We start from the raw sequence: 144179 nt of genomic DNA on the forward strand, positions 1-144179 counted from the left end.
GTAGACCATTGAAATGATTTTGGTTTTTATTCAGAGTCAAATGAAAAGCCACTGGAGGCTGTTAAGTAGATGAGTGATATTATGTGGTTCACAGAAAGCAGCATCATTCTGGTTACTGTGCTGAAAATACACTAATTGGACGAAGGCCAAGTATAAAATCAAGGAGAACAAGTAGGAAGCTACTGTAATAAGCCAAGAAAATAATGATGGTAACTGAAAGCTGGGAGAGTGGCAAGACATGGATTTTTTGGTGATATTTTAAATGTAGAGCTGGTGGAATTTTTGAAGAACTGAATATGAAGTCTAAAGAAAATGGTTTCCTTTTGTCCTAAGACAGTGGAAAATAGTGTTGCCTTTTACTGCAATAGGGAAGACTGACTGCTGAAGGAACACATTTGGGAAAAAGAGTGAATATCTTATGGTTAGATTTGGGCATGTTATGTTTAAGATGTTTTAAGAGGAGGTGTTTGTTATATAGGGCTTCCCTGATAGCTCAGTTGGCAAAGAATCTGCCTGCAGTGCAGGAGACCCGGGTTCAGATAATTGATTATGCCAGTCTGGAGTGAGAGAGAGGTCTGGGTTGAAGGTATAATTTTGGAAGTCATTATCATGTAAGTGGTATATATAGTTGTAAGACTGGCTGTGTTTTTTGAGGGCAAACTCCAGGAGATGGTGAGGGATAGAGTGGCCTGGCATGCTGCAGTGCACGGGGTTGTGAAGAGTTGGCCGCAACTGGGCAACTGAACAACAGTAACAAGACCGGCTGAGATATCTAAGAGAAGGAGTGACAAGAGAAGACATCTAAGGTCTGAACATTCCAGTGCTTAAAGCAAATATCTTAAAGGCAAATAAGGAGAGAAGACAAATTGCCTACAAATGACCAATATACTTACAGATGACTTTTCAAGAGCAACAGGGGAAGCCAGAAGAAATATTTTTAAAATACTGTAAGAAAGCAAAATTATATTTTTAGAATAAAAATAAAATAGAGACATTTTCAAGAAAAATAGAGTTTACCATTAATAGGCCACTCTGTATCAAAGCCTAGTAAGGAAGAACATCTGAAATGAAAGAATGGACTGACTGGGGAATAAAGAAAGGTCCTCAGGTTGCCCAGCAGATATCTTAACAGTGATACTTCAGACATCAACCCATTTGGATGAAATTGGAAATCTCTTACCAAATATCAGAATTGCTCATTTCCAGAGACTAAGCTATTGAGAATGTAGATTTCTAATTGATTTTGAATTTACTGTTTGTCTTCAGCACGATAAGCAAAATGTTTATGCTGCTTCTAAATGTTATTATTCATTACCTTTATTAAATAAGTGCATAATAGTGTGCACAGTTTTTTTAAACAATTTGATGCTGTTTTATTGTTGATGTTGAGTCACTCAGTCATGTCTGACTCTTTGCAGCCCCATGGACTATAGCCCACCAGGCTCCTCTGTCCATGGGATTTGCCAAGCAAGAATACTGAAGTGAATACTGAAGTGGGTTGTGAACTTCCAGATGTTCAAGTTGGATTTAGAAAGGCAGAGGAACCAGAGATCAAATTGCCAACATCCGTTGGATCATAGAAAAAGCAAGAGAATTCCAAAAGAATACTTCTGCTTTGTTGATTATGCCAAAGCCTTTGACTGTGTAGATCACAACAAACTGTGGAAAATTCTTCAAGAGATGGGAATACCAGACCACCTTACCTGCCTCCTGAGAAATCTGTATGCAGAATAAGAAGCAACATTTAGAACCAGACATGGAACAACAGACTGGTTCCAAATTGGGAAAGGAGTACATCAAGGCTGTATATTGTCACCCTGCTTGTTTAACTTATATGCAGAGTATATCATTCAAAATGCTGGGCTGGATTAAGCACAAGCTGGAATCAAGATTGCTGGGAGAAATACAAATAACCTCAGATATGCAGCTGATACCATCCCTGTGGCAGAAAGTGAAGAGGAATTAAAGAGCTTCTTGATGAAAGTGAAAGAGGAGAGTGAAAAAATTGGCTTAAAGCGCAGCATTCAGAAAATAAGATCATGGCATCCAGTCCCATCACTTCATAGCAAATAGATGGGGAAATAGTAGAAACAGTGTCAGACTTTATTTTTTTGGGCTCTAAAATCACTGCAGATGGTGACTGCAGCCATGAAATTAAAAGATGCTTGCTCCTTGGGAGAAAAGCTATGACCAACCTAGACAGCATATTAAAAAGCAGAGACGTTACTTTGCCAATTCAAAGGTCTGTCTGGTGAAAGCTATGGTTTTTCCAGTAATCATGTATGGGTGTGAGAGTTGTACTATAATGAAAGCCGAGTGCCAAAGAATTGATGATTTTGAACTGTGGTGTTGGAGAAGACTCTTGAGAGTCCTTTGGACTTCAAAGAGGTCAAACCAGTCAATCCTAAAGGAAATCAGTCCTGAATTTTCATTGGAAGGAATGATGTTGAAACTGAAACTCCAATACTTTGGCCACCTGATACGAAGAACTGACTCATCTGAAAAGACCCTGATGCTGGGAAAGATTGAAGGCAGGAGAAGAAAGGGATGACAGAGAATGAGAAGGTTGGATGGCATCACCGACTTGATGGACATGAGCAAGCTTCGGGAATTGGTGATGGACAGGGAAGCCTGGTGTGCTGCAGTCCATGGGGTCACAAAGAGTGAGACCCGACTGAGTGACTGAACTTAGACTTAGACACCAGGGGATCTTCCCGACCCAGGGATGGAAACTGAATCTTCTGCAAGTCTCTGATTTTTTATCACTGAGCCACTGGGAATGCCCAACAAGTTGACTGGAAGTTTAAAAATAGTATATTTAATTTAAAGTGTTAAGTCACTTGAGCTCTCTCTTCTAATCAGTTACCTGCTGGGAAAGTATTCCATTTAATAAACCCTGTACCTATTTATAAGGGGGAATTTGGAAAAGTCCTGCAAGATATTAAAGATGAAAATGTAGGTAATGATCAGTACATAAAAATGGCATGTTAAGATTTTGAAAAAAAATTGCTGATGAATTAATAAATTGTAGTAACTCTTCTGTTGAAAGAAGAATATTACTAGCAAAATTCTTTACATTAACTAGATGAAAGGAGGAAATCCATTTAAATTAATATTGAACAGGTATTTGTTAATCTTTAACATTTATTCATAGTTGCTAAGTAAAAACTTCATAGCAAACAGAAGAAAATTCCTGAAGAGTATACCAAAACCTTACAGTTAGCATTATGTTCCATAATGCCACATTTGAAGCATATCTACTACAGTTAGAAACAACGTCAAGATACCTTGTATCACAATTGCTGCTTAATACTGTACTGTTCAATGTAATACCAAAACAAAAATATACAAGAGATGTAGCTGTTATCAAGAAAGACACAAGAGATTGTTATTTACATAATATGTCTGATAGAGTATGAAAAACTCCAAAAAACCAATACAAAAATTATTAGAACAAATTGGAGAGATTTAAAAGGGGATATAGATCAATGTGTAAAAATCACCAGCTCTTAAAAATGCCAGCAATGAGAGGCAGGGTACGGACAAGAGGCTGGGGACGTTGCAATGTGGCCCTGTGGCCCTGGCCCCCTTTCCCAGGGAGGATGCTCAGGGTCGGAGGGGTGGCAGTATACGTGTGCTGCCATAATATGTCTGCACCTGAGTCCTGGGCCATCCCTGGTGCCCGGGGTTTGATGAAGGACACAGCCATTCACAGCCCCTTGGGCTCTAAAAAGAGAAAAAAAAAAGTGCCAGCAATGATCAATTAAAAATGTATTGAAAAAAATATTTGTCATTGCAGAAAAATGTGAAATATTTAAGAACAAGCCCAGTAAGGAATATTCAAGATATTTATGGGAAAACTAATGAAAATTTACTGAAGCCTATAAAAGAGTACCAGATATATTGAAAATAAACAGCTGTACACAGTATTTGAGCATGGAAAAATTCAGTACAGTTGATCCTTGAACAGTATGGGTTTGAATTGTATGGGTCCACTTATATGTAGATTTTTTTCAATAAATGCATGCTATGGGACTACACTGTCCATGGTTGGTTGAATTTGTGAATGCAGAATCATGGACATGCAGGTCTGATTATAAAGTTATATACAGATGTTTTTGGTACATACAGTACTACGTAGTCTGTGGTTGTTGGTTGAATCTGAGGATAAAGAACCATGAATTTAGAGGACCAACTATGGAACTTGATCATGTGCAGATTTTGGTATCTGCAGCAGGTTCTGGATCCAATCCCCAGTAGATACCATGGGACAACAGTACCTATTTTCCCACTGTATGGGAGTCTAAGCCCCTAACTGCTGAGTTGTTCAAGGATCAACTGTACTTTAACACTGTCACTTACACCCAAACTGCATTATGAATTCAATACAATCCCAATCAAAATCCTGAAAGAAATTTCATAAGCTAATTCTAAAATTAACATGGGAGAATAAATGCACAAGAATAACCAAGGAAATTAAGCAAAACAAAATGAACAAAAAGATCATATGCACCAGGGAACAAAATATTTAGCAAATATATGGTAGTAAAAATAACGTGGTATTCAACTAAGGGAAAGAAAATAAATAGGAATGGGATTAAGAGTCCAGGAATGAGGCATGCATACGTATGAGACAGCTAGTTATCCATTATAGATAATACAGTAAAATTTTATCAACCCCTAAAGTAATCATGAAAATAAATCCAGGTGGATTAAATGCATAACTCTAAAATCTTTAAAATATTTGAATATAGGAGGATATGTTTATGACTTTGTAGTGAAGTGATCTTAAAGTAAATACAATAAATCTATGATGAATAAAATATCATTTTCCAACATATTACCGAACTCTTGAATAACGCAAAAGACTACATGCACAGAAAAAAAAACAGACAATGATAAATAGGAAAAAGTATTGGCAACCTATCAAAGACTAATGTACAATATTCAGAATTTATAAAGAAGCACTGATGATACATACGGGAAAAGCAATCCAACTGAAAAATAGGTAAAGGATATGAGAATGAGTCACAGATAAAGAGTTACAAGTGGATCATAAACATACAAGATGACTCTACTTCTGGTAATCAAGGAAATGTAACCAACAATGGTGACATTTATTTATGGCATTGAAACTTTTTTTTTTTGAGAAATTCTCTTTTTCCCTACAATGTGATTTCAGTTAAGAACAATGGAATAAGTCTGTGCATATTGATACAAAAGCTTTCCAGGAAAATTGTTACTTTAAAAAGCTTCATTATGCTACATTATGCATATGCATATTATGCTAACATTTATGTAAAACTTGCTTTCATACGCATATATGGATATATAGTGGAGAAGGCAGTGGTACCCCATTCCAGCACTCTTGCCTGGAAAATCCCATGGACGGAGGAGCCTGGTGGGCTGCAGTCCATGGGGTTGCGAAGAGTCTGACATGACTGAGCGACTTCACTTTCACTTTTCACTTTCATGCATTGGAGAAGGAAATGGCAACCCACTCTAGTGTTCTTGCCTGGAGAATCCCAGGGATGGGGGAACCTGGTGGGCTGCCGTCTATGGGGTTGCATAGAGTCGGACACGACTGAAGCAACTTAGCAGCATAGATACATAGGGATACTTAGTTGGATCCTATGCAAGCAGAGTCTGAGATAGTGATTGTTCTTCAAGCAGTTTATCAACAAAGTGTTCCCAGGATAGGGGACATGAGAAAAGCAGAGTAGGACAGTGGAAGGAAAGCAAAGCAGGAATGTGGTCTTGGGTGGAGACCTGCTCAGTCGGCGGTGGTGCTCTGGAGCACAAACTGCTCCAAGATGGTTTCCACCTTGAGGTGATTTTATATCCCTCTGTGTCAGTTCACTGTTGATTAAATGTGGCCTACTTTCATACTCCAGGGGTATGGGGAGTAGTCACAACGCTCTTTTGGCCACGAACAATTCTCCAGAGAAAAAAGTGCAGTCTTGCTGTCAGCCAGCTCTGACAGCAGCAGAAGAGGAGATCTGGGCAGGGCATCTGTGACACATGTGCTCACATGCACAAACCCACAGACAAAAGTAGGTGAGCTTTAGTTTCATATTTGCTCTTTTAATCATCACAATATGTCTTATTTCTTATGGAATTAGAAAATGAGCTTTTTAAAAAGATGTGTTTTACTTTCTCACACAGGCAACGGCTCCATTGTCCCAACCCATCCAGTCTTTCTTGGCTTTCTTATATTTATCTCAAATGAAATGTATTAAAGGAACCACATTAAGATTCCAGTGAGCTTTTTTCATTCTTGGATTTCTTAGGTCAAGACAGTTACAGAATAATTCTTTGAAGCAGATATTATTTCAATTTTCTGTTTAATAATGTGATCATTCACAGTCCAATTTGTGAAATATGAAAAACATGTATTAACTGGAACAGAAATCCACTGAATATATAGTGGTCTTTCTTCCAGTACTCCGTGACTTTGATTAGAGCTTCTTATGCTGAATGTCTTGGTGCAAATATTAATAGCAAATCATCATTTATTAATCAGTGTCCATTTCTGCTAAAAAGGAGGGGGGCAGATCTAATACTATTCCCAGTGAATTTAAGGTTCTTGCCTCCTCATGGAAAGAATTCAAAAGTGAGGCAGGGAGCTTAGGAAAGTAAACTGAGGATTTATTTAACAAGAGTACGTGAGACAGGTGAGGGGACCTGGTGTCCTGCGTTTCTTTGGAAAGCCAGTTATGAGGGGAATCAAATGAAGGGGCCAAACGGTCATTGCCAAAAGGAGGAGTTTGAGTTTCATTCTAGTTTCATCTTCCAAAGAGAAGAAGGGGTTTTTGTCCATATTTACTTTAGATAAGAAGTGTCATGGTGTTGGTGCATGATGGTATTATCTGCAAGGCCTATCTTATTTCAATGAGAGCATAATGAGCAACAGGTTACGGTTGGACACAGGAGATTCCGGCCTTCCCTCACCTTTTTTGCCTTCCACCCTCCCCCCACACATCACCCAAATGTGTGGTTTCCTGTCAGTCTGGAGGTTCCTGCTTTTCTTTGTCTGCTCATGGACCCCTGATGTTTACAGGATGCATAATTTCCTGCCACCTGCCCCCTGCCCCACATTTCTCTGCTTATATGTAGCTACTTGCCTGTTGTAATAATACTAATTTTTATCTTTTTATTGAGGTATCGGGGCTTCCCTGGGGTTCTCAGCTATCAAGAATCCATCTGCAATACAGGAGAGGAGTTTGGTCCCTGGGGTGGAGAAGATCCGCTGGAGGAGGAGCTGGCAATCCACTCCAGTATTCTTGCCTGAAAAACCCCATGGACAGAGGAGCCTGGAGGGCTGCAGTCCACATGGTTGCAAAGAGTCGGACACCACTGAGTGACTGGGCATGCATAGTTAATTTAAAATGTTGCGTTTGAGTGTACAGCAAAGTGATTCAATTATATGTGTGTGTGTGCTGTGCTTAGTCACTTGGTTGTCTCCAACTCTTTGTGACCCCATGGTTTGTAGCCCACCAGGCTCCTCTGTCCATGAGGATTCTCCAGGCAAGAATACTAGCATGGGTTGCCATGCCCTCCCCCAGGGAATCTTCCCAACCCAGGGATCAAATCTGGGTCTCCTGCATTGCAAGCGAATTCTTACCATCAGAGCCACCGTGTGTGTGTGTGTGTGTGTGTCTGTGTGTCTGTGTGTGTGTGTATTCTTTTACACATTCTTTTCCCTTGTAGGTTATTACATGGTATTGAATATAGTTCCTTGTGATATATAGTAGGTCCCTGTTGTTTACCTGTTTTATATAGAGTAGTGTGTATATTGGAGAAGGAAATGGCAACCCACTCCAGCGTTCTTGCCTGGAGAATCCCTGGGACAGGGGAGCCTGGTGGGCTGCCATCTATGGGGTTGCACAGAGTCAGACATGACTGAAGCAGCTTAGCAGCAGCAGCAGCAGCAGCAGCAGCAGCAGCAGCAATGTGTATATACTAATCCAAAACTCCTAATTTATCTTTTTCCCCTGCCTCCCTGGCACTTTCCCTTTTGATAATCATAAGTTTATTTTCAGTGTTTATGAGTCTCTTCTGTTTTAGAAATATATTTTATCATTTTTTAGATTCCACAAATAAGTGATACCATATGATATTTATCATTTTCTGTCTGATTTATTTCACTTAAAATGACAATCTCCAGGGTCATCCATGTTGCTTCACATGGCATTATTTCATTATTTTCTGTGACAAATAGTCCATTGTGTATATATGTACCACATCTTCTTTATACATTCATCTATTGATGGACATTTAGGTTGCTTCCATGTCTTGGATATTGTAAATAGTGCTGCTATGAATATTGGGGTGTATATATTTTTTTGAATTAGAGTTTTCTCCAGTTATATATCTGGGAGTAAGATTTCACAATCTTATGGTAACTTTTTATTTTTTAAAGAACCTCCATATTCTTCTCCCTAGTAAGTGCATCAATTTACATTCCCACCAACACAAAGCAAAGGAGGGTTCCCTTTTCTCCACACCTTCTCCAGCATGTATTATTTGTAGACTTTCTGATGATGGCCATTCTGACTCATGTGAGGTGATACATCATTGTAGTTTAGATGTGCATTTCTCCGGAGACATGGGTTTGATCCTTGGGTTGGGAAGATCTACTGACACAGGAAATGGCAATCCACTTCAGGATTCTTGCCTGGGAAATCCCATAGACAGAGGAACCTGGAAGGCTACAGTTCTTGAGGTTGCAAAAGAATAGAAACGACTTAGTAACAAAACAACAATAACAAGAATAATTAGAGATATTGAGCACCTTTTCATGTGCCTGTTTGCCATCTGTATGTCTTCTTTAGAGAAATGACAATTGAGGTGTTCTGCCCATTTTTTGATTGAGGTTTTTTTTTTTTTTTTAACATTAAGCCAAATGAGTCCTTTGTATGTGTTCTTTGCCGACAAAGGTCCATATAGTCAAAGCTATGGTTTTTCCAGGAGTCACATGTTGGAAATGTTCTCAAAATGGAGTTGGCAGAATAGAACAGACGATCAAAAATGGCTCGGGCAAGGTAGTTTTTACTTCTGCAGAAGGGTGTGCTGCAGATAAAAGATCTACACTGAGTGGGCAGCCCACTAGGGTTTTATTCCTAAAATGCAGGTTCACCCCACCACCCCGGCTCCTCATAAGCCAAGAAGCACAGAGTCCCAATCTTCTCAGATACTGTCTAGGATTCTTATTTGTCGATGGGGTCATACTTGCAAGCCCTGAGTGAAGGACTGTATTCTGTATCCCTATAGTTCTCTCTCTGCACATGCCCAGGGTAAAAGCCCAAGAAACTATCCCACCAGATAGTTTTTATGAGGAAGGGGAACCAGGAAGGGGAGAGGACAAAGGACTGGCAATGAGCTATTTTTAGAAATCTTATTCACAATCTGGGTACACACACACAAATATATGTCTTCCTATTCAGCTAAAAAATGAATAGGGATCATTTCTCTATTCCTCATATCTTCCTCTTTGGTAGAAAACATGGTATTTTCCTATATCACCTATGAGTGTGAGAGTTGGACCATGAAGAAGTTTGAGCACCAAAAAATTGATGTGTGGTGCTGGAGAAAGCTCTTGAGAGTCTCTTGGATAGCAAGGAGATCAAACTGGTCAGTCCTAAAAGAAACCAACCCTGAATATTCATTGGAGGGACTGATGCTGAAGCTGAAGCTGCAGTAGTCTGGCCACCTGATGTGAAGAGGTGACTCTTTGGAAAAGACCCTGATGCTGGGTAAGTTTGAAGGCAAAAGTAGAAGAAGGCCGCAGAGGGTGAGATGGTTAGCATCACCAACTCAGTGGACATGAATTTGAGCAAACTGAGAGATAGTGACCGATCAGGAAGCCTGGCATGCTGTAGGTCATGGGGTCACAAAGAGAGGACTTAGTGACTGAACAACAACAACTGTCACATCATTTGCAAATATTTTCTCCCAGTCTTTTGGTTGCCTTTTCATTTTGTTTATGGTCTCCTTTGCTTTGTGAAAACTTTTAAGTTTGATTAGGTCCCATTTGTTTATATGTGTTTTAATTTCCACTGCTTTAGGAGATGGATCCAAAAGAATATTGCTGCCTTTTATGCCAAAGAGTGTTCTGAATAGGTTTTCCTCTAGGGGTTTTATGGTATCTGGTCTTAACATTTAGATCTTTAATCCATTTTTAATTTATTTTTGTATATGGTGTTAGAGAATGTCCTAATTTAATTCTTTTACATGTAGCTGTCCAGTTTTTCCAGCACCACTGATTGAAGAAACTGTCTTTTCTCCATTATATGTTCTGGCTGGCTGTGTCATAGATTAAATGACCATTGGTATATGGGTTTATTTCTAGGCTTTCTATCCTGTTTCGTATATCTATGTGTCTCTATGTCTGTTTTTGTGCCAGTACCATACCATTTGGATAGCTTTAGCTTTGTAGTGTTGTCTGAAGTCATAGCATGTGATTCTTCCAGCTCTGTTATTCTTTCTCAAGATTATTTTGGCCATTTGGGGACTTCTGTGTTTGCATACAAATTAAAAGCCTTTTTGTTCTAGTTCCCTGAAAAATGCCATTGGTAATTTGATAGGATTGCGCTTAATCTGTAGCTTGCCTTGGGTAGTGTGGTCATTTAAACAATATAGATTCTTCTAGTCCAATATCATGGTAGGTCTTTCTGTTTGTGTGGTCTTCAGTTTCTTTCATCAGTATCTAATAGTTTTTTGAGGACAGGTCTTTGCCTTCTTAGACAGATTTATTCCTAGGTATTTTATTCTTTTTGATGATGCAGTGAATGGGATTGTTTACTTAATTTTGCTTTCTGCTATTTTGTTGTTAGCATATAGAAATGCAAAATTTCTGTATATTAACTTTGTATCTTCCAACTTTAATGAGTTCATTGTTGAGGGCTAGTGGTTTTCTGGTGGCATCTTTAGTGACAGTTTACTTCTTTTCCAATTTAAATTACATTTTTTTTTCTTCTCTGATTACTGTGGCTAGGACTTCTAAAACTGTGTTGAATAATGGAGACAAGAGTGAGCATTCTCATTGTGTTCCTGGTCTTAGAAAAAATGCTTTCAATTTTTCACTATTGAGAATGCTGTTAGCTGTGGGTTTGTCATATATAGAACATATATATGGCCCTTATTATGTTGAGATAGGTTCCTTCTGTGCCTACTTTCTGGAGAATTTTTTTCCCCCATAAATTGATGTTGAATTTTATCAAAAGCTTTTTCTGTATATATTGAGATGATCATGTAGTTCTTATTCTTCAGTTTGTTAATGTGGTATAGCACATTGATTGATTTGTGGATATTAAAAAATCCTTGTGTCCCTGGGTTGAATTCCACTTAATCACGTTATATGATTGCTTTAATGCATTGTTGGAATTGGTTTGCTAGTATTTTGTTGAGGATTTTTGTATCTGTGTTCATCAGTGATATTTGCCTGAAATTTTCTTTTTTTTTTTTTTGATAACTTTTTCTAGTTTTCATATCAGAGTGATGGTGGCATCATAGAATGAGTTTGGGAGTGTTCCTTCCTCTGAATATTTTGAGAATAGTTTCAGAAGGATAGATGTTAACTATTCACTGAATACTTTGTAAAATTCACCTGTGAAGCCATCTGGTCTTGAAATTTTGCTTATTGGGAGTTTTTAAATTAGTGATTCAATTTCAGTACTGGTAATTGTTCTGTTCATATTTTCTGTTTCTTCTTGGTTCAACCCTGGGAGATTTTACCTTTTGAATAATTTGGACAAAGCTTTTCTTCTAGGTTGTCCGTCTTACTGGCATATAGTTGCTTTTACTGGTGTCTTACAACCCTGCAGTGCTGGGTGTAACTTCTTTTTCATTTCTGATTTTACTGATTTGGGCTCTCTATCTTTTTTCCCTGAATGAGTCTGGCTAAAGGTTTATCAATTTTGTTTATTTTTTCAAAGAAGCAGCCTTTAGGTAATTTTTTTAGTCTCTATTTCCTTTATTTATGTTTAACCTTTACGATTTCTTTCCTTCTGCTATCTTTGCATTTTGTTTGTTCTTTTCTCTAGCTGTTTGAGGTGTAAGGTTAGGTTGTATATTTGAGATTTGTCTTGTTTCCTTAGAGAAGCTTTTATCATTGTAAACTTCGCTCAGAACTACTTTTGCTGCATCCTATTGGCTTTGAATCATTGTGTTTTCATTCATTTATCACTATGTATTCTTTTGATTTGCTCTTTGATTTCTTCAGTGATCCATTTGTTGTTTAGTAGCACATTGTTTGGGCTTCCCAGGTGGCTCGGATGGTAAAAGAATCTGCCCACGATGCGGGAGACCTGTGTTCAATCCCTGGGTTGGGAAGAGCCCCTGAAAGAGGGCATGGCAACCTACTCTAATATACTTGCTTGGAGAATCCCCATGGACAGAGGAGTCTGGTGGGCTACAGTCCATGAGGTTGCAAAGAGTCAGACACAACTGAGAGACTAAACACAGCACAGCATACAGCATGTTGTTTAGCCTATGTGTAGTTGTTTTTTGCAGTTTTTTTCTTGTAGTTGATATCTAATGATATTGATATTTTGTGACATCATAGTTGGAAAAGGTGCTTGATATGATTGCAGTTTTATAAATTTACTGCAGCTTGTTATGTGGCCCAGCATGTGATCTATCCTGGAGAATGTTCCATGTATATTTGTCAAGTATGGGTATTTTGCTGTTTTCAGATAGAATGCTCTATAAATATCAATTAAGTCCATCACATCTAATATGTCATTTAAGCCCTTTATTTCCTTATTGGTTTTCTGAATGGTCTGTCCATTGATGTAAATGGGATGCTAAAGTCTGCCACTATTATTGTGTTACTGTTGATTACTCCTTTTATGTTTGTTAACGTTGGCCTTATATATTGAGATGCTGCCATGTTGGGTGCATATATATTTACAGTTGTTATATCATCTTTTTGGATTGATCCTTTGATCTTTATGTATTATCCTTCTTTGTCTCTTATAATAGTCTTATTTTTTAATTTAAAAATAAAAAAATTAAATTAAAAAATGTTAAATTTTTGTAAAATTAAACTTAATTAAACTTTTTAAGGAATTAAGAATTTTTAAAATTTATATATTAATTTTTGTGCCATATGGCTTGTGGATCTTAGTTCCCAATCGGAAATCAAATCCATGACTCCTACAATGGAAATGCTTACTACCAGCCTCTAGGCTGCCAGGGAATCCCCAAGAGTCTTTATTTTGTAACTTTTGGTTAGAGAATAATTACTTCACAACATTGTGATGGTTTTTACCATTCATCTACGTGAATCTACCATAGGTACACATATGTCACCTCCCTCTTAACTCCTCTCCCCCATCCCCCTAGGTTGTTACCAGGCACTAGCTTGGGGTTCCCTGCATCATACATGAAACTAGATACCTGTTTTACATATGGTAATATATTTTTCATTGCTATTCTCTCAAATCATCTCACTGTCTCCTTCACCCACTGTGTCCAAAAGTCTGTTCTTTACGTCTGTGTTTTGTTTGGTGTCCTGCAAGTAGGATTGTCACAGTAAAGAACAGACATGATAAAGATCTAACAGAAGCAGAAGAGATTAGGAAGAGGTGGCAGGAATACACAGAACTGTAAAAAAAAAAGTCTTAATGACCTGAATAACCATGATTATGTGATCACTCACCTAATGCCAGCCATCTTGGGGTGTGAATGCAAGTGGGCCTTAAAGAAGCATTATTGAAACATGCTAGTGTAGATGATGAAATTCTAGCTGAGTTATTTAAAATCCTAAATGATGATACTGTGAAAGTGCTGCACTCAATATGCCAGAAAATGTGGAAAACCCAGCAGTGGCCACAGGACTAGAAAAGGTCAGTTTTCATTCCAACCCCAAAGAGGAGCAATGCCAAAGAATGTTCAAAGCTACTGCCAAATTACACTCATTTCACCTGCATGCAAGGTAATGCTCAAAATCTTTCAAGCTAGGCTTCAACAGTATGTGAACCAAGAACTAGATATACAAGCTGGATTTAGAAAAGGCAAAGGAACTAGAGATCAAAATGCCAGTATCCACTGGATCATGGAAAAGTCAAGAGAATTCCAGAAAAACATCTGTTTCTGCTTCATTGACTTTGTGTGGATCACAACAAACTGTGCTGTGTTTGGTGCTCAGTTGCTTCAGTCCTGTCCAACACTTTGTAATCCCATATACTGTAGCCCACCAGGCTCCTCTGTCCATGGCATTCTTCAGGCAAGAATACTGGAGTGGGTTGCCATGCCTTCCTCCAGGGAATCTTCCCTATGCATCTCTTGCATCTCCTGCATTGGCAAGTAGGCTCCTTACCACTAGTACCACTGGAAAATCCTTAAAGAGTTGGGACTACCAGACCACCTTGCCTGTCTTCTGAGAAACCTATATGCAGGTCAAGAAGCAACAGTTAGAATTGGACATGGAACAACAGACTGGTTCCAGATTGGGAAAGGAGTACATCAACTGGGAAAGGAGTACACATATTGTCACTCCGCTTATGTAATTTCTATGCAGAATACATCATGTGAAATGCCAGGCTGGATGAAGCACAAGCTGGAATCAAGATTGCTGGGAGAAATAGCAACAACCTCAGATAGGCAGATGATAGCACTCTAATGGCCAAAAGTGAAGAGGAACTGAAGAGCCTCTTGATGAAAGTGAAAGAGGAGATTGAAAAAGCTGGCTTAAAACTCAACATTCAGTAAACTAGGATCATGGCATCTGGTCCCATCACTTCATGGCAAATAGATGGGGGAAAAAATGGAAACAATAACAGACTTTATTTTCTTGGACTCCAAAATCACTGCAGATGTTGACTGTAGCCATGAAATTAAAAGACACTTGCACCTTGGAGTAAAAGCTATGACAAACCTAGACAGCATGTTAAACAGCAGAGTCATCACTTTGCCAACAAAAGTCCGTATAGTCAAAGTTACAGTTTTTCCAGTAGTCATGTATGGATGTGAGAGTTGACACTCATGTGAGAGCTGAGTGCCAAAGAATTGATGCTTTCGAACTGTGATGTTAGAGAAGATTCTTGAGAGTCCTTTGGACAACAAGGAGATTAACCCAGTCAATCCTGATGGAAATCAGCCCTAAGCATTCATTGGAAGGACTGATGCTGACGCTGAAGCTCCAATACTTTGGTCACTTGATGCGAAAAGCCAACTCATTGGAAAAGACCCTGATGCTCGGAAAGATTAAAGGCAGGAGGAGAAGCGAGTGACAAACAATGAGCTGGTTGGATGGCATCACTGAGTCAATGGATATGAGTTTGAGCATACCTGGGAGATAGTGAATAACAGGGAAGCCTGGCATGCTGCAGTTCATGGGGTCACAAAGAGTCAGACATGACTGAGAGACTGAACTACAACAAATGGTAGTTTTAATCCTAGTTTCTTTGTTTTTTTTTGTAGGAATATCCATACTATTTTCAGTATGGCTGCATCAAGTTGCATTCCCGCCAACAGTGTAAGGCGGTTCCCTTTTCTTCACACTCTCTCCAGCGTTTTGTTTGTAGACATTTTGATATTGACCATTCTGACCAGTGTGAAATGACCCCTCATTGTAGTTCTGTTTTGAATTTCTCTAGTAATGAGCAGTGTTGACCATCTTTTCATGTGTTTATTAGCCATATGTGTGTCTTCTTTGGAGAAATGTCTTTTTAGGTCTTCTGCCCACTTTTTGATTTGGTTGGTTGTTTTTCTGGTGTTGAGCTGCATGAGCTGCTTGTATATTTTCGAGATTAATTGTCAGTTGTTTTGTTTGCTATTATTTTCTCCCATTCTGAGGGCTGTCTTTTCACCTTGCTTGTAGTTTCCTTCATTGTGCAAAAGCTTTTAAGTTTAGTTAGGTCCCATTTGTTTATTTTTACTTTAATTTCCATTACTGTAGGAGGATCTTGCTGTGATTTATGTCAGAGCGTGTTTTGTCCACGTTTTACTCTTAAGAGTTAAATAGTTTCTGGTCTTGTGTTTAGGTCTTTAATCCATTTTGAGTTTATTTTTGTATAAGGTGTTAGGAAGTGTTCTGATTTCATTGTTTTACTTGTAGTTGACCAGTTTTCCCCACACCACTTGTTGAAGAGGTTTCTATTATATATTTTTGCCTCCTTTGTCAAAGATAGGGTGTGCATAGGTTCATGGACTTATCTCCAGGCTTTCTGTCTTGTTCCATTGGTCTGTATTTCTGTTATTTTGTGCCAGTACCATCCAACAGTCTTTATTCTAAAGTCTATTTTGTCTGATATTGCAACTCCAGCTTTCTTTTGATATCCATTTGCATGGAATACCTTTTCCCATCCCCTCATTTTCAGTCTGTATGTGTCTCTAGATCTGAAGTGAGTGTCTTATAGGAAGCAAATATATGGTCTTTTTTTAGTGATATTAATTCTTTACCTTTTGATGTAAATGCTGTGAAAACCCACTTCTCTGCCCTCTTACTTGTTTAGCTTGCTCATCTGCTAATTACTAATGTAAACAGGAAGGGCCCCCAACCTCTAAGCAGGTCCCTCTTAGCTTCTCTATCTAACCTCAGCCCATGGTTGTAGATACCATGTGTGGGTTTATGGGTCCCAGATGTTAGTTTCTCCCCAGCCTTTTTCAAGAAGTCTGTATTCTGCTGCCTGGTTGACCTTTCAACTTGTACATCTTCAGTTAGCACCTGTATCTAAAGAGAACTCTTGATTCCTCTTCTGCCTTCACCTCCTGCATATGTGTTCCTCATCCATCTCAGTGAAAATCATCATTTATTCATTTGCCTAAGCCCAAAATCTGAGTAATCCTTGATTTCTTTGTTTTCATCATTTCCCCCAGACTCAGTTAATCAGAAAATCCTCTTGAAGATACCCCTAAAACATCTCAATCTGTTTTTTTTTTAGCTCTAATTACCCCCTCATCCAAGTAGCATAATCTTTTCTCATGAATTATTATAATAACCTAATTGCTCTCTTTCATTTTTTGCTTTCTGTTGTATACAGTAACTAGGACAGTCTTTTAAAAATGTAAATTGGATCATTTATGTTTTCTGGATAAAACCTTGTGCTGGATTGATCATAAAATCCACATACAAAACGGTGGTTCCAAAATCCCAAGAACTTTTCCCTGCTCTTTACCCTTCGTTTCGTGTCATACTCCTCCTCTCGCACTGTGCTTTAGCCATACAGGGCCTCTGCTGGTTCCATAGTACCTGCCAACCCAGTTCATCATTAAGTCCTTGGTCATTCAGGTCTCTGTTAGATAGCACCTTCTCAGAGAGGTTGCTACCTTCCCAATTCAATGTAGCTGCTCAGTTTCTCTCTATGATATCACAGTTTAATTTTCTCTACCATAATTTTTATTTCTTGTATTTTTCTTGTTTTTCTTTTCTTTTTTTTTTTTTACTGTCCCATCTCATTTAAATTTAAACCCTATAAAAGTAAAGATTTTGTGCAGCCCATCTCCTCAGCATATATGTAAAATGAATTCTGGCACATATGGTGAATGAGTGGATGAATGAATGCATGTAAACACGGCTACTTTGTAAAAGGCATTGTGGAAGATACATGATTAGTGTTAACAGGGTGGTTCCTGTCACATATGGAGCTTCCAGTCTATTTGGACACCAAACAATAGAGGATTGCATGACTAAGCAGTGAGCTATGTGGTATTGACCATAAGTGATACAGGAGTTCAGAGAAGAGTGTGGGAAATGCAAGAGACCTAAGTTTGAGGCCTCTGTTCCAGTATTTGTGTACTGCTCCAGTATGCAAATCATTTAACTGAATGTATAGAATTTCCATTCTCATCAGTGTGGTTGCAGGCAGGAGTTGAATGATGCTAAAATTGTCCTGTGGTAGTTTATGCCCCAACAACCTGTCCGGACAACATTTTTCCAGTGACACTCAAGTATACTTTCAACAGAAATATTTCGAGTAAGTTTTAAACCTTATTCCCACTGGGTATATGCTTTAGCAAATGTCTGCCCTTTTTAAACAACATGTCATTTGGGGATGACCTTAAAGATTTTTTACATTAATTCTTAGGCAATAAATTAAGGAGACATAGTGAAAACTTGATGATATCAGCATATAAAGAATATTTGGATATATCTTTTTTTTTGGCTTAATTGGCTAATTTTTTCCAGTCTTAATTGATTATACTACCTTGGCTTTTTGAAACATAGTCAGTTCTCTTTAGATTTCCTATTACTCGTGTATTTAACACCTGTTGAATTAAAGCCTTATTGCTATTTTAAGCCAGTTAATAGTCTTGTCATTTATTCATGTGGAACTTGTACTCACTTCCCAGGGAGTTCTTACTGTTTTTACAATAGATACAACAGTCAACAAATAAATACCCCAAAGGTTAAAAATGATTGTCTTAATCTTACGGTTTTCTGTTAAGGAAATAAACAAGGTTTAAAGAATCTGCCTGGAAGAAATGGGTGAGCAAGAAGGACACTGGAAGGAGAAGCTTAGTGTTTCTTTATCTTGTCTTTTGTTCCGGAGTAATCCTAACATTGTGAAGTCTTCAAAAATTTACTGCCTTTGCTTTTCAAATAAATGACTTGGGTGTGAAAAGCAGCACATCCGCCCTGTGGTTGAGCATTTTTTTCTGAGTTGACTTATCTTTGAACTTCTCTGTAGTGGTGGGCTGGTGGCACTCCCCTGGCCTCTCCTGGAGATTCCTTTTCATTCAGTTACTTTCAGTTTACTGGAAGACCCCAGGATGGCCCCAGGAAGACTCCTTATTTCCTGACTTCGGGCTGCAGTGATCACACCTTCATAAACAAAATTCTATACTTAGGGAAGTATATTGTTGTTTAGTCACTAAGTCGCGTCTGACTCTTTGCGACCCCATGGACTTTAGCTCTCCAGGTTCCTCTATCCATGGGATTTCCCAGGCAGCAATGCTGGAATGGGTTGCCATTTCCTTCTCCAGGGGATCTTTCCCACCCAGGGATAGGAACCTCATCTCTTGCATTGGCAGGTGGGTTCTTTACCACTGAGCCACCAGGGAAACCCCTAAGGAAAGTATACCCATGTCCTATCCTATCAGGAAAGTGAGATCCTTGTTTACTGCATTTACAACTTCATATAATGAAATCTCCAATAACCCAATTTATTCCTGAATCTTTGATCAATAGTTCCCCCTCCTAAATTCAGTATCTAGGGAAAGTAGAGAATAGGAACTGTTTCAGGAATATATTATGATATATAGGCATAAAATATAATGATTAATTTTTAAAAGTAAGAATCCACACTCTGTTCCGATTTACAATACATTGATATTATTAGTGGTTTCCTCCATCCTTCAGGGTTCTAAATAAAGAAAATATGTATGAGGAGTATAATCAGATGAAAGTTAAAGTATTACTCTATTAATATTAGTAAAAGCCCTATAATGCCTAAAATGAAGCTTCTAGTAAACAAACGAGGCCCTTAAAAACCAGTGTTCAATATATACTTTTTTTTTTTTTGGCAGACATGGGGTTAGTGACCAAGGTGAAATTGGGAGCGGGACAAGATTGTATTTACTCTTTTCTCAACTCTCCAGCCCTCTCCACACTCTTTTCTTAAGGTTTGTTTTTCAAGTAACATGAGTTTATAAAATTATGTCTCACATGTATAACATTATATTTCTATTTCTATATATCCTACAGTGTGCTTTCCGCCAAAAGTTTAACTTTCTATCTGTCACCATACAGTTGGTCCCCTTTACCCATTTCACCCCACCCCCACCCCTTCCCGTCTGGTAATCACTACTTCGTTCTTTGTATCTATGTGTTTGTTTTTGTTTGTTCATTTATTTTGTTTTTTCTTGTTTATTTTTTATATTCCATGTGTGAGTGAAATTATATATTTGTCTTTCTTTGTCTGACTCATTTCACTTACTGTAACATATACTTTTTTCATGCAAATTGAAGAAAGTACACCTGTAGTGCAAACTTACTGATGACTTCATCCATCTAGAAGTGAAAAGATGGTGGCCTCTTCCCATTTCTGTTCCTAATCAAGGATGTCCCTGACCAGAGGTGCAGAAACCTGAAGAGGACTTATTAATGTCAAGTAAATGGACAGGGACCTAACTCCTCTAATAAAATATGCAGCATTGAGTATTCAGCTTCAAATGATTAGAGCAAGGAAAGAAGGATTCCAGGGTGGAGGTGGAAGATATGACACACACAGTTTTACTAAGTGTAGAAGAGAGAGGCATGTTGCCATCTCTGATGGTTCAAGTTGTGTGCTGCGTATAAGGTGCACAAGGGTTTCATTTATATAGAATGTGAGGTCAGTATGTCCCTGTGGACTGGGCAGTAACAGGAGAGAGTTAAGGTTTCTTAGGACCTATATAAGAAACTAAGTAGTTATGTTACCCTGACCAAATGTTAATAATTAAATCCTCATTAGCCTCAGTTTCTTTGGTTAGAGACCACTGTTTTCCTAGTCAATAATCATTCTCCTCTATTTCCTTAGTAATAGATCCCTATTGATAGGGAGATAGGGATAGATTTGTGTCTACATTTTTTAAAAAAATTAAAGGCCATTTCTTAGCCTTCCTTGCAGAAAGGAGTGGCCAGTGGGGAATCTCTAAATGAAAGTAAGTCAGTTGGGAGATATACCCTTTCTCCTTTCTTCCTCGTCCTTCCCAGAGCAAGATTGTGATTGCTGGAACTCCTGTAACCATACAGCAGGTCACCTTGTGGGTGGAAACCCACTGAAAATGAGGAAGCAGAAAGAGTCTGGGTCTGGGTCCCTGATGTCAGTGGAGTCACCAGATCAGCCTTGCACTCCAAGGGCTTCCTGTTTACATTAGATAAAAATACAGTTCTATGTTGATTAAGCTATTGTTGGTTGAGTTTTCTCCTATATGTATTTAATCAAAATTGATAGATATTTTATCTCCAAAAATATTTTTGTGGGTAAAGAGGAATAAGTGAGGGAAAATTGGGAAACTCTTTGTTAAGTATAAAATGCCACATTAATGTAATGACTTTGTAAGAATCTGGGCTCCAAAAATACCGCTTTGGGGCACAATCTTGATGACAAACGTTAACACAGAACAGTGAAGTGGAACATTTTATTCCTGCCCCCATTTTGCCCCAGACCATAGGGTATCTTCCCTAAGGCTTACCCTGCTCATTCCCTGAGGTCACATCTGTCTGCTCTGCACCTCAAGGCATTGGTGCCGTTGGCATTGGTGCCGTTGGCATTGGTGCCATTGGCATTGCATTTTCTGCACCTCAGCAGAATTGGTCTTGAGATCCTTGGGAGGAGCTGGAAAGAGAACAAACATAGGAGTAGACTGATCTTGAGATTAAGGGCTTGCTTCCCCTAGATTTCCCAGCAGTAAGAGTCAGAGCTCTAGGAGATGGATGCTAAGAAAGATCCTGAAGTTGTGCTGATGAGACTAGACCATAAAGACTTCCATACATGACCTAGAGGATCCTTGAACATTTAGATATTGTAACTTGGTCATCTGATAGTGATGTGTAAAAATGATCTAAAGTGAGAAAAGGAGAAATATTTATCTCTTCCTGGAGATCCCAGGAAGACTTTCCTCATCCTTGGGCCTAGAGGCTGGTCAAGAAGTCCACTTGCCCTTGAAATAGGGGAAAGAGGCTATATTGCTATAGGGAAAGCTTTGTCCTCAAGATCCTGCTGAGGACAGGAAGAGATAGGGATATCCTGGAAGCAGTCACATGAATCTCTTTTTCTTTCATTAAAGTATACTTGCTTTACAATATTATGTTAGTTTCAGGTATACAGCATAGTGATTCAGTATTTTTACAGATTATACTCCATTAAAAGTTATCTTAAGATAATGGCTATAATTTGCCATTTTACACAATGTCCTTGTTGCTTATCTATTTCATATGTAATAGTTTGCATCTTTTAATTCCATTCCCCTGGCTTTCCCCTCCTTCCTTCTCTCTCCTCATTGTAAACACTACTTTGTTTTCTGGATCTGTAAATCTGTTTTTCTATATACATTCATTTTTATTTTTTAGATTGTGCATGTAGGTGATATCATACAGTGTCTTCCTCTGTATGACTTACTTCATTAAGCATCATATTCTCTAGGTCCATTCATGTTGCTGCAAATGGCAGAATTTCATTCTTTTGTGGCCAAGCATTCCATCTCTCTCTCTTTCTCTCTCTCTCTCCACACACACACACACACACACACACGCACACACACACGCACACACACACACGCATGCACACACACACAGACATCTTTATCCATTTGTCTTTTGGTGGACACTTGGGTTGCTCCCATATCTAGGCTATTGTAAATAGTGCTGCTATGAACATTCGGGGGTGGATGTATCTTTTTGAATTAGTGTTTTCACTTTTTCTGGATATATATACCCAGAAGTACAGTTGTTGGGTAATATGGTAGTTCTATTTTTAGATTTTTGAGGAACCTCCATACTGTTTTCGACAGTGGCTATGCCAGTTTACATTCCCACCTAAATGAAAGATTTGATACTGCAGAGTTTGTAGACGAGAATATAGGCAGAGCACTCTTTGTCATCGATCATACATAAATCTTTTTCTGCAGTGTCCTCAACAAGGTGTCATCTAATCTCTGCATACTAGCAGAGGTAAAGGGGTTAGGAGAGTTGTAGGATTTACTGCCCCTTTGAAGAGACCAATCTGCTTTTGAGCTTCTTTCCTTTTGGTAAAACATGTATTCTTTATAGTAAACCTCAAAGAACTTCTCTGCAGCTTCTGCTCATGGGATATAGATCTGTTTTTGAAGGAAACGAAGAAAGCCTCAGTTCAGTTCAGTCACTCAGTCATGTCCAACTCTTTGCAACCAGCAAAGACTGCAGCACACCAGGACTCCCTGTCCATCACAAACTTCTGGAGTTTACTCAAACTCATGTCCATTGAGTCAGTGATGCCATCCAACCGTCTCATCCTCTGTTGTCCCCTTTTCCTCCTACTGTCAATCTTTCCCAGCATCAGGGTCTTTTCAAATGAGTCAGTTCTTCACATCACGTGGCCAAAGGATTGGAGTTTCAGCCTCAGCATCAGTCGCTCCAGTGAATATTCAGGACTGATCTCCTTTAGGATGGACTGGTTGGATCTCCTTGCAGTCCAAAGGACTCTCAAGAGTCTTCTCCAACACCACAGTTCAAAAGCATCAATTCTTCGGTGCTCAGCTTTCTTTATAATCCAGTCTCACATCCATACATGACTATGGGAAAAACCATAAGCTTTGCCTATACAGACATTTGTAGGCAATGAAATGTCTCTGCTTTTTAATACACTGTCTAGGCTTGTCATTGTTTTTCTTCCAAGGAGCAAGTGTCTTTTAATTTCATGGTTGCAGTCATTGTCAACAGTGATGTTGGAGCCCAAGAAAACAAAGTCAGCCACTGTTTTTATTGTTTTCCCATCTATTTGCCATGAAGTGATGGGACTGGGTGCCATGATCTTTGTTTTTTGAATGTTGAGTTTTAAGCCAGCTTTTTTACTCTCCTCTTTCACTGTCATCAAGAGGCTCCTTAGTTCCTTTTCACTTTCTGCCATAAGGGTGGTATCATGCATATCTGAGGTTATTGATATTTCTCCCCACAATCTTGATTCCAGCTTGTGCTTCGTCCAGCATGGCATTTCTCATGATGTACTCTGCATATAAGTTAAATAAGCAGGGTGACAATATACAGCCTTGACATACTCCTTTCCTAATTTGGAACCAGTCTGTTGTTCTGTATCTGGTGCCTACTGTTTCTTCTTGACCTGCATACAGATTTTTCAGGAGGCGGGTAAGATGGTCTGGTATTTCTAGCTCTTTAGGAATTTTCTACAGTTCGTTGTGATCTACACAGTCAAAGGCTTTAGCGTAGTCAGTGAAGCAGAAGTAGATGTTTTTCTGGAATTCTCTTACTTTTTCTGTGATCCAGTGGATGTTGGCAATTTGATCTCTGGTTCCTCTGCCTTTTCTAAATCCAGCTTGTACATCTGGAAGTTCTCGGTTCACATATTCTTGAAGCCAAGCTTGAAGGATTTTGAACATTACTTTGCCAGCATATGAAATGAGTGCAATTGTGTGGTTTGAACATTCTTTGGGATTGACTTTGACTTTGATTTGGCTTTGGCTTTCTTTGGGATTGGAATGAAAACTGACCATTTCCAATCCTGTGGCCACTGCTGAGTTTTCCAAATTTGCTGTCATATTGAGTGCAGCAATTTAACAGCATCATCTTTTAGGATTTGAAATAGCTTAGCTGCAGTTCCATCACCTTCACTGGCTTTGTTTACCTCCTAATCTTATCAGCACCCCTACCTTTGAACCATTGCTCTAAAATTCGTCATTAAGTCCTCCCAGGTTGGGACACCCAGTTCCATGGACAGGACGTTGCTGTGGCCCCCTTTGCCTGGCAGAACAATAAAGCTTTTCTTATTCTGCTACACCTAAAACTCTGTCTCTGAGATTCAATTTGCCACCAGTACACAGAGGCCACACTTTCAGCATCAGCATCACAGTTTATTTACACATTTACAAATTTCCTAAGCTTTATGCCATTGAGAGAAATTACTTAAAGATAGGAAATACAAAGTCACTTTGAAATTGAATCTGTGAATCTGTAGAAGGAGAAATTGCCACTGATACTGTGTTTTGCTCCAGTACTGCCTGCTGATGGAGGCTGCAGGTCACACCATGTCATTATTTTCCAGTAATTTCTTCCTGCAGATTAATTTTAGGTACAACAAGCTACTAGTTGCCAGAAAAAAAGCTACAGAAAAAGTCTTTTTCTTTTTTTTTTTAACCAAAAATCTATTCCTGACTCCACTAGTGTTTTTTGATAATCTAAATCATTTAATCTTTGGGCCCTTGGATATCTGAATTATAATATAGAAATAAAATTCTCTGTGCCTCCCACCTCACAATATTTCAAATTGCAGAGGAAAAGTTGCTTATTTCCAAAAATGGGCTTATGGCAATTGGAGAGCCATCTATAGGGAAAAACAGAGTCCATCTCAGTTCATACACCAAATAAAATACAATTGACTCAACATTTAAATGTATGAAATAAAACTATAAATTACCAGAAGATAGACTATTTTTATGGAGAGGCTGTTGAGTTTTAATATTCATCTTTATTAATTTAAACCTGAGTATGCATCATTGGAAAAGACTTTGATGCTGGGAGGGATTGGGGGCAGGAGAAGAAGGGGACGACAGAGGATGAGATGGCTGGATGGCATCACTGACTCGATGGACACGTGTCTGAGTGAACTCTGGGAGTTGGTGATGGACAGGGAGACCTGGCGTGCTGCGATTCATGGGGTCGCAAAGAGTCGGACGCTACTGAGTGACTGAACTGAACTGAACTGAACTGAACTGATGCATAGGAGGTGTTCTGGGTAGGAGGGAGATTTCTTGTAATTACCTGACAATATAATAATAAGTGAGATAGTTCACTTATCCCAGATCTTACCCTAGGGGTAATGAAATGAAAGCTAGGCCAAATGTCCTACAAGAGTAGCTATAGACTACTGTGTTTTTTTTTTTTTTTCTATTTATGTACAGGAAAGAGTCATCTGGTAAAAACAAAACATAGCCATCCGGAACGAAAAAACAACTTAGTCTCCTTATTGAGGTATAGAAAGAATCCTAAGTTCTCTAATTGTTTTGGAAGGTAATTATGTCCTTCCAAGGGTTAGAGAAACTGAGGGTGTCTCCACTGTATACCCGAATCTGATCAGCACCTGCATGCAGGTATGCTAGGTCACTTTCGTTATATGCAACTCTTTGCGACCCTGTGGACCGTATATAGCTCCTGGCAGAGGACCTGCCAGGCTCCTCTGTCCGTGGGATTCTCCAGGCAAGAATACTGGAGTGGGTTGCCGTGCCCTCCTTCAGGGGATCTTCTGGACCCAGGAATCGAACTTTCATCTCTTATATCTTCTGTATTGGCCAGCGGGTTCTTTACCACTAACACCATCTGGGAAGACCCATATAAAGAGGTGTCCAAAGTCTGGACTTCATGCCTTTTAAAATGTAAATACTTAGAGCTCCCATCTTCCTGACTCCATGAGGGCTACCCTGGAGGCCTAGACCAGACTGTAACCATTTGAATTAGAGCAATTAACTAGACAGTTGGTTACAGAATCTAATTCTCTTAGTATGTGCAGAGCAAAGTTCTTCTAGGGAAAGTGAAAATAAACATACCCTATCGTAGATACATTGCCATGTCTTAGGAGGCTTAGGACATTTTTACAAGGGCACTGAGAAATCAGGGAAATTTTACTTACCTATAGTGGAGAATATTTTTCTAAAAACATAAAGGCCAAAACACCCCTAAAGTAACTGACAGATTTGATGAGAGAATAATGGAAAAAAAGTTGAAAGACTAATGATAAGCTGGAAACCCCCTCAGATTTATAGTATATATGCTTGGCACAAAATTAATCTCTCTTAACTCTTAGAAAAGCAAACAAAAAAGACCTTTAAAATTTTTGCAGAGGGCACCAATTTTCTTTGCAAAAGAAGAATAAAACTCTATAGGAAAGGTGCTTAGGCTCTTTAGTAATCAAATAGGTGCTAAAAAAAGACTATTTGTGATATTGTCCACTGACAAACTGACAAACAATGCCTAGAGTTAGTAAAGTAGTGGTGAATAGTCCTTTTCATACTGTATTGGAGAGAGTGTGATGTTTCTACAGGACACTTTGGCATTATGTGTAATGGGAGGCAGATCCCAAAACCCTGAAAATGTCCACATCCTAGTGCCCAGAACCTCTGAATATGTGTTATAGGACAAAAGGGAATTACAGGTAGAATTAAGGTTGCTAAATCAGATGACCTTAAAGGGATTATTCTGGATTGCCTGGGTGGGCCCAGTGTGATTACAAGGATCCTTAGAAGCAGAAGAGGGAGTCAGAAGAAGAGGTCAGAGTAGAATGATGTAGGAGGCTCTGATTTCTTGTTGCTGGTTTTGAAGATGGAGAAAGGAGGTAGAAAAGCCAGAAGCTGGCAAAGAAACAGATTCTTGGGAAACAGATTCTTCCCAAGAGCCTTTCAAAGGGACATGATGTTGCCTGACAGAGTAATGTCATCCCAGTGAGACCAGTGTCAGATTGCTAGCCAACAGAACCATAAGGTAATAAATTTGTTATTTTAAGCAATTAAATTCACAGTAATTTGCTATAGCAGTGATAGAAAAACTGATATGTTTCGATTTTAAAAAGTATTCAGTCTTTGAGATGGCTATTCCATTGCATATATATTCCATGTCCTCTTTATCCATTCATTTACTGATGGATAATTAGATCCTTCTATGTCTTAACTATTATAAATAATGCTGTATGAATGTTGGGGTCCATATATCTTTTCAAATTAGTGGGTTTTCCTTTTGGAAAAATACCCAGAAGTGGAATTACTGGATAGAATGACAATTCCATTTTTAATTTTTTGAGGAACCTCCATACTGTTTTCCATAGGGGCTGCACCATTTTGCACACCCAGCAACAGTACATGAGAGTTCCCTTTCTCCCCATCCTCACCAATATTTGCTACTTATTGTCTTTTTTGGGGATAGCCATATCCCTAATTCTTCTCTCACCTTGAAAGCAAAATGTAGTGAAGTTATCTACACTTGCTGTCACAATTGTTTTCTTCCCATTACTTCTTGAACCATGTCTAAACAGGCCTTTGCCTCCCACTACTCCATAGATGCTGCTTTTGCCAAAGTCTCTAGTAACTGTCAGTTTCTTCAAATTCAGTGGTCATCTCTCTACCCTCATCCTATTTATCTATTAACTGCATTTAACATAATTGATCACTACTTGCTTCTTGGATATTCTTCACTTTCCTAGAAGATATCATTCTCCTGTTTTCCTCCTACTTCAGTGGCTACCTCAGACTCCTTTGCTGGAGCCTCTGTATTTCCCCAATCTCTAAATCTCCATATATTTGAATCTCCCATGAATTCAAATTCTTTTAAAAAATATTTATTATTTTGTTTACTTATTTTTGGCTGTGCTGGGTCTTTGTTGCTGCTCGGGCTTTTCTCTAGTTGCAGCGAAGTGGGGCTCCTCCCTATTTGTTGTGCCCGAGCTTCTCATTCCAGTGGCTTCTCTTGTTGTGGAACACAGGTTCTAGGGTGCCCAGACTTCAGTAGCTCTGGCCCATGGGCTCAGTAGTTGTGGCTCCTGGGCTCTAGAGCACAGCAAAGGCTCAGCTGCTCCATGGTATGTGTGATCTTCCCAGATCAGGGGTCGAACCTGTGTCTCCTGCATTGGCAGGTCGATTCTTTAGCACTGAGCCACCAGGAAGCCCCTTGGAAATTCAAAATGTTCAAAACAGAATTCCTCTATCTTACTCCTCTCCTGTTCTTCACGATTTACTCAGGGAAATATTTGACTCTCATATACCATATTCACTGCCTTAACAAATCCTGAAAGCTCTAATTTCAAAATACACACAGAATTTACCCACCAATTTTTTTTTTAATAATAATAAACAGCAACATCTTCTCTTACCATCCTGGTCTCATCCACCAAAACTTTCTTACAGAAGATTCTTAACTATTCTGTTTATTCTCGTCCATATTTGTTCTCAACAAGGCAAGCCAGAGCAGTCCTTTAAAATGCAAGTTAAGGCAGTACTCCTCAACTATCCCGTGATAAAGATCTATTTTAAAAATTTCATTCCATCATGGATTGATGCCTCTGTAAAATACAGTACAGAATGAACTACTGAAAAAATTAAAAAGACAAGCAGAACACATCACTTTTATTATTCGATTCAAGAAGTATAAAATTAAATTTCAATTACAGGTTGCTTTGTCACCAACTGATAACACACTGCTTACAGATGGCACAGACCCATGGACCCCACTTTGGGTAGTACCAGCTTTGATCATGTTAGTTCCCTGCTCAAGCCTACTTTCTCCTTGCCCACGGCAATAGTCCAGGACTTAGTGGTGGCCTCAGAGGCCTCTGTGATCTGGCCTCCTATCAGCCATATTAGGTTCCTGCTCTTTTCAGAACAGGCCAGGCATCTTCTCATCCCTGATTTTTCCACTTGAAGTTTTCTCTGTTTAGAATGAGTTCTCCTCAGAAAGTCATATAGATCTTTCTCATGTCCTTCAGGTTGCCAATTAATGTCTCTTTTAAATAACACCCTCTTTCACCAGTCATTTAAAAGAAGCTATATTTTCATTCCTGGGTTTCAGCACACAATACAAGACAAAAATTGCCATTTTCACCCCTTCCCCCATGCATTTAACTTTATTTATTGCCTGTCTTTCCACAGTAGAACATCAGCTCCTCAAAGTTGGGGTTTTCCTGTTTTGTTCACTGCTATTTTTCTAGTGTTTAGAATATAGCCTGGGATATAGATACTCAAAATGTTCATTGAGTGAATAGATAAATTGAATAAATACAGCTTAGGAGTATACCATAACGATATACCTGGGTCTCCTGCATTGCAGGCAGATTCTTTACTGTGTGAGCTACCAGGGAAGCCCAAGGATATTATCAGATAAATGCCAAAAGTTAAATGTATAAGAATGTTCAGAGTATCAGTAATTTAAAATATTTATTGAGCATTTACAGCACTAAAAATTGTAAGCCTCCTTTATGGTCATTAATAGGATATTGATTATGTGAATTATGATGAACATCTTTTGTCTGCTGAGTACCTTTGTTCTTCCAGGTCCTGTGTCTGTTCATTCCCTTGGTTACTATGGAGTTGCTGCATTCTAATAGCTGATTGGCAAAGGGGTGGAAATTAAGTAATGAGCCCCTTCCTTGAGATTTTTGAACATTGTAGCCTAAAAAGTATAGTCAGTACAGTCAGAGCAATGTTCCCTACTGTGTGGAGAAATCCATACTTCTTTGAAAGAACATGAAATGGACCCAAGAAAGAAAACAGATGAGGAGAACAGAACTCTTAATGTTGTTTCAGTCCCTCCTCCTAATTTTTTCTTGAGGTTCCACTGCATCCTTGCCCTTTTCTCAGTTGTTTAGCCTTTCCTTGGATTCCATGATCTAATTCGCCTCCTATTTTGTTAAAGTCAGTTCATATTTGTGTTCTGTTACTTGAAGACAAATGTACGTACAACACTGTACTGTGTAGGGGCAGAAAAGATGATGCGTGTCAATGTTCATGGATTTAAGAAAATTTCCATAATAGATTCCTGGATGGAAAAGCAAGTTTTAAGTAAACATGACCCTATAATATAAAAGAATATATATTTTAGCTGTATATGTGCATTTGGAAATGAATAACAATAAATATATGCCAAACTATGGTTATCTTTGGGTAGTGAGATTTTTGAGGACTCCTGTTTTTTTTTCTTTATCTTTTCTGTCTTTTTTTGAATTTTCTACAGTGAACATTATAAAGATAATAAATATTTGTAAATACAAAAGGCTAGGGATAATTTCTCTTTACCTAGTTTATTATCCTGATATTATCACTAAAAATGAATCATATATAGGAGAGAAAATGGGGAAATTATGCATAATTTTTCTGGGATTTGATCCATTTACCCTCTTGGTTACGTTAGTAATTTGATATTCACACATACTGCCTCCTCCAGTCTCTTCCCCCAATTTCCTAATGAAAGATTCAATTAAAAATGCAATTAGAACATATATCTTGTGAAATGTTCTTTTATTGCTCATTTATTCTCTTTTTAGAGCAAAAGATTACATGGGATTTTCTTACAATTAAAGATACTAATTTTTTTTATGCCCCAAACATGTAAATATCAGGCATTTAGAAGAGGGACACAGGGTTTCTGGCAGGGATGGTCAGGGAAACTTCATGGGAGAGGTTGGATTCAAGCAGGACAGAGAAGAAAGAATGGACACTTCAGGTTGGTGTGTGTGTGTGTGTGTAGGAGGCTCTAGAGTGAGCACAGATGAGCATATGAGAATAGTACAGAACATTTTGGGGGCCAGTGAGAATACTACTCCAAATGGAGCCAAAAGAGGTAGTTTGTGGCCAGATTGTAAGTCCTTTATGACAGTATAAATTTTTTTCTAAGTTTTTATTTTGTATCGGGGTGTAGCTGATTAACAATGTGGTAGTAGTTTCAAGAGAACAAGATGGCGTAGGAGTAGGTGGACGTGGAGTGCATCTCCACGGATACATCAGGAATACACATGCAGACACAGAAGTGCATGCAGAACGCCAGCTGACAGCAGACAGGAGTACCTGGCCAGCGGAAACGAATATATAGACCCAAGCAAATTGGTAGGACGGAGGAACTAGGGGGAAAACCAGGAGGGTTAGTGTTGTAGCTACACGTTCCGGGAAACAAACTCACTCGGAAGGACAGTGCAGATAGTGGAGTGCAGTTTATTACACCGGCGGGCCCAAGGCAGAGTCTCCTCTTAGCCAAGCTCTCTGACCAGTTTTTGTGAAAACCTTATATACCCTAAGTGTACGTGCTCAAACCCACCTCCCCAGATTCTTTGAAACTAGTCTGGACAAGGTAAAAGAGAGATACAATCAAAGTTAACCCATGATTCATGTGTCATAAGCCTAGATAGTTAAACAGTGGACATTTATCAATAGGCCTTTGGTCATATCCTGATAAACATAATGGAAATGTATGACTTTGTTCTGTTACAGAGATGATTAGCATATTCTTTTAGGCAACGGAGGGTCCAAGTCCAAGTCCTGAGGCTCTTTTATCTGGGGGGTCTGGTTTTCCATTGGTATGCTATTTCTGTAGACACCGGGTGCAAAGTTCAGAGTCCATTGGAGGGTGACCATGCATGTAGCCTAATGTTCGCAGCCTGGCCTAAGATGCAATCCAGCTCTGTCTGTTTCTTCCTTCATTAGAGGACTGGACCTGCCCTCAGCGGGTGGGGGAACTGAAGCAGGGCTCCGATCTCTGCATAAGGGCAGTTGTCTGAGTCAGAGGAGAAACATTTAAGGCGGAGAGTGAAACAGGTGATCTGTGGCAGCCTAAATGGAATGGGAATCAGACAGTCCTTACCGCAGCCATATGTACCCCATGCAGGGATGTAGATGCCCTGGAAGGTGCAGCGGCTGGGAGCTGGAGTTTAGGAATTGTGGAGCAATCCCAGGGCAAGGGCTGCTGTTGACTGCAGAGAGACAGATCGAGGGGATGTGAGGGAGGAGATTGTGGTGGGAAATGCCTGTGGAGGAAAGCCGGGCAGCCACGGAAGCAAGGCGATACTGCTAAGTCACACGTAGGGGGTGGAGCCATCACCATAGCCTCTCTCCCCCAACACGCCAGTACTGGCAGCTCAACAACAGAGAGGCTGGCCCATCAAATGCCTAACACACTGAACCACAGAGTAGGACCCCACCCAGTGTGTCCCATTAAGTGCTTGATGTGCCAATTACAGAGTAGGGCCTCAGTCAGGCGGGTCCCTCTATGTGCCTGATGCGCTGAACAACAGAGAAGGAACCCAGGCAAGGGGCCCCTCTTAAGTGCTCAAACAGGCAGAGCTACGGAGAAAGACTGGCCAAAGAGGCCTTCTGATTGCCAGCTACAAGAGGCTTGAAAAAAGACTCTGAAAGGGCCATAACTCTTGTGGTGGAGGCAGTCCGTGTCCCTGCACACTTGGTGCCGCCAGGGTCCTCTCAAGCCAAACAGCTGCACCACCTTCATGCTCAACTCTCACTGGGGCACAGCTGCCACAGGCAAAAGAAGTCTTGCATCTATGCGTACAGGGTTGCTTTGGTAGTGTCCAACTCTTTGTGACCCTGTAGACTGTGGCATGCCAGACTTCTCTGTCAGGGAAGGGGGTCCTCCAGGAAAGAATACTGGAGTGTATTGGCTAATAACTGGTTGCTATACCCTTCTAGAGCACTATATTTCCTGCTGCCCTAGCCGCCAACTCCCCTGAGTACCTGGTACTGCCAGAACCCCTGCGACCCAAGCAGCCGCACCACCTCCACACCTGGCCCTCACAGAGGCAAACCCAAGTCCTCCAGGGCAGCCTCAGGAGCAAACCCCAGTGGACCACCGACATGTAAAGGTGGAAATAAAACCACAATTGAAACCCAGGGGCAGTGTGACTAAGAAAGAAGACCCCAAACCCCAGATTAAATCCACACGATCAACTAGGCAGACTCTGTGCCTATGGAATATATAAAAGGTCATTTAGAGCTCCCACAAAAGAAAATGCACTAGTTCTGATAGCTGTGGACATTGGAGGCAAGAATATAGAGGAGTAGGACCAGATTCGGAGAAAGCAATGGCACCCCACTCCAGTACTCTTGCCTGGAAAATCCCATGGATGGAGGAGCCTGGTAGGCTGTAGTCCATGGGGTCGCTAAGAGTCAGGCACAACTGAGCGACTTCACTTTCACTTTTCCCTTTCATGCATTGGAGAAGGAAATGGCAACCCACTCCAGTATTCTTGCCTGGAGAATCCAAGGAAATGGCAACCCACTCCAGTATTCTTGCCTGGAGAATCCCAGGGACGAGGGAGCCTGGTGGGCTGGCATCTATGGGGTCGCACAGAGTCGGACACAACTGAAGCGACTTAGCAGCAGCAGCAGCAGCAGCAGCAGCAGCAGCAGCAGCAGGACCAGATTAGAATCTGAGCTGCCCCCAGAACAGGTCCAGAGATCAGCACAGTGTTGGAGGGCATCCTGGGGAGGTGAGGTGGACTGTGACTCCCTCCCTGCAAGGGAAAGGACTCTCTTAGCAGTGATTCAAGAAAAACATTTGTTATTTTTATGTTTTGACTGGTTCTGTAGATTCTTTTGAATTTTTTTCTTTTTTCTCTTCCCTCCCCTCTGTTGTAGTCATCAATTTTATTGGCACTATGAAATCTAATTAAGCCTTTAAGCTCTTTCCCTCCTCAGTCGCATTTTTAATTGTTGTTATAAACCTCTGCCTCTACATTGGGCTTTTGCAGTTCTGGGGAGTTTTCCTTTTCTCTTTTTTTAATTTTAATTTTTAGTTTTTTAAACCTATTATTATTTTTTCTACATTTATTCCTTTGCTTTTCTTACTGTTCTTTTCCCCTTGCAGTTAATCTTTAATGTATATAAATCTTAATCTAACTCTATTTAACTTTGCATATCTATTCTTTCTTTCCTTTCCTCTCAACATATCTGTTTAGTTTTATTTTCATTACTTTATTCCCTAATTGACACCTTGCTTTAGTTTTGTTTTCCAGTTTGTACTTTAGTTAGCTTTGTCCTGGTAGATATAATTTTTGGTTTCCTTTGTTCTCCAGGTCAATCTATTGTACTTTATTTTTGTTGGACTGTTCCGATTTTGTTTATGGGTGTATATGTATATGTGTATATTCAGTCACACTTTTGTTGTTGCTATAAACCTTTGAATCTACGTTGGGCTTTTGCAGTTCTGTAGAGTTTTCCTTTTTTTTTTTCTTTCTTCTTCCATTTTTTTCTTTTCTCTTTTTTATAATTTTAACTTTTAATTTTTTAAGCCAATTATATTTTTCTACATTTATTCCTTTGCCTTTCTTACTGTTCTTTTCCCCTTGCAGTTAATCTTTAATGTATATAAATCTTCTTCATCTACCTTTATTTAACTTTGCATGTCTGTCGTTTTTTTTCATTTTTTCTTTCCTTTCCTCTAAAATATTTGTTAGTTTTGTTTTCACTGCTTTATTCCCCACTTGGCACCTTGCTTTAGTTTTGTTTTCCACTTTGTGCTTTAGTTAGTTTTGTTCTTAACTGGTAAATATAACTTTTGATTTCCTTCATTCACTGGGTCAATCTATTGTATTTTATTTTTGTTTGACTGTTTTGACTTTGCTCATGGTGTATATGTATATGTGTATATTCCATGATTTTAATTATTATTTGCCTGGTTTTGTAACTGCCGTTTGTATGGGGTTCATCTTTGGTTTCTCATTTTTGGATATTAGTTTTAATCTCAATAGCATAACAAACCACTGTGGAATCTTCATTCCTGACCAGAGAGCAAGCCCTGACACCTTGGAGTGGGAGTACTAACTCCAAGACCCTAGACTACCGGAGAACTAATCCTGTTGCTGCTGCTGCTGCTGCTAAGTTGCTTCAGTCGTGTCCGACTCTGTGCGACCCCAGAGACAGCAGCCCATCAGGCTGCCCTGTCCCTGGGATTCTCCAGGCAAGAACACTGGAGTGGGTTGCTATTTCCTTTTCCAATGCATGAAAGGGAAAAGTGAAAGTGAAGTCGCTCAGTTGTGTCTGACTTCTAACAACCCCATGGACTGCAGCCCACCAGGCTCCTCCATCCATGGGATTTTCCAGGCAAGTGTACTGGAGTGGGGTGCCATTGCCCTCTCCAGAACTAACCCTAGGGTGTATCAAATAGTGAGAACTCACACAAAGGAAACCACTTGAATATAAGACCTGGCGTCACCCAAGCACCAGTAGTGCCCTGTGCAGAACACCTCATCTAAACAACAAACAAAACAGAAATACAAACCCAATCATCAGCAGACAGGATTACCACCTCAAGCCTTGCCCATCAGAGGAAAAAAAAACAAAAACTCAGCACAAATTTCACCCTATAGGAAGCTTACACAAACCACTGGACCAACCTTAGGAGGGCAGAAACCGAAAGGAAGAAAGAATTCAACCTTTAAGACTGGGAAATGAGACCTCAAATGCAATAAGTTAAAAAAAATAATGAAAAGGCAGAGAAATGCTACACAAATGAAGGAACAAACTAGAAACACAGAAGTCCAAATAAATGAAGAGGAAATAGGGAAACTCCCTGAAAAAGAATTCAGAATAACGATAGTAAAGATGATAAAAAACCTAGAAAACAAAATGGAGAAAATGCAAGAATCAATTAACAAAGACCTAGGAGAACTAAAGAATAAACATACAGAGACAAACAACACAATTACTGAAATCAAAAGTACTCTCAGTTCAGTTCAGTTCAGTTCAGTTGCTCAGTCGTGTCCCACTATTTGCGACCCCATGAATCGCAGCACGCCAGGCCTCCCTGTCCATCACCAACTCCCGGAGTGCACTCAGACTCATGTCCATCAAGTCAGTGATGCCATCCAGCCATCTCATCCTCTGTTGTCCCCTTCTCCTCCTGCCTCCAATTCATCCCAGCATCACAGTCTTTTCCAATGAGTCAACTCTTCGCATGAGGTGGCCAAAGTACTGGAGTTTCAGCTTCAGCATCATTCCCTCCAAAGAAATCCCAGGGCTGATCTCCTTCAGAATGGACTGGTTGGATCTCCTTGCAGTCCAAGGGACTCTCAAGAGTCTTCTCCAACACCACAGTTCAAAAGCATCAATTCTTCAGCACTCAGCCTTCTTCACAGTCCAACTCTCACATCCATGCACGACTACTGGAAAAACCATAGCCTTGACTAGACGGACCTTTGTTGGCAAAGTAATGTCTGTGCTTTTGAATATGCTATCTAGGTTGGTCATAACTTTTCTTCCAAAGAGTAAGCATCTTTTAATTTCATGGCTGCAGTCACCATCTGCAGTGATTTTGGAGCTCAGAAATAAAGTCTGACACTCTTTCCACTGTTTCCCCATCTATTTCCCATAAAGTGATGGGACCGGATGCCATGATCTTCATTTTCTGAATGTTGACCTTTAAGTCAACTTTTTTACTCACCTCTTTCACTTTCAGAAGGAATCAATAGCAGAATATCTGAAGCAGAAGAACGAATCAGTGAACTGGAAGATAAAATGGTGAAAGTAACTTCTGAAGAGCAAAATAAAGAATAAAGAATGAAAAGAACTGAGGATAGTCTCAGAGACCTCTGGGCCAATATCAGATGCACCAACATTTGAATTATAGGGGTCCCAGAAGAAGAAGAGAAAAAGTAAGGGTATGAGAAAATTTTTGAAGAGTTTATAGATGAAAATTTCCCCAACATGGAAAAGGAAGTAGTCAAGTCCAAGAGGCACAGAGTCCCATACAGGATAAACCCAAGGAGAAACACACCAGGACACATACTAATCAAACTGACAAAGACTAAACACAAAGAAAGAATATTAAAAGCAGCAAGGGAGAGGCAACAAGTAACATACAAGGGAAACTCCATATGCTTAACAGCTAATCTTTCAGCAGAAACTCTGCAGGCCAGAAGGGAATGGCAGGATATATTTAAAGTACTGAAAGGGAAAGTCTACAACCAAGATTACTGTACCCAGCAAGGATCTCATTTAAAATTGATGGAGAAATAAAAAGACAAGCAAAAGTTAAGAGAATTCAGTACCGCCAAACCAGCCTTACAACAAATACTAAAGGGACTTATATAGTCGATAAATACAATAGAAGAAAAAGGATCTACAGAATCAACCCCAAACAATTAAGAAAATGACAATAGGAACACATATATCAATAATTACTTTAAACGTAAATGGATTAAATGCTCCAACCAAAAGACACAGACTAGCTGAATGTATACAAAAACAAGACCCATATATATGTCTAAAAGAAACCCACTTCAGACCTAAAGACACATATAGACTGAAAGTGAGAGGATGGAAAAATATATTCCATGCAAATGGGAAGCAAAAGAAAGGAGGAGTGGTAATCCTCATAGCAGACAAAAATAGATTTTAAAATAAAGAAGATTACAAGAGATAAGGAAGGACACTACATAATGATCAAGGGATCAATCCAAGAGGAAAACATAACAATTGTAAATATCTATGCACCCAACACAGGAGCACCTCAACACATGAGACAAACACTTAACAGACATAAAAGGAGAAATAGACAGTAGCACAATAATAGTAGGAGACTTTAACACTTCACTCACACAAATGGACAGATCATCAAAACAGAAAATTAAAAAGGAAACACAAGTCTTAAATGATACATTAGATGAGATGGATCTCATTGATATCTTCAGGACATTCCATCCAAATGCAGAAGAATACCCCTTCTTCTCAAGTGCACATGGAACATTCTCCAGGATAGGCCACATCTTGTCACATATCAAACCACAGTAAATTTAAGAAAATCGAAATAGTATCAGGCATCTTCTCTGACCACAATGCTATGAGACTAGACATCAGTTACAAGAAGAAAACTGTAAGAAACACAAGCACATGGAGATTTAACAACACGTCTCTAAATAACCAACAGGCTACTGAAGATAAAAAGGGAAACCAAAAAATATTCTAGAAACAAATGACAATGAAAACATGACAACTTAAAACCTGTGGATGCAACAAAAGCAATTCTAAGAGAGAAGTTTATAGCAATACAATCCTATCTCAAGAAACAAGAAAAGCATCGAATAGACAACCTAACTTTACACCTAAAACAACTGGAAAAAGAACAACCAAAAAAATTTAGCAGAAGGAAAGAAATCATAAAGATCTGAGCAGAAATAAATGAAAAATAAGTGAAAGAAACAGTAGTAAAGATGAGTAAAGCTAAAAGCTGGTTCTTTGAGAAGGTAAACAAAATTGACAAACCTTTAGCCAGACTCATCAGGGAAAAAGAGAGAAGAATGGAATCAACAAAATTAGAAATGAAAAAGGAGAGGTTACAACAGACAATGCAGAAACACAAAGGATTATAAGAGAATATGATGAACAACTGTATGACAATAAAATGGATAACCTGGGAGAAATGGACAGATTCTTAGGGAAGTTCAATCTTCCAAGACTGAACCAGGAAGAAATAGGAATTATGAACAACCGATTAGAAGCACTGAAATTGAATCTGTGATCAAAAATCTCCTGAAGAAAACAAAAGCACAGGACCAGATGGCTTCACAGGAGAATTTTGTCAAACATTTAGAGAAGAGCTAATGCCTATTCTAACAAAACTCTTTCAAAAAATTGCAGAGGGAGGAACACTTCCAAACTCATTCTGTGAGGCCACCAACACCCTGATGCCAAAACCAGACAAAGACAACACAAAAAAAGAAAACTACAGGCCAATATAATTAATGAACATAGACACAAAAATCTTCACCAAAATTTTAGCAAACAGAATTCAACAACACATCAAAAAGGTCATACACCATGATCAAGTTGGGTTTATTCCAGGAATGCAAGGATTCTTCAATATATGCAAATCAATCAATGTGATTTCCATATTAACAAATTGAAAGATAAAAATCATGCGATAATAGATGCAGAAAAAGCCTTTGACAAAATTCAGCACCTATTTATGATTAAAACTCTTCAAGAAATGGGCATAGAAGAAACCTACCTCTACATAGTAAAGGCCATATATGATAAGCCTACAGAAAACATTATTCTCAATGGTGAAAAACTGAAAGCATTCACCCTAAGATCAGGAACAAGACAAGGGTGTCCACTTTCAGCATTATTATTCAACATAGTTTTGGAAGTCCTAGCTACAGCAATCAGGGATGAAAAAGAAATAAAAGGAATCCAGATCAGAAAAGAAGTAAAGCTCTCACTGTTTGCAGATGATATGATACTGTACATAGAAAACCCTAAAGATAGTATCAGAAAATTACTAGAGCTAATCAGTGATTTAGCAAAGTTGCAGGATACAAAATCAATACAAAGAAATCACTTGCATTTCTATATACTAACTGAAAAATGAGAGAAATTAAGGAATCAATCCCATTCACCATTGCAACATAAAGAATTAAAAATCCAGGAATAAACTTACCTAAGGAGACAAAAGAACTGTACACAGAAAATTATAAGACTGATAAAAGAAATCAAAGATGACATAAACAGATGGAGAGATGTTATACTTTCCTGGGTAGGAAGAATCAATATTGTGAAAATGACTATACTACCAAATGCAATCTATGGATTCAGTGTGATCCTTATCAAATTACCAATGGCATTTTTCACAGAACTAGAACAAAAAATTTGAAAATCCGTATAGAAACACAAAAACCCAGAATAGCCAAAGCAGTCTTTAGAAAGAAGAATGGAGCTGGAGGAATCCTGACTTCCTGACTTTGGCTTATACTACAAAGCCACAGTCATCAAGACAGTATGGTACTGGCACAAAAACAGAAATGTTACCAATGGAACAAGATAGAAAGTCCAGAAATAAACCCATGCACCAGTGGGTACGTTATTTTTGACGAAGGAGACAAGAATATACAGTAGGGCAAAGACAGCCTCTTCAATAAATGGTGCTGGGAAAACTGGACAGCTACATGTAAAAGAATGAAATTAGAACACTTCCTAACACCATACACAAAGATAAACTCAAAATGGATTAAAGACCTAAATATAAGACCAGAAACTGTAAAACTCTTAGAGGTAAACATAGAACACTTGATGACATAAATCAAAGCAAGATCCCCTATGACCCACCTCCTAGAGTAATGGAAATAAAAACAAAAGTAAACAAGTGGGACCTGATTAAACTTAAAAGCTTTTGCACAGCAAAGGTAACTATAAGCAAGGTGAAAAGACAACCCTCAGAATGGGAGAAATTAATAGCAAATGAAATAACTGACAAAGGATTAATTTCCGAAATATACAAGCAGCTCATACAACTCAATACCAGAAAAACAAACAACCCAATTAAAAAGTGGGAAAAAGACCTAAACAGACATTTCTCCAAAGAAGGCATACATGTGGCTAACAAACACATGAATAGATGTTCAACATTGCTCATTATTAGAGAAATGCAAATCAAAACCACAATGAGGCATCACATCACACCAGTCAGAATGGCCATCATTGAAAAGTCTACAAACAGTAAATGCTGGAGAGGGTGTGGAGAAAAGGGAACGCTCTTGCCCTGTTGGTGGGAATATAAATTGATACAGCAACTATAGAAGACAGAATGGGGATTCCCTAAAGAACTAGGAATAAAACCACCATATGACCCAGCAATCCCACTCCTAGGAATATACCCTGAGGAAACTAAACTTGAAAAAGATACATGTATCCCATTGGTCATTGCAGCACTATTTACAACAGCTAGAACATGGAAGGACATAGACATAGATGTCCATCTGCAGATGAATGGATAAAGTTGTGGCACACAATGGAATATTACTCAGCTATAAAAAGGACTCCATTTGAGTCAGTTCTGATGAGGTGGATGAACCTAGAACATATTATACAGAATGAAGTGAGTCAGAAAGAGAAAGATAAATATCGTATTCTAACGCACATATACAGAATCTAGAAAAATGGTACTGAAGAATTTATTTACAGGGCAGTAATGGAGATGGCGCTTACTCCTTGGAAGAAAAGTTATGACCAACCTAGATAGTATATTCAAAAGCAGAGACATTACTTTGCCGACTAAGGTCCATCTAGTCAAGGTTATGGTTTTTCCTGTGGTCACATATGGATGTGAGAGTTGGACTGTGAAGAAGGCTGAGCGCTGAAGAATTGATGCTTTTGAACTGTGGTGTTGGAGAAGACTCTTGAGAGTCCCTTGGACTGCAAGGAGATCCAACCAGTCCATTCTGAAGGAGATCAACCCCGGGATTTCTTTGGAAGGAATGATGCTAAAGCTGAAACTCTAATATTTCGGCCACCTCACGCGAAGAGTTGACTCATTGGAAAAGACTTTGATGCTGGGAGAGATTGGAGGCAGGAGGAGAAGGGGACAACAGAGGATGAGATGGCTGGATGGCATCACTGATTCGATGGACGTGAGTCTGAATGAACTCCGGGAGTTGGTGATGGACAGGGAGGCCTAGCATGCTGCAATTCATGGAGTCGCAAAGAGTCGGACATGACTGAGCGACTGAACTGAACTGAACTGAACTAAACTGAATGGAGATGGAGAAGGCAATGGCATCCCACTCCAGTACTCTTGCCTGGAAAATCCCATGGACGGAGTCCATGGGGTCGTGAAGAGTCAGACACGACTGAGCGACTTCCCTTTCACTTTTCACTTTCATGCACTGGAGAAGGAAATGGCAACCCACTCTAGTGTTCCTGCCTGGAGAATCCCAGGGATGAGGGAGCCTGGTGGGCTGCTGTCTATGGGGTTGCGCAGAGTCAGACACAACTGAATTGACTTAGCAGCAGCAGCAGCAATGGAGAAACAGACATAGAGAATAGACTTATGGACATGGAAGAGGGGAGGAGAGGGTGAGGTGTATGGAAAGAGTAACATGGAAACTTAACATTACCATATATAAAATAGATAGCCAACGGGAGTTTGCTGTATGGCTCTGGAAACTCAAACAGGGGCTCTGTATCAATCTAGAGGGGTGGGATGGGGCAGGAGGTGGGAGGGAGGTTCAAAAGGGAGGGAATATACATATACCTATGGCTGATTCATGTTGAGGTTTGACAGAAAACAACAAAATTCTGTAAAGCAATTATCTTTCAGTAAAAAAATAAAAACAATGTTGTAGTAGTTTCAAGGGACTCGGGCATACGTATATGTGTATCCATTTTCCCCTAAACCCCCCTCCCATCCAGGCTAGCACGTGACATGGGCAGAGTTCCATGTGCTGTGCAGTGGGTCTTTGGTGGGTATCCATTTTAAATATAGCAGTGTGTACATGACCTTCCCAAAGTCCCCAGTTCTCCCTTTCTGCTGACAACCATAAGTTCGTGTTCTAAGTCTTTGAGTCTCTTTCTGTTTTGTAAGTTAATTTGTACTATTTTAACTGTTGGTCCATGTTTATAAATAATAGCTTTTACTTCATGTACCAACCCAGTTAATAGTGGCTATCTGGAGTGCTTTTAGAAGAGTCCTGAGTAATTCCTGTGGGAAAAAATCCCTGATGAATGAATGGTGTCTGTCCTGGGCATGCAGAGTGAGAGTGACATCATATGGGCTTGGCTATGGTAAACTCTACTGAAGACAGTGAGAAACTGAGGCTTAGCTTTGTTGTATTCTCACTTAGTCTACTTCTTGAATTCTGATCCATGGTCATGTTTTGATTCCCATGCAGACTTGTCTACATAGACATGAAGGTGAAACTAGCTTTTTGTATTACTTGTGTTCTTAAGATATATTGTTCTGTGAAGTTTCAGTTTATTTTCATTCTTGTCTGATGAGTTGCTGAAACTAGTAAGCCCATCTTTCTGACCAAGAATTCTTGTGAAAACTCAGTAATGACACTTCTGATTATAATGTGCTACTGCTAAGTCACTTAAGTCGTGCCCGACTCTGTGCGAGCCCACAGATGGCAGCCCACCAGGCTCCCCCGTCCCTGGGATTCTCCAGGCAAGAACACTGGAGTGGGTTGCCATTTCCTTCTCCAATGGATGAAAGAGAAAAGTGAAAGTGAAGTCGCTCAGTCGTGTCCGACTCTTAGTGACCCCATGGACCGCAGCCCACCAGGCTCCTCCGTCCATGGGATTTTCCAGGCAAGAATACTGGAGTGGGCTGCCATTTCCTTCTCCAATGCATGAAAGTAAAAAGTGAAAGTGAATTTGCTCAGTTGTATCCAACTCTCCTACCAGGCAAGAGTACTGGAGTGGGGTGCCATTGCCTTCTTCCTGTGTAGTTTGCCTGTAGGTAAAGGATCTGCTAACCACGCTAGATGAGCATGTCCAGTATGTGAGAACTGTGCTTCTCATTATAACCATGTTCATTGGCATCTTGATGTCTTTCTCTGGCTCTTGTACGTTTTGGTAGCATGGGTAAATTTATCATAGCTTGTCGAGAGCAAATGTCAAATACCTGAATGGGAAAGGCTGGATCCAGGCACCCTTCCCTTGGAGGACACAGAGTCTGTGCCATTTCCAAACGATTGCCGGTTTTCTACTGATTTTAATTAACTCCTCTAGCTCTATTGGTCACTCTTTGTTTTTATTATGAAGTATTTGGCACAAATAAAAGAATACAGTAACATAATAATGAAATGTGCACCCATGACTTCTCCTCCCCAAAACAAAATAACACATTACCAACACATTGCTTGTATCGTGTTCTCTCCTCCTGCCTCCCTCCAAGAGGCAACCATTATCCTGTCAATTGTAGGTGTCATTCCTTTGCCTGTTTAAATTGGTAATTTTAGCACATACGTATATATATATAAAATCATGTAGTTTTGGTTGTTTTGAGCTTTATTAAAATGGTGTTATACTGTTTGTAGGCTTTTGCACTGGCGACCCACTCCAGTACTGTTGCCTAGAAAATCTCATGGACGGAGGAGCCTGGTAGGCTACAGTCCACGGGGTTGCTAACAGTCGGGCACGACTAAGCAAGTTCACTTTCACTTTTCACTTTGACGCATTGGAGAAGGAAATGGCAACTCACTCCAGTGTTCTTGCCTGGAGAATCCCAGGGACGGGAGAGCCTGGTGGGCTGCCGTCTATGGGGTCATACAGAGTCGGACATGACTGAAGCGACTTAGCAGCAGCAGGCTTTTGCAACTCATGTCTCCCATCTGCAGGCATGCCATAGAGACATGACAGATTGGGTTCCAGACCACCTCAATAAACCAAATATAGCAATAAGGCAAGTCACAGGAGTTTTTGGTTTCCCAGTGCACATAAAAGTTACATTCATACTATTGTATTTTAGTCTATTAAGTGTATAATATCATTATGTCTAAAAAATAATGTACATATTTTAATTAAAATATTTTATTGCTAAAAAAATGCTAATCCTAAACCGAGCCTTTAGTGTGTTGTAATCTTTTTGCTGGTAGAGGGTCTTGCTTTTATGTTGATGGTTGCTGATTTATCAGGGTGGTGTTTGCTGAAGGTTGGGGTGGCTGTGGCAGTTTCTTAAAATAACTAAGCAGTGAAGTTTGCTGAACCAGTTGACTCTTTCTTTCATGAACAATTTCTCTGTAGCATGCAGTGATGTTTGATAACATTTTATCCACAGTAGAACTTGTTTCAAAATTGGAATCAGTCCTCTCAAACCCCACCACTGCTTTGTCAACCAAGTTTACATAATGTTCTAAATACTTTGTTTTCATTTCAGCAGTCTTCACAGCATTTTTACCAGGAGCAGATTCTTTCTCAAGAAACCACTTTCTTTGCTCATTCATAAGAAGAGGCTCCTCAGCTGTTCAAGTTTTATCATGAGATTACAGCAACACAGGTACATCTCTAGGTTCCACTTACAATTCTCTTGATATTTCCAACATATATACAGCTACTTCCTCCACTGAAATTTTGAATCCTTCAAAGTCATCCATGATGATTGGATTCAGCTTCTTCTAAGTTTCTGTTAATTCTGGTATTTTGACCTCTGCCCATAAATCATGAGTAATCTTAATGGCATATAGGGCTGAATCCTTTAAAAAATTTTTCAATTTTCTTTGCCCAGATCCATTAGAGGAATCATCATCTCTTGTAGCTATAGCTGAACAAAATTAATTTCATAAATATTACAGTGTGAAAAGTGAAATTACTGCTTGATCCATGGACTACAGGATGGATGCTATGTTAGCAGACATGAAAACAAAATTAATCTGGTAGAGCATCTCTTTCGGAGCCCTTGGGTGACCAGGCACATTGTCAGTGAGCAGTAACATTTTGCGGAGAAGGCAATGGCACCCCACTCCAGTACTCTTGCCTTGAAAATCTCATGGACGGAGGAGCCTGATAGGCTGCAGTCCAGGGGGTCATGAAGAGTCAGACACGACTGAGTGACTTCACTTTCACTTTTCAGTTTCATGCATTGGAGAAGGAAATGGCAACCCACTCCAGTGTTCTTGCTTGGAGAATCCCAGGGACGGGGGAGCCTGGTGGGCTGCCATCTCTGGGGTCGCAGAGTTGGACACTACTGAAGCGACTTAGCAGCAGCAGCAGCAGCAGTAACATTTTGAAAGAAATGTTTTATTTGGAGCAGTGGGTCTCAACAGTGGGTGGAAAATATTTAGTAAATCATATTGTAAACAGATGTACTGTAATACAGGTTTCACTGTTCTAATAATAGAGCACAGAATGTGAGAGTGAAAGTTGTGCAGTCTTGTCCAACTGTTTGCAACCCCATGGACTATACAGTCCATGGAATTCTCCAGGCCAGAATACTGGAGTGGGTAGCCTTTTCCTTCTCAGGAGATATTTTCAACCCAGGAATCCAACCCAGGTCTCCTGTGTTGCAGGAGGATTCTTTACCAGCTGGGCCAGGCAGAGTAGATTTAGCCCTTAAGGGCCCAGGATTTTCAGGGTAGTAAGTTAGCATTGGCTTCAACTTAGAATCACCAGCTGCCTTAGCCCCTAATAAGAGCATCAGTCTGTCCCTTTGGTGCTTTGTAATCAGGTGTTGACTCCTCCTCTTTAGCTGTGAAAGTCCTAGATGGCATTTTCTTCTAATATAAGGCTGTTTTGTCTACGTTGAAAGTCTATTCAGTGTAGCCAACTTTGTAAGTTATGGAGACATCTTGTTTCCTTAAACCTCATGAACCGACTTCTCTTAGCTTCAGACTTTCTTTCTGCAGCTTCCTTACCTCATTCAGTCTTCACAGAATTGAAGAGAGGTACAACCTTCCTCTGTATTAGGCTTTTGTGTAAGGGAATGTTCTGGCTGGTTTGATCTTCTATCCAGACCACTAAAACTTTTTTCATATCTGCAATAAAGCTGTTTTGCTTTCTTGCCTTTCGTATGTTCACTGGAGTAGCGCTTTTAATTTCCCTCAAGAACTTTTCCTTTGCACTCACAACTTGGCTAGCTGCCATAAGAGGCTGAGCTTTCAGCCTATCTTGGCTTATGACATGCCTTCTTCATTAACCTGAATTATGTATAGCTTTTGGTTTAAAGTGAGAGATGTGCAACTCTTCCTTTCGCTTGAACACTTAGAGGATGCTGTAGGGTTGTTAATTGGCCTAATTTCAATATTATTGTGTCTCAAGGAATAGGGAGGCTTGAGGAAAGGGAGAGAGACAAGGAATAGCTGGTTGGTGGAGAAGTCAGAACACATACAACACTCACTAAGTTCACCATCTTATATGGGCATGGTTTGCGGCACCCCAAAACAGTGACAGTAGTAACACTAGAGATTGCTGATTATAGATCACCACAGCAAATAGAATGATTACCAAAGCGTGATAGAGACATGAAGTGAGCAAATGTTTTAAGTCTGTACGATCTACCATCTCCTAGTGCTGGCTCTCAGGCTGGGAGACCACAGGCCGGGAGAGAGACCAAACCTCTAATCATAAGAGAGGTCCTGAGAAAGTAAATGCCCTCACAAAAGTGGGTAATGTTTTCATATAGCATTTAGGTTCAAGGCTTCCTACTTGTTACTTTAAATTCCTTATAACAAGATTAGTGTTATTTTATCTATTTGGATGCTCAGAGGGCTTAAACACAACTCTCTGAAAATCCCACTGCTATTGAACCCTGAATTTATCCCACATTCACATACTTTCCACTCTAATACCCACAGGGACTGCATTAACAAAGTCAACTAAGGTGATGTAAGGGGGTCCAATCCAGTGGGTAAAGATTGAATCAGGAGAACCTTGTGCAAGGAGATGCCCAGGGCTCTCTGAGATGTGTTTAGAATTCAGAAGTCCATCAGTAGGGTAGGTGAGTGAGCATGGAAAATGCTTGGAGATGCAGGCAGAGAATCATTTGTGAGCAACTTGAGTTCCTCTTCCCCAGAGTTGAATTTACAACAGAAATTAATAAATTTACTAAAGTTTAAGGAAAGTTAAATAACTTGAATATGTGTATACCACCAATAAGACCGTGTTGAGTAAACTGGTGTGCAGCCAAAATTTCTCCAGGTTTTACTAAATTTTGTTAGAAAAGACATTAGTGATATAATGTTCAAATCCCTCTGGTTAATTGTCCCCTGAAGCAGGGCTTGGATTCTTTGAAACAGGCCCCAGTGGGTTCCCCACCAGCTTTATGGGAACCTTAGGTGATGTGCCCAGAAATAAATCTGCTCACCTGTGACCACTGCCTTTTTGGCATGCACCTGCTGGGTGTTACCTCAGGAGATTCTCCATGGTCACCTGGGTGTCACAGAGTTTGTAAGCCTCCTGCCTGTCACCGTCACTGAGTTCTGGAGATTTATTGCTAAGTGCGCAGAGGGATCAGTAAGCACCCCCACCCCTGTGGTAGGGGCACCAAGTCCCACCTCAACCAGAGAAATCCACTTTTATCCAGTTCATAAGGGGTTTGTCTGTTTTTGTTTTTGTTTTTTTAAATTTGCTAAAGTCTATTAAACTCTTTTGTGACTCCATGGACTGTAGCCAATTAGAACTTTTAAAAGTTGTTTGAAGACAGTTTCTCTGGTGTCTCTCTGGTGAAGGATTCCGCTATATTCCAAGGAAAAGTGGGCAGAGGCTCAGTTTCCTGCTCAAAGTAGAATTCTGTCACCTGGAGAACAAAGCACTTCTGTTCAGACTCTGAGTCTCACAGACTTGCTTATTAAAATAATTTCTGTCATTTTGGCTTCCAGCTTCTTTCTTCAGAGGTGTTGGGCATGGTCCCTGGGTTAGACTGGGAAATAAATAGCCAGTCCATCCACTCCTCATCTCTGTCAGAGTTCTCAGTTGCAGCTAATTGAAATATAGTGTGAGCAGAAAAGGAATTTATTAGTGAATACAGGATATCCCAGGAGGCCAGAAACCAGACTGGGAGGCTCCCCAGCCAGGATCGATGCCCAGAATTGCACTAAAGACTTGCTCTGCTAGAAACTGCTCGCTTGCCTCTGCTGGCCACAGACTCACTGCTGGTGTTCAGTCTTGGCTAGTGTGTGACCTTAGCCACCCCTCCCTCTGGCGACTGGAACTGCCTGCTGTCTGTCGCTCTAGAGTGGACCCCAGGTGGCACTTGTAGCTCTGCAGTGGTTCAGTGCCTTTCTGGTATATGTGTTTGCTGGGGCCTGTGGTTCAGCCCAGTGTCATAGCTGCCAAGGAGGTGGAGAAGTCTCCACCATGTTTGATGGTGCTGAGAAGCCCAGAAAAGGGACAGCATCTTCACTTAGCCATCACTACCCTCAGATTCCCATCCTGTCCCCATTTCCTACCTCTTGCACTTACCCCAACCACAGCTTCCTTTATCTTCAACCATTCAAAACCAAAAACTTCATTAGAATTGAACTCTCTGAGGCATCACCATCAACTCACTAAGCAAGCCCAGACATGACTAAACTTCAGCAGTATAAACAGCCAGTGTCAAGTTGAAACCTCTAAAGTGTACACACTGAAACAACCATCTATTCCCAAACTAGTCCACAAGACCACAGGATCCTAGGAAAGAATTGCCCATGACTAGTAGGGAGCACAAATATGTTTTCATTAGAGTGAGTAGCTTACTTTATGTCACATTCATTCAGAAAAGACACAAAAAATGTATTTCTTTCTAAAAAAATTCTTTAGTCAGTGTTCAGCATAGCTGTTTATTGAATGGATCAAGGTGCTGCTAGTAAAAGCAGTGAACAAAACCCAAAGTCCTGTCTGTGAAGTTATTTTCACAGACAATAACAATAACAATAAATAAATTGTTATTTATTATATATAAATAACAATCTCAGTGACAAGAAAATAAAGCAGAGTTAAGGGAAAGAAGTGCTCATTATATTGTGTGATCAGAGAGGTGGTATTCGAGCAGAGATGTGAGTAATGGGATAGGGCAGGTATGAAGTGATTTGGGAACAAAAGACCCTGAGACAGAAACACCTCCAGGCATTAGCATTAGAGGAAGAAGGTCAATGTGCGTGTGCTGGAGGGAAAGCCAAAGGTGAAATGAAAAAGAGAAACAGAAAACTGAATACCGGGGATCTTGTAGGCCATTAGTGTTTAGGCTTTTATTTTAAGGATGATAGGAAGCCATTGGACGGTTTTAAGCTGAGCAGTGTGACATGATCAGGTTAACATTTTTTAAAGTTTCACTGGCTCCAGTATAAATGAGAGATATGTGGGGCTAAACTGAAAGTGAGGAAGCCTCTCAGGAGGCTTTGCTGTAACCCAGGGAGAAAGCATGTTAGCCTGGACTCCAAGGGGAGAGGTGGTAGTGAGATCAAATTAGCTTCAGAATGTATTTTGCCCCCAGACTTGCAAGGACGTTCTCATGCTTTGCATGTGAAAATGAGAGACAGAAAAAAAAATCCAGTATATACTTCTAGGATCCACTTTGTGGTTGATTATATTTTTAAAAAAGCGAATATAAGAATATTTCCCTGTATGCTTTTCCATCCAGAACTTGCCACTCCCCATCAGGAGGTGGCATCTGTGTCTTTTCCCCTGAAAACTGGGTGGACTTTTGTTACAGCTTTGACTATTAGACTATGTAGAAGTGACACATGTGACTTTTTAGGCTAGATCAGGAAAAGTGATGCCACTTTACATATCCTCTCTGGGATGCTTACCCTGGTACTCATCTACCATGGCCAGACCACATAGAGAGGTCCAGGTGGAGAGAAACCAAAGGCGCTGGTCCTTAGCTGAGCTCCCAGCCAGGAGCCAGCATCGACTCACTGGCCATGTGAGTGAGCCATCTTGAAAGCATGTTCCAGGATGAGTTTCCAAATCCTTCTGATTACTCGAGGGATTGATTTTGACTATACTTGTATCTTGAACTGTTAGCCAGAACAAAATAGCAAGGTCTAAGTGACTCTGAGCTCAGCTTCCATTTTGCATGATTCATAGAGGTCTTCTTCCTGTTTGCTTTTTTTCTGCATCAGACAATACATCTTTGATAACTAATGTGAATCTGGCTTTGTATAATTCCACATCTGTTCTTACTCCTCTGCTGCCCTCTTGGGGCCACAAACCACATTGCCCCACTTGTATGCCAGGCAAAAAACAATGAGCACTTGTTACCTGGTGGGTACTATTTTGAACAGTTCACGTATTCTTACTCCTGTGTTCTTGACAACCCTATGTGGTACTTCTAACTTCTTTTTAAAGATGAGAAAACATGGATACATAGATACAAGAAACAAGTTGCCAAGGTGCAAGAATCAAGGTCCTATAATGGCCAAGCTGTAATTTGAACCAAGGGTCTAGTCTTGCACTATCCCCCTCTTCTTTGGTGTGGCAAAGCTGACCCAGTAGGCATCCATGTGAGACTTGTGTACTTTCATAACTTGTAAAAGTAAATGTACTTTGAAGTATGGGTCTTTATCTCTTGACTGGGTGATGACACTAGCTGCCTAACTAATCTCCCCATTGCTAGTCTTTCTCATTTAAATCTATTTTCCATACAGTAATCAGAGGGGTCTCTTAAAAAAATGATGAATGAAGGCATGAGCTAGGTAATATCTTATCTTTTCACCTTATCTAACTTGATAAAAGAACAGAATGGGAAAGAACAGAATGGGCAAGACTAGAGATCTCTTCAAGAAAATTAGAGATACCAAGGGAACATTTCATGCAAAGATGGGCTCAATAAAGGATGGAAACGGTATGGACCTAACAAGCAGAAGATATTAAGAAGAGGTGGCAAGAATACACAGAAGAACTGTACAAAAAAGATCTTCATGACCCAGATAATCACGATGGTGTGATCACTCATCTAGAGCCAGACATCCTGGAATGTGAAGTCAAGTGGGTCTTAGAAAGCATCACTACAAGCAAAGCTAGTGGAGGTGATGGAATTCCAGTTGAGCTATTTCAAATCCTGAAAGATGATGCTGTGAAAGTGCTGCTCTCAATATGCCAGCACATTTGGAAAACTCAGCAGTGGCCACAGGACTGGAAAAGGTCAGTTTTCATTCCCATCCCAAAGAAAGGCAATGCCAAAGAATGCTCAAACTATTGCACTATTGCACTCATCTCACACACTAGTAAAGTCATGCTCAAAATTCTCCAAGCCAGGCTTCAGCAATACGTGAACCGTGAACCTCTAGATGTTCAAGCTGGTTTTAGAAAAGGCAGAGGAACCAGAGATCAAATTGCCAACATCCACTGGATCATGGGAAAAGCAAGAGAGTTCCAGAGAAACATTTATTTCTGCTTTATTGACAATGCCAAGGCCTTTGACTGTGTGGATCACAGTAAACTGTGGAAAATTCTGAAAGAGATGGGAATACCAGGCCACCTGACCTGCCTCTTGAGAAATCTATATGCAGGTCAGGAAGCAACAGTTAGAACTGGACATGGAACGGCAGACTGGTTCCAAATAGGAAAAGGAGTACGTCAAGGCTGTATATTGTCACCCTGCTTATTTAACTTATATGCAGAGTACATCATGAGAAATGCTGGACTGGAAGAAACACAAGCTGGAATCAAGATTGCCTGGAGAAATATCAATAACCTCAGATATGCAGATGACAACATCCTTATGGCAGAAAGTGAAGAGGAACTAAAAAGCCTCTTGATGAAAGTGAAAGAGGAGAGTGAAAAGGTTGGCTTAAAGCTCAATATTCAGAAAATGAAGATCATGGCATTTGGTCCCATCACTTCATGGGAAATAGATGAGGAAATAGGGGAAACAGTGTCAGAGATCATTTTGGGGGGCTCCAAAATCACTGCATATGGTTATTGTAGCCATGAAATTAAAAGATGCTTACTCTTTGGAAGAAGAGTTATGATCAACCTATATAGTATATTCAAAAGCAGAGACATTACTCTGCCAACAAAGGTCCATCTAGTCAAGGCTATGGTTTTTCCTGTGGTCATGTATGGCTGTGAGAGTTGGACTGTGAAGAAAGCTGAGCACCGAAGAATTGATGCTTTTGAACTGTGGTGTTGGAGAAGACTCTTGAGAGTCCCTTGGACTGCAAGGAGATCCAACCAGTCCATTCTGAAGGAGATCAGCCCTGGGATTTCTTTGGAGGGAATGATGCTGAAGCTGAAACTCCAGTACTTTGGCCCCCTCATGCAAAGAGTTGACTCATTGGAAAAGATCCTGATGCTGGGAGGGATTGGGGCAGGAGAAGGGGACAACAGAGGATGAGATGACTGGTCGGCATCACCGACTCGATGAACATGAGTTTGAGTAAACTCCGGGAGTTGGTTGTGAACAGGGAGGCCTGGCGTGCTGCGATCCATAGGGTCGCAAAGATTTGGACACGACTGAGCGACTGAACTGAACTGAACTATATGAAAAATATGAGAGCCAGTCTTACTGAAGGGGTAAGATGAGTGAAGCCAGCAGATAGCCTAATACTCTTGAAACCATAATAAAAAATGGAGTTTATTGATATGTGGTTATAACACTTAATATGCAATATTTATCTCTGAGTAATTTTAGCTTTCATCTTATTCACTGTCACACTTATCCTGCAAGGATGAAAGCACATCTTCTCTATTTTATAAGAGGAGAAATTCTGCCTTGCAAATAGTGCTCTGGCATAGATGGAGTTACCCAAAGAATGTAGCTGAGGGTGGTCAGTGTCATGCAGAATAGAACTCTGACTCCAGAAATCTAACTAGTTTTCAGAAACCGAATGAGGTGTGTTAAGTGGCACCCTTTAAATATAGTCTGAACCAGAAGGTTAATATTTAAAGCACATAAAGCTGCTCAAGCTGTGTAGAGGGCAGTAGATGTAGTGGGCATGTGCTTGGCTGTCTGCAAAGACTTTGGAAGCATAGCTGAGAAACCTCTTGGGCTCAGCTTCAAAAACATTCCTGGAAAGCATATGTGGTGTCAAGAGCCATTACCAGCAGTGGAGATGGGGAGTCCAGAAGTTGCCAGTCCCAAAGCCATACTCCATATTGTACTTTTTCCAACATCCTTGAGTTACTTTCCTTATCTCTGGGTAGTCGAGGCTTCTCTACACATGCAAGAAAGATAAAAATGTTGTTATTCACACACAGTGAACTCAGGATCTCACCTGGAGGAGCGACAGAACTGCAGTGTCTCCCTGCCACAGCCACCAGCTTTGCTGCTTTGCTTTTCCACCCATGTTTAGTAGTAACAGACCACTGAAGTTTAACCTTCCTTGCCTGGGAAGTGGGAATGGAGAGAGGAGGTGGCTGATCTGGTGTATATTCCAGGGGTTCTTTTCTGGAATCAGAGTTGTGCACCTGCTGACTGATTTGTAAACAGAGAACTAAAAAGACTCAAAAGAGGCAGCAAGACACTCCGTCAGGATTCCTGGATCATTTCCTAAGCCTCCTTTCCAGTCCTTTTTTGCTGAGTAAAATCACTGTTATAACTTCAGCCTGAATCTAGATCACTACAGGGGAGATGACTTGAGATAAAGATTTCTTTATGGTTAAGTAGATTTTTGTCTGCATGTTTTGTTGTGTTAAGAAGCCTCCAGGGTGACTCCCATGCAAGCAGCTCTGTTGCAAGCAATGCTGGATATAGGTTTGTCAGACAAATTGGAATTTATTAAATAGAATTAACATTATTTCCTGTATTCTTTCAGTATTGGTCATTTGGATTCCTCCAACGCGTTTTGTGTTTATTTTGTTTTAAACATAAATAAGCTTTAGACTTGTGGGAAAAACAATTTACTATGATCACATTTGGCCCTGAAGATCAAACTATTTCCAGATCCATCTGTTCTGACAGACATAAGTGATTATTCTTGCTCTGTTCTTTAAGACTCCCCAAATGTGTTTACCTGCCATGCCATTTCTTTCTCTTTATTTTCTACTATGAGCTTTAAAAATCTGTAGTTATAAATCTATAGATCTAAGACTGATGTTGTTGCTTATTTTAATCTCTGCCTTTTAGCACTGGAAGAAAAAATTGGTATCTTTGTGACAGTGTAATTACTCCTACCTCTGATGTCCCTGCTCCATGGTGATATCTGTAAGGAAATAATTTGAATGGGGAGTAATACACATGTTCTGGGATTAAGGGCATAACAGGTATGAACTGGAAGACTCAGAAAATTTGAGGTGTTAAAGCAGCTGAAGAGATGTTGAAGCAGTTGAAGCAGCTCATAAACTAGCTGAGTCTCTAGTTTATGAATGTAGTGCCTTGAGGAATTTTTGAAAATCTTTGTTCTCAGTGTTCTACTACATTTTGGAATCTGCAGCTTGTCAGTGGAAAATACGATGCTCTGAGAGCCAGGCATGACGGTGGATGGGTTGTAGTGGTGGGTTATCTTTAAAGACACTTCTGCTTCACTCATAATAATGTCCTCTTCCTCCAAGCTACTATACTCCTCTTTATTTTTCTAGACTATTGGGTTCCAAGATACCTAGTCTGATTTAGGGTCAGTCTTTCAAGAGATCGCTGACTTCCCTGATGGCTCAGACGGTAAAGCGTCTGTCTTCAATGCAGGAGACCCGTGTTCGAGCCCTGGGTTGGGAAGATCCCCTGGAGAAGGAAATGGCAATCCACTCCAGTACTATTGCCTGGAAAACCCCATGGACAGAGGAGCCTGGTAGGCTACAGTCTATGGGGTTGCAAAGAGTCTGACAGGACTGAGCGACTTCACTTTCAGGAGATCACTAAGGTGTATGAAGTACAAAGCATAGGACCTAATTGGGTAGCTTTGTAGTGAAAAGCTCTGATTTAGCTATTAACATTAATAGGTAGGTCCTTTCATTAATATCAGCTGACCAACGGACTATAACACACTATAGCCTAAATGTTGATAATACCACTCTGTACTCAATTAAGTTTTCTTTCACTTGGTCAAGTGTGACATAGTGTCCCAGTCAGTGCATATTTGCCATTCTTGTTAGTCATATGAAGGCATACTTCAAGACTGGAAAATTGGTCCAGAAAGTTCCAGTTGATACAGACTATAGTTTGAGACTTCCAGGTTTGTATATTTATGAATCTATTATTGATCCTGACCCACTCAACTGGAAGGTGAGGTAGAGAAATGTTATTGCATTCAAGTCAAAAGGCTCACAATGGGGAAATGAGTCTAGCTCTAGGGAAGGTACAAATGATGGAGACTACAAGCCTAGAGAAAAGACACCTCTGTTTAGATCTTAGAGTCCTTCAGTTCAGTTCAGTTTAGTCGCTCGGTCGTATCTGACTCTGCGACCCCATGAATCACAGCATGCCAGGCCTCCCTGTCCATCACTAACTCCCAGAGTTCACTCAGACTCATGTCCATCAAGTCAGTGATGCCATCCAGCCATCTCATCCTCTGTTGTCCCCTTCTCCTTCTGCCCCCAATCCCTCCCAGTATCAGAGTCTTTTCCAATGAGTCAACTTTTCGCATGAGGTGGCCAAAGTACTGGAGTTTCAGCTTTAGCATCATTCCTTCCAAAGAAATCCCAGGGCTGATCTCCTTCAGAATGGACTGGTTGGATCTCCTTGCAGTCCCAGGGACTCTCAAGAGTCTTCTCCAGCACCACAGTTCAAAAGCATCAATTCTTTGCGGTCAGTTTTCTTCACAGTCCAACTTTCACATCCATACATGACCACAGGAAAAACCATAGCCTTGACTAGACGGACCTTAGTCGGCAAAGTAATGTCTCTGCTTTTGAATATTCTATCTACGTTGGTCATAATTTTTCTTCCAAGGAGTAAGCGTCTTTTAATTTCATGGCTGCAGTCCTTAGGCATATATTAATTTGAAAAATATTTATTGGGTTGGCCGAAAAACTCTCTTGGGTTTTTCTGTAAGATACTGTGGAAAAACCTAAACAAACTTTTTGGCCAATCCAATATTTAGTAAGTTCCACATGGCCCAGAGTCGGAAATGAGTAAGATTAAAGATAGAGAACAGTGACTTTGTAACAAGGATTGATAAAATATCACTTGTGTCATCTTAGGTATGACTTTCCTCTGAAGGGCAAATTTGTGGAAAGTTAGAATATATGGCCCTAGACTGGGATAGTGAAACACCTCTTTATTAAAGGCAGTTTTTGGCCTTTCCTTTCGAAATTATTTAAGCAGTTAACTCCTATTTTCTCTGGGGTTTGTCTTTTTGCTGAATCTAGCTCAGTGGACCAATCTTAATATGCCATTGCATAAAACTGGAGTAACAACACCTACTTTGAAGAGTCATTGTGATGATTAGAAAATGTTAGGTATGATACACATAGAAATACAGCCAGGACCCCCAAAGCCCCTTTGTCACAGGTTGGGTTCTTTAGAAGCAGAACCTGGGATAGATTTGAGCCAAATGACTCTTGTGGAAAAACCTATAACAAAGACAGAGAGGCAAAACAGGAAAGGGCCCATTGTTCACCACAGATATAGTCACAGGTAAAATCTAGTCTTGGCCTGACCACTGGAGGACTCAGGAGAATAAATGGTACCCAGAGTTATGATTGGAGCAGATTGGCCTTTGTATTCCAAATGAGTCAGCCATTGGCATTTGGAGACCCTGATGCTGGGAAAGATTGAAGGCAGGAGGAGAAGGGGACAACAGAGGATGAGATGGTTGGCTGGCATCACCAACTCAATGGGCATGGGTTTGGGTGGACTCTGGGAGTTTGTGATGGACAGGGAGGCCTGGCATGCTGCGATTCATGGGACTGCACAGAGTCGGACATGACTGAGCAACTGAACTGAGCTGAACTGAACTGAGTGGAAGGTGGTAGTTGTGTTGATGGTAGGGTGATCTCCTAGGCATATCTAGGTGAGCTGACTTCTGTTAGCCAAAGGCCATTCTCATGTACCTCTAACTTCTGATCCTTATATGAAAACTTGTAACCCTTAGGATGATGTCCCTGAGGACTCCATTCTGTCTTCAGTACTTACTCCTTTGATCTCCAGTTAAAAGGTATCTTCGAGCTCCACTTAGAGTATCAATTTTTTTGAAACAGAAGCAGTATTCTTCAGGATTCTAGTGCAGTGCTTGACAGATATTAGGGGCTCTACGGATGCTAGCTTCTGTTTTTTAATCTTTGGTCTCTAAAACTGTCTCTCATTTTAGAGAATCACTGGCAAAACATCCTCCTGTCAAGCCATGACAAGAAGAGACTAATCAAAGCACTTAGCATTTTACATGGTTAAGAAGTGCTCATTAGCTTTATCTCAGGATCATTCATGCATTTTGAAGTTTCCTATGGTATAGAAGAACTAACTGCAGTCAGTCAATTATGGATATTATTATTAGCATTAATCACCATAAATATTAAGATGTATTTACAGAAAATAGTTAAGTTTTACCTTTGAAAAAATATTTCATTTCTGATTCTTTTAAAACACATACACTAGACATTATCACCCAATTTGGTACTTAAATATCTGTATTTTTCTTTCTTTTTTTTGAATGGTCCTAAGGATAAGGTGGAGAAGGCAATGGCACCCCACGCCAGTACTCTTGCCTGGAAAATCCATGGACGGAGGAGCCTGGTAGGCTGCAGTCCATGGGGTCGCTAGGAGTCGGACACGACTGAGCGACTTCACTTTCACTTTTCTCTTTCATATATTGGAGAAGGAAATGGCAACCCACTCCAGTATTCTTGCCTGGAGAATCCCAGAGACGGCAGAGCCTGGTGGGCTGCCGTCTCTGCGGTCACACAGAGTCGGACACGACTGAAGCGACTTAGCAGCAGCAGCAAGGATAAGGACTTTCGGTTGTATCCTTTGACTGTCCCCGTACCATCTGCCCCTGTAGTTTGCTCACTGTCAGAAGAAAGAAAACTGCTCAATTAAAACTTATCTTGAATAAGTACAATAGTGAGCAAGTTAAAACATCAATGAACCAACTGAAAATTATCCCTTAAAAAGAGACAACATGAGGAATTTTGTCTAGAATTTTCTGCCAATAATTTTGCCAAAACTATTTTAAATGTTCATATAGTTTAGCCTACTAATTGTTTCTATGAATGTATCCTTAAAAACTTGAAACCAAGACCTATGTCCATAAAAAAAATTGTTACATTCAAAGGTCATTAAACAAGAATAAGATACATATACTGATGAAAAAAATCCAAAGTGTAAGTGAAAGAACAAATTGCATATATATACTTTATATACACACTCATATATGTGCATACTTCATATACAAGTTCAGTTCAATCGCTCAGTCGTGTCCAGCTGTTTGTGACCCCATGAATCACAGCCCGCCAGGCCTCCCTGTCCATCACCAACTCCTGGAGTTCACTCAAACTCAAGTCCATCGAGTCGGCGATACCATCCAGCCATGTCATCCTCTGTCATCCCCTTCTCCTCCTGCCCCCAATCCCTCCCAGCATCAGAGTCTTTTCCAGTGAGTCAACTCTTCTCATGAGGTGGCCAAAGTATTGGAGTTTCAGCCTCAGCATCAGTCCTTCCAATGAACACCCAAGACTAGTCTCATTTAGGATGGCCTGGTTGGATCTCCTTGTTGTCTAAGGGACTCTCAAGAGTCTTCTCCAACACCACAGTTCAAAAGCATCAGTTCTTCGGTGCTCAGCTTTCTTCACAGTCCAACTCTCATAGCCATACATGACCACTGGAAAAACCATAGCCTTGACCAGACAGACCTTTGTTGGCAAAGTAATATCTCTGCTTTTCAATATGCTATCTAGGTTAATCATAACTTTCCTTCCAAAGAGAAAGCGTCATTTAATTTCATGGCTACAATCACCATCTACAGTGATTTTGGAGCCCCAAAATATAAAGTCTGACATTATTTCCACTGTTTCCCCATGTATTTCCCATGAAGTGATGGAACCAGATGCCATGATCTTCGTTTTCTGAATGTTGAGCTTTAAGCCAGCTTTTTCACTCTCTTCTTTTAATTTCATCAGGAGGCTTTTTAGTTCCTCTTCACTTTCTGCCATAAGGGTGGTGTCATCTGCATATCTGAGGTTATTGATATTTCTCTCAGCAATCTTGATTCCAGCTTGTGTTTCTTCCAGTCCAGTGTTTCTTATGATGGACTCTGCATAGAAGTTAAATAAGCAGGGTGACAATATACAGCCTCGATGTACTCCTTTTCCTATTTGGAACCAGTCTGTTGTTCCATGTCCAGTTCTAACTGATGCTTCCTGACCTGCATATAGGTTTCTCAAGAGGCAGATCAGGTGATCTGGTATTCCCATCTCTTTCAGAATTTTCCACAGTTTATTGTGATCCACACAGTCAAAGCCTTTGGCATAGTCAAGAAAGCAGAAATAAATGTTTTTCTGGAACTCTCTTGTTTTTTCCATGATCCAGCGGATGTTGGCAATTTGATCTCTGGTTCCTCTGCCTTTTCTAAAACCAGCTTGAATGTCAGGGAGTTCACAGTTCACGTACTGCTGAAGGCTGGCTTGGAGAATTTTGAGCATTACTTTCTAGCGTGTGAGATGAGTGCAATTGTGTGGTAGTTTGAGCATTCTTTGGCATTGCCTTTCTTTGGGATGGGAATGAAAAGTGACCTTTTCCAGTCCTGTGGCCACTGCTGAGTTTTCCAAATGTGCTGGCATATTGAGTGCAGCACTTTCACAGCATCATCTTTCAGGATTTGAAATAGCTCAACTGGAATTCCATCACCTCCACTAGCTTTGTTCGTAGTGATGCTTTCTAAGGCCCACTTGACTTCACATTCCAGGATGTCTGGCTCTAGGTGAGTGATCACACCATCGTGATTATCTGGGTCGTGAAGATCTTTTTTGTACAGTTCTTCTGTGTATTCTTGCCACCTCTTCTTAATATCTTCTGCTTCTGTTAGGTCCCTACCATTTCTGTCCTTTATTGAGCCTATCTTTGCATGAAATGTTCCCTTGGTATCTCTAATTTCCTTGAAGAGATCTCTAGTCTTTCCCCTTCTGTTGTTTTCCTCTATTTCTTTGCATTGATAGCATTGATTCTTACCTCTCCTTGCTAGTCTTTGGAACTCTGCATTCAGTTGCTTATATCTTTCCTTTTCTCCTTTGCTTTTTGACATCTCTTCTTTTCACAGCTATTTGTAAGGCCTCCCCAGACAGCCATTTGCTTTTTTTGCATTTCTTTTTCTTGGGGATGGTCTTTTTCCCTGTCTCCTGTACAATGTCATGAACCTCCATCCATAGTTTATCAGGCACTCTGTCTATCAGATCTAGACCCTTAAATCTATTTCTCACTTCCACTGTATAATCATAAGGGATTTGATTTAGGTCATACCTGAATGGTCTAGTGGTTTTCCCCACTTTCTACAATTTAAGTCTGAATTTGGCAATAAGGAGTTCATGGTCTGAGCCACAGTCAGCTCCTGGTCTTGTTTTTGCTGACTGTATAGAGCTTCTCCATCTTTGGCTGCAAAGAATATAATCAGTCGGATTTTGGTGTTGACCATCTGGTGATGTCCATGTGTAGAGTCTTCTCTTGTGTTGTTGGAAGAGAGTGTTTGCTATGACCAGTGCATTCTCTTGGCAAAACTCCATTAGCCTTTGCCCTGCTTTGTTCCATACTTCGTATATATGTGTATATAAATTTTTGTACTTAATTGTGATATAAAGATTAAACAGACTTTTTTCTAGTGATTCAACAGTTGTAGAACCATTTATAAATAGCCTGATTTTCCCCCACTATATTGAAAATGTTAATTTTGTTATATATAAAGTAATCATTGGTAATTGGATCTTTTACTAGCCACTGCTGATTTGTCTCTTTCTTTACCATCATCTCATTTATCTGATGACAGTAATTTTGTAGGCAGTTTTAATAGCCATATAACAAGTACTACACCCTCCTTGCTTAATTTTCTTCTTTAAAAAATGTACAAGCAATCTTCTACATTTATTTTTGTATTAATGTGCAAGTTTTCTCTGTCACTTACAACTTTCTGCTGTAGTTTAAAAAAAGAAAGCATTTTATCTGATTGAAATTGCATTCAGTTCAATTCAGTTCAGTTGCTAAGTTGTGTCCAGCTCTTTGTGAACCCATGGACTGCAGCATACCAGGCTTGTTAAAAAATCAATAAACTAAAAGTAATGTCATCCCCATTATCCAAACACAAAGATTCTACACTGTACCATTTTGCATCTGCACTGAATATTATTTTTAGTTAGAAAAATACCATTGCTCTCTGCCAAACAATGATATCTTAGTGTTGTTTTATTTCTACTACCAACAATGAATATAAGTTTTATATGCGTATTAGTTATAAATACAATAATTTTAAATTTCCCTGCTGGATGAATCACCAGCTAGAATCAAGATTGCTGGAAGAAATATCAACCTCAAATAATGCAGATGATACCATGCTAACAGCAGAAAGCAAAGAGGATCTAAAGAGCCTCTTGAAAGTAGTAAAAGTTGCTTTTTCGTGTCCAACTCTTTGTGAGCCCATGGACTGTAACCAGCCAGACTCTTCTGTCCATGGGATTCTCCAGGCCAGAATACTGGCGTGGTTAGCCGTTTCCTTCTCCAGGGGATCTTCCCAACCCAGGAATTGAACCAGGTTTCCCACATTGCAGGCAAATTCTTTACCATCTGAGCCACCGAAATCCAAAGAGCCTCTTAATGAGAATAAAAGGAGAGTGAAAAAGCTGGTTTGTAACTCAACATTCAAACAACTAAGATCATGGCATCTGGTTCCATCATTTCATGACAAATAGATGGGGAAAAAATGGGCCCCAGAATCACTGTGGAAATCAAAAGGCACTTCTTGAAAGAAAAGCTATGACAAACCTAGGCAGCATAGTAAAAAGCAGAGACATCACTTTGCCAACAGAGGTCCAATAGTCAAAGCTATGATTTTTCCAGTAGTCATATATCAACGTGAAAGTTGGACCATAAAGAAGGCTGAGGGATGAAGAATTGATGCTTTCAAACTGTGATGTTGGAGAAGACTCTTGAGAGTCCTTTGAACAGTAAGAACATCAAACCAGTCAATTTTAAAGGAAATCAACCCTGAATATTCATTAGAAGGACTGATGCTGAAGCTGAAGGGGGCAATAGAAGATGAAATGGTTGGATGGCATCAGGGACTCAATGGACATGAGTTTGAGGAGACTCTGGGAGATAGTGAAAGACAGGGAAGCTTGGTGTGCTGCAGTCCATGGGGTCCCAAAGAGTCAGACAGTTAGCTACTAAACAACAGCAACAATTTAAAATTTTTAAAGTATTTTATCCCTCCCTTTTTATGTGGAGTTTTTGGTCAAGTTATGTAAGCTCCTAATACTACAAAGATATTAATGCTTTTAGTATGTTCTATAGGCATTTCTAAGCTCATGATTTTCAGAGTTTATATATGAAGTTTTGTATTTTCATCTTTCATTCTCTTCCTTATGTCTTTTATCATTTTTAAGCTTAAAATGTAAAGCTTAAAGTAAATCATTTTGCCTCTAGACACTTGATAAATATTCATGTTGCTTCTTTCTTCCAACTTTCTGATTTTTTATGCTTTATTGCTTTTTAAAAAAATTATTTATTTTTTAATTGAAGGATAATTGCTTTACAGAATTTTGTTGGTTTCTGCCATATATCAACATGAATTAGCCATAGATATACATATTGATTTTTTTATATTTACTTCCTTAATTTTTGTACAGTTTGTTTTGGTTGAGTGAAATGAAATAAGGTTCTAAATAGATCTTTTGCAAATTGCTAACTAATCACTCAGACAGCAGTTATTGGCCAAACCTTCACTTTCTTGTTGATTAATGGTGTCTCCTTTATTGACTATCATGATGTTATATCTAATAGCTTCTACTTCTGGGCTGTACATTCTGTTTATTTTTAGTCTAGTGATAAATTGTTTTTATTTTAAAGACTATAGAAACCTTATAGTCTATAAATACCCTATATCATAGGGTATACATAATAGAATTAGTCCAATCTTAGTTTGTACTAATTTTCTTTATTCTATCATCTCTGTTACTTTCCTGATTTATTTTGGAACAATTTGGCTGTGTGTGTGAAGTTTTGATACTGTACTTTCTCAGAGTACACTGAAGGGTTTGAAAATGGAAAATGCAAGCAGGTTGATTGTGGTAGTAAATAACTGGTTAGCATAGCCACATGGACACTTTGATCAAGTTCTGTAGCACGATCCTGTTTTGACATCATTATAGTCATCATCAAAATTTCATAATAAGCACAAAATGATCACAACATTTTCATTCTCAATCATAAGATCAGTTTAGTTCAGTTGCTCAATCGTGTCCAACTCTTTGTGACCCCATGAATCGCAGCATGCCAGGCCTCCCTGTCCATCACCAACTCCCAGAGTTTATCCAAACTCACGTCCATCGAGTTGGTGATGCCATCCAGCCATCTCATCCTCTGTCGTCCCCTTCTCCTCCTGCCCCCAGTCCCTCTCAGCATCAGGGTCTTTTCCAATGAGTCAGCTCTCTGCATCAGGTGGCCAAAGTATTGGAGTTTTACCTTCAGCATCAGTCCTTCCAGTGAACACCCAGGACTGATTTCCTTTAGGATGGACTTGTTGGATCTCCTTGCAGTCCAAGGGACCCTCAAGAGTCTTCTCCAACACCACAGTTCAAAAGCATCAATTCTTTGGCGCTCAGTTTTCTTCACAGTCCAACTCTCACAGCCATACATGATCAGTGGAAAAACCATAGCCTTGAGTAGACGGACCTTTGTTGGCAAAGTAATGTCTCTGCTTTTGAATATGCTATCTAGGTTGGTCATAACTTTCCTTCCAAGGAGTAAGTGTCTGTTAATTTCATGGCTTCAATCACCATCTGATTAATTACTGGTTCAATTCAGTTCAGTTCAGTTTAGTCGCTCAGTCGTGTCCGACTCTTTGCTGGTTAGGTGCTAGGTATTGAGGGTACCAAAAGTAGAAGGCTTCTCTTTTGTACCTTCAGGTTTATTCTCTCTGCTTGAAATGTCATGCTTTCTGCTTCTCATCTTCATAAATTCTTTCTAATCCATGAAGATTGAAGTTTTATCTAACTCTTTCTGTTGCTCTTCAAAGACCCTGGCAGTTAGACACTTCCTTCTCTTTAGCCCGAGGTACTTTGTTTATACTTCTCTGATCACCTTGTCTCTTTGAATTATAGCAACTTGCATAGGCTCCTATTCTTCACTAAAGTCCTTGAGTACATGAACCTCAATTTTTCATTGTTATAAGCTGAGTGCTAGGTACTGAGGATACATTTCAGCATTTGCTTACTGAGTGAATATGTAAACGAATAAAATAAAACATTTTTATTTCCCGAACATTTCTATAAGAAAATTATTGAAACGAAATTTCTCAGAAATTTTCAATATGTTTCAAACATTCCGAAGTCAACTAAATAGAACTCGGTGAAACTCAAAAATGTTAAAAAGTGGTTGTGTGCGTATGTGTATGTGTTTTGTAGGCAGTAATTTCCTCCTAAGATTTCAATATGACATGTGTGGGTTAGTTGGCTCATCACTTTTGTTTTCCAAATAATGTTCAGCTTTAAAAAACATTACCCTGAAGCACAGGTAACTTTGTGAGCTGGACCGAAATGTCATCACCAAGCTGGACTTTCCCAGGTAGAAGGCCTGTGTGCTAAATAGAAACTGCAAAGACTACCTGTGAAAAACATTTTCATGTCAGCAGAACTGACTTACGTGTGGATGATGTTGATAATTCTCTACCTGGTATTTACTTCTTCCAAAAAAGTCTTCCCTGTCCAGCTGTGAGGGGACTTAGCACTCTCACGTTGTATCATTCTGTTAGAAGTGCTGAAACAAACTAAATCATTATGACCTAGAACAAAAAATTAGGCATGTGTTGTATTATATATGTTTTTAAATGGCCATTCTACCCCTGAGCATATTCCAAATCTTTTGTAAAAGAAAACTCTATTTTTTATTCCATATCCACAACATTGAACAAAAATTCTGATTCCAGCTGTCCTGGACATGAACTTGTCACCCACTGGTGCTTTACATCTTGGACTTGATCCTTGGTTTCATTAATCTAGTTATATTTTTGGCTCTTCTTCCTTGGTTTTTCTAGTTTTTCACCTTCTGGGAGTTTTAAGTTGTCTCCAGTCATTGCAAATAAATACCATTTCTAATGTCTTTACACCTTGGAAACTTCACACTCTGTTGTGCCTAGTAGTAGATGAAGCTTCTTCAGGCTTACTCTGACACAAGTAGGAGTTAAATCCTGTAAGATACCATCAGTCAGGAAGACAAGGACTGCAGATGGCAGATCTAGGGGAGACCAGTGCTTTGGGAAAATGTTAAATATTATGTATTTCTGGCATCACAATCAGGTCAGGACCATGACATTGGGAATGTAATATTATTCTAAGGTCCTACCATTAAACATTACATTTTGTTTATGACAATAAAACTGAGGGATGTGTAGTAAAAGGGTTTGGTGAACTCCATTGAACTTCAGTGATCACCCCACAACCAAGCAAGGTTCCCACACTTCTCTGAGAGCCCTCCCTATCAAAGTGTATTTTATTAAAAGTCTATTCTTTGTAAGAAATACATGTAGGGCAGAATATATGTCAGAAATGATGTGCTAAGAAATGACTAAGTTATCACAATATTTGACTTATAATTTATAAAATACTTTCATTTACATGTTTTTATTTGGTTTACTTGTGTCTAACCTTACTCTACTAAAATATGTTCTCAACAAAATAGATTATTAAAACAGAGTCAAGCCATGTGATTATGTCACTCCTCTGCTCAAAACTGTAATAGCTTCTCAGATTTAAAGTCTAAGGCTCTACATTGAGGTTGACAGTTCTCTCTGATATTCACTCTCCCCCCAAATCTTCATTTTTTGCCTATAAAAGGGTCTCAAATTCTCACCATTAGTATTATGCATTGAGCTTAGGGCCACTAAAACCAATTAAGTCAAGTGATCTAGAACCTATGCTGTGGCTCTCATGATCTGGTTCCTCTTCTCAGATCTTAGCTCATTTTCACAACTCATTTAGTCTAGGCTCCTGGGTCTCCTTGCTCTTTTTCTATTAATAACACTGTACATCTGGGATAAACCCCTTCTTGACCCTGAGCTATTACCTTTTTAATATATTGTCATAGTCAACTTGCTAAAGTTTTTAAATTCTTAAATTCTTACATCTATTCTCACAAGAGCTTTAGTTTTCATTACTATCTTTGCCTGGTTTTGGTATCAGATAATGCCGGTCTCAGAGAATGAGTTGGAAACTACTGTTGTTCAGTCACTAAGTCGTGTCCTACTCTCTGTGACCTCATGAACTGTATGTAGCACGCCAGGCTTCCCTGTCCCTCACAATCTCCCAGAGCTTGCTCAAACTCATGTTCATTGAGTCAGTGGTGCCATCCAACCATCTCATCCTCTGTTGCTCCCCTTTCCTCCTGCCCTCAATCTTTCCCAGCATCAGGGTCTTTTCCAGTGAGTTGGCTCTTCGCATCAGATGGCCAAAGTATTGGAGCTTCAGCTTCAGCATCAGTCCTGCCAATGAATACTCAAGTTTGATTTCCTTTAGGATTAACTGGTTTGATCTTCTTGCTGTCCAGGGAACTCTCAAGAGTCTTCTCCAGTACCACAGTTTGAAAGCATTAATTCTTCAGCCCTTAGCCTTCTTTATGGTCCACCTCTCATATCTATACATGACTGTTGGAAAAACCATAGTTTTGACTATATGGACCTTTGTTGGCAAAGTGATGTCTCTGCTTTTTACTTTGCTGTCTAGGTTAGTCATAACTTTTCTTCCAAGGAGCAAGCATCTTTTAATTTCCCTCCATTAAATTTTTAAGAAGAGTTTGTTTAGAATAGGTATTATATTTTGCTTGAATGTTTGGTGGAATTCACTAATGAAATCATCTGGCCCTAGATGTTTTTGTGGAAAGGGTTTTCATTCACCTTTAATACCTGGCATTTAAAAATAGATTTGATTTTGGTGCTCTCACAGGAGGAGATGAAGACATGTCCTTCTACTCCACCATCTTGAACAATAGATATAGGGCTATTCACTATCTGTTCTTTTTTGAATAAGCTATGATAGCTGACACTATTCCAGAAATTTGTACGTTTTGGAAAGGTTAGTTGCATTTCTTGGCATAAAGTTGTTCATAATATTTCTTAATTTTTTTTTAATACCAGTAGAATTTATCATGTAACTTCTCTCTTTCCTGATATTCGTAGTTTGTGTCTTCTTTTTCTGATCTTACTTATGAGAGGTTTATCAGTTTTATTGATTTCCTGAAGAGTAAGTTTTTTTTTTTTTTACTGTTTCTTTCTCTTCTTTTTTTTTTGTATTTTCTGTTTCATTATTTTCTACTCTGATCTTTATCAGTATATCTTATTCTCCTTACTTTGGGTTTTATATGATTTTATTTTTTTGGCTTCTTAAGATAGATGCTGAAGTCATTAATTTCAAACTTTTGTTCTTTTCTAATATAGGTGTTTTAGTTCTAGAAATTTCACAAAATTTGGATATTTTGTGTCTTCAATTTCATTCAGTTTAAAGTACTTTCTAATTTTCCCTTTAACTTCTTCTTCAAACTATGGGGTGTTTAGAAGTGTTATTTAGTTTCCAAATATTGAGGAATTATCCAGAGATGCTTTGTTATTTATTGTCAGTTCAGTTCAGTCACTCAGTTGTGTCCCACTCTTTGCAATCCCATGGACTGCACCACGCCAGGCCTCCCTGTCCATCACCAACTCCTGGAGTTTACTCAAACTCATGTCCACTGAGTTGGTGATGCCATCCAACCATCTCATCCTCTGTGGTTCCCTTCTCTTCCCACCTTCAATTCAATTGTGGTCTGGGAGCATATGTCTGATTTGATCCATTTATATTTACCGACACTTATTTTGTGGTCTTTAATGTAGCCTTGAGCTCTGTAGACCGTGCTCTTGTTTCAGGGCCTTTGCCTTTGTTGTGTCCTCTGAAGGGAATGTTCTTTCCCCAGAACCTCCTACCTGGCTTGTTCCCTCAACACTTTCAAGTCTCTGTTCAAATGTCATCAGCCTTGTAAGGACTTCCCTGACCACCAGATGTGAAATGTGATATGCTTTGCACCAGATACTCTTCACCCTTCTTTCTTGATTTAGTTCTCTCTGTTGCACTTGGGTGTGTGTGTGTGTGTGTGTGTGTGTGTGTGTGTGTGTGTTTAAATACCTTCCCTTTACTAGAGTGTAAATTCCATGGAGGCTGAAATCTTCATCTAATCCACTCACTAGTGTATTCCCACCACCTGGGGTGGTGCCAGGTACATAGCAGGTGCTTTATAAATATTAATGAATTTGATTTTTATGAAAAAGCAATAAACCTGTGGGATCGGTAGGGATAATTTTATTATCACCATTTTATCAACATAGTAGCAAACTAGTTAAATGTAAAATGCAGACACTTTATGCTCTCTGCTTTATATAATAATTCCTGCCACTTAATGTCAGTTGCTTTGTAGCCATTTTGTGCCAGGTACTATGCTAGAGGTCAAACATTCCAAGATGAGTGAGCATGACTCTGGTCTTGAAAAGGTTATTAGGGGCTGCATGGTGAGTAGCTGGAGGTGAAACTGAAGAGTAGGAAAACTTTATTATATACCGCATAAAATGCTAAGATTTTAACTGGGTGGGAAGTCAGATGGTGGAGCACTTAAGAAAGGAAATAGCATGATCAAATTTTCTGTTTTGTGCTAAAGAACTGTTCTCAGTACCGTAGAGAACAAGAAGCTTTTCAAAGCTTCCAGTCTGATAGAAAAGACTAACAGTAAACAACTAATCAAATACAAATCCACTGTAGTTTCAGGTAGTCATAAATGCTTTGAGGGAAAATAGAGGAGGGTAAGGGAGTAGAGAGTCATGGTGGAGGGGGGGAGGTATATTGTAAATAAGGAAGTCAAGGAAGATTCTATTAGGGAAGTTACAATTGTAGAGATATAAATAAAATTAAAAGGGGAACACAGTCCTACAGAGTTCCAGACAGAAAGGACAAGGACCACCACATTGCAATGGTTGTGACACAGAAATGAGCTTTTCCTGCTTTAAGAAAATCAAGGAGGCCAAAATGACTGAAGTTGAGGGGATGGTGGGGAAGCATGATGTGCAGTAAGGACAGCTAGGTAAGGGATAGATCATGGTGAGTCGGAGACTATACTGGGTTTTATTCTAGAGTAATGAGAAGCCATTGGAGTGTTCAAATCAGAGAAGCAATAACATCTGACTTAATTTAAAGATACCTCTGATGGATATATGGAAGATAGACTATGGCAGGGCAAGAAAGGAAGCAGGAAAGGCAAGACGGAAGCAGGAAATCCAGTTAGGAGCCTCTCTCAATAGAGCAGGTATAAGATAATGGTTGAACCTAGAGTCTGTAATGGAGGTGGTGGGATATGGAAATGGTGTTAATAACTTGCTAATGTGCTGGATATGCCCTACGCAATTCCTAAAGTTTTGGCAACTGGCCAGTGGTAGTGCCATTTCCTGAAATGGGGGCCAGATTGTGGAAAAATGTTGTTAATGGACTGGATTCTGTCTTTCTCCCAGTTTCTGTTTGGAAACCCTAATTCCCAATGTGACTGTAGTTGGAGATAGGGCCTTTAAAGAGGAAATTAAGGTTAAATAAGTTCATAAGACAGGCTCTAATCTAATATGGCTTGTGTTCTTATAAGAAGAGAAAGACATCAGGGATGCATGTGCACAGAAAAAAGGCATGTGAAGTAAATGAGAAGGAGGCTGTCTGCAAGCCATGGAGAGGGACTGCAGGAGAAACCAACCCTGCTGGCACCTTGATCTTAGATTTCTAGCTTCCAGAACTGTGAGAAACTAAATTTCTGTTGTTCAAGCCTCCCAGCCTATGGCATTTTATTATGGCATAGCAATACCCAAGCAATCCTAGCAAACTAACCCAGAAGTGAAGAGGATACTGAAAAACTCAAGTTCTCTATTAGACATGTTGAGTTTGAAATGCTTATTAGACTTTCAGGCAGAGAGGCTGGGTAGGTGGGTGGACATGTAAATCTGAATCTCAGGGAAGAGGTTGAAGCTGGAGATATAGTGGAAAGTCATTAAAGTAAATTGGTATATTGTGTCCAGCACTTGCAAGCCCGTGGACTAGCCCCTGGGCTCCTCTGTCCATGGGATTCTCCAAGCAAGGATACTGGAGTGAGTTGCCATTTACTTCTCCAGGGGATCTTCCTGACCCAGGGATTGAACCCGGGTCTTCTGCATTGCAGGAAGATTCTTTACCGACTGAGCTACAGGGAAGCCCAACTGCCATCAGTGTCCCAGTCCTGACTTCTTACTGTCTTCTTAGTCACTGTTCCCCAGGGGAGGAGGGTTGACATTAATTGGTCATTTTGGAAGACAGAATCCACTATTAACAGTTAATTAATTTTGTGTATCTTTTGGGGATGTCTACCTTCAGAGAATATACATTTTCTAATCTTTCATATTGTGAGTTTTTCAAGAGTCTGTTTGCTTTGGGAGAAACCTGTGGTTGTCTAAATGTAACTATCTCTGAATGGGTTAGTCACTAAAATATTAGCAAGCCCAGTTATCTGTGACTCAGCCATATTCTCCAGTATAAGTATATTAAAAATCAGTAACAAAGTGATGTTTTAATCTCCTCTTCTTGACTGTATATCTATTCTGTAATTGATTCTGAACTTGAGAGTGTATTAGGTAAGGTTATGTATCCAGTAGATACTGAAAAAGAAAAATCACTAGGGCCAAACAGAAAGTTGGGGCTTTCCAACATGAAGATAGACAATGAAAGAGGAGTCATCAAATAAGGTTGAGAGATTAAGACTAGAGAAAAATCAGGAGAGAGTGAGGGCTGGAAACCAAGTGAAGACCACATTTTAAGAAGCACACCACAGTCATCTGCTTCAGAGGATGCTGGTAGGTTGATTGAAATGAGGATATAAGAAACTGGTGGCATTTACTATCACTCCTCTTTCTGGTTAGTTTTGTGAAAGGGAGAGAGAGAAGCCATAATGTCAGCTGGCTTCAGTGGAGGCAGAACATCAGCACAGCCTTCCATATTGAGTCACTTAGTTAAATCCTGCACTCAGTCACTCCCTCTGGAAGGCTGACCAGTTGTCAGGTTTTGCCTGGAAGACAGCAGTTTTCTGGGATGCAAGACTCTTCGTGCTAAAATAGGGGAAATTTATTTGGTAGGGCAAACTGAAAGGAATTGGTTGCCCTATTCACAAGCAACACTTACCTCTTACACATACACACACACAAACACACACCCACAAGCTCCAATAATCATACATAGTCATACTCATACCAGTATGGCCAACTATCTTGTACTTACCATGGTATATTCTGCTGGCAAAGTATATCCTTAATATACTGGACTTTTAACATATAACATATTAATGATGTAGGTGTGGACTGAGGGAAAACAAAAAGATAGTGAAGAGGAAAAGTGACTCACCCATCCAGTCACAGGTAAGGAGACTAGCAGCAAGCCTATTTGCAGTTATTTAAGATGAAAATAATGATATCCTGATGTACGGCAATGATAGTGAGATGAATGAGAGTGCATGGATTCCAGGGGGTGAAGTTCCTCATCAGACGCATGGGAAGTTTATTCTTTGGGCATGTATGTAAATGGTATTTATCAAAGAAGGGAATGTGAGGTTTGTAAGAGAAAAGGATGAGTTTGGTTTTGAAATGTAAAGTCTGGAGTGCCTGGGGGGTTGAGGGGTCACCTGGAGAGTTTGTACAGACTAGTGTAAATTTTAAGGGTTTGAATTTGAGCCTTTCTACCTGGATTCAAATCCTAGCTCCATCAACCATTACTAGCTTTGTGACTTTGAGTAGACTTAATCTACTGTAGTTAAGCTTTCTCTTATATAAAGTGAACAGAACAATGGTGTCTGCTTGATAAGTTGATGGTGAGAAGCTGACAGTTTCTGGTACATAGTAAGTGATGGCTACTCTTCATAGACTGAAGAAACTGGAAATATGGGAATGGGATTAGTTAAAAGGACTGAGCTAGAAATACAGCAATGGAAAGTCCAGAAGAACATCTGATAGAGCAAGCAAGAGACTGAAGAATGTGTGCATGCGTGATGCTGTTGTAGTTGTGGCAGTAGTGAAGGGCAGATAGACACTATACCTTGGTTTAATGGTTTAATGGTGACTGTTGAAGAAGATAGTATGTTGTATCATGGTATAACTTTAAGAGATACTAAGATTCTTTTCTCAGTTTTCACTTGGAGTTTTTGGTAGTTATCTATTTATTCATAACAAACCTTGCCAAAATCTACTTAATATTATCTGCTCATAAATTACTACATCTTAGCAGTTTGGGCAGGGAAGGTCTGAGATCTGAGGAGCCAGGGCTCAGCTGGGTGATTCTTTTGTTGCCCTGCCTGGGGTCACTCCTGATACTGCTGCAGTCATCTGTCAGCACAGCAGAGACAAGAGGACCTCACTCACATTTCTCGAGGTTGGTTCTGTGTGTTGACTGCAGTGGTCTCTCTCCTCATGGAGGCTGGCCAGGCTCTCTTATGTGATGGTCTCAGGGCAGCACAGTGGTTTGATGGCTTGCTTGTCATGTCATTACCAGAGGCTTACCTAATAGGGCCTCAGGTGTCCTATTACAATGTCCCTGCTGCCAGTTGTGCCCAGAATAGGCCTTGTGCATGATACATGATGGGTATGATAAGGGTAGGAGTGAGTTAAGGTGCAAGTTGGTCCAGAGTCTGTACTCTGATAAGATATTACCTGTGGCCAAACCCTCCCTTCACGAGAATATGGCGAGCTGGCCAGGTACTCAAGTGAGTATAGGGATAGAACTAGAGAAGAGGGTATACTGAAACCTGAGAGAGAGGAAAGTTAAGGCTAAGCTGTACACTAGAAAAATGGAATTTGAAACACAATGTGTAGACCGCTCAAGAATGCAAAGCCTCAAAGACCAGGACAGCTTGGAGATAGTACCTGTTGCTTTCACAGCTCAGCCCTGCTTTCCAGTGGGGTGTGCTGTTCTGGCTTAAAGGAAGGCAGGTACTTACTGTGGTGGTAGACGAGGGACTTGGTGCTCAAGAACAGTGCCAGACCTGATGATGCCCTGTTCTCTGCTCCGAACTCCTGTGGGGCCACTGAAGTCATTTCTCCTCACTCTTCTCACATGCCAGTCACAGCCATTAACTAAATAGAAAGTGAGAGAAGAGTTTACTGGTTCAGTGAGAAGTGAACATGTTTTCTGTTTGGTATGCATCTTCTACTTACTACCACTGTATTTGCTTTATTCACATTATTTTCAGGTGATAGTAAATGACAGCAGATTAAAATAGAGGCAATACAGTGGAGGCAGAAGTCCAAGACACCGTGTTTCCCTTGGTGTCCAAGTTAAAGATGACCCTGTGTATGATGGCCCACAAAATCTTTTGGAGGCTACGAAAAAATTGTTTCTCAAAGTCTTAAAAAACCAAACCTTACTTGATCCCAGATCATGTCTCCAGTTCCTACCTAGTACCTCTGATTTTCAAATTTCTTTTTGAATTCAAATTCAAAGAAAATAATACATTAAATGGTATTTTGAAGCACAATTCTGGTATCAGACTTCCTGAGATCATATGCGTACAAGCTGTGTAACTGATAAAAATGATTACCTCTCCTATACTTTAGTTTCCTCAAGTGTAAACTGAGGGCAGTAATGGCATCAACCTCATGTAGTTGTTGTAGTGATTAATACATGTATAGCTTTTGAAACAATGCCGAAAACATGGCTAGCATTCAAACTAGCTTAGCTGCTATTGTTACTGTTGCTTTATTATCTTCTCTTTTTGTATGCCCCGGTGAAAGTATTATAAAAATATACCCAAATATTCCCACTTTAAATTCTTACTGTTAAATTGGAGAAACAAACTATGTATACATAAAATATCTAAAGAGTAGTTAAAAGGCCCTGTTTGAGAAGAACAAATATTTAGACTAATTACCCATACAAGTAGTGAGAATGATCAGTATGGGGAAGAATATTCAGTGAGGGGACATGTCACTTAGAAAGAGGGTCTTGGGAGGAACCTTGAAGAAACAGTATTTTGGCTTCGACCTAAGTTAGCCAAGTTCCTGTCTGTCCCCCCACGGTCAGATGTGGATGAGGGGAAGTGGTGTGCTGTTTTTTATTATTCAGACTTGATTCTTTTGAAACATTCTCTCCACTTTTTTGGGTGTGCGGGTCAAAAGTTCAGTGACTTGTTGCTTTGACATAATACCAGTTTCCTCATATTGGGTTGCAGTTTTCGTTGTTATTTCAATAGTTGAATTTCCCACAACACTATCAATTTCTTTGCAAGGAAGTACAAGAGCCAATTCAAAGAAAACAATGTTGGCCCTTCTTGGTGAAAAGCAAGGCATTTCTTAAGCTCTGAATGCTGTTTACTTCTTTGCTTACTTCGCCCACTTCGTCCAGATTCCATTCTCTGGTGGAAATATGTGCATATTTCTACAATTATTTTCTTTGTGTGTCTAAAATTTTACGTGGCAGTTTTGCTAAGAACTACAGTTTTTTAATTTAATCTCATTAGAAGCAGCAATGATTTATTTTCACTCTTAGTGCAAATAATATTTGGTCCTTCTCTCTCAAGATTTTAATACAGTGGTGTATTTTGGTGTATATTTTCATATATTGGTGTGAAAAAAATTTCTGTTATACTTTCTACCTCAAAATTGGTCTCCCTGATGGCTATACTTTCCACTTTAATCCACACACAACACTGCACAAATTGTCTTGCTAAAGCACAAGTCTGATGTCCTTTCTAAAACTCTTGGTGCCTCCCTGTCACACATAGAATGAAATCCACAGTCCACTGTGTGACATCCTTCACCCTGTCCAGCTTCCCAGGCCTCCATCATCCTTGCTGTTGTTCACCGTTCACTCTGCTCTAACCCCGAGAAAAGGGAGTTCTCATTCACACCTCAGTGCCTTTGATCATGCAGGTTCCTCTCATTACACTGGTCTTCCTCTTCTCTTCTGGAAATGTTCTGATCATGCATCAGGAACTTTTCTGAAACTGGCTGCTCCAGATCTAAGTAATTGTTTTCCCTCAGGCTCTCCCACCTTTTGACTCATACCTCCAGCTGGTTATTGCTCTTTGGTGGGCTTCTGTTGACAACAGAAGCCATTGTTTAAATAAACAATGAAGTATTTAAATAAACAAAGAAGTATTGAGATAATTGACTTTATAGACTAAAACTGCCTTCTGGATCAATTAAAATTTTAGAAAAGTACATTCTGGAGCATCCAATTTGTCTAACCCACACACCCATACATTTGCTGTTCTTGGATACTCTAGATATCTTTTATTAGCATTCTCCTAGAATTCACATAATACATTATGAGCATACAGGTTGAAAATTAAAAGCACTTGACCTAGTCTAGGTGCTCCTTTGGTATTCAGGATTCTCCCTACACCATATCCTTCAACACATCACTAAGGTTGGCCTCATTATACCCACTTGACAATGAAACATAGATTCCCACAGTCAGATGATGTACTGAGGCACATGGAGGCAGGGAAGTGCAGTGGATGTAAGCCTGGTGTTTGAAGCCAGACTGCATGGGTTCAGGACCTACACTGCCTTGGTTTGAATCCTGGCTCTGCTGTTTACTGTCAGACACGACTGAGCGACTGAACTGAACTGAACTGAACTGAACCATTTACTCAATCATTCTAACAGTGAAGGACTGTTTCTTTCACTGTAAAGCATGAGAGAAGTGTCTTCCTTGGTGGATTTTATTTTTCTCAGGACTAAGATGAGTTAACATATGTAAGGCACTTAACAGTCTGGCATGTAATAAACATATGTAAGTGTTCAGTTCAGTCACTCAGTCATGTCCAACTCTTTGTGACCCCATGAACTGCAGCATGCCAGGCCTCCCTGTCCATCACCAACTCCCAGAGCCTACCCAGACTCATGTCCATTGAGTCGGTGATGGTCAATGAGTCCAACCATCTCATCCTCTGTCGTCCCCTTCTCCTACCCTCGATCTTTCCCAGCATCAGGGATGGTCATTTCAAATGAGTCAGTTCTTTGCATCAGGTGGCCAAAGTACTGGAGTTTCAGCTTCAACATCAGTCCTTCCAGTGAACACCCAGAACTGATCTCCTTTAGGATGGACTGGTTGGTGTTAGCTGTTGTTATCATTATTATTTAGTATTAACTTTAATGAGCATAGGAACCAAAGTGAATGAGTCAGGATTGGACTCAGATTTGTTTGGCTCCAAAAACTGTCAGTTTATACATTTAAAACTGCCTCCTGCTATGCCCATTTGCCTTGAGATTAAAGAATAGAATGACAAATTCTTTTCTTCTTTTCTCTCAGGGATCCAAACCTTTTATCAGGTTATTTCAGTCTCAGATGCCTGACCACTATTGCCTGCATACTTTCTGGAGACTGAGGTCTCCAGAAACATTAACATGAGTGGGGTCAGATTCTGAAGTTACTTTGGTTTAAAGTGTACAACTAGTCCATCATGCGTGCTTTTTGGAGGTTGAAGGCTCCGGAAGCTTTAGCATGAAGGAGATCAAGTTTTGCTTCCATACAAGGTCACGATGAAAACCATGGGTCTCTTACAAAATTTGTCCTGGGCCAGTTTGCTCTGCCTGTAATGTCACTGGTATTTGCCTACTGGTGTTTAGACCGACTATACCAAGTCACAGGGGTACAGAGGACTCAAACCAATCTGACATGCTTCTTCCAGCACATGCAGCAGCTCTCTCTACCTTCCTTTCCCCCATTAAGGAGTGAAGGAAGGTTTTGTAAAGTTGTAGGAGTATGTGTCTTCCTCCCCAACTGCCTTCCCCCTTCTTCTGTTCCTCAGAAAGGCATGGGCCCCACATTGCCCAGGAAGAACAAAGTAGAGGTGAGAGGCAGATAAGAAAGGTGTTATGTTTGGCATGACTGGTTTAGGCTTGAGTTTGTGCCTAAATAGCCACTTAGGGTAAATTTTTTATATCCCTTGAGTGTTAACTTGCTGTGTTTGCATCATAGAACAACATAATTAAACCAGAGTTTATAAGATCTGTTCCCTGAGGGTAACATGTTTTTTTTTTAACTTAGCTAAATTCAATTAAATCCAACAAATTCATTCTGGATTTCAGTCTATGACATCAGAGTAAGTTCTGTGGACATAAGTTTGTGTAAGATAAGGCCGGTTACTTCTAGAAGTTTAAAGTCTTGTTCAGGAGACAAACAAATAAAGAAATAATTGTAAAGACCCTGATGCTGGGAAAGATTGAAGGTGGGAGGAGAAGGGGACAACAGAGGATGAGATGGTTGGATGGCATCACCGAGTCAATGGACATGAGTTTGGGTAACCTCTGGGAGCTGATGATGGACAAGAAGGCCTGGCGTGCTGCAGTCCATGGGATTGCAAACAGTTGGACACGACTGAGTGACTGAATGGAGCGGAATGTGTTAAATTCTATGATCATGCACCAGGAGAAATGGCCTTGCTGATTGGCTGGGGATGGTGGTAGTAGGAGGAGTAGTCAAGGAAGACTCTCTCTGAAGAGAGTATAGGATATCACCACATGGAAGAAGCAAAAGGAGAAGCAAGAGCTTGGAGATGTGAAAGCATCTGGCTGATTCAACTGACTGATATAAGAAGGGTAGCTTGAAACCATTCCAAATATTTTATAAGATTAATGGTTTACAACAGCTCCGTAACATATGTTCTGTTGTTATTTCCATTTTACAAATGAGGAAGCCAACTTCCTCAGTGACAAATTTTGAACAAGGCAAGCTACCTCCAAAGAAATATACAATCATTAGTCATTAAACTTTACTACTATCCTCTGTAGCACCCCCTCTTGTTTGATTTTCTCAACTGGGACTAGCCATTGGAATCATCTGGGAGATTTCTAGAAATATACAGATCCTGGTCCTTTCCCCAGACAGTGATTTTGTGTCTTTTATTGGTAAATGGCCCAACTATTCAGCCTGATGCTCAAAGTTGAGCTTGGGAGTAATGATAAAGAATCTGCCTGCAGTGAGGGAGACCCAGGTTCAATCCCTGGGTCAGGAAGATCCCCTGGAGAAGGAAATGGCAACCCACTCCAGTATTCTTGCCCAGAGAATCCCCATGGACAGAGGAGCCTGATGGGCTACAGTCCATGGGTTCGCAAAAAGTTGGACATGTCTGAGCGACTACACTTTATTTCTCTCTTCTTTATTTTCCGCATCCAGTTCATCTCCAGATTCTTTCAATTTTCCACCAAAAATTTATCTCAGATTCTTCTACTTGTGTGTCTACTTCCATTTTCAGCATCCATAACCAAAACCCCCTAACCAACTGATCTCTCAGTCTCTCCCAGCCCACTTCTAATCCATTCTCCAGATCACAGCCACAGTGATTGTATCAGCTCTGGCTCGGAGTCCTCCCAGTGGCCCCAAGTTGCCCTTGGAATTCAGTCTAAACCTTCAGCATGATTTACAAGGCCCTGTATCACTAAGCCTATGCCTATTCTCCTGGTTCATTTCACAACACCCTTCCTCTTGTCCGACTACATGGATGCTGTTTTATTTCCTTCACTCTGAGAAGCTCTTTTCTACCTTACAGTCTCCCTACTTGCTGCTCTTCTTTCTGTGGGAAGAAACCCGCCTTCTCTGGTCCCAGACATTCCCTGACACTCCTTGATGAAATATCCCTTCTGTCACTCTCTTTTAGGGCACACTGTTCTTTAACAGGCATTTTGAGCGATTCTAAGGCTGGTTGACCAAGGTACCTTGCTCTGTGGAGCATTACTCCATGCTATGCTTCATAAGAGAATAGATTTTAGGTCATTTGCAGCTTCTGATCTAAGCCTTGGAGCCTCTAAGGCTCTATTTCATGTGTATATTGATAAAAATATTTTCTCACAGGTTTATGGTGATTAAATGAGATCATTTATAGTGTGCCAACTAATAGTTGGTATGCAATAAATGTTGCTTCTCCTTTCTCTCCTAAATTTTTCTTTCAGGAATTTTCACTGGGTTAGGAATGGAGAAAAAACTAATAATTTGAAGTTGTGGTAAGTTGGAGGGAAAGTTTAATTTTTTCCCCCTGTTATCTCCATTCTGAAAATAGAAGAAGAGAGACACAGAGCAGTTAAGTAACTGGATCTTAGGCCACAACTAGAAGTGGTACCCCTCTTAACATCCATGCTATGCTGATGAAGCATATTTGTAAAGAAGTCTCTAGTTAATGCTTGTTGAATTGTATTTGAAACTTAGCTGTTTTTCTATTGCTTTTTTCTTAAAATAGAATATAATCTCACTTTCCACTTCGTTTACTTTTTTCCTTTGACTTTTTAAGAATATATGCCCTTGTGTTCTTATTGTAAACATCACATTTTTTTAGGAGACCACATAGTATTGAAATCAAATTAATATAGTTAACTAGACTGTAAGTCTAGTTAAGCAAAGTTGCAGTGTTCAGATACTTAGAAAAAATATCTGAAAAATTTCTAAAAAAAAAATTGCTAACAGAAGCTTTAAGAAATGTAGAGGTGTCAAAGTAGCATGGATAAAGGGAAAGTGAAGTCATCCCATCTCAAGGTACAGGGTGGGATGACTTGCTTCTGGTACCTTCTCTTGTGCTCAGTGAAAAGATCACCAAGGGTCCTGGGAACTGTCTCAGGCCTTTCCCTTCCAATCCTTACACTGACTCTGTGTTTTGGGGGTGTTGGTTTCTCCAGTTTTTCTCTGGTTGTGCTTTTATCATGCAGAGCACATGACTCCGCATCCTTCTTTCTGTGGCTCTGTTTTGAGAGCATGAACACATCAGCCAGCCCTGAGTTGAGGCCTTTGCCAGCATGTCAGCTTAAAGCTCCATGTCTATCTGGCTTGCCTTAGATAGTCCCTCAGTAAGAATCTAGGATTTTTTTTTTTTTAATGTCTTAATTCCTTACTTCTTATGATGGTACCTTTTCCTTTAAGATTTACTTTGTTTTGACATGTTTCACAGTTGATCACAGTGCCTGGTTTTTAACTTTATCTCAAAATCTATTTGTATAGAGTATTAGAAATGTGTGTGTTCTTATTGCCTTTTTTTTTTTTTTACAATGAATAACAGTCTATCTGGAAATAGATTCCATTTTGTTTTCCAAATTCACATTAATTTAATGTGTTAGTCAAGGTTCTCCAGAGAAACAGAACCAGTATATATGCACACACATATATAGAGAAATTTATTTTAAGAAATTGGTTTCTGCAATTATGCAGTCTTGATGTGTCCAAAATCTGATGGGGAAAATCAGCAGGCTGAAGAATCAGTAAAGAGTTACAGTTTAAGTCCAAAGGCAGTTTGCTGGTAGAACTCCTTCTTGCTCAGGGGAGGTCAAGCCTTTTGTTCTAGTCAGGTTTTCAGCTGATTGGAAGAGGCCCGCATACCTTAAGGAGGGCAATCTGCCTTTACTCAATGTCCACTGATTTAAATGTGTATCTCATACAAAAAACATCCTCATAGGAACTTTAAGAATGATATTTGACCAAATATTTGGGCACTGTGGCTCAGCCAAGTTGACACATAAAATTAACCATCACACTTGGCATTTTTCAAGTTGGACTCTGCAGAACCGTATTCTAGCTGTTAATAGGTTACCAGGAAAAATGAAGCAGAGGAGTTCAGTAGTTCACTGATTAAACATATTTGTCTTTTAAGAAAAAGACATAAACTTTTAAGAAAATTAAGTGTGCATTAATTTTTTTAAGACCATCCTTGTAGAGAAGGGGGGCAAAAAGAAGCAAAGGTAGACAAATATGAGAAACCTATTGAAAATGTGTCCATTTCTCCAGTACCCCTCGACTCCCCCATCCTGCAACACAAAGTTAGTGCAGCTCACGTTTTGTATGTGTGAATATAGTATGTGTGTATATAGATGTATGTCTGTATGTTACACATTCGGCTGTGAAAGACTGGAAATTCCTGAGGTCAAGAAAACTGCTCTGTGTAACTGCTACACCAGGAAGTTAAGGCTTCCATAACTATGTGGTGTTTCACTTGCAGCACCCTCCTCCACCCCCACATTGGGAGGAAGTGGGGCTGCGCTTGTTTCCCTAGAAATCCCAAATCCTGAACCCTGCTTCTCAGATCTAAATTGTACAGAGATGTTTGTCTAAATACTAAAAATAAGTCGTCTGGCCCTGGTTCCTGGTGGCTCCCATTTCTACACTGCAGCAACCACTCGAATGATCATACCCTGTATCTGAAAACCGGCTAGAACTCTAATAACTAGGAACTTAAAAATCCACCCTCACTCGTGGGTTGTTTTTCTTGCATGTATTTTCCCTTTAAAGATTTACATACTCTCAAGTAGTTTAACATTAAAGCTGTTCTCAGAGGATAACTAATCTTTTAGTCTCCCTAATTCCATAGTCCGTAGTCTACTAGGATAGATGAAGAGATAACCATCAGAGACTTTCAGTGGAGACATCATAACCTCTGCCCTCTTTCCCTCCCCTGACTGGGAAGGGAGCCATAGAGGTGGATGTGATTTAGAAGATGAATGGTTATAAAAACCAGAAGTGGGTAAAGTCTCCATAGACTTTGAGGGTAGAGAAGAGATCCTTTGGGGAGCCCGTTTGGGCTAGATCCAGAGCTGCTGCAGGTTAATACCTGGGCCAAGGCAGAGCAGGAAACCTTGCCCCTAAGGGCTGGGAGTACAGCACTCAAAGCTATGGGTTTTCCAGCAGTCATGTATGGATGTGAGAGTTGGACCATAAAGAAGGCTGAGCACCCAAGAATTGATGGTTTTGAACTGTGATCTGGCGAAGACTCTTGAGAGTTCCTTGGACAGCAAGAAGATCAAACCAGTCAATCCTAAAGAAAATCAGTCCTGAATATTCATTGGAAGGACTGGTGCTGAAGCTGAAACTCCAATACTTTGGCTGCCTGATGCAGAACCAACTCATTGGAAAAGACCCTGATGCTGGGAAAGATTGAAGGTAGGAGAAGGGGGCGACAGAGAATGAGATTGTTGGATGGCATCACTGACTCAATGGATGTGAGTTTGAGCAAACTCCAGGAGATAGTGAAAGACAGGGAAGTCTGGTGTGCTACAGTCCATGGGGTCTCAATGAGTCAGACGTGACTTAGCAACTGAACAACAACAACAACAAATGGGTTAGGGCCCCAGGTAGAGTTAATCGCCAGGGGGACATGGCCAGAGTTCAGAACCTCACCTTTCAGGCACTCCTGAGATGCCTCAGGGTCATTGCTACAAGGGCCTGACAGACTTTCTCTGAGAGGTAAGTAGGAGGCAGTGGATTTAATCATCTGAGATTTAGGAACTAGAGCCATGGGGGTGGGAGGAAAACTCTATTGAAATCCAGTGCTCCAGGAGCCTCAGAAACAGAGTGTGACATGGTACAAAGCATGAAGGTGGAGCGTTTGCAAACCCATTTGTCCAGCCGTGGCTGGTGGCTAATACCAGCTTTCCCCATTGCTTCAAAAGTATTAGAACTTTAGTTAATGGGACCTAAGACTATATGGTTTTTCCAGTAGTCATGTATGGATGTGAGAGTTGGACTATAAAGAAAGCTGAGCATAGAAGGATTGATGCTTTTGAACTGTGGTGTTGGAGAAGACTCTTGAAAGTCCCTTGGACTGTAAGGAGATCCAACCAGTCCATCCTAAAGGAGATCAGCTCTGCGTGTTCATTGGCAGGACTGATGCTGAAGCTGAAACGCCAGTATTTTGGCCGCCTGACGCGAAGGGCTGACTCATTTGAAAAGACCCTGATGTTGAGAAAGATTGAAGGCAGGAGGAGAAGGGGACAAAAGAGAATGAGATAGTTAGAAGGCATCACTGACTCAATGGACATGAGTTTGGGTAGACTCCGGGAGTTGGTGATGGACAGGGAGGCCTGGCGTGCTGCGGTTCATGGGGACACAGAGTCGGACATGACTGAGTGACTGAACTGAACTGAAGTGAAGACTGTTGGCATGAAAAGTAAAACTAATTTAGAGAAAGAAAAAGCAAAACAATCTGGAAACCACAATCTTGCAACGGGGGCTAAGGAGGCAGAAGAGAAATGTCAGAGTAGGATGTGCTACATTTCCATACTACACTACTGAGAGCAGGAGGCTGGCACTTATTTTTCTTCTGATGAATTGAACACCCCCACATAAAGGAACATCAAACCTTTTCAAACTCAAAACAGATTGCTTATTCTAACATCCCAGAGTAGCTGAAGGAGGCCTGCAAAACCCAGTAGGAAACAGGAAGGCAGTAGCTTGCTCTTACATTGGAATCTGTGTATAACCCTTGTTTTTCTCTTTATTAGAAATCCTTCCTGCCTGGCAGACTGAGCAGAGTGTGGCCAGCAGGGCAGGGGTGACTATTGGCTGCTGTAAGATTGTGCCAGCTATTTACCTTCTCATTTCAGCTACATAGTTCCAAATAGTGGAGGGAACCACAGCTAGTTGGCCAGTCTGACCATTCTCTTGACACCAGCACTCCTGGATTCTCTCCCCTTGAGCTTGTCTATTCATTAAACAGGAAGAAAATAATGCAGACTATTTTGGAGCAAAATCAAAGTTTCATTGCCTCTGCCAGTAAATTGGACAGTAAATGTAAAAGTTAATGGTGCTTGAATTAGCTGGAACGTCATCTTGAGACCCATTCTATGACACCTGTTTAAATCCACAGCATTTGAATTTAAATTAAATACATTTAAATGCACACATCTATAGGCATGTAGCTCTGTCTGCATATGCAGGTTATTTGGAAGGATTTACAGTATATACATGACAGTGACAGATAGCGCTGTTAATTTCTGAGGGAGACCACAAGAGAAGGATTGCATTTATACTGGTTGTTAAAAACTGTTTAAATTCTTAGTAAGCGATTGCTGAATAATTGAACCACAACCCACATTTCTATTAAACTAGGTCAAATTTAAGTTTGTGTTACTTGGTTTTTGGTAAAGTAGGCTTTTGTGGTAAAGAACCATTTTAACAAAGGACACAATGGGACTCTGGCATTTATGTTAAATGTGCCTCTAGTCGTGACAGTTTTCTATTGTATTTTATTGCACTTTAGGAAGTAAATAAATCAGCTGAGTCGATATCACCTGGAAACTTTGATGCTCCAAGCACTGCACCCAGATTGATTGAGTCACTTAACCTTCCTTTGCCTTAGTTTCCTCATCTAAAAACATGGGCATGATGCTAAGACTTACTCCCTGGGGATGTTTTAAGAATTAAATTAGATAATACATCTAACATGTAACAGAGAACCAGGCACATAGTGAGGACCTAAATAAACAGTGGCTATTATTTGAGCCTAGGAAACTGTAACCATATTCATTTTGCAGAGGTAGGAGAGGAAGCTGTATTGCTCAAGTAATTTCCCAAGATCACCAGGGTAATGAAATGATGTTATAAGGACTGGCACATAGAAGGTACCCCAAGTGTCTTCTTCTTCCCACTTCCCTGATATGTGATCTAGGTAAGGCAAAAGTTCAACAGCAGAGGACTTACTGGGTTGAGAACACTGACTGCCACGTTGTGAATGATGCCCACGGTGGGAGGAGACAGATCCTCATAGGTTTATCAGGTCAGCAGGAGTTTATAACTAGAGCAAGTTCTAAGGGTTAGGGATGACAGCATCTAAAGTATGAGAATATGCCAAGGTGTTAAGGGAAATGGAGTTTGAAACGAAAGTTGGAAAATGATGGGGAAACCAAGAAGATGAGGCACACAGGGACTTATTTTCCTCTTAGTTATTTTAATTAGGGGTGCATTCCTCAAATTGGAATCTGAAGACCAGAAGAGCATGGGTGTTCTCTTGTGGCTTAGGGGTTGTTTTCAGTTATTCAGCAGTTGATTACTAAAAATGTTAACAGTTTTTAACAACCACTATAAATGCGACTTTTCTTTTGTGCTCTCTCTCAGAAACTAACATTGCTATTTGTCACTGTCATGAACATACTGTAACTTCTCCCCAAAAATCTGCAAATGCAGGTGGATATTATTGTAAAAGAAGTCTGTGCCTGAGTTAGAAAAAATCCTAGACAGAGATCATTCTCTGCTTCTGATATATAATTGTGTTGATTAGTGTCCTCACACTAATCCGAACTTCAGAACTACTCTGTAAATTAATCCTTTAAATTATATAGAATTTAACTCATCCGTGATGGTAGCAGTTGATTCAGATGATAGGTACTGCACAGCTCAGCTCCAATTCTGCACCTGAGTGCTCACAGGGTTCCTTAGGGGTAGTGGTACAAATTTGTATGTGGCAAAAGTTAAATCTAAAAATACCTCAAACTCCCTGAATTGCAATATGTGTTGATCAGATTGTTACAAAGCTCAATCTGAGAGCTATACTACCAACATTTTCAATCCCTCAATATTTTAAGATTTCTTTCACTTCAATTCTTAAAGTAATTTTTCTCTCTGTGAATGTCAGATATTCTGATACTGAGATACCTAATTCTTAGCTCAGATCACATCACCTAGTGTGTCACCAGGGTGTCTCTATACACTGGTTAAGATGATGATAAAGCCCTGGGTGGAGCCTCCAGACAGAAAAAGACTGGATCTTGGGATGACCACCTGGAGGGAAGCTGCCCAAGTGCTTGACTCTTGCTTAGGAGAGCAAGAAGTCAACTTCTGTTGTATTAAGATTCTACTTTCTCAAACTTTCTCAATCCAACAATTTAGTTGGAATAATATATCTATTCTGATACTGCTACATCTGATGTCTTAGCTCAGATAACAGAAAATCATGCTCTCTTTTAGAAAATCATGCTTTCTTTTATGAAATCATGCTTTCTTTTTTATCCAAACCAACAATGTAGTTATGTTGACTATTATCTTGACTATTTATGAGTATTGACTAAAATGTTGGTTATTATTCTAATAGTTTTAAATGTATTACCTCATGCTGATCTCACAAGAATCTTAAGATGTAGGATTTTAAAATCCTCACTTAAAAGATGAGGAATCAAAAAGGTTATGGCATAGAGAGGGGAAATATTTTGCCTAGGATCAGATGACTATTTGGAACCTTGATTATTTTGATTCAAATTTATAGTTCACCTGTGAATTTTCAATTTTATACCAGTTGTACATCAAAATCACATGAGGTGCTCACAGCAGAGACTAATTCTTGCTCGCTGAAATCCACTTACTGGCCCAGTAGCTATATTTTCCTCCCTTCCTTACAGTTAGGAGCAACCGTATAACAAAGTTCTCCTTAAAAGAACAAGAGCAAAAGGGAAAATCCATGCCACTTTTAGTCAGATGCATTAGAACTTTCCATATGAGCTCCTCCATGCCATTTCTTCTTCAGCCTGGTGGAAGATCAAGTACCAGTGAATCTATTCAGTATGGAGGAGCCAGCCATAAGATGGAAAGGGTCTCAGTTACTGAGTGACTGCATGAAGGGGAGCCTCCCCACCGGCCTCACTTTGAGCAATTTTGTGAGCAGGAAATTAATTCTACTGGACTTCCCTTGTGGCTTAGATGGTAAAGCGTCTGCCTACAATGCAGGAGACGTGGGTTTGATCCCTGGGTTGGGAAGGTCCCCTGGAGAAGGAAATGGCAACCCACTCCAGTACTGTTGCCTGGAAAATCCCATGGATGGTGGAGGAGTGTGGTAGGCTACAGTCCAGGGGGTTGCAAAGAGTTGGACACGACTGAGTGACTTCACTTGGTCTTGGTGTTAATCTACTAATATTTTGGAATCTGTTGGTTACTACAGCCTACCTTACCTTAACTAACACAGAGAAAAATACAGTTTCCTGGTCTGTACTCCAGACCTGGTCAAACTCTTTGGAAGGAAACCTAAGTATCTACAATTTTTTTAAGTTCTCCCATGTGATTTTGATATATCTGGTCTTTGACAACAGTATACTTTATTCCACATTCCTGTCTAAATCCTTCTAGTTAGGTATATTAAGGAGAGGTTTTTCCATTTTCAGTTGTGCCTGAATTTTAAGAAATGCTATGAATCAACAGTGTTTAGTGATTTAGAAAAAGTTTCATTTATGTTGTGATTTTTAAAAAATTCAATCCATTTGACCCAGGGAGTTCAAGACGTATTTCTCATGATCAGGAGTCCAGCCTATCTCTTCCGTCCCTCTCTCCTACCACAATCCATCCATCCATCCACCCATTATATCTGTCTGTCTCCTGTCTCTTCTACACATCTATATATGCATTTATCTTTCTACCTATCAGAGCAGTACTTACCCCAAAGTATTTTCCCTCAATTTTATTTTGTATATATATAAAATTTTTTCACTGTGTAATTCCTTGGAAATAACATGCAGCAGTTAACAAGAGTGAAGCAGCTGTTCATGCATTTTAGTGATTATTTTGGAACTGTGACTGATCTCTAGATCTTAAGGGGGAGGGGGAACATTAACAGATTTTGTACTTTAAAACTGAGATCTTGTTTTCTTACATTATTTCATCCTTTAAAATGTATTTTTTTTCTGAATGAAGGTGATTATGGAATCTTATCAGTGATAAGTTTGATCTTATTATCAAATGTCTTGAATGTTCATAATAGGATGACACCCTTATTTGTTTAGAGGGTAAATGAAGATAGACTTTAATATCCGGATCCATTGCTAATTAGTAGGGAAGCATCATATAAGGATAGCAGGACTTTACATAAATTAGGTCCTTTAATTCTCTAGAATAATCTTACAAGCTAAGTCCTGTGTTTATCCTCATTTCATATGAGGACATTGAGGCATGTAAGCATGAAAGAACATGCCAAAATTTTCATAGCAAGTAAGGGGTGATGTTGGGATATGGACCCATGTAAGCTGGTTTTAGACTCTGTGCCTTTAACCACTATCCACACTGCCTATTTTAAGAGGCATATGATTTTCCTTGGGGGCTTCCAAGGTGGCTCAGATGGTAAAGAATCTGCCTGCAGTGCAGGAGACCAGGGTTCAACCCCTGGGTTGGGAGGATCTCCTGGAGAAGGGAGAGGCTACCCACGCTGGTATTCTTGCCTTTAGAATTCCATGGACAAAGGAGCCTGGCAGGCTGCAGTCCATGGGGTCACAAAGAGTTGGACACGACTGAACAACCAACACTTTCACTTTCATGATTTTCCCTACCACACTGTGGGTATGTTAATTTTATTGCTTCATAACAAATTACTACAGATTTCAGAGCTTAAAACAACACATACTTATCTCCCAGTTTCAATGGTTCAGGAGTACAGATTCACGTTAGCTGGGTCCTCTGCTTAGGATGTCACAAAGCTACAGTCAAGGTATTAGGCAGGTCTGGAGTCTCATCTGAGTTTCAAGTTCCTCTTCCAAACTCATCTAATTGTTGGCAGAATTTGTCTCCTTGTAACTGTAAGAACTTATTATGGCAACTAGCTTCTGCAGAGCCAACAAGAGACTCTCTGACCTCAGTGAAGTCTGAAATCCTCTTTAAAACAGCTTCCAACTGATTAATTCAGGGTCACCGGATATAATCTCCTTTTTTATGAATTTGTCAATTAATTTAGGACTTTAATTACATCTGCAAATCCCTTCACTCTTGCCATATAATGTAACCTAATCAAAGATGTAATCTAATCATAAATGTAACACCGGGGGGAGAGATCTTGGGGGTTTTCTTAGAACTCTGCTATGACATGGCACAATGAGTATGTCCGATCCCTTTTTCTGTGGGTGAAGGAGATAGGTATAATACCATCGTACTTAAACAATGAGATGGTATTTTCCTTAGGGCCTGACTCATCAACCTCAGCTTATAAAAATATCAAGGATTAAAAAAAAATGTTTATACATAAAATTCTCCTTCTTTAACTCTGTCTAGAACTCTTCCCACTGAAGGAAGGTTGATGGTATAAATAAATTACACTTTTGAAATTATTATTATAAATTTACTCTGCTGATTAGTTTTCCAAGATATTTCTTAAAATCACATAATCAATTTAGTCATAAGATCAGTCACTGGGTGAAAATCAAATGCCATGGTGTGGCCAACCAAGATGCCCTCCTATGCTAATCAAACATTCCGTGTTATCCTTATCTCTTGTCACTGCCTTCTCCTCCCATCGTTTTATTCCAAGTCACTTTTATGCTTCTGGACCTGTGCATGATGTACCTATATACAGTTGACACTTGAACAACATGGGTTTGGACTGCGTAAGTCCGCTTATATGTGAATTTTTTGTTTTTAGTAAATACATGCTACAGCACTACATGATCTGGGATTGGTTAAATCTGTGGATGTGGAATCACAGCTATGAAGTGCTGACTATGAAGTTATACTCAAATTTTCAACTGCGCTGAGGATCAGTGTTCCTAACCTTTGCATTGTTCAAGGGTAAACTGTACCCTTGTACTAAAATATCCATGCTTAATTTTACCTGGAATACCCTTTATATCTCACTCCCATCTCCACACCTGTCTGGTGGCAAATTCTCTGTTTCTTCAAGACCTGGCTCATATGTCCCTTCTTTTGTAAAACATTCCCCAGTTCCCAAGCAGAAAAACAAGAGTAGAAGCTATAGAAAAAGGACTTGAGTTCTAAGTCAAGATGAAAAGTAAAAATGAAGGGTAATTCTGATTTGAATACTGAAGAGCCCAGTTTCATTCTGGATTTAAGTATGTTCTAAAAAATACTTTAGAAGAAAATAAAATGGACTTAGGAAATCTGTGCTAAACTAAACTATAAATGTGGACTCTTAACATGTGTTCTACCACTGAAGAGGTTGAGCGGTAAAATAATGTCAACTTTGCCTTCCGGGATTTCACTTGCTCTTTTGACTCTCCACTGTGAAAGAAACCCGAGCTCTGTGAGGATTTCATTCTTGTCTGAATGGAAGGATGCTTTAAAGGGGGGTAGTGCTGAAAGGACAATAAAGTCAGCTTCGAGATACTCCCACTGTCCAACTTGGAGCCACTGGCATTAAAAAATAATTATTCATAAACAAGTTGAGTTCATGATTTTATGAATTCATAATGATATTCAAAATTGTGAAGGGTAAAGTTCACAAAGGACATTGTAATACAAAAGGGAGTAGATATGCTTAATATTTTTATTAATTTTAGGAGAATGGTAGAATTGATAGATGTGAGTTTATTCTTTCTTCTACTGAGTATATGACCCTTTATAAAGCATAGACGTGTATTTTTCTTCATTTCTATTTGTAGACAAGATAAAGAGAGTTGTGAGTAATCCCAGGAGTTCTGATAGAGTAAGAACTATACCAAGAATAAGAAAGATTGTGACAGTAGTATAGGAATATGTGTGTAGAAAGAAGGTTTTGAAAGAAGATCGATTCACCACATTACTCAACAGTAAACTCAATCTTTCATTTTCCAGGAAACAAAACCTCTTGAATGATGGACCAATTATCAAAAGAAGCTAACAAGGCATCATTGATTCTAATAATGCTAATGAATCATGCTGAAATTATTATAATAATGAAAGGACACACAGTATGTCTTGCTGGCCAAGTAAACTTTTAAGAATGTTTCATTTCAGGAAAATTTGCCTGATTGCCAGTCACAAAAACAATGTAAAAGCTGTAGGCTCATTGAAAAGACCCATTGATTTAATAAGTGCCGTGTGACTCTTAAAAAGACAAAGGGAGGTAGGGATGGCAGAAAGATGATCACTGGACAGAGTCTGAATCACTCTGGAGTTTCAGTCAGACCCCAGGTCCTGACTAAGAATTAATTGATTCTTAGTCACTAGAGTTTGCAGATTTAGCTGGTCTGAGATAGTATTTCTTTTGTTGATGGTTAAACGTTATTTTAACAGTGGAAAGGTATTAACTAATTAGAGAAATATGAATAAATGAGTCAATAGTTTGTCATATGCTAAAGAGGGTACAACCATTACAACTTTAACCATTGAGATAACTTATGTTCTACTTTTCCTGTTATTCTACTTGTCTGCTTTTAGTGTACAATGTTATTTACTTATATTTTATTTATTTATTTAGTATATTGCTTGTTATCTACTTCACTTTTTCTCACCCTTTTCCATCCTTGCCAAGTAGGAGGGCAAGGGCCATAGTCCACATTTTTAGCCACTTTTGGAGGTTTGATTGACAATCAGAATTTGTAGATATTTAATATATACAGCTTAATGTGTTTAGGATAAGTATACCCCTGTGAAACCGTCCCCACAGTTAGTGCTGTAAACTTATCCATCATCTCCTAAACCTTCCTTGTCTGTTTTTATCACCTCTGCTGTATCTGAAAATCCCAGATAATACACATCACACAGTAGAGGTTCAGCGCATGTTTATTAAATAAACAAATAAGTGTTGTCTTTTTATAGTTTTTGTCTTTATGTACGTTGTCTTAAGGTTTTGAATCACTTAGAAAAAATTAACATATTTAGACCTAATGTCTAGCTTTCCAAAGACCAGTGTGGACTCAGTGATACATCATCTTTGGAGGGAACCAGACCACTTACGGAGGAGTCAGAGGGCTCTGGTATGACTTGCCCTTTCTGCCATGTGGTCACATCCGCCCAGCCTTTCTATCTTTAGAAAGAGCAGGGCAAGAGAGAGGAAGCTGGAAAGATTAAACATTTATCCAGGGAAAAATGCATATGGAAGAGTCCATTTTAAAAAGGAGTGACTTTAATATCTAACACTGGCAAATCTGAAAGAGTGTTTTCCACCCCATGGTACCGAGTAATGTGGATGTTTATGAGGAAGAGTAGATCTGTGATAGAAAATGAAGAAGCTGAATTTTCTTCATATACCTAAGTAGTTGAAGTTTCTGTCTCTGCTACCTGTGGGGCATATTCAAGCCCTGCCAGGTGTGAGGGGGATGACCTCAATCTCAATCTGATTCTGTAGAGTGGGATGGTTTCCAATACACCGCAGCCTCCCTATCTTCAGGTGTGAGCAAAGCTTGACTGTCCTACAAACTGGCCCTGGAGAAGGAAATGGCAACCCACTCCAGTATTCTTGCCTGAAAAATTCCATGGACAGAGGAACCTGGTGGGCTACAGTCCATGGACTCACAAAGAGTCAGACAAGACTGAGTGACTTCACTTTCTTTCACTTTCCTACAAATTGGCGCTGTATGTAAACTAGCATAGCCTTAGATATTGCTGAAAATGATGGACAGGGAAGCCTGGCAAAATGCAGTCCATGGGGTCGCAAAGGGTTGGACATGACTGAGCGACTGAACTGAACTGATTGGAGCAAGGGAGTCATTCAAGTCTGGAAAAGGAAGAATTCTATCTGACCCAAGTTCAGGAAGGGGAGAATGTGATGGGGGATCCCTGAGGGGCACATACATACAGAAAGGAGTAACTGGGGGTGGGAAAGTGAACTCTGCTATGCTCATGACATGGTCTTTTTCTCCATGTTTTTTCCTGTATGAATTCACAGAAGTTAGGTGCTCAGTGTAGAATAATAAGATCAACTTCTATGGGATCACACCAAGCAGCTCCTGGAAGATGGCTCAGAGCCCAGTGCATGCAGATTTTTCTTCTGAAGCCCATTCAACTCTATTAAATGATAATTTGCTTCCCAAAGGTATCACAGCATAAGAACAGTCAGAATTGGCTGATTTAAAAGATGATTTTCATCAATTAGACATAACCGAGCTCAACAACACCCATACCTAGAGAAACAAAACCTAAATATTATAATAGAATACATCAAAAAAAGCTGAAGGTGAGGAAGTAGAAATAAAATAATGAGCTATATTAGACAAAAAATAGACTTTAATAATTTTAAGACAATGCAGAACATTTCTATAATACAAGTATTTCTGGAACTATTCTGAAAAGTAAAAGAGAAACTGCAATTATTACAGACATACTAGAATAATGTAAATAAACATTCTAAACAATGTTCCTCCTTCCCAGTTAGCTCTTAATATCCAAAATAATTGCACAGTGTTTTTGGCAGATTATGAAGATGATTTTCTCAGCTCTCTAGTTTACTGTTACCAGTTTAGAGAGATTTGGAAGTAGTCTGAGGAAACATGCTGGTATTTCCCACTGTACAAATGCAGTATTAGTCATGATAATCCTCAAACCAACGAAGACCATTTTGGGTGTAGAAATATCAAATTGATTCTAAATAATATGTGTAGTTTCTCTCAAAATTCCTCATTTATGAAATGAAGGTTAGAGATTTTTATTCATTAGGGAGCAGATGGTCTCATTATAATGCGTAAGGTGCCATGTCATGCAGAGGATAAGGATAGACCAATTGTGTTCAGTTCCAAGCCTAATTCAAGCCATTGCAGCAAAACTAGTTAAAATAATTTCTTTAAACCATGAAAATCAGTAATTCACCACCTCGTCCACGTACACACTCTGTCACAGGGGAAAAAACACAAAAAACAACATTGTGACTTAAGTGAGAAAGAAAATAGAAATGAGAAGGGGGTAGTTGGAAGAAGGATGGTAGAAGGAACAGCAGAAATTTGAATTGTTTTACTTTACACACAATTTTTATTCTTAAGATCAAAACGCCATCCATTTGTGAGGAGATCTCATTGGCCTAAGGTCAGCAATAGAGCGTGCGCTTTGATTCGGTTCTCCAGTGCTGTGCTGGTTCTTGCCTGTGCACATGCGCTGTCTCATCATTCCCTCCCGACCAAATGTGCACTTGCTGATTGGAGTGAGGGCGGTGGTCCTGGTTTAGGGAGATGTTCACTGATCTATACGCAAATTGAATTCAAGACCTTGGCCTCATTGATTCAGGACTAGCTCATTCCTCATTTTCTGGATAGCGATTGCATTAATCAAACAATATTTTTCTCAAACGTCACCAGGAGAGGAAGTATCACAATTTATCACTGCCAGCTAGTATCAATGTTTAATTGAAAGTTTTACCTAAATCAATAATTAATTAATAAACGTATGTAGGTGAGCATTGTTGAGATGATGTTTGGGGATTTCATTCTTATAAAACATGACAGTTTTCCTCTCTTAACTTCTTCCTGTCCTCATTTGTACATATCTTATTTGTTTTCAGAATAAATTCATTTTTGAAAGTAGCTACCCAGAGATCTCAAACTGTAAAATTAGAGAATCTCCAAAGCACAAGTTTTTTGTTTTTTGTTTTTTTCCCCTGTTTCTTAATGTCTTTTGCCCTCTAGTGGTAAAATCAGGGGACTTGTTGTATTTTCATTTGAATCCTCCAAAGCAAAACATTTCATTAAAATAGAATACAGAAAGCATTCATCATAATTAGCTACTTATTGGAAATAAAGTGCTTCAGTATAACTTATTCGATACTAAGAATGTGAAGTAACCATAGAATAATAAAGAATATTGTGGTTGGCAAAATTGGCCTAACCTTGCTAGAGCCTTTATCTTATTTCCATTTCTCCACCTTCACTTTTTTTTTCTTTTTTCTTTTTTTTTTTTAGTTTTTTATTTTTTAAATTTTAAAATCTTTAATTCTTACATGCATTCCCAAACATGAACCCCCCTCCCACCTCCCTCCCCATAACATCTCTCTGGGTCATCCCCATGCACCAGCCCCAAGCATGCTGCATCCTGCGTCAGACACAGACTGGCGATTCAATTCTTACATGATAGTATACTTGTTAGAATGTCATTCTCCCAAATCATCCCACCCTCTCCCTCTCCCTCTGAGTCCAAAAGTCCGTTATACACATCTGTGTCTCTTTCCCTGTCTTGCATACAGGGTCGTCATTGCCATCTTCCTAAATTCCATATATATGTGTTAGTATACTGTATTGGTGTTTTTCTTTCTGGCTTACTTCACTCTGTATAATCGGCTCCAGTTTCATCCATCTCATCAGAACTGATTCAAATGAATTCTTTTTAACTGCTGAGTAATACTCCATTGTGTATATGTACCACAGCTTTCTTATCCATTCATCTGCTGATGGACATCTAGGTTGTTTCCATGTCCTGGCTATTATAAACAGTGCTGCGATGAACATTGGGGTACATGTGTCTCTTTCCATTCTGGTTTCCTCAGTGTGTATGCCCCCTATCAAGCTACCAGCCACATTTTTCACAGAACTAAAACAAATAATTTCAAGATTTGTAGGGAAATACAAAAAACCTTGAATAGCCAAAGCAATCTTGAGAAAGAAGAATCGAACTGGAGGAATCAACTTGCCTGACTTCAGGCTCTACTACAAAGCCACAGTCATCAAGACAGTATGGTACTGGCACAAAGACAGACATATAGATCAATGGAACAAAATAGAAAGCCCAGAGATAAATCCACACACATATGGACAACTTATCTTTGACAAAGGAGGCAAGAATATACAATGGAGTAAAGACAATCTCTTTAACACGTGGTGCTGGGAAAACTGGTCAACCACTTGTAAAAGAATGAAACTAGATCACTTCCTAACACCGCACACAAAAATAAACTCAAAATGGATTAAAGATCTAAATGTAAGATCAGAAACTATAAAACTCCTAGAGGAGAACGTAGGCAAAACACTCTCAGACATAAATCACAGCAGGATCCTCTATGATCCACCTCCCAGAATTCTGGAAATAAAAGCAAAAATAAACAAATGGGATCTAATTAAAATTAAAAGCTTCTGCACAACAAAGGAAAATATAAGCGAGGTGAAAAGACAGCCTTCTGAATGGGAGAAAATAATAGCAAATGAAGCAACTGACAAACAACTCATCTCAAAAATATACAAGCAACTTCTGCAGCTCAATTCCAGAAAAATAAACGACCCAATCAAAAAATGGGCCAAAGAACTAAATAGACATTTCTCCAAAGAAGACATACGGATGGCTAACAAACACATGAAAAGATGCTCAACATCACTCATTATTAGAGAAATGCAAATCAAAACCACAATGAGGTACCACTGCACACCTGTCAGAATGGCTGCGATCCAAAAATCTGCAAGCAATAAATGCTGGAGAGGGTGTGGAGAAAAGGGAACCCTCCTACACTGTTGGTGGGAATGCAAACTAGTACAGCCACTTTGGAGAACAGTGTGGAGATTCCTTAAAAAATTGCAAATAGAACTACCTTATGATCCACCTTCACTTTTTAAAATGAAAACTTCATAATTGCACAAGTACTTACGAGCCAAGTCTTCTTTGCTGCTAAATTGCATCTACTAGCTTGCCCAGAAATGGAGCTCTCTGAAATCTGTTTCCTTGAACAATATACACAAAATTAGACTGTAAGACACTCAATATCCACTGGGGTCAAATTATCACTAGAATTTAATTTACAAAAAATTACGTCATTACCTGGGTCATATCCTCTAAAAATATGAGTAATAGTTGGAAAATTGAAATACTGAGTCAGAGAGAGGGAACATACTGATCGGGGGGAGCATTTATGTAAAGAATGTATCTTTCCATGTACATATTTTAGCTTTTCATAAAGTAAAATGTATGTTTAATGTTTTTGTTTTGAGAAGAAAATATTGTTTTATTTGAAGAGAGTGTAAATTGTCCCTTTTAAAACAATCTTTTGTAACCATAGATGACAGAGTTTTAAAATACCTTTTTCAGTAGTTTTAATTTTTAAACTTTTTACTTTGAAATAATTTCAGGCTGATAATAAGTTGAAAAAAGTATAAAATGTAGTACAAAATTCACATATAGTCTTTAGCCAGTTTTCCCAAATGTTAATAACATACTTAACTATGTACAGTTTTCAAAATTAGGAAATTAGCATTGATACTATGCTATTAATTAATCTATAAGACATCATTCAGCTTTTGCCAGTTATCTCTAATGCTCTATGATCCTAGTTCCAGATTATGATTAAATTCACAGTGATTATATTCATATTATATATATGTGATAAGAATACCACAGAAGTGATATTATGAGCTTCTCAATGTATCATATAGGGAGTCCATGATGTTGATAGATCCTATTATAGATGATGTTAACTTTAATCACTTGGTTAAGGTAAGTGTTTGCAGGATTTCTCCACTGTAAACTAATCCTTTTCCCCTTCATACTTACTTAGTATCTTATAAAGAGATAGTTTAAGACTGTAAATATACTGTTTCTTATTCTGTATTGGCCCACCATTTGCTGATTGGTGATTTTTACATGTTCATCATTTTCTAGACATTTATTAATTAGAATTTCCGTAAAGAGTGCATTCCCTTCTTTACTATTTATTATTTAATTATTTATGTATATCAGTATGGAGCATGGATATTTATTTTACTGTATATGTTATAATCCATTGCTATCATTATTTATTTTATTCTTTAAATTGGCCCAGATTTGATCATTGGAAGCCTCTTTGAGTTGACTTCTGTGTCCTTTCAAAATGTGTCTATTGTTGTTGTTGTTGTTGTTATTTTGAGTACTTAGACGGTAAAGTGTCTGCCTACAGTGCAGAAGACCCAGGTTCACTCCCTGGGTTGGGAAGATCTCCTGGAGAAGGAAATGGCAACCCACTCCAGTATTCTTGCCCGGAAAATCCCACGGATGGAGGAGCCTGGTAGGCTACAGTCCATGGGATCTCAAAGAGTCGGACACGACTGAGAGACTTCACTTTCACTTTCTTTTTCTTTCTTGTATTTCAAGATTTTCCAAGCTAATTTTATGCTTTTCCTGCCCTAGCCTTGGGATCAGTCATTTCTCCAAGAATCCTTATGTTGTTTCATTTGTTTTTAAAATTAGAGAATGGTGTCTGGAAATCAAAGTCTGTTTGCTGTATGCATTCTTTGCTATTGGTGTCATTGATTCTAGGCCCTCTCAGCAAACAAAGCCAAAAAAATCTGTGTATGTGGAAACATGCACACATATACATCATCTAAATCTATGTATCTATGTATGATTCTATCAGTCATCTACCATCATCACGAGTTTTTACGTTTAATCCAATCCAACACCCCAGGGTTTATTCTAGCCTTCCTCTTTTCCTCATTTGTAACCCCTTTCTCTGATAGTAAGAAATCTGCCTCTCATCACTCAGAGTTTACTTACTTATCTTAACAATCCTAAAATGTATGTGAGTTCATTTCAGAATTACTAACTCATGCCATTTTGGTAAATGAAGGAACTTACTAACAGTGTATGATGTTTGTAGATGTTTCCTTTTGCCTTTAGTCTTTAATCTCAGACTGTATCATCAAGATAGTGATATTCAAACATTTATTTCGGTTTGTTGTTTTCCACTCCTTTCAGTGTAGTCTGTGATAGAGCTAGGCTCGTTTGTTATTGTTTGTATTATATTCTGGGTTCTTCCCTCCTTCTGCTCGACTTGAATCATGTGTTTATACTGTCATGGTTTCTGAAAGTCAGAATGGCGGAGTGTCGTACCCAGAGAACTGCTCCTTCCTCTGCCCCATAACATCTGTACTCAGTGCCTCTCTCTCTTATCCCTTAACTTATTAGTTTCTGGGTTATCTTTTCTGTTTCTTTTGGCGAAAACAAGCAGATAAATGTTTGTTTTATTTCTTTCTTTTCTCTCATGGAAGGTGACACACAAAAGGTACTCTTTTGCACTTTTTTTGGGGGGAGGGGTGACTTTTTAAATTTCATGTATCTTGGAAAACAATCCATGTTAGTTCATAGAAATCCTTTTCTACTTTTGTCTGTTACACAACTGTTCACATGTACATAACTTATTTAACTACTCTCCTGTATTTAGATAATTACATTGTTCCCAATATTTTGTAACATCAGCATTGCGATCAGTAACTCTTTGCAAGTGTATTTTTGGATTATTGGAGGTATATCAGGGTAAATTCCCCAAAGTAGATTTGCTGAATTGAAGGGTAAAGGGTTATGTGATTTTCTTAGATATTGCCAAATTTCCCTCTGAGAATACTGTGCCAGTTTGTGTATGAGAATGCCTGTATCCCTACAGACTGTGTTGTCATACTTTTTCATTGTAACCAGTCTGATAACAATGTCTCAGTATAGTTTTAATTTGTATTTCTGTGATTATTAGTGAGGCTGAACATCTTTTTCTATCTTAAGAGGTCATTTTTACAACTCTTTTTGCAAATTGTCTGTTTATATCTTTCCTCATTTTAATGGATAATTTTTTTTCTCTCAGTTTTAAGAGTTCTTTATCATCAGTGTTTGTACTTCATCTGTAGTTTAATCTATGTTGTAAACATTTTTCCAAGTTTTTTAGGTGTGTTTGACTTTATTTTTTATCATGCAGAAAAATTATTTTGTATAGTCATTTATCAGTTTGTTTTAATTGTCTCTGAATATTGAGTCATAGTTAAGAATCTTTTCCTGCACCAAGGCTAAAAGAGGAATTCACCAATATTTTCTTCTAACACTTAAAATTTAAAAGAAAAATTAGATCCCTATCGCCTTTGGAGTTTATACTTATACATGGTGTAAAATGTAGAGCTAAATTTGTTTTATTCCAAATGATTATTCTGCTGTCCCAGAATAATCTATTAAAATTACCATATTCTCCTAGTAATTTGGGATGCCACCTTAGCATATACTGTTTCTATATGCACTTGAGTTTATTTCTTGGCTTTCTGATCTACTCTCTTTGCTTGTCTATTCATGTGTCAGTGTCACACTGTTTTAATTAGACGACTTTATAGATTGTTTTATAACTGAGCTAGACTTCCTCCTTGCCTTTCCTTTTTAATGTATTTTTGACTATTCTTGCATGGGTTTGTTTTTCCACATGATTTTTTAAATATTAGTTTGTTGGCAGTAGTGGTAAAGAACTTGCCTGCCAGTGCAGGAGACGTAATAGGCATGAGTTTGATCTCTGGGTGGGGAAGATACCCTGGAGGAGGAAATGGCAACCCACTCCAATATTCTTGCATGGAGAATCCCATGGACAGAGGAGCCTTGCAGGCTACAGTCCATAGGGTTGCAAAGAGTCAGACATAACTGAAGTGACTTACCACGCATGCACTTCCATAAAAAAGTTTATTCATGTTTTTGTTGGTTTTGTGTTAAATTTTTCATTAACTTAGGTAATTGGCAGTTTATGATGTCGAATCCTAAAAAACTGGGAGTGTCTTTCATTTGTTCAAGTCTCTTTTCATAGCTTTCAGGAACTCTATGTCTTTCCTCATAGAGTTTTTACACCTTTCATTTAGAGTTTATTGCAAAGTGTTTAATCTTTTTCTTATTATAAATTATTATAAATTAAAATTTTTGTATGTCTTCTAACTAGTTATAAATAATATATCTATAAAATAATTTTTGCATGTAATGCTTTTGTTCTGCTACCTTTAACTTATTTTATCATTTTAGTTAGTACCTTTTCTTGACTTGAACCAGAAATAAATTTTTATCATGTTAATAAGCATTTGAGATTTGGTTCATTTATTTGTTTGTTAACCAATTCTACGGAGAAGGCAATGGCACTCCACTCCAGGACTCTTGCCTGGAAAATCCCATGGGCGGAGGAGCCTGGAAGGCTGCAGTCCATGTCGCTGAGGGTCGGACATGACTGAGTGACTTCACTTTCACTTTTCACTTTAATGCATTGGAGAAGGAAATAGCAACCCACTCCAGTGTTCTTGCCTGGAGAATCCTAGGGACGGCGGAGCCTGGTGTGCTGCCATCTATGGGGGGTCACAGAGTTGGACATGACTGAAGTGACTTAGCAGCAGCAGCAGCAGCAGCAACCAATTCTAATACAGACAGACATAATTTTATTCCCATATTAAAATAAAGAAGCTGAAACCAGAGAGAGAGACAGATGAACCTAAGGTCACAGAGAGAGCAATGGGCAAAACTATTGCTTTTTAATCAAGATTCTGTGCTTTTAACCACTGCATAATATTTTCTCCTCAAGGGTGGACTCCCCAAATGTCTTCATTTAGTTTCACTCAATCCTGTGGACACAGAAGACTATACAAGATTTTGTAACTATAAAAGCCATAAAAGCTCAGCCTTGGTCTACCTTCCAACATGTTCCCAGCATGCAACCAGTGTGATCTTTCAAAAATGAAAATAGTTTATGCCATCCCCCTTCCTAAATTTTTCAGTGCGTGGATGTTGGTCTCAGGATAGAGGCAGAGCACTTTTGCATGACCTCTGCTTTACTCTCCACACTCAGCGTCACCCCGTGTTTTTCGCACGGACACTGTAGCCACAGTGAAGTACCTGCAGTACTCAAGTACCTGCAGTACTCGTCCTCCTGCATCCCATTTAGACAGCATCTCCTCTGGGACGTCCATCCTGATCCCTGCGTTGTATATCCCTTCCAGCCTTCTTAGTGCCTCATGCTAACCTTGGCCACATTGCTTTTTAGTCACTTATTTATTGACTGTCTTAAAAGCTCTTGAAGGCACAGACTATGTCATTTAGATTCCAGATTGTACCATCCCTCAAATGGTGAGCACTTAATATGTATTGCTGAGTGAGAGAAAGAATAAAGAAATATTGTTTTATAACTTCAAAAAAAATTACTTCATACTCATATATATACTTTAGAATATGTTCTTTCCTGAATGGGCAATGATTTGCTTAATATCCTCAGGATTGTCAGCATCATGGACTGTCATGAACTTTTCAAGCTTTAAAGAGAAGCCTCAAATCAGTTATCTATGTTGTTTTTTTTTTTTTTTTAAGAAAATAATTAACTGACATTTTTTCTTACCATTTACTTTCTTTTCTATATGGGAATGATTTGAAGTTGTCATTGGGATGAGTATTTCCCAGCCTTTTATAAAATGCAAACCTTAAAATCTTCTTTGAAAATCTGACTGCCATTTCTAAAAGGCATCACTTTTGTCAAAAGTCTTGTCCCTCTCTGGCAATCAGTGTTTAACAAGTACCAGATGTATTCTCTGAACTATTTTTCTTGGCATTTGGTAGTAATAGGAGGTGTTATTTATTGAGGTATTATTTATGTCTGTTAGACATAAGCATATTATATACAGATTTTTTATGAAGCTGATTTAGTTTCACCATTTTACAGATAAAGAAACTGAGGCATACAGAAGTTATGTAATTGTCCCTTGTACCTTAGACACAAGTAGTAATAAAAGGAACTTAGATTGACCTTTAGAGGAGCCTAAACAGAGTACCTATTAAATTGTCACAGACCACTTCCTTTATCTATATTTCACTCTGCTACACCTCCTGGAACATGTAGTGTTGTTTGTGTGCTGTGTATATGTCTGTTTTATCTCCTAAATAAGATCCTAAGATTCTTTTCAGGAAGTGCCTTATTTCTTTAGGCTCTACAATTTCTAGCATAGTGCTAGACACTATTTAAGAAGTGTTATCACTTCATAAATACATGCTTTAATTCTTCCCCTGGTCTTAGGAAATTGTATATGGGAGTTGTAACAAGTTAGGGTAAAGCATATATTTTCCTTTAAATCTCAAAATTTGTTGATCCAAGAAATGAATTTATGATGACATCACTCATCTGCTGTCCCTCTTTCCCTACCAGATGGGTATAATGATGTTTTGGTGTATACTAATGAAACTGGGTGCCCTGCAGCCTATTTGCATTGCATCAACACTGGTTAAGACAGCGTTTATTTAACACATTCTCTTTCCTAGCTTCCTCTCCTGAGAGCCATGACACTTTTCTGAGGGTGGGGTAAGAAGTTTGTTGCCACTGTATGAAGCTGTAGCCAAGCCTCAAGGACATTCTCTACTCAGCTGTGTCCTCCAGTTCTCCTGTAATGATGAGTGCCTTCCCCAGCTGAAATGTCGCCCTGTGCTTGGGAAGTTAAAATATTTTTTCATGCCACAATGGGTGGGGTTTTGGAGGACATGGTGGTAGCATGACTACATCAACTACAAGAAAATAACGACATTACCAAGACCCTCTGTCTTTCATGCAAATAGATGCCGGTAAGCTACCAGACTTGCCTATACATGTCTGAATTTACTGAATGTATGTTTACAAATCATATCTGGAAAGTTACAATTCCATTATTATTCTCTCAAACTATCATTAAGATCAAGAAACCTAAAAGGAAAATGATTATGTATATTAAATTTCTTCATCAAAGCTTCTATTGTAAGATGAAGTCTTCCTAGGAGAATTCCCTGGTATTCCTGTGCTTTCACTGCTCAGGGCACAGGTTCAACCCCTGGTTGGGGAACTAAGATCCCACAAGCTTCACTGTGAGGCCAAAAAAAATAAAATAAAATCTTCTTAGAATTTTGAAATATCATCCTTTTTACATAAGTGCTTTTTGTTCTAATCATTTTGGATTACAAAAATAATACATGTTCATGATAGAACTATTGAAAAGCATAACTATATTTTAGGTATTTAATAATTTAAAATATCTTCACTCATTGTTAATAGTTTGGTATACTTTCTTTGTCTAAGTAGCTACCTAGATAAATAGACTTCAAAATGGAGACATAACTAATATTGATATGCATATATAGATCTGTAGTTTATTTCCACTGACTGAACTCATGAACATTTTTCAGATCATTTAAGAGTCTTCAATGACCTTTTAAGAAAGCTTTATGATGTTGTGTAACTACATAATGTTCCATTTAATGATATGACAAAGATATTTTGATGCTTTCACTGAGATGAACACCAGATTGCTCTTCCAAATCTTATCTGAATAAGAGAGGAAAGTACACCATGAACTGCATAAGACAGGGAGATTTTCTAAAAAAATACAAACCTTCGTCTGCCCAATGAAATCCTGGAATTAAAAAATAAGGAAAAATAAATCCTTTTTTATAAAAGACCCCAGAACCTAGTTGCTTATCTGAGCTTCATCAAAGTGATGCAAGTCCAATGGAGTCCTGTCTGTGTCTGAAACCCCTCACCATGGTACATGGGCAAGAAAATGACTAGAGGATATCTTTGTCAGGTTTTCAGCTAATTCATTTTCTTAAGCCAAGCTGCAAATATCACAGATACAAACTTACATGCAGTATTCTGGCTGTTTGTGGTGGTTATCAACTAGTGGGGAGACTAAAGGAAAAGAAAATTAGGAAGCCAAGAGATGTTTTCTAAGTCTTAAAACTGACAGAGAGAGATTACCTCTACTTATACAAACAATTTACCTTTTCTTACTGTGAGAAGCAAACACTTGCTTTGAGATATATTTACCCAGAGAAAAATGGTGACTAATTTGTCAACCAAAATATCATGAACTAAAAAGAATTAGATTAGTACTAAAAGAAGTTAGATGGGGGATGTAGCAAGAGAAATAAAAGAAAAACCTCACCTTGGTATTCTGTAAAATGCAGCATACAAGGCTCTTATAGCCTGGAAATGCAAATAAAATCTTACATACTGTTGTATACCTATTGATGGTATTTCTAGTAGTCATGTACTGATGGTAAAGCTGGACAATAAAGAGAGTAGAGCACTGAAGAACTGATGCTTTTGAACTGTGGTGTTGGAGAAGACTCTTGAGAGTACCTTAGAAAGCAAGGAGATCAAACCAGTCAATCTTTAGGAAATCACCCCTGAATACTCTTTGGAAGGACTGATGCTGAAGCTGAAGCTCCAGTACTTTGGCCACTTGATGCAAACAGCTGACGCAATGGGAAAGACCCTGATACTTGGAAAGATTAAAAGCAGAAGGAGAAGAGGGCAACAGAGTATGAGATGGTTGGATCGCATCACCAATTCAATGGACATGAACTTTGGCAACCTCTAAGAGATGGTGAGGGACAGGAAAGCCTGAGGTGCTGCAGTTCATGGGATTGCAAAGAATCAGACATGACTTGGTGACTGAACAACAGCAAAACCTATTAAATTGAAAAGGTTTAAAATACTTCATATAGACATGGATGTGGACATATGGAAACACAAACTTCCGAGGAGACACAGACCAGTTGTATAGGTTATATAACAACTTAAAAAGCTAAAAGTATATATCCCGTCCAGTGGAGTTCAGGGAAAGCCAGAGATAAAATAGGTATTTTTTTTTTGTTTCTATTTTAACTTAATGAGTTACTTCAAGGTTAAATGTCTTGCATCCTTTCTAAGACTTAGGAGAGAGATTCTGGAGCATAGGTGTACAAGGGCAGGACAATGGGAAAATTTATCTTCTGCATACATAATAAAGGGGTGCATTGTCAGTAGTGAATGTAAAAACAGAAATATAACCAACTAAAAGCCAGTCTTCTTTCTTATTATCACCATAAAACAATAGTCCTTCTTGAAAAAGTTTTTTGTTTGTCTGAGTTCTTTACAATTGCTGTGATTATTACACATTTTAAAACTACTTATCCTTTGATTATCATGTGTCCTATGTGGAAATTATTTCAGGGAATTTTCAGTTATACATTCAATCCCTAGCAGTCATGGACTCAGATACAGTATATATCAGGGGATAATGAAATTGAAGGGAGGTTTTCTAGAACAGGATAGATTTCTCCGAATTGGTAGGTGGAGGGAAGGAGCCAGTGGAAAGGGACGGATGGGAGAGCAGGGGTGCTGCATATAGTTAGTGCATCAGAGTCTATAGGCTTCTGTAGTTGTGGCTCCTTTTGCTTCACACGCCTGAGTGACTCTAGACCTTATCATGGCTTTGCTTGACCAATAGGACGATAACCCTTGTAATGCAAAAAGAGACTTGTAAAGTGCTTGTCCACAGGAGCTTGCTCTATTTTGTGGCCTTTAGGGGCATCCTGCAATTTCTAACACATAAATAGTCCCAAACTAGACTTCTGGATGATGAGTAATACGTGGCCTAGCCAATTTTATCACCCTAGTGACATCAGTCCAATTTACAGACATGTGAATAAAGCTATTTTAGACTATCCAGTTCCAGACAAGCCTCCAGCTGGTCACTGAGGTGTGAGTAAATACAGCTGAAATCAGCCCAGCCTGGGTCTTCTTAGAAGAAATATCTGGTTTACCTTTAGACTTGTGAGCAATGATGTATGGTGGTTATTCTAAGATACTAAATTTTGAAGCGGTTTGTTACACAGCAAAAGCTAACTGATACAAGGTTCTTGAATAGGTGAGTAAGGATAGGATAGAATTCAGAGGTAGAAGGGATAGATGAGTACTGAATGTCAAATAATATATACAGAACTATGTTCAAATCCTCTAGCCTCCATATACATGAACACATGCTTGCATGTGCACACATGCACAGACACACACACACACTCACTCACTCCTTCCCCCACTTCTCTTCAGGATCAGGGAAAGAATGCAGACTCTGAACTGAGACTACCTAAATGTTAATTTATTTTTGTCAGAGTATAGTTATTTACATTGCTGTGTCAGTTTCTGCTGTACGGCAAAGTGAATCAGTCATACATATACATATATCTCCTCTTTTTTTGATTGCCTTCCCATTTAGGTCACTGCAGAGAACTGAGTTCCCTGTGATATGCAGTAGGTTCTCGTTAGCTATCTATTTTATACACAGTAGTATATATATATATGTCAGTCCTAATCTCTTAATTCATCCTACCCATCTCTGTCCCCCTGACACTGCCTTTCCCCCTAGTATCCATATGTTTGTTCTCTATGTCTGTGTGTCTATTTCTGCTTTGCAAATAAGACTCTCTATACCATTTTTCTCTATTCTATATATATGCATTTAATATATGATATTTGTTTCTCTCTTTCTGACTTCACTCTGTAGACAGTTTCTAAGCCCATCCACGTCTCAGCAAATGATGCAGTTTCATTACTTTTTATGGCTGAGGAATATTCCATTGTGTCTATGTACCCCATTTTCTTTATCCATTCCTCTGTTGATGGACATTTAGGTTGCTTCCATGTCTTGGGTATTTTTTAAGTATGCTGCAGATTATATTGGAGTGTATATTTTTTTGAATTATGGTTTTCTCTGGGTATATGTCTGGTAGTGGGATTGCTTGGTCATATGGTAGTTCTATTCTTAGTTTTTTAAGGAACCTCTGTACTGTTCTCTGTAGTTTCTGTGTTAACTTACATTCCCACCAATAGTGTAAGAGGGTTCCCTTTTCTCCACACACTCTACAGTATTTACTGTTTGTAGATGTTTTTGATGATGGTCATTCTAACCAGCGTGAGGTGACACCCCACTGTGGCTTTGACTTTTATTTCTCTAATAATTAATGATTTAGAGCTTCTTTTCATGTGTTTGTTGGCCATCTGTGTGAGACTACCTAAATTTAAATCCTTGTTTTTGTTCTTTACTGGCTGAGTGATCTTGGGCACACATCTTATTCATCTGTAAAACAGAGTTGATAGTATTTACCTCGTAAAGTTGTTGAAAAGATTAGGTGATCCCATACATGTAAGGACCAAGCTCATAATAAACACCTTTTAAATGCAAGCTATGCAGGTACCTCAGTGAAAATATAGAATAATTTGAGATGAAGTGGTAGGGAAAATTGAGGGAGTGTTTATCAGCTAACATCAAATCCTCAAAAAATGCAGGATCTAGGATGTTATCATATAGTAAAAGGAAGAGCAACAAGAATTTGAGGATAAAGAGAATAGTGGAGAATGTCAGAGCAGCAAGAAAGAGGATTTTTCTCTAGCACTCAGAGGTGAATCTGGGGGTCTGTGTTAATATAGCCACATTCAAGCATCCCCCACTCTCCTGAATGAGCCGGTGAGCTCCTGCTCCTCTTCTCTGCCTTCATAGGTTCTGTCCATTTTCCAGACCCTGCCCGTGTTCTCAGTCCTGCAGAGTTCTTCCCAGTTATTCCAGCCTAATACAGTGTCTTCCTTCTCAGACCCATTATAACAACTCATCTGACACTTAGCACATGACATATTTTATTCCAGGTTTTTTTTTTTAACCTAAGAAGCAATACATTTTAAAGCTATAAGGGGTTTCAGTAAATACCTAATTCAACTCCCTCATTTTGCTAATGAGAGAATTGAAACCTAGATGGGACAACCAAGACTAGAATCCAGCCTGCCTTTGTCATTATTTGGTGATTTTTCTACTGTTACATCTATGCCCTGAGAGGACATCAGTTTCCTCAAGAAAAGAACTTTTTAAAATCTACAGCATTTACATGGTGAGATCCTCAGTAGATGTTCACCTACAGTGACATGGTGCTCTTCCAAGCTACATGAGTCAGCTGGAAGAGAAAGCAATTCTTGTGTAGAACAGATTTTACAGTTAAAAAAAAATCAATTTTTTTTCCAAAGTCTTAGATGTATAAAATTTTCCAAATAAAATGTATTAGATAATTTTTGTTTGTTATATAGTTTTTTTCCTTTAACTCACTGTTAAGGGTGGTCTTCTTTAAGATGTACATGGACCAGTTTTGACCAGTATAGATTATAGATAGTGGTTTGTATCCCAGCAGAAGAAAATTCTATCTAACCCTTTAACCAATTAACTGGAAGAAGCTTACCTTTGTGGTTATTGATTTTAATTTCATTTCAGGAAAAAAATCAAAGTCAGTTTAATAAAAGCATTTTTTACAGTTTAACCTAATTTGGCAGTATGGATTGAAAAAAACAAGGAACCAAGCAAAAGCAAACTGTAAGAACACATACTGGGAGCTGAACAAGTACTGCTATCAGAAGTTACCAATTTCCTGCATTTTGAATTTTAATTATATCAAAAAAATCAATCTATTACCCAAGATTAGTCAGCCCCTCTATGAGGCCTGACACTCATCACTTTGAACTATTTCACTGAATCTATTTGAAAGCTGAGTATGCAGCCTGCATTCTCAGTCCAGCTAGTCTACCTGTGACCATGTTAAGATGACATTCTCCAGAATTGCTCTATCAAAGCTTACTGTGAACACTATGCAGTCTAATCAGCTCTACACGCATATCTCAAGGTGGTGGTTCTGAAATCCCAGGAAAGTTTGTGAGCTTCCTGAAACAGAAAAATCCTTCAAGTGATCCTTCCCCTGAGCTCAGTTGGGGTTTTCTGGCCATGAAGGCCTTCTTCCTTCTCTCCACCACAGAGTTCCTCCTACTTCTCCCTCCCTTCTATCAGAGAAATGATAGACACTCCCCACTCCCTGCAGGGAGTTTTCCTAATTTCACCCACAGGAGCCAAAAACCTAAAGGAAAACACATTTATTTGTTTAAAATGTAACTTGCAGAGAGCATTTGCACAGAAGAATATTCTTACCCTCTTGGTGCTAGTCCACTGTGTATTTGTTTTCCAGACTCATTCTTCCCCAAATGACTACAACTTTTGCTGGCATTTCTCTGAAGGTATCTTCAAGACCTCTTTAAGATGCAGAAAAGCTACCTGAATTTGCAGGCAGCTTCCTGTTGGGCTCACGTTTTGCAGCATGCTTGCTTGATGTGCAGAAGGTGGGGAAGGTGTTTGAAAAAACAGGAAGCAGCTGTGAATGTGTGACTTCATTCCTGAAAGCTGAAGACTCTCTTGAGACAGCTGGACTGTATGTGCTTCCTTCTTTTTCACCCATGAACACTTTTACAAAGCTATTAGATACTCTAAAGACCATGAATGGGCTGCTGAATGGCATGATTATTTGCAAAGTCTGGTATATCCATAAACTTGGGTAGTTCTGTTTTTCCTTGTACAGGTTTCTCTGTTTGCCAGGGATATTGATATCCATGGAATGCGTGCAAGGTCGGCTTTCAAAAATTACTGTTACTGAGGTTAAAGAAACACATAACATGAGCTTTACCTTCTTCACAAATTTTAAGTTTTCTGGGTATTGTTAACTATAGACATGATGGTGTACAGCAGTTCTCTAGAACTTTTCATCTTGCATGACTGAAACTTTATACCCATTGAACAACTCCCTATTTCCTCCTCCCCCAGCTCCTGGCAACCACCATTCTACTTTCTAGTTCAGTAAGCCTGACCACTTCAGGTAGTTGAATCATGCAGTGTTTGTCCTTCTGTGAAATGACTTCTTTCACTTAGCATAATGTCTTCAATGTTCATTACTGTTGTAGCATATGACAGGATTTTCTCCTTTTTTTATGGCTGAGTAACAATCCATTGTATGTATATATTGCATTTTATTTATCCATTTGTCTGTCAATGAACATTTGTGTTGCTTGGCTGTTATGAATAGTGCTGCAATGAACATGGGATTGCAAATATCTTTTCAAGATACTGAATTCAGTGTTGTTGGATATGTACTCAGAAGTGGGATGGCTGGATCATATGATAGTCCTGTTTCTTCTTTTTGGCCACAGTGCACTGCATGAGGAATCTTAGTTCCCTGATCAGGGATCGAATCCCTGACACCTGCAGTGGAGGTGCAGAATCTGGACCACTGGACCACCAAGGAATTCCCAGTTCTAGTTTTAACTTTATAAAAATTTCCGTATTGTTTTCTGTAGTAGCTGTATCATCTTACATTGCCACCAACAGTGAATAAGGGTTCCAGTTTCTCCATATACTTGTCAACACCTGTTATTTTTTGTTTTTTGTATACTGGGTGTCTTCATCAGTTAGAAGTGCTATAACTGAAATACCATAGATTGGGTGGTTTAATTAACAAACATTTATTTCTGACAATTCTGGAGGTTTAGAAGTCCAGGATCAGGGTGCTGGCAGATTTGGTGTCTGGTAAGGGGAGAATCCCAGGGACGGGGGAGCCTGGTGGGCTGCCGCCTATGGGGTCGCATGGAGTCGGGCATGACTGAAGCAACTTAGCAGCAGCAGCAGCAAGGGCTTATTTCCTATTCATAGAGTTTTCTGTATGTAAGACTGGGCTTCCCTGTTGACTCAGTGGTGAAGAATCTGCCTCCCAGTGCAGGAGATGAGAATTCGATTCCTGAGTCAGGAAGATTCCTAGAGAAAGAAAAGGCAACCCACTGAAGTATTCTTGCCTGGGAAATCCCATCGACAGAGGAGCCTAGTGAGCCACAGTTTATGGGGTTGCAAAAGAATCAGACACAACTTAGTGACTGAACACCAACAAAATATGTAAGATTGTATCATCTGTGAACAGACATAATTTTACTTCTTCCTTTTCATTTGGAGGCCTTTTATTTCTTTTTCTTGCCTAACAGTTCTGACTAGACCTTTCAGGACTATGTTGAATAGAAGTGACAGGAGTGGGCATCCTTGTCTTAAAAATCTTTCAGTTTTTCATCTGAATATGATGGCTATGAACTATTTATATATTGCACTTTTTTATGTTGAGGTTACTTCCTGGGAAAGGAATATGGCTAGGCTGTATATTGTCACCCTGCTTATTTAATTTATATGCAGAGTACATCTTGCAAAATGCTGGACTGCATGAATCAAAAGCTAGAATCAAGATTGCTGGGAGAAATATCAATAATCTCAGATATGCGGATGGATGATAACATTTTCATGGCAGAAAGCAAAGAGGAAATAAAGAGCCCCTTGATGAGGGTGAAAGAACAGAGTGAAACAGCAAACTTAAAGCTTAACATTCAGAAAAAGAAGATCATGGCATCCAGTTTCATCATTTCATGGCAAAAAGAAGGGTAAAAAGTGGAAGGAGTGACAGATTTCATTTTCTTGGACTCCAAAATCACTGCAGACAGCAACTGCAGCCATGAAATTAAAAGATGCTTGCTCCTTGGAAGAAAAGCAATGACAAATTTAGACAGCATATTAAAAAGTAGAGACATTACTTTGCCGACAAAGGTCCATGTAGTCAAAGCTATGATTTTTCCAGTAGTCATGTACAGATACGAGGGTTGGATCATAAAGAAGGCTAAGCGCCAAAGATTTGATGCTTTCAGATTGTCATGCTGGATAAGACTCTTGAGAGTACCTTGGACTGCAAGGAGATGAAACAAGTCAGTCCTAAAGGAAATCAACCTTAAATATTCATGCTGAAGCTCATCCCTAATATTTGGCTACCTGATTTGAAGTGAAGTGAAATTGCTCAGTTGTGTCCGACTCTTTGCGACCCCATGGACAGTAGCCTGCACCAGGCTCCTCCATCCATGGGATTTTCTAGGCAAGAATACTGGAGTTTGCCTTCTCCAGGGAATCTTCCCAACCCAGGGATCAAACCCAGGTCTCCCACATTGTAGACAGACGCTTTACCATCTGAGACACCAGGGAAGTCCAGATTCGAAGAAGTGACTTATTTTTAAAAGATCGTGATGCTGGGAAAGATTGAGGGCAGGAAGAGAAGGGTGTGACAGAGGGTGAGATGGTTGGATGGCATCACTGACTCAATGGACATGAGTTTGAGCAAACTCAGGGAGATAGTGAAGGACAGAGAAGCCTCGTGCACTGCAGTCCATGAGGTTGCAAAGAGTCAGACACAACTTAGCAACTGAACAGTTTCCAGCTATCCATAGCTTTTTTCAGTTCAGTTCAGTCGCTCAGTCGTGTCCGACTCTTTGTGACCCCGTAAATCACATCACGCCAGGCCTCCCTGTCCATCACCAACTCCTGGAGTTCATCCAAACTCATGTCCATTGAGTTGGTGATGCCATCCAGCCATCTCATCCTCTGTCGTCCCCTTCTCCTCCTGACCCCAATCCCGCCCAGCATCAGAGTCTTTTCCAATGAGTCAACTCTTCACATGAGGTGGCCAAAATATTGGAGTTTCAGCTTCAGTATCAGTCCTTCCAATGAACACCCAGGACTGATTTCCTTTAGGATGGACTGGTTGGATCTCCTTGCAATCCAAGGGACTCTCAGGAGTCTTCTCCAGCACAACAGTTCAAAAGCATCAATTCTTCAGCGCTCGACTTTCTTCACAGTCCAACTCTCACATCCATACATGACCACTGGAAAAACCATAGCCTTGACTAGACAGACCTTTGTTGGCAAAGTAATGTCTCTGCTTTTGAATATGCTATCTAGGTTGGTCATAACTTTCCTTCCAAGGAGTAAGTGTCTTTTAATTTCATGGCTGCAATTGCCATCTGCAGTGATTTGGGAGCCCAAACTGTTTAATATAATGAAGTGGTGTTCAATTAGTCAAATGCTTTTTTAATATGTATTGAGGTATGTTGTGATTTTTAAGCTTTGTTTTGTTAGTGTGGTGTATCTTATTGATTGGTTTTTATATGTTGAACTATCTTTGCATCCCAGGATAAATCTCACTTGTTCATGTTATATTATCCTCATAAAAAGTGCTACTGAATTCAATTGTTGCTAGTATTTTGTTGAGGATTTTTGCATATGTATTTATCAGGGATATTGATTTGTAGTTTTCTTCTCTTATAGTATCATCTGGCTTTAGTATTAAGAGTGATGCTGGTCTCATAAATGCCATTGAAAGTATTTCCTCCCTTCTTCTTTTTTTTTTTTTTTAAGAGTTTAAGAAGGATTGGTGTTCGTTCTTGGCTAGCTGACATTTGGTCCTGTTCAAAACATCCATAAGACATTTGGTTCCATGAGACATTTGGTCCCTAAGCCAAAATAAAATGTCTCCTCTTTTCCTTTCTGATTTTATTTGAGTCTTCTTCTTTTATTCATAGTTAGTTTAGCTAAAATTATGTCAATTTTGTTGATCTTAAAAAAAAACTCATTGTTTTTTCTACTTACTGTTTCATGCATTTCTGCTCTAATCTATATTATTTCCTTTCTTCTGCTCATTTTAGGTTTACTTGGTTCTTCTTTTTCTAGTTCCTTGAGATGTAGATTTAGGTTATTTATTTGAGATCTGTCTACTTTTTCAATGTGTTTGTTGTTGTAAAATTCCCTCATAGTACTGCTTTTGCTGCATCCCATAAATTTTGTTATGTTGTGGGTTTTTTTTTCCCTTGCATTAAGATGTTTTCTAATGTCTTTTTTTGATCTTCTGTTTGGATTTCTAGCCATTATTGAAATCAAGATATTGAAATCTATCATTTTGTTACTATCTATTTTTCTTTCCAGTTTGTCAATATTTGCTTTATATCTACCTGGTAATTTGACCCTTTTGTCATTATGCAATGTATTTTTTTTTTCTCTTGTGATGGGTTTTGACTTAAAATTTATTTTGTCTGATGTAAGTATGACTGTCTCTACCCTTTTGGTTAGCATTTACATGGGATATTTTCCCCTCCTTTCAGCCTGTGTATGTTCTTAAATCTAAAGAGAATCTCTTATAAACAATGTATTGATTTTTAAAAATTCATTCAGCCACTCTCTGTCTTTTGAATGGGGAGTTTACATTTTAAGTATTATTGCTAGGGAAGGACATGCTGTTCATATATTTTAATATTTTCTGTCTTTTATGGGATATGACAAATTCCTTCTATACTCAGCATTTAGCTTACTGGTTCAGTTCTGGGATCCACACCTTTAGGAGAGGCAATTTTGTCAAAGAAGAAAGAAACAACCAGTAAGGAAGGAAGGAAATATCTAGACATCATGATGGTATAAGGAAAGGTTGGAAATACTGAGGATATATTGCTTGGAGAAAAGAGTACTTATGGATTATTATAGTTGTCTAAAAATAGTTGAAGTTTGGGGTAGGAAATTGAATTTTTTATAGTTGAAGGTATGAATATTCAAGTAAAGAAGTTAAATAAGGGAATAGATTTTGGCTGAATATATGGGAAAAATTTTATTATCTCTCTGAAAATGGCATGAACTACTTCTTGAGAGAACATGCTAATCACTGAATGCTCCCAATATTATCATGAGAGCCACTTATAGGTGATTTTATTATAGGAAGGAATCATGCATTCAATAAAGGGTTGAATTAAGTGGCTTCCAAGTTTGCTTTTATCTAAAAAATTATGCTTCTAAGAACCATCATCTCAGATTTTTCCGTTTCCTAAATTATACTTTTCCACACTTCAGTTTGTCTAAATTAAGGCACACTTATGATGTGGCAGTATGTATGCATTTGCTGCAGTTGCAGTATGTATGCATTTGCTGCAGTTGCAGTTTCTGCAGACCCCCAGCAAGATCAATTTGGATTCAGACTGACACTGTCCTCCTCTTCTGTAGTCAAGTGCAAATGCAGACAGTGGTGAGCTGGCAACAGAGCAGCACGTGGAGTTTCAGTTCCTCTCGGGGAAGAGAGGACATGCCACCAAACAAGTGACTTCAATTAATAGAGCTGCTGCTGCCAGGGAAAACAGAGGGAAATAATGAAACCACCAAGGAAACAATGACAGGTGGATGGGAGTCAGTCTCAGAGTCCTCTGGAACATCGCCAGAGAATGGTCCCACTAGGCCAGCACACGGAAGATTAATTGAAAAGAAGAGCAATAAAGCACTGTGTATTCTGTAGGTGTATCTGTCTCTGGCAAAACTGACTTCTCTTTCAAAGCTTTAAAGCACAGTAAAAAAAAAGAAAAACAGGGACTACAGGGAAGGAGGTTTCCACTTGAGATGTGCTTGAGATAATGACTTCCAAATTGTGAATGAGCCTGTAAAACTCCTGAGTACAGCCCATTCAACTGCACTTTGACTGTTCCCAGTGCTCTGGAGCCTTCCTGGCCCCATGATTCCTGGAGCACAGGCACTTCTGATTCATTTGCTGAAGTTCACCTCCAACACTGCCTCCTCTCCCTCTCTTTTTAAGAGCAGTGGCAAGAGGGAATGTTCTCTTAGCACGAGGCCAAGAACAGGGTGTTTTAAAAGCATTATGAGTTTATTTTAATAGAATGGGTAGAATGGTCAAGGAGGAATACAGATTAGAACATCTTTGGATGGCAGCTATTAATACAGTTAATACATTAATTAATATATATTAATACAGTTCTCGTCAGAGTCCCTGATTGCAGTGGCATTTCCAAAAGTGATTTTTTTTCCCCTCAGGGCAGATCATGTGCAACCAAAGCACACAAGGTTGTTTTCTGAGTCTGTTTGGGTTCCTGCAAGGAAATACAACAGATGGAGTGACTTAGAAACAACAGAAATTATTTCTCACAGTTCTGGAAGCTGGAACGTCCAAGATTAAAGTGCCAGGAGGCTTAAGTTCTGATGAAGGCCTGCTTTCTGGTTTATAGCTGGTGACTTCTCACTAAGTATAAAAAGGGTAGGGATTTTTCACATGGTGGCAAAGGGTGAGAATCTTTCTGGGGCTTATTTCATAAGGCAGATTTCATGCATGAGGATTCTCCCCTCATGACAAAAGTACCTCCCCAAATCCCATTTCCCAGTACCATTACATTGAGAAATAGGATGTCAGCATATGAATTTTGGGGGAACATAAACATTCAGACCATAGCAGGGATGGTGTGGAAGCTATGTCAGGTGGTTCTCCTTATCTCCTTTTGTTGCAGAGAAGAAGCCAATTCTGACTCTGTGTTGGAACTGTTTCTTTGACTTGCTTTTCACTACTTTTGGTTTTATAATTGTACAGAGTGGCCTGCCTCAGAGAACCCTGCCCCTCTGCTTGACTCTAAAGTGCCTTGTTCAGAACCCTGTCCACCTGTAGATGGCAGGAAGGAAGACATTATCACATCCCCTGCTTAAGGCTTGCTGTTCTAGTTGTTTGGAACATTAATGGCCTTTTTACTTTGTTTCTTCATCTCGCCTCATCTTTGATCTATAAAAGAACCTGGCATCCAGACCCCGATAAGATGGTTATTTTGAGGTGCTAGCCTGCCATCTTCTGGGTCAGCGGGCTCCCCGATTAATGTCTCTTCCTTGCCTCAACCCCTCGTCTCTCAGATTCATTGGCCTGTCATGCAGTGAGCACAGCGAGCTTGGGCTTGTTAGCACCTTGAAAAAATAAGAATTAATTACCAAGCCAAAACTCCACAAACCTGGTATGCTAGATAAGTACCTTCTCTATTATTTGTTTATGATGATTATTACTTGTGATTAGTATTACAAAGGGTCGGTGAACCTGTGAGTAAAATGCTTAGTTATCTTCTGAGTCAAGTGGCTCCTTACTCTTAGCTGTTACTAAACCTTGTGCTGCTGCAGAGGAAATATAGGGAGGTTCTGACTCCATCTGGTTAGCATCGCCATGAAGCCACTCCCATGTTCCCAAGGGCTCTCAAATAAAGAATTCCATCCCTGTCACATTTTCCTTTCATGGAACTCAGATACTCAGGAATACTCTTCTGTAAAACTTGGTTGGCAAACATAAGAATTTCAGTTCCAGGATACAAGAATTTCTGATTACTTGTATTGGAATAATTAGAAAGAACCTTGACCTGCGAGAGATTTTCAAAATTAGAGATGATGCCCCTCTCTGAAGTAAAACTGACTCCCTGTATTCTGATCACAATGAAAGAACATTTTCATAACCCCATAGATAGAGAGCTGTTTGTTTTTCTGGCTTACTTCCTTGACCATTTTTTATTGTGAAAGGCAAGGCTAAGCTGAAATCAGATGTTATGCCCATTGCTTTTATTCCTCTGCCAATGAAAGAACTCATGCCTAGTCATAGTCCAGGGTTCCTGACCTCACATGGCTTCCTTCCCATAGGCAAACACCAGGGAGCTGGTCCACTACCTATAACTAAGCCCTGCGGACATGGTGGCATTATTATTTCAGAGGTTGAGATCTTCCAGGCAGAACTTGAAGTCTCTTGGTTACATCACAGCCTCACTTCAAAGGTGGCATCTAACCGTCTTTCCTTTTCCTCATAGAATCACAAGAGGCAAACAAATACAATTAACAAAAGGGAGTCTCACTACAGATTCTGTCTGAATGTGTAATTTTCTTCTCCCTTAGTATTGTCCATCTTCTTGGAAGAGGTTTTCAGACCTTGAGTAGTTTCCTTGAGAATAACAGATAATAGTCATACTCTCCTAATTTTATGAGCTGCTCAGGAGAAAAAAAAGACTACACACAGAATACGAGGAGATCTTTAAAATCATGACATATTGCTGTTTTATTTTTCTGTTATAGAAATGTGCTGTGTGTCCATAGTGTAATATTTTGAGAATGTAGAAAAAACAGAAGAAAATTAAAATTACCCATACCTCTGACATTTTAGAGTCAGTCAGAGTTGAATCTTGCCTAAGGCCTGTTTTTGTATGCCCTTGAGCTGAGTGTTTTTTACATTTTTAAAGGGTTGTAAATACCTTCACCTTGTGTGCCTGCAAAGAAGAACATGCAGCTGAGACCTTTTGTGTGCCATGAAGCCTAAAATATTTACCATCTAGCTTTTTAGAGAACATTTTTGCTGACCCTTGATCAAGAACTAACCGCTATTATTTTGGTGCCTTTTTCCCCCAACCTCTAACAAGTCCTTGCACAAATTTTTAAGGAAAAAAATCTGTGCTATTATTCTCTATGGTTTTATATGTTGCTTCCCCCACCTACTTTCATGTTACATCATGAGCATGTTTCCAGGTCATTGAAGTTTTTTAAATCAAAGTCCATTGTAACTATACAGGCAAATGTAAAGAGCTACCTTATGGAACAAGACTCTTAGTAATTAGTCCTATTTCCCTAGAGTTCAAACATTTCAAAGAATGAACATTTCAAAATTTGGGGTTAAAGTACATATAACATGCCTGGTTGATGCTGAGTTGCTTCAGTTGTGTCTGACTCTTTGCAACCCTATAGACTGTAGCCTGCCAGGCTCCTCTGTCCATGGGAATTTTCCAGGGACGAGTACTGCAGTGGGTTGCTATTCCCTTCTCCATGGAAGCTTGCCAACCCAGGGATCAAACCTATGTCTCTTACATCTCCTGTATTGGCAAGTGGGTTCTTTGCCACTAGCACCACCTGAGAAACCCAACACATAAATTTTACATCTTAGAGAGTTTTTAAGTTCATTGGCATTAAGTAGATTCACATTGTTGTGCAGCCATCACTACAACTCTTTTCATCTTGCAAAACCAAAACTCCGTATCCATTGAACAATAGCTCCTTACTCTTTTATCCCCCCAAGATCACGATTTATAATACCTATGTAATATTTGTTTTGGTTTTATGCTTTCTGGATTTTTAAAAATATATAAATTTATTTATTTTAATTGGAGGTTAATTACTTTACAATGTTGTATTGGTTTTGCCATACATCAGCATAAATCTGCCACAGGTATACACATGTTCCCCATCCTGAACCCCCCTCCCTCCTCCCTTCCCGTACCATCCCTCTGGGTCGTCTCAGTGCACCAGCCCCAAGTATCCAGTATCATGCATCGAACCTAGACTGGCAATTCATTTCATATATGATACATGTTTCAATGCCCTTCTCCCAAATCATCCCACCCTCGCCCTTTCCCACAGAGTCCAAAAGAATGTTCTATACATCTGTGTCTCTTTTGCTGTCTCGTATACAGGGTTATCATTACCATCTTTCTAAATTCCATATATATGTGTTAGTATACTGTATTGGTGTTTTTCTTTCTGGCTTAATTCACTCTATATAATAAGCTCCAGTTTCATCCACCTCATTAGAACTGATTCAAATGTATTCTTTTTAATGGCTAAGTAATACTCCATTGTGAAGAAAGCTGAGTGCTGAAGAATTGATGCTTTTGAACTGTGGTTTTGGAGAAGACTCTTGAGAGTCCCTTGGACTGCAAGGAGATCCAACTAGCCCATTCTGAAGGAGATCAGCCCTGGGATTTATTTGGAAGGAATGATGCTAAAGCTGAAACTCCAGTACTTTGGCCACCTCATGTGAAGAGTTGACTCATTGGAAAAGACTCTGATACTGGGAGGGATTGGGGGCAGGAGGAGAAGGGGATGACAGAGGATGAGATGGCTGGATGGCATCACTGACTCGTTGGACGAGAGTCTGCGTGAACTCCGGGAGATGGTGATGGACTGGGAGGCCTGGCGTGCTGTGATTCATCAGATAGCAAAGGGTCGGACATGACTGAGCGACTGAACTGAACTGAATACTCCATTGTGTATATGTACCACAGCTTTCTTATCCATTCATCTGCTGATGGACATCTAGGTTGCTTCCATGTCCTAGCTATTATAAACAGTGCTGCGATGAACATTGGGGTACACGTGTCTCTTTCAATTCTGGTTTCCTTGGTGTGTATGCCCAGCAGTGGGATTGCTGGGTCATAAGGCAGTTCTGTTTCCAGTTTTTTAAGGAATCTCCACACTGTACTCCATAGTGGTTGTACTAGTTTGCATTCCTACCAACAGTGTAAGAGGGTTCCCATCTCTCCACACCCTCTCCAGCATTTATTGCTTGTAGACTTTTGGATTGCAGCCATTCTGACTGGCATGAAATGGTACCTCACTGTGGTTTTGATTTGCATTTCTCTGATAATGAGTAATGTTGAGCATCTTTTCATGTGTTTGTTAGCCATCTTCTTTGGAGAAATGTCTATTTAGTTCTTTGGCCCACTTTTTGATTGGGTCGTTTATTTTTCTGGAATTGAGCTGCAGGAGTTGCTTGTATATTTTTGAGATTAGTTGCTTGTGAGTTGCTTCATTTGCTATTATTTTCTCCCATTCTGAAGGCTGTCTTTTCACCTTGCTTTAGTTTCCTTTGTTGTGCAGAAGCTTTTAAGTTTAATTAGGTCCCATTTGTTTATTTTTGCTTTTATTTCCAATATTCTGGGAGGTGGGTCATAGAGGATCCTTCTGTGATGTATGTTGGAGAATGTTTTGCCTATGTTCTCCTCTAGGAGTTTTATAGTTTCTGATCTTACATTTAGATCTTTAATCCATTTTGAGTTTATTTTTGTGTATGGTGTTGGAAAGATACAGAGAAAGCCTTTGACAAAATTCAACATCCATTTATGATAAAAACTCTCCAGAAAGCAGGAATAGAAGGAACATACCTCAACATAATAAAAGCTATATATGACAAACCCACAGCAAACATTATCCTCAATGGTGAAAAATTGAAAGCATTTCCCCTAAAGTCAGGAACAAGACAAGGGTGCCCACTTTCACCATTACTATTCAACTTAGTTTTGGAAGTTTTGGCCACAGCAATCAGAGCAGAAAAAGAAATAAAAGGAATCCAAATTTGAAAAGAAGAAGTAAAACTCTCACTGTTTGCAGATGACATGATCCTCTACATAGAAAACCCTAAAGACTCCACCAGAAAATTACTAGAGCTAATAAATGAATATAATACAATTGCAGGATATAAAATCAACACACAGAAATCTCTTGCATTCCTATACACTAATAATGAGAAAATAGAGAAATTAAGGAAACAATTCCATTCACCATTGCAATGAAAAGAATAAAATACTTAGGAATATATCTACCTAAAGAAACTAAAGACCTATATATAGAAAACTATAAAACACTGGTGAAAGAAATCAAAGAGGACCCTAATATATGGAGAAATATACCATGTTCATGGATCAGAAGAATCAATATAGTGAAAATGAGTATACTACCCAAAGCAATCTATAGATTCAATGCAATCCCTATCAAGCTACCAATGGTATTTTTCACAGAGCTAGAACAAATAATTTCACAATTTGTATGGAAATACAAAAAAGCTCAAATAGCCAAAGCAATGTTGAGAAAGAAGAATGGAACTGGAGGAATCAACCTGCCTGACTTCAGGCTCTACTACAAAGCCACAGTCATCAAGACAGTATGGTACTGGCACAAAGACAGAAATATAGATCAATAGAACAAAATAGAAAGCCCAGAGGTAAATCCATGCACCTATGGACACCTTGTTTTTGACAGACAAAGGAGGGAAGAATATACAATGGATTAAAGACAATCTCTTTAACAAGTGGTGCTGGAAAAACTGGTCAACCACTTGTAAAAGAATGAAACTAGAACACTTTCTAACACCATACACAAAAATAAACTCAAAATGGATTTTTTATTTGATATATATTTCTCTATCAACATGAGGATTTAAAGTATTTCTCTGAGCCTTGCTTTTTGAGCTAATGAAGGGAAAGTAACAAAACTGTTGCAGGAAAACTGTGAACAGTGCTTATGACAGTAAATTTTAAAAATTTACTGTGAAATACTGACTTAAGATTTAGAATTAGTCACTTTGAGTCTCAGTGTTCTTATATGAAAATGAAGGGTAATGATAAAACTGATAGGGTTGATGTGATATTTAAATGATATAGAGTATGTGAAAATCATTTAATATAATGTGATACAAGTATTAGTTATTATTGTGTTGTAAAGTCATTTGATATCAAGCAAAGCAGTCACATATCAGAGAAAATCATTTTAATGGAGGACTTCTCTGGCAGTCCAGTGTTTAAGACTGTACTTCCAATGCAGGGGGCACGGGTTCAATCTCTGGTCAGGAGTCTAAGATCCAATATGCCAAAAAACATATTTAAGGCAATTTTTTGAGTAGCAAGGTCAATATATTGAAACAATAAGGCAAAGAGGACAATTTCAGACATGACTTTTTAGCAGTTCAGTTTTTCTCTTGAAATTTACTGTTGTCCTGGGACTATCACATGGTTCAAAGCACTTCTTTCACATGAGAACTTCTGTATGGCATTTAATTAAAATGCAGCCTGAACATGCTTTGTGAAGAATTTTAAACAGTCTTGCTCAGTATAACATATGCCCAATGTCAACATGTCTTTTTATTTTTTTTTTACTAATAGTTTCCCCATTGGGACGTATTTAATAGTCAATCTGTGAAATGCACAGATTGGAATTTTGTAACTTTTGAAATACTTCTTAATATTCTATCTCTGAGCCACCGTCTGGTGGCTCAGATGGTAAAGCATTTGTCTACAATGCAGGAGACTGGGGTTCGATCCTTGGGTCGGGAATATCCCCTGCAGAAGGAAATGGCAACACACTCCAGTACTCTTGTCTGGAAAATCCCATGGCTGGAGGAGCCTGGTAGGCTGTAGTCCATGGGGTCATTACGAGTTGGACACAACTGAGCTTAGGTTATATTATTATTTGTACCTGATTTGTGATAAATTTATTACTTACCCATTTGCAAAGGTCTAAAAGAGTTCCTCAGAACGCTTACTCCTTGGAAGAAAAGTTATGATCAACCTAGATAGCATATTCAAAAGCAGAGGCATTACTTTGCCAACTAAGGTCCATCTAGTCAAGGCTATGGTTTTTCCTGTGGTCATGTATGGATGTGAGAGTTGGACTGTGAAGAAGGTTGAGCGCTGAAGAATTGATGCTTTTGAACTGTGATGTTGGAGAAGACTCTTGAGAGTCCCTTGGACTGCAAGGAGATCCAACTAGTCCATTCTGAAGGAGATCAGCCCTGGGTTTCTTTGGAAAGAATGAGGCTAAAGCTGAAACTCCAGAACTTTGGCCACCTCATGTGAAGAGTTGACTCATTGGAAAAGACTCTGATACTGGGAGGGATTGGGGGCAGGAGGAGAAGGGGACGACCGAGGATGAGATGGCTGGATGGCATCACTGACTCGATGGGCATGAGTCTGAGTGAACTCCGGGAGTTGGTGACAAACAGGGAGGCCTGGCATGCTGCGATTCATGGGGTCACAAATAGTCGGACATGACTGAGCAACTGAACTGAACTGAACTGAACTTAAAAGAGGTCCAGAAAAACATCTATTTCTGTCTTATTGACTATGCCAAAGCCTTTGACTGTGTGGATCACAATAAACTGTGGAAAATTCTGAAAGAGATGGGAATACCAGACCGCCTGACCTGCCTTTTGAGAAACCTATATGCAGGTCAGGAAGCAACAGTTAGAACTGGACATGGAACAACAGACTGGTTCCAAATAGGAAAAGGAGTATGTCAAGACTGTATATTGTCACCCTGCTTATTTAACTTCTATGCAGAGTACATCATGAGAAACGCTGGGCTGGAAGAAGCACAAGCTGCAATTAAGACTGCCAAGAGAAATATCAATAACCTCAGATATGCAGGTGACATCACCCTTATGGCAGAGAGTGAAGAGGAACTAAAAAGCTTCTTGATGAAAGTGAAAGAGGAGAGTGAAAAAGTTGACTTAAAGCTCAACATTCAGAAAACAAAGATCATGGCATCTGGTCCCATCACTTCATGGGAAATAGATGGGGAAATAGTGGACACAGTGTCAGACTTAATTTTGGGGGGCTCCGAAATCACTGCAGATGGTGACTGCAGCCATGAAATTAAAAGACGCTTACTCCTCGGAAGGAAAGTTATGACCAACCTAGATAGCATATTCAAAAGCACAGACATTACTTTGCCAACAAAGGTCCGTCTAGTCAAGGCTATGGTTTTTCCTGTGGTCATGTATGGCTGTGAGAGTTGGACTGTGAAGAAGGTTGAGCACCGAAGAATTGATGCTTTTGAACTGTGGTGCTGGAGAAGACTCTTGAGAGTCCCTTGGACTGCAAGGAGATCCATCCAATCCATTCTGAAGGAGATCAGTCCTGGGTGTTCTTTGGAAGGAATGATGCTGAAGCTGAAACTCCAGTACTTTGGCCACCTCATGCAAAGAGTTGACTCATTGGAAAAGACTCTGATGCTAGGAGGGATTGGGGTCAGGAGGAGAAGGGGACAACAGAGGATGAGATGGCTGAATGGCATTACCTACTCAATGGAGGTGAGTTTGAGTGAACTCCAGGAGTTGGTCATGGACAGGGAGGCCTGGCGTGCTGCGATTCATGGGATTGCAAAGAGTTGGACACCACTGAGCTACTGAACTGAACTGAAATGAGGAGATTAATATTTAAAAAAATATTGCCAATCTCTGTAAATTTGAGTTCTCAAGTTTCTAATGACTTAAAATGGGATAGAAAATTTTAAAAATGTTTCTTTCCCAGTACTCTTCTTTGAAAATCTGTTCCATGTACACAAAGTAAAATGGATAGGTATAAGGAAATTTTTTGTTATATATTAAACATTTCCTAGATTGTCAATTATCCACATCAGTCCTCACTGTTAATAAAGTGCACCAGATAATTGTACAACTCAGCTTCTCTCTATGACTTCCTGTTTCCACATTGCAATGTAGAAATTAGAACTCAAGAATCAGGTAGTGAGTGGCAAAGACCATTCAGATTTGCTAGGACTTCCTAGTAGGAAAGGTGAAACCAAGTTTTTGGATCCCTAAGTTTATATTATTTCTTTTGGGAAAAAATTGCAAAAATATAATGGACATAAACATATAAGAGAATGAATATTTATTTACCAGAGGTCAAAGCAAGTGAGAAATCCCTGAAACTTCAGTCTCATAGTAAATCCACCTTCATCCAAGTACTGATCAGGGTGGGGCTTCCTTTCCTGGATAGAGAGGGCCCTACTCTTCCTCTGTCTTCACCTCCCTCTTGCCTTAATGTAAAGAATCCAGATGTGTGTGATGTTCAGGAGACAGACATATTCCTCAAGAGCTAGTAGCCTTGCTAGCTAGTGGCCCTGTTAGAAACATTAGCAAATGTTTCTAAGATTTCAGGCTGTGGTTGGGAAACAGAGAGTCAACTAAAAATGTACAACAACTGCACAAAAAGAACTTGGATCAAAGAGATGCGGTTCTTTTTGATGCAGACAGAGTAATCTGGAAGCCCATAGATTTACCACCAATTTTTGAGCTAATTCCTTATATCGTGTTCAAATGTGATCCTGCTGGAAAAATATCAAGGTCACTGTTGGTGGCTTGATACAAACATGTGGTCTCTGTTAGGAGAGAATCAAGCAGACCTTTTAAGGAACATGGTGTTTGGCTTGTTGGGTGGATTAACTTCCGCCCTAGCTGTGAGACAAGGGAGTTTCAAAAAGCTATTTGGGTGATAAATTGGACAGATAAGACAACATTTCTTTTCTTTTTGAGTGACAATGTGCATAGTGGTGATCTGATTGTGTAGTAATGGCTGGGTAGCTCTAAATAGGTTATTCTCCTTTGAAGCACATATAATTAATTTAGATATAAAATGGCAGGAGTTACATAAGCAAAGGAGAGAACTTGCTAATAACTTTTAAACTAATAAATGTATAAATTTCACTGAAAGTTGTGTTTTTTAAGAGTTTTCTTATTTACTATTAATTTTTGGTAATGGATTTCTAAAATGCAGGTAGTCCTGTACAGATTTGAGAGTTGGACCATAAAGAAGGCTGAGCGCTGAAAAATTGATGCTTTTGAATTTTGGTGCTGGAGAAGATTCTTGAAAGTGCCTTGGACAGCAAGGAGATCAAACTAGTTCATCCTAAACAAAATCAACCTTGAATATTCCTTGGAAGGACTGATGCTGAAGCTCCAATACTTTGTCCACTTGATGCGAAGGGCTGACTCATTGAAAAAGACCCTGATGCTGGGAAAGATTGAGAACAGGAGGAGAAGGGTAACAGAGGATAAGATAGTTGAATGGCATCACCGACTCAATGGACATGAGTTTGAGCAAACTCCAGGAGATAGGGAAGGACAGGGAAGCCTAGTGTGCTGCAATCCATGGGGTTGGAAAGAGTCAGACAAGACTTAGTGACTAAACCACAACGGCAAAAACAAAACATGGCTTGGGACCCTGCGGGCTATTGTATCAAGGAGGTATCAGGGAGAAAATAAGATAAACTAAGCAAAGTTTATATTTCTATATCCTCTATTTTCCCCACTAGCCTCATTATTTATTTCTCTTTCTTCATCTTCATATTCCTCCATTCCCTTATCTGTCTTCACTCTCCCTGCCCCTACGTTCTTCTGTTACAGTGTCTACTGATAAGGTATTTGTTCATTAACGAGTACGCTTACTTCTCTGATATACTTGGTACAATTGTCAAAGCCTTTACCATGTGGAAAAATAAAACTATAGTGGTTGAATGACAGGCAGTAGGAATTAAACTGTAAGAAAGAATTGCTTCATTTTGGTCCAAAAACCATGGAATACTTTATACTCTAGTCTCCAGTCAGTCCGTTTCTACAGAGAACCTTTTCAGGAGGGAATAATCTTGACTGAGCGACTGAGTACACACACAGACACAATCTAATATAAGCAATAAAATAGACTCAATAAAATAGACAGAGGCAGCCAGGCTTCAACTGAAGAATTAGACTGTCAGGGTTTGAAGGGCCCTTAGAGTTGGATTTGCCATTCCTAGATCGTCTTCATCCTAAAACTGAACCTTAGAGAAGGTAAGCAAGTTGCACATGATCGTTGAGATAACTCCTTAGTAAATTTGTTATTAGAATTCAGATATCGTAAAATTTCTAGTCTGGAGCTACTTTTAATGAATCATGCCACTTCTCTGAAATATGTCAGTTTGATCAAACATAAGGGCATACCATTATGTTTTTATTTTTAATATGGAGTAGAAATTATGAGACAGGAGAATCAAGTTTTATAAATGTATTGGGGAAGAGTAGATAGAAGACAAAAGAGTAAAGTTTAAAAACAGAAGGATTGTCCTTCCTGAAACCAGATGGAAGGGTATGGAATCTTGTTCTTCACCTGTCACTCAAATCCCAGTCCTCTTCCCTACCTAGGCCAATGTTAATCAAGGTCTTAAGCAAAAGCTATGTTGAATACATACCTTTTCCATTTTACTATCAGCCTTAAGTACAGGAAGACAATAATAAATTACTTTCAGTTGAGGCACATTAATGGGGAATTATCAGAAAAGGAAGAATTTGACTTGACCTAGATTTGATGTCAGCAGTAAGGCAGATTTTGTCTGTTCTGCTGCTACTGCTAAGTTGCTTCAGTTGTGTCCGACTCTGCGCGACCCCATAGACGGCAGCCCACCAGGCTCCCCCGACCCTGGGATTCTCCAGGCAAGAATACTGGAGTGGGTTGTCATTTTCCTTCTCCAATGCGTGAAAGTGAAAGGTGAAAGTGAAGTCGCTCAGTCATTTCCAACTCGTAGAGACCCCATGGACTTCAGCCCACCAGGCTCCTCTGTCCGTGGGATTTTCTAGGCAAGAGTACTGGAGTGGGTTGCCATTGCCTTCTCCGTTTGTCTGTTCAGTGCTTCTAAAATGTCCCTTATTAGAGACCAACACAGAGAATGTAATCATTAACTGTACACATGTGTTGTCTATAACAGCAATTCATTACTTGAAGCAGATGTCTAACCCATATCTCTTAGTTCTTCCGAGCATGCTAGCTGGACTTCCAACTACCAGTCCCTGCATTTCTTTTCCGGAGGACTTTTTCTGATTGCTAAAGCCCAATTTGCTTCCTACATGGTAGACAGGTTTGCCAGGAATTAAGCCTCCCAGGCTTCTCCCTGGGAGGAGCCATCAACTGAATGAGTTGGTGTATAAATAACTCAACTTCCTTACAGCTCCCGAGGCATATGTTTCCCATTGGTCTGTAGAGTTTTCCCATAGTGGTAGCTATCTTGATGATGCACTCTTTCTTGGTGGCCTTCCCTTCTGTGTTTCACTTTCTTAACTTTACTTTTTTTTTAACCTCTAAAATGAACTACTTGCATCCGAATCCTCATCTCAGGGCCTACTTTTCTCCTTTGGAGGGAACCCAGATGAATATTTCACTATGTTAGCAGTGGACTTACAGAAAACCTCAGGAGAGTGCACCTGTTTCAGACATCCGTTTGCAAAAAAGAACAAACCTAGATTCAGGAACTTGAAAAAATGAGGAGTGTTTTTCTTCTATTAGAAAAATTCCAATAGCAGAAGTAGGTTAAATTAAGCTGCTCGGAGTAGATACAGCTGCTCAGTAAACAGCTGTTTGAAGCAACTCTGACCTTTCTGTTTTTCTGCTTCATCAGTTGTAGCTTTCATCCTCAGGCTTTTTGTTCATATTACAAAATATTGGTTGCATCTCTAAAACCAGAGCCATATTCCAGACAGAAAAAAAAAGAAAGTTTAAGCTTTCCTTTCCACAAAACTTTGTCTTTTTAGTCAGGCAGAGGAGCTCTCTCTTGCTTCTCCACACCTCATTAGCTGAACTATATCACATGCCCATTATCAATGAATCATATCCCAGAGGAATGAGATTAGAGTGTGCGATTTAGATCAATTATGGTTCATCCCTGGTGAAGGTCCCTACTGAACAAATCAGGAGACTGTTAGCTGAGAAGAAAAAGCCAAAATGGCTTGGGTGGATAATGGGCAGCATTCCCATATCACCCCATACCCCAGCAATATCATCTTGTTTGTCAGTACCATGGTAAATAGTTCAGCTTCCTTTTCCCACATGAACCATTCCATCCCAATTGCATATCAACAGACACATACTTGAGGGCATGGGAATATAGATGCAGAGGGCAGCTGTTTTAATGTGCCTTTCTTAAAAATCTGTTTCCTATTCTCTTTTATTGAGTTCTGTATAACTTTAGAAACTTTATTTCTGATTCAATCCAGACAAATAAAATTCTTTTTATAGCCTAAAAGCTACAGTATATAGAAATCAACAAATATCTGTAAAGGGAATCTGCTCAGATAAGAGTCCTGTTTTTTCAGATGTGAGAAGAGGACAGAATTCTAAATAACAAAGCTATTTGGAAACATGTTAAATTAAATTGAAGGCTGAAAACGTTCAAAAGAACAATATTGCATTTAGTTACCATGAAACTGTCCTTGCAAAGATGTCTGTAAGAAATCTTGGGAAATGGACAGTCTCTTTCAACAAAGAAGCAGGGAAACTGGATAGTCTTACATAAAAAATTTGGCCCTTATCTTACACCATATACAAAAAATAACTCCAGTGTATTAAAGACTTAAATATTGTAACTGAAACTATAAAACACCTGCAGAACACATAGGGGAAAAGCTTTATGCATTGGTCTTTGCAATGATTTCATGAGTGTGACACCAAAAGTACATGCAACAAAAATAAAAATAGATAAGTGAGACTACATAAAACCAAAAAGTTGTCCTATAATAATCAACATAATGAAAAGGCAACCTTCATAATGGAAGAAAATATTTTCAAACCACATATCTGATAAATGGTTAATTTCCAAAATACAGGAAATGTAGGAGTTCCTACAACTCAACCCCAAAAATCTAGTAATCCAATTAAAAACTGGGCTAAGGATTTGAATAGACACTTCTCCAAAGAGTGCACGGAAATGAACAACACGTATATGAAAAGGTGCTCAATGTCACTAATCATCAGAGAGATACAAATCAGAACCACACTGAGACATTACCTCTTGTCTGTTAGGATGGCATGCACACACATATATATATATATACATGCAAGACAAGAGTTGTTGAGGATGTGGAGAAATTAAAACCCTTTCACACTATTGGTGGGGATAGAAAATGATACAGCTGCTATGGAAAAAAGTATGAGAGTTTCTCAAAAAATTAGAAGTAAAACTACCATGTGATGTAGCAGTCCTGAGCATTTATCCAAAATAATTTAAATTGAGATCTCAAAGACATATCATTCCTGTATTTGTTGCAGCACTATTCACAATAACTAAGATGTGGAAACAGCCTAAATGTCCATCTGCTGATGAATGGATGGAAAAAATGTGGTATACGCATAGGATGGAATACTGTTTAGCCTTTAAAAAGAAGGAAATTCTGTAAGATATGGCAACATGGCTGGATCTTGAGGACATTTTGCTGAGTGAAATAAGCCAGACTACTGAAAGACAAATACCACATGATTCTACTTATTTTAGTATTTAAAAATAGTCAAATTCATAAACTCAAAGACTAAAATTGTTACTTGAGGCAGGAGGAGAAGAGGATGGGGAGTCATCAACAGGCATCAAGTTTCAGTTAAGAAGGTTAAATAAGCCCTAGACATCTGCTATAAAACATTGTCCCTTCAGTTAATAACATACACTTAAAGTTGGTTAAGAACGTAGAGCTCATGTTAATATTCTTACTACAATAAAGTTAAAAAAATTAAAAAAAAGAAGTCTCCATGGAAACAGGTGTACTTCTAGTGTTGAATGTTGTTTCCTGGAGAATGTAAGCATTAATCTTAAAACACTACATACCAACTGATTGTCATAGAAAGTAGAAAGTGTATTCTAGTTGGTGTCTGAAAGTTCTAAAAAAATACAATAATGTCTTCTTTTGAGGGGATAAGAGCCTCAAATTTCATTTCCGTCCTTTCCATTAGACAAAGGAGAAATGAATAAATCATTGACTCCTAGATATTTAATCTTAAACTGCACAAGGTATTTTCTTTCTACAAGAACAAAACATCCTTGTTTGAAGCAGAATCTACTCCATCAAGGACCAGAACTTGGGACTTTTGCCAGTCATTTGGTTTGGGTCACTCCTGCTTTCTAGGGAGTCATGTAGAACAGTTTAAGGAATGAAATGGAAATGGAAACTCACGAAACTCACTTCCCTAAACTAGAATCACTTGTACTCCATGAAACTTTATGAAGCAGATGCAGGTAGTTTTGATCATTCCCTGTCTTATAATTTTGAAATCTTTTTCTCTTGGGAAATCAAAGTTAATCCAGAAAAATCCTGTGCTCTGCTGTTACAGGCCAAGCATTGTCTCAGGTGCCTTGGCTGAATTAACTCCTAATCTTCTCAATAGTCTAAAAAAGGGAGTGCTCTTGTTACCATCCCCATTTTACAGATGGGGAAAACTAGGCACAGAAAAGTTAAGCTAAATACCAAGATTGCAGAGCAAGTACGTGGCAGAAGCAGGATTTTCTCCCAAGCCTACTAATTCTAGAGCCATTTTTAACCATTTTCTGGAAGGTTACTGGATAAGTGTCTTGACTGTATAAACCGAGTGGTGGGTCACTAACCTATAAATATGCACTTCCCTGGTGGCTCGGCAGTAAAGAATTTGCCTGTGGTATAGGAGATGGGCATTTGATCCTGTATTGGGAAGATTCCCTGGAGGGGAACATGGCAGCCCAGTCCAGTGTTCTTGCCTGGAGAATCCCATGGACAGAAGAGCCTGGTGGGCTCTATTCCACAGGGTCACAGAGTCGGACAGGACTGAAGCAACTGAGCACTAACGCATGCAGCCTACAAATGCATCAGGAATGGTAAGGGGGAATCCTTCAAAGAATTAACTTGACGTAAAGTTAAGGATTTTTAAAGAAACTTTGTGTCATTTACTGAGTCTAACAGTAATTATGTCACCACAGAAATAAAATCTGCATATTTTATTAGCAGTCACTATTTACCAGAATGGTTTAAAAAGCCATCAAAGTATGGCTCTCCTAGAATCCCTATAATTCTTTTTGCTTCAACCTCAACAATTCTTGAGACACTAGTGAAAATAACCTGGATAAGCTAAACTCCAATAGATGATCACATTCTGAAGAACAATATGTCTGATTAACTGCTTTTATAGGATTCCAACATTAACTGCTGTCCTTTATAAAGGACAGAAATCATATGGACCTAAGAGAAGCGGAAGATGTTAAGAAGAGGTGGGAAGAATACACAGAAGAGCAGTACAAAAAAGATCTTCATGACCCAGATAACCACAATGGTGTGATCACCAACCCTGAACCAGACATCCTGGAATGTGAAGTCAAGTGGGCCTTAGGAAACATCACTACGAACAAAGCTAGTAGAGGTGATGGAATTCCAGTTGAGCTATTTCATATCCTAAAAGATGATGCTGTGAAATTGCTGCACTCAATATGCCAGCACATTTGGAAAATGCAGCAGTGGCCACAGGACTGGAAAATGTCCATTTTCATTCCAATCCCAAAGAAAGGCAATGCCAAAGAATGCTCAAACTACCACATAATTGTACTCATCTCACATGCTAGTAAAGTAATGCTTAAAATTCTCCAAGCCAGGCTTCAGCAATACATGAACCATGAACTTCCAGATGTTTAAGCTGGTTTTAGAAAGGCAGAGGAACCAGAGATCAAATTGGCAACATCCACTGGATCATCGAAAAAGCAAGAGAGTTCCAGAAAAAAATTTATTTCTGCTTATTGTCTATGCCAAAGCCTTTGACTGTGTGTATCACAACAAATTGTGGAAAATTCTGAAAGAGACGGGAATACCACACCACCTGACCTGACTCTTGAGAAATCTGTATGTAGGTCAGGAAGCAACAGTTAGAACTGAACATGGAACAACAGACTGGTTCCAAATCGGGAAAGGAGTACATCAAGGCTGTATATTGTCACCCGGCTTATTTAGCTTATATGGCAGAGTACATCATGTAAAATGCTGGGTTGGATGAAGCACAAGCTGGAATCAACATTGCCAGGAGAAATATGAATAACCTCAGACAGGCAGATGACACCACCCTTATGTCAGAAAGTGAAGAACTAAAGAGCTTCTTGATGAAAGTGAAAGAGGAGAGCGAAAACGTTGGCTTAAAACTTAACATTCAGAAAACTAAGATCATGGCATCTGGTCCCATCACTTCATGGGAAATAGATGGGGAAACAGTGGAAACAGTGTCAGACTTTATTTTTCTGGGCTCCAAAATCAGTGCAGATGGTGATTGCAGCCATGAAATTAAAAGACACTTGCTCCTTGGAAGAAAAGCTATGACCAACCTAAAAAGCAGAGACATTACTTTTCCAGAAAATGTCCATCTATTCAAGGCTATGGTGTTTCCAGTAGTCATGTATGGATGTGAGAGTTGGACTATAAAGAAGGCTGATCACCTCAGAATTGATGCTTTTGAACTGTGGTGTTGGAGAAGACTCTTGAGAGACCCTCGGACTGCGAGAAGATCAAACAAGCAATCCTAAAAGAAATCAGTCCTGAATATTCTTCGGAAGGACCGATGCCAAAGTTGAAACTCTAATCCTTTGGCCACCTGATGCAAAGAACTGACTCATTGGAAAAGACCCTGATGCTGGGAAAAACTGAAGTCAGGAGGAGAAGGGGACAACAGAGGATGAAATGTTTGGATGGCATCACTGACTCGATGGACATGAGTCTGAGCAAGCTCCAGGAGTTGCTGATGGACAGGGAAGCCTGGTGTGCTGCAGTCCGTGGGGTTGCAGAGTCGGACATGACTGAGCAACTGATCTGATTAACTGAACTGCTATGGGATTATCAGAGAAATGTTATTGTATTATAAACAGAACTAGGTTTTTATTTAAAATTCTAGAATAATGGATTATTTTGGTGTACTTTGGTGTACAGTATGGCACATTGAGTCCATTATCTCAAATCAGGAGTAAATTTTATAGGTAAATTAGCCTAATCTTTAATTAGCAAAAGAAGGAAATATTATAAATCAAATATTCCAAAGTTAATAGCAACATTTGTGATAGTGTCATGTTTTCACCAGCTGAACAAATAATCATTGATTCAGCCAGTCACTGATTCATCAATAATTTATTAATTATCTAGCATATATCAAGTACTTCAGAACTGGGGAGGCAGCAGTGGAAGAAACGAAGTCTCTGATCTCACAGAGCTTACAATCTAGGGGATGGTAGTGGTGGGACTCTCAAGCCACATATAATATAAACAGGTAAATGCATATGTCACGTGGTGACAAGTGCCAGGAAGAAGAAACAACCAGAGTAGGCCTTTCTGATAGGGTGACAAAGAACAAATGCCCTCATTTGGTTTCCATGGTGTATATTTGGTAAATAGTTTATTATAGGAAGCATCATTGCTTAAAGTCAGGCAGTTCTGTGGCTATTTTATTGACTCCATATGGCCAAAATAGTTGTCTACTTATATAAACCTTACATTTTTTTTTCTGGGCTAAAATTTTGAATGTGACATAGAACTTTATGCTTTTGATTCTTCATCCATCTCTGGCTTATTTCATGCTCAATAAATATTTTCTAAGGAGAGTCAGGAAGCAACAGTTAGAACTAGACATGGAACAACAGACTGGTTCCAAATATGAAAAGGAGTACATCAAGGCTGTATATTGTCACCCTGCTTATTTAACTTAAATGCAGAGTACATCATGAGAAACGCTGGGCTGGAAGAAGCACAAGCTGGAATCAAGATTACCGGGAGAAATATCAATAACCTCAGATATGCAGATGACACCACCTTTATGGCAGAAAGTGAAGAGGAACTAAAAAGCCTCTTGATGAAAGTGAAAGGGAGAGTGAAAAAGTTGGCTTAAAGCTCAACATTCAGAAAACTAAGATCATGGCATCTGGTCCTATCACTTCATGGCAAATAGATGGGGAAACAGTGGAGACAGTGTCAGACTTTATTTTGCGGGTTCCAAAATCACTGCAGATGGTGATTGCAGCCATGAAATTAAAAGACACTTACTCCTTGGAAGGAAAGTTATGACCAACCTAGATAGCATATTCAAAAGCAGAGACATTACTTTGCCAACAAAGGTCTGTCTAATATGGTTTTTCCAGTGGTCATGTATGGATGTGCGAGTTGGACTGTGAAGAAAGCTAAATGCCGAAGAATTGATGCTTTTGAACTGTGGTGTTCGAGAAGACTCTTGAGAGTCCCTTGGACTGCAAGGAGATCCAACCAGTCCATCCTAAAGGAGATCAGCCCTGGGTGTTCATTGGAAGGACTGATGCTGAAGCTGAAACTCCAATACTTTGGCTCTCATGCGAAGAGTTGACTCACTAGAAAGACCCTGATGCTGGGAGGGATTGGGGTCAGGAGGAGAAAGGGACAACAGAGGATGAGATGGCTGGATGGCATCACCGACTCGATGGACATGAGTTTGGGTAAACTCTGGGAGTTGGTGATGGACAGGGAGGCCTGGTGTGTTGCAATTCATCGGGTTGCAAGGAGTTGGACATGACTGAGTGACTGAGCTGACTGAAGGAGAGTCATGTCCTAACATAAATATTAATGTAATTCACTTCCAAATAGAGTTAAGAAACCTTTTTTGTTGATGATTGTTCTTATAAATAAACACTTATGCATTTTCAAAAGGATCTTGGCTCTGCCCCAGCTCAATTTTCTATTAAGGCATATTTAATTGGCAAACAGGAAGAGCCTTATTCTTGGTGCTTGTCACGGAACAAAACTTTGAATGCTAATAAAAGAATAAAGTATTTACGTACTTATGGGTATACTGACATGTTAAGCCTTTTACATCTTTTGCTTCATTATTATAGCCATTGTACAAGACAGGTCCTTCTGCTAGCCTTTTGCAGATGAGGAAGTGGAGGCCTAGAGAGGCTGCCCACTTCCTAAGGTCAGACTGCTGGCTAGTGCTATATGGGACCCAAACCCAGGTCTGTGAGACCAACCATGTACGCTTCAGTACACACTCTCCTTTTTTTCTTTTATCTTTTCTGTTTACTCCTAATTATGCAGTGTTGATAGATTCAATGTGCTCTAATGAGCTTTCCTAAACTTTTCTTTGAATAAGGCAGGGAATTAATAAAACGTTGATTTCACAGGTTTTTCTTGTCTGTCCTCCAGGAGACTTCTCATCCTGTGATTGAAAATATTCCATTAATGACCTCTTTCCTGGTCTTGTGTCCTTTCCCAACCACTGCTGTATCCCACCCTTCTGCCTGCTTCCTCATCTACTTTGCTCTTTCTCAGTGCCCATCCCCAGACTGTTTTCTGGAGTAACTGCTTAAGAACTCTGAAAGCCGTTCAAACTTGTCCAGATTTTGGTGTAGCTGTGTCTTTACTCCATGTGAATTTAAAGCCCTGCTTTGATCTGCCAGTGCCTGAGAAATTTTATGATTTTTATACATTGAGAGATGACTACACCGCAGTTACAAGGTTATTAAGAAACCGAGATACCACTTGAAAGCATAAAATTATGCAATTCGTGAGTGCCAAAGTTTATTCGGGTTTCATTTTTGATTCTTGCCATCCTACACTCTTCTTTCTTTGACCTTGTCATTTAAAACTGTCTTCAGTTAAATTGTATATCTTTGATATGTATATATAGATTACAATGTTCAGATTAAAATTTAAAGCTGAAGAAAAGGCTGTGGTATTTCATGAGATATATGAATAATATATGAGTGAAAATGTGATGATTTTGGAAGGAAAATATGATGTAAATCTAGTTATTACTATATTCTTACATAAGTTGTTTCAAATATAAGGGCAGATTCTGGAAATGTGAGGACCAGCCTATTGAATGCCTCTCACTTCCCCTCCATTCCAGTCCTGTCTTAACTGTAGGATCTGAGTGGGAGGCCTTGGGTTCTTGGGTCTGCTGACTCCCAGGTAGCTGGTTTGGGGCTTCCTCCCTGAGTACAGTTTGAAAGACGATCTGAATTCCAGGTAGGTTTGGTAAGATAAACACAAAACAGAAAACATAACTGGGCATGTTGTAGGAAAATTCTGGAATTGCAAGCATGAAAAGAAAAATTTTCATTCTTCTAGACAGAAAAGATAAGGCACCTCCCCAAAAGAAAAAGAATTAAAAAGTTATTAGTGAAAGAGGGCACAGAGGCTAAGCATAATGACTTGAAATATACAGTCTAGTTTTTATTTCTGTTTCTCCATTTACTGCCTGTGTGACCTTGATTAAATTACTTAACTGTATTTCTGTTTTCTCATATAGAATAATGATAACGATGGTACTTAATCCATAAGGTTTTATGAGGATTAAAGTAACCAGTGGTTAACTGATATATAGTACTTAGAACTGCGCCTGACACAGAGTAGCAGTAATACTAATATTGCTATTATTATTAGATTATCTCAAAGCTGCAAGTCAAAAGACAGAAGAAAATGAATAGCAGCGAAAAAGAACTACATTCAGAGATCCTATACTGGCCAGCTGTCCTCTCTTCTGGTGCTGTCACTGGACATTTGTAGCTATTCAAGAATTCAGGGAGTATATCCATATACCCCCATCTGAAGAATTTTGAAAAATGCATGTTCCTTTTCTTAAGGGAATATGAAGAAGGGAGGAAAACAGAGACCTCCTTTGTCTTACACCTAGGTGAGAGGGACCTCACCTAGGCCTCACGCTTTACAGGGCTCCTTAGATCACAGACAGACTGAAATAAATTGACTGAAAATGACAGTCTGAAATGAATTTACTGCATAGCCCTAGATCTGTATCCCCCTAGATGCTCAGGGCTGGTGCTCACACTCTGCGTATACAAACCATCACTGTAAATACCCACTGTTGAGATGAGCATTGTCCAGGGACATGCTTATCCAGAGCTCTCCCAGGGCATGGAGGATGTGGGACACAGTACTTAGGTTTGGAAAATGTATTGGAATTAATTTATCAAAACTTCCTCTAAGATAACATGAGTGTGATAGTTCTTCCATGTTGAAGTACCATTTTTCCCTAGTACTGAGGGTTTACTTTTTTTCTTGCTTCTCTTCTCTTACAATTCCTGGTCTGTAGGTACTAAAAAATTAGCATACTATTTGCAGTAGTTGAATATTGAGACTGAGAAATATTTTGCATTATTAACAATGCAAATTACTTTTTAACTGCACATATGTAGATTAGACATCACATGAATGAAGCAGGTTCTGTATTTTGAAATCTTTGATACTAGATGGAAACTGAAAACTAAAAATAGAGAATAGTTTTACTTTTGAAAAAGATAGAGTAAGATTTCTTATATGTTTAAAATTATATCAAAACTCAGCCTTTTAAAAATAAGCTTAATTCAAGATTTTCTTAATTATAAATTATATTTTAGTTTTAATTTTAATAGATAGTTTATAGTTGAAGGATATTTTTGAAAACACAAAATAAACATATTAATTTTTGATGAAATTATGTTCGATGTTTATATTTGTGTTTACATTTTATTTTTCGTCTCAGGATTGAACCTGGCAGTGAAGGCACAGAGTCCCTGCCAGGAAATTCCTTTCTACTGGCTTTTTAAAACTATAGCTTTACCTATACTGTTTGATTTTGTCATTTTATAGGAATACACTTCTAACACTGGAAAATACAGCATATTTTATTTAATAGCTTGTTAACCTGACTTATCATATGTTCATACATGAAGTATGTGGACATTTATTTGTCCTCTTGACCTTGTCCCACAAATATTGAGGGGAGGCCTGGTAGTAAACAATGAAAATTAACCCACACATAGATAATGATAGACTATCTAGGAGTGTAATGTTAGTACTGAGTAAGAACTCTTAAATTTTGAGGAAAGAGCCTCTAATATTAGCCTAGAACTCTTAACAATTAAATAACCTAAGCAAATCTGGGAGTTGGTCATTGGGAAAGAAGGGGAAAATTAAGTCATTCTATAAAAGTCTCATGGGAGTGTTGAGGGAGAACCAGAGAGTAATATTGGATGTCTTATTTTCAAAGATGTAGGGAAATTTTCATTTGATTATGAGAGGTAGGGATGGAAATAACTATATAATTTGAGATAGAGTTTACATAAACACGTATACAGATACCCATACAGAAAGATTTTAAAAGCACACCTATGAATAAGATGAACTAGTCATCAAACTATATGCCCCAAAGCAGTCTAACAAGATAATTATATACAGCAAAAAGTTACAGATGCAAGGCATGCATGACAGAAATGCAACCGTTACAGCAGAATTCAGTGTATCTAGTTCAGCATGAGCTCTGACACCTCTAAATAAGTGACAACATAGAATATACTGACAACAAGAAACCCAAATATCTGACAATGTATTTGTTATTATGTTGACAAAGCTTTGATAAAAATTGAACATTTGCTTGACCATAAAGAAAATTTTAATGAAAGTTTCAACATATAGACCATGCTGCTGCTGCTGCTAAGTCGCTTCAGTCGTGTCCGACTCTGTGCGACCCCATAGACGGCAGCCCATGAGGCTCCCCCGTCCCTGGGATTCTCCAGGCAAGAACACTGGAGTGGGTTGCCATTTCCCTCTCCAACGCATGAAAGTGAAAAGTGAAAGTGAAGTTGCTCAGTCGTGTCTGACTCTTAGTGACCCCATGGACTGCGGCCCACCAGGCTCCTCTGTTCATGGGATTTTCCAGGTAAGAGTGCTGGAGTGGGGTGCCGTTGCCTTCTCCATTATAGGCCATAGTTTTGATCATATTCAATAAAGTTAGTAATAAATATTTTTAAAGTGACTAAGAAAATCCATAATAGTTTGGAATAAATATATTCCTGGGTAACCTTCATATCTAAGAAGAAATCAAAAATAAAGGTAAAATCTATCTATTAGCAATTAGTAAAAAAAAGAAATGAGATTCTTTATTAGCATAACATTCTAAAAGGGAGTTAAAGTTGTCTGAATCTGTAGCATCTTTTGACTTCTGGCAGAAATAGACAAATATACTTTACTCTAGAAAATATACCCATGTTAAGCCTACAGGATTCCTATGTATTAAGACAAATAGGAGGTTGCCATAAAACATTAACCAGCGCATATGGAATCAAGGCACCTTAAAGAATATTCAGTGGAAAACACAGACTTCTAGAAACTTCAGATTTTGAAGCTTATGGAGTAGTCAAAAAATAAAAGAAAAAGCACAAATATGAACAAGCAACAGAAAATTTTTTATAGCACAGTAGAATGCCGCAAATGAAGAAATATATGTTAAAAAAAAATAGCCCAGGAGAAAAGTTAACCTACAAATTATACACAATGGAGAAATTAGTGAACTAAAAAAAAATACCAGAAGTAATTATCCAGAATGTAGCACAATGACACAAAGATATGAAATATGTTCAAAAAGAAGGTGAGATCTATAGAATATAGAATGATAATGTCCAACATATCTAATTAGTCTCAGAGGAAGAAGATAAAGAAGAGGAACATTTGAAGAGGTTATAGCTATGAATCTCAGAGAATTATACTGCATATATAAGAAATGCACATCCAGATACATCATAATGAAATGGATTATTATCAAAAGTAAAAAGCAGCAGAGAGAAAGAGCGATCACCACAAGGGAGCAATAATTAGGCCTACAGCAAACTTTAGAGCAACAGTGGGAGCCAGGAGCCAGTTGAATAATGTCTTCAAAATGTTAATGAGAAAATGACTGTCAGCCTACAACAGTACACCTATCAAAACTCTTTTAAAAACGAAGGTGAAAGAAATATATTTTCAGATAACAATGACTGAGTTTTATCATCAACAGACCTGTATGAGAACATCTGATGAAATATGTACTCTGGGAGGAAGGAAAATATTGTCTGGGAGGGAAAGAAAAAGGTTGAACAAAGAACATGAATATAGATAAATCTAAAAGTGAACACGGCATGCTAATGTGACAGGTTAAAATGCAAACCTAAGGCCTGGACAAGAACGGTATGTAACTTGTGAGTGGAGTGGGAGTGAGAAGCTTTAAAGTGTTTTAAGATTCTTGCATTACTTGAGAAGAGAGATAAAGTAGTGTTTAATTTTAGACCTTAAACATGCATTTGGTGAACCTCTGGAAATATAAGATGAAACAAATGGCAATAGAAAGAACAATTTCCTAAACATAGGAACATAAAAGGGAAAAATCAAATCCTAAAAAACCACAATGCATAGAAATCAACACAGAAAAGGACAAGCAATTCTATTATCATAAGGCATATAATAAAACTACAATAACCAGTTAAATGGATGCCATATTGGGTTTAAAAATTAAAATATAAATTGTTTTACAAGGGACACAGCATGTTCTTACACTGCCAGTTTCCTGAGAAGCCTATACAAGGAAGGGATTAGATGCGTAAGAGATTATTAGGAAAAATGCCTATGGAAGATTTAAGGAAAGGGAGTAGCAATATAAGGAGAGAGCTCTCAAACAGCAAGGCAGGTCGGACCCCTGTAAAAGGGAAGAGAGGAAAAGAAAAACAGTTGGAGCATCAGATAGCGGCACAGATCTAAGAAAGACCAATGGTGCTCTGCTGGGCTAAGTCGTTTCAGTCGCGGCCAACTCTTTGTGACCTTATGAACTGTAGCCCACCAGGCTCCTCTGTCCATGGGGATTCTCCAGGCAAGAATACTGGAGTGGGTTGCCATGCTCTCCTACAGGGGATCTTCCGGACCCAGGGGCTGAACCCGTGCCTCCTGTGGCTCCTGCATTGCAGGCAGATTCTTTACTGCTGAGCCACCAGGGAAGCCCTAAGACCAAAGGAGTCCATAGCAAAGAAGCATTAGAGTGACCCCGATATTGGGCTTCGGTGGCCAGTCTCTACTACCTACACTGTTCTCAGTCCTTGGCTGAGCCATCTCTGATGAAGCATGTCCTTGGGAAAATTGTGGGTTTGAAAGTGCAGCAATTGGAGTTTGTCAGTCAAGGACCTCTGTACAACAGGTTCTGTTAAAAGAGTTGAGCAGTGCCCTATTTCAGTGCCACACACAGAAATGGCCAGACTTAAAGATGGGGAGCAACAGTTAGAACTGGACATGGAACAACAGACTGGTTCCAAATAGGAAAAGGAGTACGTCAAGGCTGTATATTGTCACCCTGCTTATTTAACTCCTATGCAGAGTCTATCATGAGAAACGCTGGACTGGAAGAAACACAAGCTGGAATCAAGATTGCTGGGAGAAATATCAATAACCTCAGATATGCAGATAACACCATCCTTATGGCAGAAAGTGAAGAGGAACTAAAAAGCCTCTTGATGAAAGTGAAAGAAGAGAGTGAAAAAGTTGGCTTAAAGCTCAACATTCAGAAAACTAAGATCATGGCATCTGGTCCATCACTTCATGGGAAATAGATGGGGAAACAGTAGAACCAGTGTCAGACTTTTTTGGGGGGGCTCCAAAATCACTGCAGACGGTGATTGCAGCCATGAAATTAAAAGACGCTTACTCCTTGGAAGAAAAGTTATGACCAACCTAGATAATATATTCAAAAGCAGAGACATTACTTTGCCGACTAAGGTCCGTCTAGTCAAGGCTATGGTTTTTCCTGTGGTCATGTATGGATGTGAGAGTTGGACTGTGAAGAAAGCTGAGCGCCGAAGAATTGATGTTTTTGAACTGTGGTGTTGGAGAAGACTCTTGAGAGTCCCTTGGACTGCAAGGAGATCCAACCAGTCCATTCTGAAGGAGATCAACCCTGGGATTTCTTTGGAAGGAATGATGCTAAAGCTGAAGCTCCAGTACTTTGGCCACCTCATGCGAAGAGTTGACTCATTGGAAAAGACTTTGATGCTGGGAGGGATTGGGGGCAGGAGGAGAAGGGGACGACAGAGGATGAGACGGCTGGATGGCATCACGGACTCGATGGACATGAGTCTGAGTGAAGTCCGGGAGATGGTGATGGACAGGGAGGCCTGGCGTGCTGCGATTCATGGGGTCGCAAAGAGTTGGACATGACTGAGCAACTGAACTGAACTGAACTGAAAGATGGGGAAGATATACAAAGCTGATACTAACAAAAATAAGATGAGGTGCCTATATTAAAAATAGAAAAAATAGACTTTAATACAAAAGGCTCTCTTTATGAAAGTTAATCTCATTAGTTTCTGGTTTATTTTTATATTTCTCTTTGCATGTTCATGAATATTTTTATTTTCTTTACACAAAAGTTAACATATTGTATTCTGTTACTGTTGTTGTTCAGTCAGCTCATGTCCGACTCTTTTTGTGACCCCATAACTGCAGCACGCCAGGCTTCTCTGTCCATCAATATCTTCCATGGGTTTGCTCAGACTCATGTCCACTGAGTTGATGATGCCATCCAAACACCTCACCTCTGTCACCCTCTTCTCCTCATGACCTCTGTCTTTCCCAGCATCAGAGTCTTTTCCAATAAGTTTGGCTCATCACATTAGGTGACCAAAGTATTGGAGCTTCAGCTTCAGCATCAGGCCTTCCAAAGAATATTCAGGGTTGATTTCCTTTAGGACTGACTGGTTTGATCTCCTTGCTATCCAAGGGACTCTGAAGAGTTTTCTCCAGCACCACAATTTGAAAGCATCAGTTCTTCGGTGCTCAGCCTTCTTTATGGTCCAACTCTCATATCTGTACATGACTGCTAGAAAAACCATAGTTTTGACTTTATGGACCTTTGTGGGCAAAGTGATGTCCCTGCTTTTTAATATGCTGTCTAGGTTTGTCACTAGTAGGCTTCCCTTGTAGCTAAGTCAGTAAAAGAATCTGCCTGCAGTGCAGGAGACCCGGGTTCAATCCCTGGGTTGGGAAGATCCCTTGGAGAAGGAAATGGCAACCCACTCCAGTATCCTTGCCTGGAAAATCTCATGGACACAGGAGCCTGGTGGGCTACAGTCCATGGGGTCGCAAAGAGTTGGCCATGACTGAGTGACTAACGCTAAAGGTTTGTCACAGGTTTTCTTCCAAGGAGCAAGAGTCTTTTAATTCATGGCTGCAATCACTGCCGCACTGATTTTTGGAGCCCCCCAATATAAAATCTGTGACTATTTCCACTTTCTCAGAATCTATTGGCCATGAAGTGATGGGACCGGATGCCATGATCGTTTTTTGAGTGTTGAGTTTTAAGCCAGCTTTTTCACTCTCCTCCTTCACCCTCATCAAGAGACTTTTAGTTCTTCCTTTTCTGCCATTACAGTGGTATCTGCATATCTGAGGCTGTTGATACTTCTCCCATCAGTCTTGAGTCTAGCTTGTGATTCATCTAGCCTGGAATTTTGCAT

At 39.3% G+C, this 144179-nt stretch overlaps 1 long non-coding RNA gene across 2 annotated transcripts; it reads right to left on the minus strand.

The window, feature by feature from the left end:
* Positions 1-31307: 31307 nt before the first annotated feature.
* LOC138437417 (uncharacterized) lies at positions 31308-109439 on the minus strand. Of its 2 annotated transcripts, XR_011255952.1 has the most exons (5): positions 109272-109439; positions 73385-73520; positions 53356-53468; positions 31970-32078; positions 31308-31882 (listed from the first exon to the last, which is right to left on the minus strand). It is a non-coding gene; the product is annotated as an uncharacterized lncRNA (long non-coding RNA). The 2 variants fall into 2 exon arrangements; XR_011255953.1 differs by lacking the exons at positions 31308-31882; positions 31970-32078 and adding an exon at positions 33413-33632.
* Between the last annotated feature and the right edge of the window lie 34740 nt (positions 109440-144179).

Source organism: Ovis canadensis, chromosome 3 (genome assembly GCF_042477335.2).
Source record: "Ovis canadensis isolate MfBH-ARS-UI-01 breed Bighorn chromosome 3, ARS-UI_OviCan_v2, whole genome shotgun sequence".
Classification (NCBI taxonomy): Eukaryota; Metazoa; Chordata; class Mammalia; order Artiodactyla; family Bovidae; genus Ovis; species Ovis canadensis.